This window comes from Pelmatolapia mariae, linkage group LG3_W (genome assembly GCF_036321145.2).
Source record: "Pelmatolapia mariae isolate MD_Pm_ZW linkage group LG3_W, Pm_UMD_F_2, whole genome shotgun sequence".
NCBI lineage: Eukaryota > Metazoa > Chordata > Actinopteri > Cichliformes > Cichlidae > Pelmatolapia > Pelmatolapia mariae.
In genome coordinates this window covers 57,844,794-57,988,972 of record NC_086229.1, presented here as the reverse complement: position 1 = coordinate 57,988,972, position 144,179 = coordinate 57,844,794, and the positions used below count along the sequence as shown (strand labels likewise).

Sequence of the window (144,179 nt, the reverse complement as noted above, 5' to 3'; positions counted from 1 at the left end):
TCTCCCAGAGGAGTCCAAATCGTCATCAAACAGCCCTACAGACACAAAAACGTGAAAATATAAACAACCAGACTATCAGCAGTGATTTAACTACTTTAAGACCTCTGTGAAAATCATTTACAGTATATATCACAGAATTTAAGGCCTTTATAATCACAGAGCATACAGAGAAAAGTACTAAACTGAATCAATTTCAGCTTTCATTTTTCATGATGTATATTGTATTAATAATTAAATTTCATTATCTGTATCTTTACCACACATTTACCACACAGGTGTAGATACTATAGGTTCAGTGAATGCTTACATTGCACTGATTAGAATATACTGGACATTCAAAGCTAAGATTCAGCACACTGTGTTAGAGGCTGGGATTTGATGAATTCATCATATATACAACCTTTGATCATCATTTATGTCCAGTTGAGAATGAATCTGTGCACTCACATATTAAATGAACTGAAATCAGTAGTGCGATCTCCAGTCTTGATATAAGGAATGAGAGAACTGACAGCTGTTATTTTAATCAGCCTGTCTCAGTTGTTTTAACTCTTAAGTATCACAAAGTAATGTGGTAACATCTGGACTGACGCGTTTACTGTCAGCATTTTAATCGCTAGTTTAAAGGCTGCAGGTTACAGCCATTGCTCTAACACTGTATAAATGTAACAGGGCTCAGTGCTGGTTCTAACAGTCTGAGCTGCTTCCAGCTTTATTTGTGAAGAGCACAGCAGCTTACAAAACACGTAGCTAGCTCGTACAGCTGCGACGTAAAACTTTCATAAACTAAGATGTCCTTAAAATAACGGGGCTACGTGCGGTGATGCTAGCGTTAGCCATGTTAGCACCTTACCTTCAACAGGTGGTCAGACTGTGTAGACAGGCACTCAGTCAGAGGTTGGCTCTCCGTTTCGCTGCACAGTCCCTTCATTCTTCACATATCCGTGTCGAGCCGAGTGTAAATCCCGAGGCTGAACGGCCTTTGTACAAGCACACACGCTTCTTAGCAGGGCGAAGCTATGAGCTAGAAAAATCCAGGCTGGCAGACAGCCTGTGTCTGACCAACCAATCAGAGAGCTCCTTACATCCCATGGTGTGGCTAATTTGAATAGCCTCCAGCAAGTTGTTAATCGAAGAGCTAATCCAGCAGCTAATCCAGCAGCTAATCCAGCACCTAATCCCGGAGCGAACAGGAAAGGGAAATGGATTTTGAACTGCAGTTTATTAAATTGCAAGTGGAAAAAGGATTTTGAACTGCAGTTTATTAAAGTGCAAGTGGAAAAAGGATTTTGAACTGCAGTTTATTAAATTGCAAGTGGAAAAAGGATTTTGAAATGCAGTTTATTAAAGTGCAAATGGAAAAAGGATTTTTAACTGCAGTTTATTAAATTGCAATTGGAAAAAGGATTTTGAAATGCAGTTTATTAAATTGGAATTCAAAAATGAATTTACAATTGCAGAATTTATTCTACAATTCATTATTTAAGCACAGAAATTTTTATTTCGATGCGCGTGGCTCTTGTGGTCCTCCATAGGATGCCACGCCTTGTAGCAGGTTGAACATTGGGGCGAAAACGAAACCTGAGTGTGTCTGAGCCAATGTGCCAGTGAATGCCTAGAGCTCTTTCAAGTTTAGAGTCATTAAACGCCAGGTCACATGCTTGCTGTGGGGAGGCACATTCAGATGCTGGAATGCTTTCTAACACAGTTTTGTTATTACTTACAAACTTGTGTAGTCTGAGGCCACCTGACGCACAGAGTGCCCGAGCTTCCTGAGCGAGCTGTATTGCTTCTTTGATGCTTGCAGTGCTCGTCACCCCATCGTCCACGTAGAAATCCTTCATTATGAATTGAGATGCAAGAGGAAACTGTGTCTCGTTTTCTTTAGCAAGATGCTTTAATCCATAATTTGCACACCCTGGCGAGGACGTAGCACCGAAAAGGTGCACCTTCATCCGAAACTCTTGGGGCTCAGTGTTCATTGCGCCATTTTTCCACCATAAAAATCTTAAATAGTCTCTGTCTGCTTCAAATACGTGAAATTGGTGGAACATTTTTTCAATGTCACATAATAATGCAACTTGATGCCTTCTAAACCTGATGAGAACACCATTAAGGCTATTCAGCAAATCTGGGCCTGACAGCAAATGATCATTAAGACTGGTACCTCTGTATTTTGCAGAGGCATCAAACACTACTCTGAGTTTGTCTGGTTTTTGGGGGTGATATATCCCGTGGTGAGGGATATACCATCTTTCACCTTCTTTAGCTTCATTCTGCACTTCCTCTGCATCACCTTTTTCCAATATTTCACTCATAAACTTTATATACTGTTCCTTGTACCTTTGGTCTTTTGACAGTTTGGTTTTGAGGCTTTGAAGCCGCACAGTGGCCATTTGCTTATTGTCTGGTAGAAGGGGTCTCTCCTTAAATGGAAGTGGCATTTCATAATGTCCTTCAGTGTTTTTGTAAATGCCTTCCTTTAACATGTTCAGAAAGAGAATGTCATCTTGAGACACTGACTTGTTATCCTTGTCATTATCCTTAAAGTCAGACTCAAGGACCTTGATTACATCAGCTGGAGTCACTAGGGGAAGCTCTTTAACTGCAACTCTGTGACACACAGTAGACATGCTAGAAGAGTCACCATAAGATGATGTCGGGCCTACAATACTCCAGCCCAATGTTGTGCGAACTGCATAGGGTTCGTTCTCGCCTCCTAAGATTACCTGCTTTGGAGCTAATGCCTTAGAGCAACTGTAGCCAATTAAAAGGCCGACTTCACATTCTAGCTGTGGAGGAATCTCGTTTCTTATTTCCTTGAGATGATAGGAATGTGAGAGCGGTTAACTGGTATACATTCTTTAGTGTAAGCAGGAGGGAGTTCAATCATTTCTGAGGAGTTATAGCCTCTTACCTTGAGACCTGAGATGCGTTCGCTTGGCACAACAACATCCTTACCAAGCAGTGTAGTGAGCTTCAACCTTATTGGGGTGGCCTTAGCTTGGAGATTATTAGACACATCTTGGTCAATGAACACGGTGTCACTTTGAGTGTCTAGGAGTGCATAAACAAGCTTTTCTGTACCTGGATGTTGCTCTGAAGAAACCCATACTGGTACAATCATGGAGGTGCTCACGCACTGTTCACTGGCTTCTGCATTCAGAGACAGGGTGGTTGCAGCCTGTTCTGTGCTGATCTGAGTTAGTGGCTGGTTTGAGGCTGATTTATCATTGTTATAGTTGAAGTCGTGCAGACAGGTAGGATGTTTTTTCTTACACACTTCACATACAAGTCTGTAATTACAGTTCTTTGCGCTGTGTCCGGGTTTGAGACAACCATAACAGAGTTTTTTCTCCCTTATATATTTCCTTCGTTCCTCAAGCAATTTTCCATTGAACTGAGGGCAACTGTGAAGTTTATGTCCGTAGTTTTGACAGAACATGCATGGGGCTTTAACATTTGGACCTTTATTTTCAGTCTCAGTTATCGCCTGGGTGTGGAGAACACTAGAGGTGGGCCTTTTGTCCTTTTGGCAGCCCTTACCAGTGTCTGTGGTGAAGTTTGCAGAGTGGAGAGCCTGAAATGATGTAATCGGGTTGCACATGATCTCTGCTTCAGAAGACATGAACTTGGCAAAGTCTTTTAAACTTGGAAACTTCCCACTTTCTTTCATGAACTTAGTAGCCTGACGATTCCACCTTGCAGCTGCCCAGTTTGGTAACTTTTGAACAAGTTTTTGGTTCTCCTCACAATCGTTGAGAATGCTTAAGCCTTCAATGTGGGGCGTGGCCTCGTAACATGTTTGAATGAAATCAGCAAATGCCCTGAATCCTGTGGAGTCATTTGTTTGGATCTTTGGCCATTTTGCCAGCCTTTCTCTGAAAGCCCTTTGTACCACAAATGGATGTCCATACCTGTGGTTGAGACGTTCCCATGCATCTCTGTATGCTTCACTGTCGTTTCTATAGAAGATGCCATCAAGCGTTTGTCGAGCTGAACCTCCTATGTATTTCTTTAAGTAGTGCAGTTTGTCAGCAGGTGAGATGTTCCTTTTATCAATGAGAGCGGTAAAGGAAGCTTTCCACTCAATGAATTGTATTGGGTCACCTGTGAATGTGGAGGGCTCTGGCACTGGCAGTCTGTTCAATGTAACACTATCCTGTACTGCTTGTGCTAAGTAGAGGACATCTGTTTGTGGAAGTGAGGTAGACACTACATTGTTGTCAGGGACTTTACTGAGATCAGAAACTGTGGGGGCTTTCTGAGCAGTGATTCTATAGTCGACATCGGAGGCACTGATTTCACTCTTTATCTCATGCTCATAGGTCCTAAGTCTAGCTCGTGCAGCCTTTAAGTTCTTTTCAGCCTTCAGTTTCTCTAGCTCACGCCTTTGAGATTCAAGCTCCTTTCTTTGCCTTTCTTCTAAAAGCTGAATCTTTTCCTTTTGTTTTTCCTCCTCTAATAACACCTCATACTCTGCTTCTTTGGCTGCTAACTCTGCTGCAGCTTCTGCTTTCCTAACAGCTACTGCTGACATTGCAGAGTATGACTTACTGGCAGAAGAGTTTTTACTTGAATGCGAGGAACTGTAAATGGACTGAGCATAATCTGGCTCAAGAAGCTCACGGAGACGTATCTTTACCTTGTCCTTATCATAGTCATCTATGCCTGAGAGTCTTTCATGAGCAATCTTGATAATGTCTCTGGTGACTGCTTCACATGCATCTATGAGTCGCCTTGTGCCACTCGAGGGAGTAATGTTTTCTCTAATTTCCATATACAACTTTATGACACTCTCTTTTTCATTCTCTAAGATGTCCATGAGTGAAGCAATTTGATTGTCTGTTAAGTCTCCTTTTAATTGCTCTCGTGTTTTACGTACTTGTTTTTTCCATTCATCATAAACTTTGAGAAGCCGTTTTTCTTTCTTGTGGGCCTCCTCCTCCTGATATGCTTGCATTTTTTCAGTAGGCCTCCTTTGACGAACAGAGTGTGGAGGCTCCGCTTCCTCATTGGCCTTGGGATCCTCCGCAAACTCTGTCTCTTCTTCAGATGCTTCCATGCTGAGGATGGGGCAATTTAGTTGACCATCAGATCCCAGAAGACCTTGTGTGGAGCTGTGGAACTGGGACCTCGATGCTGAGCGTGAGATGGAGCTCTTCTCAGCTGGGGTCAAGCTCTTACTGTAGCATCCCCGGTTGAAAAGATGGTCTCTCAAACTGATGGTTCACAATCCTTTTATTAAATAGCCGTGCATGTGAACACACCGTAAGAGCTACAACATACAGAATAAAAGACTATTAGTAAATCCAACAGTGTGTTACCTTTAACCTTTTGACTTATTTATTAATCACAAATGAATTCTCTTTACTTTACATAACAAATAACACTAAAACTTGTAAATTATTGCATATAACAGTGAAATCGCTGCATTGCTGCCTAAACATGAGGTACGTTAGCACCCTCTAGTGGGTGAAAACTTAGGCTTTATCCTTAGTAGCGGTCAGCAGCTATATGCTCCGTAAACAACAAAGTACAAATCCACAAGACAAACTTTGTTACAAACCTTGTTCCCTCATCAACCAGGTGCTAAGGAACTGTTTACAATTCAGGATTGCACCTTGATAGCCGTTCTTTTTCCCATTTCCGTCCATTAACCATAGAGAACACCTTTTCTCTGTGCATTAAAACCCGCGCTTCTGCTATATGGTTTACGCCACTTGATTTACGGCACCTTGTCGCTCTGCGACTTTCAAAATAAAAGCATCCGCTCCAACAATATAATAGTCATAACTTTACAAAACACTTTACAAAAGATTAATACGGTCATTTACAGACTCCTTGTGTGCAGCGTTGTTGATGTTTGTAGCTGCTCTAACAGCTGATTTCATAGATGTCTCAATCCAAGCATGAGGGAAAGCTTGTGTGCTCCCCAGCAAAGTGGACCCTGCCTTCACTTCTGAAGAGCTCCTTTGATGACTCTATGTGTTGGTATGGCGAGAAGAGAGCAAAGGCACCCAAGCTGTATGGATCAGTGCCCCACCTTTTCACCACCACCCCAATGCAGAGGTCGCACACCTGCTCACCATGAATCTTCGCTAAATCTTTTAATGCTAGCTCTTTAAGGTCTTCATCAGTCGCACCTTGTAAAAACTGGGCGTCATCAGCCCAGGTGTAGGAAGCCAAGAGGACACCAATTGTTTGATTTCTTGGGAAACTGTGGCTGGGGTAGTAGATGTAACGAGAAATCCCGTCTGTGATACTCTTTCCTCCTCGGATGCCATCGTCCACCCAGAACTTCCTCTTGAAGGTGAGGATGATTTTAGTGGAGCTTTCATAGTGGACAGCCCTTAGTGCCTCCATTTTCTGGATGGAGAGAGGTGGTTTGAAATCCAGGAAGAGGGCAGCTTTGGCTGTGGTTGTTACTAAGACGGCATCAGCAGAAATGTCTGTCAAAGCTGACTCGCCCTTTCTTCTATATGACACGGTTACACCCTTATGTGAATGGCTGATGCGTTTGACTTTGGAGTTGAAGAGGATGGGGGCATCAAGGACGGAGAGAAAAGCTTTGGGGAGGAGATCTGTCCCACCAGTTATTTCATCATACCTTAAAAAACAAACAAACAACAACAACAACAACAACAACAACAAAAAAAACACTTTTGTGAATGTCATACAGCCTGAGCCTTTGTACAGAATCACATCTGTTGGCCTTCTACACCATGTAGTGGTGGTTGCAAACTATTGCACTTAAGTGAGCCAGTATTAAACATTCAGGAATGGAGCAAATGAGTCTTTGCTGACAAGATGCTTGTCAAAAAGCTTAAGTGTTCCTCTACATCACATTTCTCTTCTTCATTACTTAATTTAAGTTAACCTATTTATATTTGATTTTATAGGAATAGTATTTCTAACCTCATTTATGTTTTCCACTTTATTCCTGTTTAGTTTCAAAAGTTACACATACAGCAAACAGCTTGGTTCTGTTGTTATAATGTTAAACTAGCCAAGGAGCTGTTGTAAGTGTTCAGCAGCAATTAAGATAGATTCTAAGCTTTTACATAACAGACCTATGTAATAAAGGCATTATTATAAAACCGTATGTAACCTAATAGTGAAATTAACTTTCCATTCCCAGTTGTTTACCAACTTTACAACAGAAAATCCAATTAGAACATCATGGTGGCTCAGGATAGTTGAAACAAGAACAAAAATAATATCTGGCAATTCTTTCTTATCAATGTTCACAACTTTCATCACTTCCTTGTTATTTCTAACAGTCTTACATGGTGCTGTCGCTGATGTCATTCTCAAAGTAGAGCATCTCAGTCAGAGCCAGATGCATGAGGCTCTGCTCATTCAGTAACTCTGCAATCATGATCACTGCCTCTGGACTTAAACCACTTTCTTCTTTTAGATACTCCTGGAAAACAATAGTTGTACATGGTTCTTTATTAAACCAAGCAACTGATATGATTAATACTGTTTATAAAGAAGGTAATTGACAAAAATAAATATCACAACAGGCACTATTCTACAAGATGATGCTGTGCTTTACCTTCACTGAATAATGGTCAAATTTCTTAAATGCAGATTTGCAGCCATGGGTCACAACTTCATCTCTCACCTTGAAAAAGAACATACAAGTTATTTCCAGTGGTTCTCTATACAAAGTCAGCAGTAATTGGTAATACTCGAAATAATTTTTTTTTTTTAAATTACAAACAAATGATGTTTTTGAGAGAAAATTACTTAGAATCATCCAAAATGCTATTTGCATTAGATGTTTGCATATTTTAAGTGTTTGCGTTTCCATCCGTCTTTACAAAATCTCATCTAATTGACGGTCCCAGCCAACACTTGAGAGGTGAGGTTGGGGACACTCTTATGTACCTCTCAATATTTCTATATTTAGATCTTAATTTTATATCTTATAAAACATGTAATCCCTAAGAACATTTAGTCAAAGCAATGATATGTGTGTGTATATATATATATATGTATATGTATATACTCATTACTCATTATTATATTCAACTTCTTGCATGTTGTACATAGCATTTTATTTAATACATTTTTCCTATGTTTTGTGTGCAACGTAACCTTTAAGTAACCTACTGCAGAACTGTCACAGTGTCCACAGCTGGGGGTTTTTTTTGTTTGTTTTTTTTAAAACCCTATTCACCAATAGATAAATACAAATTCTGGACATTTGTTCTACCCATTTCTACACAATTAAATAATGCGATACACATGAGGGTGAACTCCCATATAATTAGATATACTCCTTTTTTTTTAACGAAAAAGTCAGTTCTCTTCTGTCACCCACAGAGATTACAAATACAAGAGTCACATGGGGCTATGTGAGCTCTGTTGTTTTTTTCCAATATCTTTCATTATCCGTCCATCCTGTCTCTTCCGCTTATCCTTCCCAGGGATGCGGGGGATACTGGAGCCTATTCCAGCTGTCTTAGGGTGAGAGGCAGGGTACACACTGGACAGGTCGCCAGTCTTTTGCGAGGCTAATACACAGAGACAGACAAGAATTCACACTCACATTCACACCTATGGGCAATTTAGATTTTTCAATTAACCCATTCCCACAAAGTGCATGTCTTTGGACTGTGGGAGGAAACCGGAGTACCCAGGGGGGAAACCCACGCAAGCACGGGGAGACTCCACATAGAAAGACCGTGGCCTGATGGTGGAATTGAACTCTTCTTGCTGTGAGGCAACAGTGCTAACCACTGTACCACCGTGCTGCTCTTTTTTATATTGTATACAAACGATTGTGGAAATCAGTAACAAAAATTATATGATTACATTTTCTGATGATACTGATGTCACTTACAGTGGGTTTGTCATGTGGAGTATACGTGTGCACAAATTAGTCAGCGCTTCCATTTTTCAAAGAAAACTTGGGGTCCATGGAGTCGATAAATACATGAAGTTACAATTTTATAGGGCAACTCTTGAATCTACTGTACATGGTTTAACTGCATGGTTTGGCAACTTTTCTGTTAAACTCAAATTCCAAATTAAAAATCTGATTAAAAGGCTAGAAAGATAGTTGAGATGCTGTTGCATTTTCTCTGCAGCAGATATCTGAAGTGTTAGTGACAAAACAGGGTCTCAAAAATTACATAAATTCCTTCTTGCTCACATACCTTCTGCAAAGCCTGCAGCAGCAGCTGGTCAGCTGACTTTCCCCTCTCACTTTCTGGCAGTTTATAATTCAGTATGTCTGGGTTTGCTGTCACTGCGTACGTCCTCTTCCGAAGTCCATGAACCAAGTAAAAAGTGTTGGGGTCATACATGATGAATGGATTCAGCTTGAGCCCCATTTCTTTGATAAACCAACGGATGATCCTGTTAAAGATCGAAATATGTAAATTAAACGAAGTGAAAAACATAGAATCCTTAAAAATGTCTTCTCTTTTTCAAGAGATATTCCCAAGTTATGGAGTGTTAACAGGTTAACAATGTTTTAAATTCAGGACACCAAGGTGGTATGCATGTAACAAAATAATAATAATTAAAAAAAAAATATCCACCTTGATATTTAAATACTGATAATGATCTGTACTGGCTCATTTCATCAATATGTGAATCGAGCAGTATATGAATCTGACACAATGACGTGTGTAATTTAAAAATAGTCAGTTGACAAAAGGATTTTCAGTTCTTCAAACCAGATACTGTAAAGGGGCGCTTGGCTTTACGTTCTTGTTAGTGTGTGACTTACAGTGGATGCCTTTACGTTTTTATAAAGATTGCTGTCGTACATTGTGGTTAACAAAAATCAAGAGGCATTACTATCTTGTTGTTCAAAAAAATATGTTTATTACATATTACTTTTTAAAACTGGCTTGTATGTTTGTACATTTTATATATATTTTTTCTCTGTTAATACTGTCCATATGTATATAGTGCTGCAAAGCTGTATTGTACAACTCTATAGTGACAATAAAGGCATTCTATTCTAAAAACTGAATCACGGTCTAACGTCAATTTGTTTATATGGAATCAACTGCTCCAAAGCTCAGATTAATTATACAAAATTTAAAACAAACATTTAAAAATCGAATTCCCAAACTTTAGAGGCTTTGAATTTTTACATTTTTCAAACTTTGTATGTAGTATAACAAAAACGAAAAGAAAAAACTAAAATCCATTGCACCAAAATTACTCACAGAATTTCCACTTGGCTAATTGCGGATCCATCTCTCTTTGCATATTAGTCTTCTTTTTGTCTTTGGAAACAAAGAAAAGAAGAAGAAGACGGAGAATGATACTGAAAAACACAAGCTGGGAACTTCATACAGTACCTTTATCTTTTCATCAGCTTCATATTGGTAGATTTGAAAAACATGAAATGACCTTTGTAAATGCAACCCCAAGTATATGCATACAATGACACATATTATATCAGTATAACCCACATAAATTATCTATGCATTAATCCACAATAGTATTTTGATATCAAAATCACTTGCTAAGCTTGCAAATATCTACAAATTACATAAACATGTGAGAATACTTCTCTCAGTCCTTCTTTTTTATTTATCAACACAGTTCAGGACTTTATTCACAACCAATTGTATTATTACAACCAATTAATAAGTGAACAATATTCTGTAAGGCAGCGGTCCCCAACCTTTTTATGTCCGTGGCGTAGATTCCAAATTAACCATAGTGGTCTGTCAGTTTATGTACAAAAACTAATGATAAAAAACGATAAAAACTCTGGAAAACGATAAATTTCACACCTGAGCCTCAACTCTCGCAGCCTGGTACTAAACAACTCATGGACTGGTACTCGTCTGGGCCCGGCGGTTGGGGGACCACTGTTGTAAGGCACGTATAGTGTACTATAACAATAAATTTTGGCTTTTATAGCTGGATTCTAGTTGATAAAAATCAACTGGTATTTAAACTAACTGAAAGTAACTTTTTCAAAAGAAACTGAAAAATATGCAAATAACCTTTTCTTTGATGCACCAAACTAAAGTTATAAATACATCAATAACTTTACTGACAGCAACTGGGGATTTACAATAAAGGTAATCCTAACTAACAGTAGCTATCCACACAGATTATTTTAATCCTCAGACATTTATCATATTTTAAATACATATTAAATTTATTTGTATTGTATAATTATACAAAATATAAATGCAAACGTAAAGTAAAAAATGCATCACTGTTCTTTGCTATAAACTATATGGTTTGCTATGCTAGAAAAAGTCCCAAGCACAAATAAAACAATCCTACCAATCAAGAAGCTCACCTCATCTGATTTGATTTGCCAACTCCTCACTCTTTGACTTGATGTGAAGTCTTTTTATATACATGAGTTCACTGCTGAAATTTATTATCTCACACGATAGCTTCATCCAATAGGAAAGGACTACTCCCCTCATTTTTTTATTTCACAAGGCAATACTTGTGAAATCAGGTGCCATACATTAGGTCCTATGCATTCAAAGATCTGTCATCATTCTGTCATTTGCTTAACAAACATTTGTGTTTTTCAATGACAAAAAAGATATTTTAAATATAATTTTAAACATAAAACTGAAATCCATCTATCCATCTTTCCATTTGCTTCCTCTTATCCTTTTCCAGGTCGTGAGGACCGCTGGAGCCCATCCCAGCTGTCACAGGGGGATAGGCGGGGTACACCCTGGACAGGTCGCCAGTCTGTCTATAAAACTGAAATGTGAGCACAAATATATATAACTGTATCACTAGCAAAGAAACTGTTTCCTGATTTTTCTGAAATTTTCTTGACTTCTAGTGGATTCTACTTTTCTTGTGGATTGTGTAGTTTTGAACTGTTCTGGAAATGAAAAAAATATAGGAGATGTCCAGCTTTACTTGGTGCTGTTGCTGATGTCACTTTGGTCATAGCTCATCTCGCTAAGTGTGGTGTACATAAGACTGGGCAGTTTTCCAATCACTCTCAATGCTTCTGGGCTCACTTTAAGGCACTCCTACTTGCAACACAAACATACAGTGGCTTGCAAAAGTATTCGGCCCCCTTGAGCTTTTCCACATTTTGTCACATTACAGCCACAAACATGAATCAATTTTATTGGAATTCCACGTGAAAGACCAATACAAAGTGGTGTACACGTGAGAAGTGGAACGAAAATCATACATGATTCCAAACATTTTTTACAAATAAATAACTGAAAAGTGGGGTGTGCGTAATTATTCAGCCCCCTGAGTCAATACTTTGTAGAACCACCTTTTGCTGCAATTACAGCTGCCAGTCTTTTAGGATATGTCTCTACCAGCTTTGCACATCTAGAGACTGAAATCCTTGCCCATTCTTCTTTGCAAAACAGCTCCACAACTGCCCTGTGACGGCCTCTGAGGTTGTCTAAGAGAATATTGGGAGCAACAACACCATGAAGTCCAAAGAACACACCAGACAGGTCAGGGATAAAGTTATTGAGAAATTTAAAGCGGGCTTAGGCTACAAAAAGATTTCCCAAGCCTTGAACATCCCACGGAGCACTGTTCAAGCGATCATTCAGAAATGGAAGGAGTATGGCACAACTGTAAACCTACCAAGACAAGGCCGTCCACCTAAACTCACAGGCCGAACAAGGAGAGCACTGATCAGAAATGCAGCCAAGAGGCCCATGGTGACTCTGGACGAGCTGCAGAGATCTACAGCTCAGGTGGGGGAATCTGTCCATAGGACAACTATTAGTCGTGCACTGCACAAAGTTGGCCTTCATGGAAGAGTGGCAAGAAGAAAGCCATTGTTAACAGAAAACCATAAGAAGTCCCGTTTGCAGTTTGCCACAAGCCATGTGGGGGACACAGCAAACATGTGGAAGAAGGTGCTCTGGTCAGATGAGACCAAAATGGAACTTTTTGGCCAAAATGCAAAATGCTATGTGTGGCGGAAAACTAACACTGCACATCACTCTGAACACACCATCCCCACTGTCAAATATGGTGGTGGCAGATTCATGCTCTGGGGGTGCTTCTCTTCAGCAGGGACAGGGAAGCTGGTCAGAGTTGATGGGAAGATGGATGGAGCCAAATACAGGGCAATCTTGGAAGAAAACCTCTTGGAGTCTGTAAAAGACTTGAGACTGGGGTGGAGGTTCACCTTCCAGCAGGACAACGACCCTAAACATAAAGCCAGGACAACAATGGAATGGTTTAAAACAAAACATATCCATGTGTTAGAATGGCCCAGTCAAAGTCCAGATCTAAATCCAATCGAGAATCTGTGGCAAGATCTGAAAACTGCTGTTCACAAACGCTGTCCATCTAATCTGACTGAGCTGGAGCTGTTTTGCAAAGAAGAATGGGCAAGGATTTGAGTCTGTAGATGTGCAAAGCTGTTAGAGACATACCCTAAAAGACTGGCAGCTGTAATTGCAGCAAAAGGTGGTTCTACAAAGTATTGACCCAGGGGGCTGAATAATTATGCACACCCCACTTTGCAGTTATTTATTTGTAAAAAATGTTTGGAATCATGTATGATTTTCGTTCCACTTCTCACGTGTACACCACTTTGTATTGGTCTTTCACGTGGAATTCCAATAAAACTGATTCATGTTTGTGGCTGTAATGTGACAAAATGTGGAAAAGTTCAAGGGGGCCGAATACTTTTGCAAGCCACTGTATATGTGCAGTGCAGATTGTTATTGTTGTAATATCATTTGGTGAAATGTTTTTGCTAGTGAGACTTTTACACATGAAGGAAAATTTCAGCACTTTTAAAGGCTTGGTTTGTTGGAAAGATTAATAGCATATCTGCTAGTGTCAGGGTATAATACGTTACTGTAATAACATGCCAGATAGTGAAAAAAAAAAAAAATGTATTGTGTGTTTTTCTTAGTTTATGTTATTAATTTACCATGTCTTTAACTAGAATTAGTTTTCTAACTTTGTATTTTTTTTTTAATTTCATGTGTTATCATGTGCAGTCGGAAATGTTAATATTAGTCTACAATAAACCATAATAGTCTAACTCAGTGGTATGGTCAGATTCACAAACCAGATTTTTTTGTTGCACTTTTTTTGTTGTTTTTTTAATCAATTAATCTTCATTCAGTTTAACTTCATTGAGTCTTATTACTTGTAACTGTTTTAAACTAAAGGAAAATTTACAATCTCCATGTAGACATATGATCACTTGGAACATCCTTTTTTTGTGCTAGTGGTCAGTCACCAGGAATTTTGTCAACAATGATTTCTAAAGAAATGGAACCAAAGGGTAGTGGAAGTTGGAAACTTAAAAAGTGAAGAAACTATTATTACCATCCACTTTTTCCCCATCTGTTCGCACTTCCCTCGTTGTCGTTCTTTGTATTTATGTCAGCATCTCCCTCAGTCCTGTGTTGCGATCTCCCTCCTGGTTGTGCGTCTCTCCCTGTGTTTCCCCAGGTGTTTAGAGTTCCCAGTTTAGTTTTGTGTGGTTTCACAGCTGAGCAGATAAAGCTGGTTTTGAGTTTAAGTCACATCTCTGCAGTCTGCATTTAGGTCAAACTAAGACAACGTCCACACTAGCCCGGATAGACTTGAAAACAGTGTGTCTGCGTTCACACTAGCGTTTTCATTCATTTTCACAGAGTTGTGCGTCCACATTGAAATGGCAGAAAGCGCTTACGTTCCAGTCCTGCGCATGCGCAAAAGTGAGTCAGAATTAAAGAATTTGAAGAAAAGCTACTGACAACCTAAAAAAGATGAACTGATATTAATCTTTTTCAGGCTGTCAAAATTGAGAGTAATAAAAACAACTGCTATCTTTGTTTAATTGTCACATGACTGCATCACATGACTAAAATGCGTCATCGTTTTTTGAAAGTCTGCGTTTTCGAGTGTCCACACTGTGACGGAACAGCTCTGTTTTGAAATGTATGTGTTTTCAAAAGGCTGCATTTTTCCTTGAGGAAAACGGCGTCTCAGTGTGAACAGGAGGCCAAAGCGGAGAGAAAATGATGCGTCTTCAAATGAAAATGCATTAGTGTGGACGTAGCCTAAGTGCTCTATATTTAGCAGGAACACTGACTCACATGGATACTTTGGAGAACAACCTTAAGTAATATTTTGCCCAAGGATATTTGGCATGCAGATTGGAGCAGACTAGGATTGAAACATAAACCTTCCAGTAGGTGACCTGCTCTACCACCTGACCTACAGACACCCAGACAAGAAGATACAATTACCTTGAAGAATCTGCTGTGACAAGTTGCATAAACACATATGCAGAGCTACCTGCTGTGTTGAATACTTGTGATTAAAAGAGCAACTGACAGAAAATTAAAAAAAAAAAAATCTTGTAGTATTTAGGAAATATTAGCTTTGGTTGCTAAGGACTAATAACATCAAAATTGTTACTACTTCTGCAGTACTATTATTGTTTGTTTTTTTTTGTTTTTTTTTACTAAACTACTACTATTAATCTCACTTCAGTTACTGCTAGTAGAACAGTGTTGGTAATCATTAATCTAACTAACCTCGATAAACTACGATGCTAAATTTGTTTATTTATTACCACTACCAAATGCTTAGTTTTATACAAAACTTAAAAACAAAGGCTGATTTTGCTCAGTGAATTGGCCAAATGTGCCCAGATCAGACAATAGAGCTGTACAAATTACATTTGAATGGGTCGATACATGGACTATATACCTGAAAGGCAAGAGAAACAGAACACCAACAGTGCCGCTTATCATGGCATACAAAACATAACATAACATCTAACAAAATTGCAAAGTCATACAGAGTGTTATAAGGTCAAAGTCTCGTTGAGCAACTAGTTGTTTTTGTCACTTCCACAGACATGATCTCACTTGTGTGATTAGGCAAGATGAATCTCTTATTCCCCAAAACCATGGGTCAGAGTCAGGTTCTTCCTGAGACAGTTCCTTAACACAGCAATGTGTTTAAGGAACTGTTGAAAGGGAGTATGCACTTGGAGCAAATCGACTACTGTACTGTCAAACGTGATTTTACTTTTGTGAGACAGTCGTGAGACCACATTCACAACTGCCTGACAAAACTGGTTTCCTGCTCTTGGCGTCTGCATCTAGAGTCTCACTCCGCATAGTGGAGCCTTTGAAATGATCAGATGATTTGAGAAACAAAACAAAAACATTATGAGGTTACATTAATAATAACCTAATGTCTCAGTCAGTCTTGCTGTGCTCTTACACTGCTTGTAAAGACAGAAGAGAAAGAAAAATTGAATAAATCTATCTATATGTATGTTAGCCTTGCAAGAGACTGGTAATCTGTTCAGGAGGTCCTGTGCCAGTTGCCCTATGGTACCTCCAGCTGCCCTGCAACCCTGATAAGGAATGTGGAATACAATGAACGGATGGATTTGCTTTTAGGGTGGCATTTGAGAGCAAACTAATAAAAAATAAACACTAGAAACATCTCACACAAATTTTTAGGACGACAGAATTCTTCACAAAGAGTGATGCACTAAACAAGTTGCACTAAAAAGCAGGAGGTACATAAAACCGAGGGTCATTTTCATTTTGATACCATACAAAATAAATGCATAAATGGTAAATGCAAGATTTTTTTGCATGCCATCAAACAAGTAAAACACTTCACATGATGCTGTTGCTTACTTTAAATGTCCATTTCAAATATTCCATAGAGAGGTCAGCGACAATGGAAATAGAAAAAAAAAGAAAACAGAATTAGGAAAAAAAGATTTCCAAAAGCACAAGGGAAGTGTTTCTGGGAGACAATAACCCGAAGGACCAGTTGCAGGAACCAAAATATGCTATGAATTGTGCTGGGAGACACTTAAAAGAAGTGGAGGATCTATCGGTTTTGTGAGGAAAGAAAATATGTTAGGTAAGTGTGTTAGCCTAAAGATCCATCATCAGTATTATATGAATCATGATAAAACACACTTGGCATGTTTTTAGTTCCTGCAAATCGTCAGTGGGGTTATTCTCTCACCAGAAACACTTTCCTTATGCTTTGGAAATCTCTTTTTTCCTATTTCTGTTTTTGGTTTTTCTCCTCCCGTTGTGTTTTGTGTGCTTTTGCAACGTTTTTCTTATTGCTGGTGTTTTCTTAAGTTGCAGTCCATTTGTCCTCTCAGGGCCACCGTAAAAAAAACCCACTTAAAATACAAAATAACAATTTGCTTATTATTTTATTCTTAATTGCCAGTATAATTAACATACTGTATAAACATGTGTAAACATTTGGATTTCAATAGACTAGTACTTGCTTCCAGATTATTTGAATCCTGTTAAACAACACTACGTTCCACTACCAGTGAGACTGATTAGCAGCTGACCCTGTGCTCCAACCTACCCATTGACGCATAATGTGAAACTACAATTTGCATTCCACACTTAAGACCATAGGTTAATGCAAAGTCAATCATTTGTTTGACTGCAAACAACAAGGCACCTCTGTGCAGGAGTCCACTATTTCACCACACTTAGACATAAAAACATTTATGTCGATTTTTATGTCAATGAAGACAAGTCGGTGATTTTGGATTTCCAGGAGATTTAAATCAAACATCACAAAACACAAGGTGGGGGTCATTTAGCTTTGTAAAGTATTTCAGTTACTATTTGTACTTATGGTAACGGAACTATCTGCTAACTATCCACAGACTATCATCTCAAGCTGGTGATACTAAAATGTTTAGCCTTGGCCTACAGAGCATTTCAGACAATATCTTCTTTGAGCTGACTTCATTTCTTTTGTGAACTACGAAGGTGGACACAAAATGTTCTGTTCATTACTGTCACAACTGCAGGAGTAAACTGTAAAGTCTATATTTAAAAACTAAGAAAAACTTTATTGGCTGTTTTGTTGAAGTATTGTGGCCTCACTTCTTGTTTATTTCTCAGCCAAGAACTACAAGAAGCATGTCAGACAACACTTCTTCATCTAACTTTGACTGCTATAGCTCAAGAGCAGTGTCCATTGTCACCCCCTTCTTTTTCACCAAGATGATTATCATCCTTCCAATCTCCATCATCGTCGTGTACCTGGGGTACCAACGATGGCAGCGGCAGCAGCGTTCCTTTGCAGCAATGAGTCACTCTGACATATTTACCTATAATGTCACCATAGTTGAGCTAATATTTGTATTGGGGACCACACTTCGCATATTTGGCTGGTGCACTAATAACTTTGTGGCACTTTTCATGGGTATATCTGCAATGACTATCAGCTACCCTGGAGAGATGTTCTTTAACATTGTGACATGTGTGGAGCGTTACTTGGCTGTAGTTCACCCCATCACCTATCTGGGGCTGAAACAATCAGGTGGTGTCAGGATCAGAAACATCTGCATCGGGTGTATCTGGTTGTTGAGCTTTGGTTGGGCTGGTCTAGCAGTTTCCTATTACCCTGCTGTTCCATATATTCCATATTTGTGCATGATTCTGGTCTCCTTTGTTATAGTCTCTTTCTGTAGCTTCTCTGTTCTCTGTGTTCTCATTCGTCCAGGGCAAATGGGAGGAGACAGGCAGCAGAGGAATCGGTCAAAACAGAAAGCTTTCCGCACCATCACAGCCATAATGGTAGCTCTCCTAATGTCTTTCCTAGGAACACTTCTTACAGTTGCTCTGGGTACCACAAATCTGCTGAGTGATATAGACAGGTGTGCAATTCTAATGTCTGGATTCTGGTTTTCTTTGCCCATCTGCCTGATTTTACCTCTGCTGTTTTTACACAAAGAAATAAAGCTGTCATTTTGCTTTTTGAGCATTAAGTAAATGCAGCTTAATTGGATTTAGAATTAGAATTAGACTATTTGACTTCTATGTTTAATTAAGGGACTATTTGAAACTAAACAAACCAGAGGAAAGTTAAATATCTCAGACACAGTTTCATGCTCAGTTTAATGGACACTGAATACATATCTGGGAGTGTTGGTTCATCTAGCTCTGTGAAATGTCCTCTTTATGATATACATATTTAATTTTCTGATAAATAAATAAGCTTCGGTATATTTAAGTTAAAGTACTGTGTGATTTCATTTGCTCTTTCTCTCATCAGTGGTTCCCTGACAAATTCAAACTCCAATCCTAACTTACATTTCAGCATTCTGCAAACATTAAATGGATTATTCTCATTTTCTGTCTGTTTTTTTCTCTGTTTTAAACTTAGCTGAGACTTTTTTGAGTGTGGATGTCCTGCTGATCTGTTAGTTTCATTTGTAAATGCTTTATAAGGTTCTCTCACAAACAACCAAATCATTTTATAACTTGTTTATCTATTAGAGTCCATTTAAATGCTTTGTTACTTAGACTTTCTAAATGATACAATCAACCATTAAAAGCTTTCTAAATAACCTTTTGTGCAACCTCATTGAGAAATTATTAATTCATTATTCATAATGTGTAACTGACACTGATATAAACTAATACCTTAGTAGTAATTAATACTGTGTAGCTATAATTAGGTGTTACCAGTGGCAGCATCACCTCTCACAGACTCTTCCACCTGGTGCCTTCTGTCATTATGGATCACAGTGACGTCTGCAAACATCATAGTCCATAGAATCTCCTGCCTGATCTCACCTCTCAACCTGTCCATCACCATTGGAAACAATAATTAGTCATCCCTTATATAATCCCATCCCCAACTTGAACCCATCTGTAACTCCTACTGCACACCTCACCACTGTCACTGCCATTTTCATATGTCCAGCCCCAGGCTCAGCTAGTTCCCTTTCACTCCTGACTTGCTCATGCAATCACAGAGATCTTGTCTTGGGACACTATGATATGATTTCTTTAGACACACAAAGGAAGATTGCAACACCTTCTGGCCTGATGATAAATCTAATTCAAGTGAAGGTATATAATATGAGTGAACCATGAAATGGTTCGTATTAGTTTTATTATTTATTACCACTACCAAGTAAACTCCTCAATTTCATGTAAAACCTAAAATGAAGTCTGCTTTTGCTCAGCGAAACACTACGAATGAACCATTACTTTATCTAAAGATTATAGAAAACTCTCACCACTTGGGGTCACAAATGTTCTAAAAATGTGTTGACACTTACCTGGTGAGGAGTTATGAATAGGTGAATAGGACATTGATTTTCATAAAAAACTGAAAAACCTTGCTGTGAATCTCACGGTAATACTACAGACAAGGAAAAAAGAAGGGCCAGGAATATTTTTTTCAGGGAGGTCAAAAGCCCCAGAAACAGGCGACTGTGTCTTCATTTCATGTATGTGACATAAAATGAATGATCCCTGGCGAGTAATTGGCCTAATGTGCTCAGATCAGACAATAAATCTGATCCAATTACATTTGAATGGACCAATAGGTGGACGTTATACTTGAAAGACAAGAGAAACAGAAGAGCAACATTGCCTCTTATCGTGACATACAACACATGCGATATTTAATCTGTTACATGTATAAGGTGTCCTTCATAGCTATCAGCCCAGCCAAAAGAGCAGTTTTTGCTATCTCCAGCAGCTAATTATAGTCTATGTTCTCCAGACAATCAGTCACATTAGCATCTGTTATGTGACTGTGAAATAGTAAGCAGCAACATAGCTGCAGCACCTGGACACACAGTGGAAGGTAAAATATGCATTTCTGCCTTTGTTTCGTTGGAAAGAATAGTTTAGGCAGCAAATCTAACAAAATTGCAAAGTCATACAGAGTGTTATAAGGTCAAAGTCTAGTTAAGCAACTAGTTGTTTTTGTCACTTCCACAGACATGATCTCACTTGTGTGATTAGGCAAGATGAATCACTTATTCCCCAAAACCATGGGTCAGAGTCAGGTTCTTCCTGAGACAGTTCCTTAACACAGCAATGTGTTTAAGGAACTGTTGAAAGGGAGTATGCACTTGGAGCAAATCGACTACTGTACTGTCAAACATGATTTTACTTTTGTGAGACAGTCGTGAGACCACATTCACAACTGCCTGACAAAACTGGTTTCCTGCTCTTGGCGTCTGCATCTAGAGTCTCACTCCGCATAGTGGAGCCTTTGAAATGATCAGATGATTTGAGAAACAAAACAAAAACATTATGAGGTTACATTAATAATAACCTAATATCTCAGTCAGTCTTGCTGTGCTCTTACACTGTTTGTAAAGACAGAAGAGGAAGAAAAATTGAATAAATCTAACTATATGTATGTATAACAATTATAAGAGCATAAATGTCAGATCACTTGAAATGAACAAGCCTCTTAATGTGCTTTTATTCATGTAGAAACATTTACTCATTAGACTGCCATACAAAACAGCAAAGCATGAATCACTTGACAGTGACAAATTGGCTTGGTGTCATTTTCACCATTAAAGTGAAACTTGGCATCAAGTCAACAGTCCCTGAATCCCCACCTGTTCATCGTCAGTAAGAAACACACACTGTTGAAACACATGCAAATTTTTCAAATGCTTACCTTGATTTGAATTGACCACATACCAGTCTTTGTTTCCAGGGAATTTCAATCCTGTCAAACAACAACATGAGTCACTCTCTATAATGAGCATCAGTAGCTGATCTACCTAACCACTGTATCATGATATGATTGATCATAATAGGAATACATTTTTAATGGCACAATGGAAACCTGGGGCATGCAAAGTCCCTGTCCTGCAAGCAGTAGGATGTGTCTTTGTTTGCCTACAAAAAGATTAGACATTGCATAATGAAGTTTAATAAATCCTATATTGTCTGCTGTTTGGATGGTTGTTCCCTGGTTGTTTTCGCCTGCATCTTGACGTGTCCTTAAACAAAATACTAAAAAAACTGTTGCTCTGATGCATCCAATTGAGTGTTTGAATAATTCATTAAAAGTTGTTTAACAAAAAAATAAAAAGTAACTTCACTGACTAGGTGAATGGACTGATTCTTTATATTGATTTTTCCTCTCCTGGAACACACAAATCAATTTATACAACATCTCTGATTCACACGCGCAGATAAGTGCTTTCCATCTAACATTCACAGTTGGGGTTAGTATCTTGCGCAAACATATCAGGCGTGCAGACAGAACAACTGGGAGTTGAACAACCAACCTCACTACCAGCTGATGCACTGCTGTTCCTCCTGAGCTACAGCCACCCCAACATGTGAAAGATGGTGAATGAGGCTTTTAGTAAAGAAGTGCTTTGAGTTCTTAATTTGAGAAGAAAAGCACTTTATAAACAATAGTCAGTTTACCCTTTTACATAATTTCATGTTTGGAAGTGCAGTCAAACCTATTGTGATTCACTTGACAAATAGCACAGTAGACATTGTTACACTTGGCTGAAAACACATAAATGCAAAATAACAATTTGCTTATTATTTTATTCTTAGTTGCCAGTATAATAAACACACTGTGTAAACATTTCAATAGACTAGTACTTGCTTCCAGGTTATTTGAATCCTGTTAAACAACACTACGTTCCACTACCAGTGAGACTGATTAGCAGCTGACCCTGTGCTCCAACCTACCAATTGACTCATAATGTGAAACTACAATTTGCATTCCACACTTAAGACCATAGGTTAATGCAAACACAATCATTAGTTTGACTGCAAACAACAAGGCACCTCTGTGCAGGAGTCCACCATTTCACCACACTTAGACATAAAAACATTTATGTCGATTTTTATGTTAATGAAGACAAGTCGGTGATTTTGGATTTCCAGGAGATTTAAATCAAACACCACAAAACACAAGGTGGGGGTCATTTAGCGTTGTAAAGTATTTCATTTAATATTTGTACTTTTGCATTATGGTAACTGAACTATGTGCTAACTATCCACAGATTATCATCTCAAGCTGGTGATACTAAAATGTTTAGCATTTTTTCTTTGAACTGACTTTAAATGGGAACGTCAATGTACCAAAGTCAAACAAACAAAAGACGTGCTAAAAAAGGTTCATTACTGTCACAGCACCAGGCGTTAACTGTAACATCCATATTTAAACACAAAGAAAGACATAAATGGGATTTTTGTTGAAGTATTGTGGCCTCACTTCTTGTTTATTTCTCAGGTCAGAAGAAGCTGAGCTCAGAGCTACAAGAAGCATGTCAGACAACACTTCTTTGTCTACCCTTGACTGTTATAGCTCAAGTGTAGTGTACATTGTCACCACCTTCTTAGTCACCAAGACGTTTATCATCCTTCCAATCTCCATCATCGTCTTGTACCTGGGGTATCAACGATGGCAGCGGCAGCAGCGTTCCTTTGCAGCAATGAGTCACTCTGACATATTTACCTATAATGTCACCATAGTTGAGCTAATGTTTGTATTGGGGACCACACTTCGCATATTTGGCTGGTGCACCAATAACTTTGTGGCAGTTTTCATGAGTACGTCTGCAATCACTATCAGCTACCCTGGAGAGATGTTCTTTAACATTGTGACATGTGTGGAGCGTTACTTGGCTGTAGTTCACCCCATCACCTATCTGGGGCTGAAACAATCAGGTGGTGTCAGGATCAGAAACATCTGCATCGGGTGTATCTGGTTGCTGTGCTTTGGGTGCGTTGGTCTAGCAGTTTCCTATTACCCTGCTGTTCCATATATTCCATATTTCTGTATGATTCTGGTCTCCTTACTTATAGCGTCTTTCTGTAGCTTCTCTGTTCTCTGTGTTCTCATTCGTCCAGGGCCAGGGGAAATAGGAGGAGACAGGCAGCAGATGAATCGGTCAAAACAGAAAGCTTTCCGCACCATCACAGCCATAATGGTAGCGCTCCTAATGTCTTGTCTAGGAACACTTCTTACAGTTGCTCTGGGTACCACAAATCTGCTAAGTAATATACACAGGTGTGCAATTCTAATGTCTGGATCCTGGGTTTCTCTGCCCGCCAGCCTGATTTTGCCTCTGCTGTTTTTACACAGAGCAGGAAAACTCTCATTTTGCCTTTTCAGCAATAAGTAAATGCGACCATCCATGTAAATATTATTTTCTACTTGTACATTTATTTTTGGTGCAATTTTCATCACCTGTTATGTTACCAAATCTTTATTGTATTTGTATTGTCATTTTTGTATTGCTGTGAATGCACACAATTAGACTGTTTGACTTCTTTGTTTATTTAAGAGGCAATTTGAAACTAAACAAACCAGAGGAAAGTTGAACTGTTAAATATCTCAGACCCAGTTTCATGCTCAGTTTAATGGACACTGAATACGTTTTTGGGGTGATTAGTTCTGTGAAATGTCCTCTATTTCTTTTTTATTTTTTTCTTTACATTTTTTCAGAAATATATTTAATTTTCTGATAAATAAATAAGGTTCAGTATGTTTAAGTTAAAGTACCCTTGTTCTTTCCCTCATCAGTGGTTCCCTGACAAATTCAGACTCCAATAACAACTTACATTTCAGCATTCTGCAAACATTAAGTGGATTATTTTCAGTTTCTGTCTGTTGTTTTCTGTTTTAAACTTAGCTCAGACTTTTTTGAGTGTGGATGTCCTGCTGATCTCTTAGTTTCATTTGTAAATGTTTTATAAGGTTCTCTCACAAACAACCAAATCATTTTATAACTTGTTTATCTATTAGAGTCCATTTAAATGCTTTGTTACTTAGACTTTCTAAATGATACAATCAACCATTAAAAGCTTTCTAAATAACTTTCTGTGCAACCTCATTGAGAAATTATTAATTCATTATTCATAATGTGTAACTGACACTGATATAAACTAATACCTTAGTAGTAATTAATACTGTGTAGCTATAATTAGGTGTTACCAGTGGCAGCATCACCTCTCACAGACTCTTCCACCTGGTGCCTTCTGTCATTATGGATCACAGTGACGTCTGCAAACATCATAGTCCATAGAATCTCCTGCCTGATCTCACCTCTCAACCTGTCCATCACCATTGGAAACAATAATTAGTCATCCCTTATATAATCCCATCCCCAACTTCAACCCATCTGTAACTCCTACTGCACACCTCACTACTGTCACTGCCATTTTCATATGTCCAGCCCCAGGCTCAGCTAGTTCCCTTTCACTCCTGACTTGCTCATGCAATCACAGAGTGATTGTCTTGGGACACTATGATATGATTTCTTTAGACACACAAAGGAAGATTGCAACAACTTCTGGCCTTCTCTATACTTCTCCATCAACACTCTCAAGGAAAACATTGTATTGACAGTGTTTTTCTTTGCATGGAGAGATGCTGATCGTCACCTCTTGTCATGGTCTGGGTCTGATGACCCAGAGCTCATGTATTTCTTGTATATGTTTTTCCATATGTTATGTTTTGGTGGTTTTCTCTCCCTTTTTTGTCCTGTCTCCCTGTGTGCTCCCGGATGTTTTGGGGTCGCTGAGGGGACTGCGACCCGGAAGTGTTCCCGCACTGGGGACTGCCGCACCTGATGCTCATTAGCCCTCACCAGCTGCAGCTAATGGCTTCATGAGGAGCGTCTTATTTAAGAAGGTGGCGGAGCTCCAGTCGGCGCGGGATTATACTAAGTCGAACCTGTTAGTTAGTGTGTTGTGAATGGCTTCGCTACTAAAGGCTGCCTGCTGAGCTGTGTGTGTTTTTGTGTCACCAGGAGTCGAGAGTCAGGAACATCGTCACGAGGGGAAATCACGGAGTGTAATCGGGTTTTTGGAGTTGTCACCTTTTCACTGCTATGGACACGTGCACTGTGTGGGATTCATAGAGGAATCGCCACAGGAGTCACAGTGCTTGAATTGTATATAGTTGTCGTTTCTCTCCACTCACCATAAATAAATCCACTGTCCTTCACTAGAGTCTCGCGTTTGGGCCCTACTTTCTCTACAACTCCACGGTCCGCAGACCGTGACACCTCTGTTCTCAACCTCTAAAGTTGTATTTAGATTATGATGATTGTATATTTGTCAGATTACAACCATATTTAAATCAAATAGAGATTGATATTGAAGAACGTGGATTGTCATGTGAGAATGACCTGATGAGAAATCTAATTCAAGTGAAAGTAAAGTGAAACATGAAGTGAGTATGGAATAAAAAACGTGTCATTTTAAAGTACAACATAGAAAAGAAGAACGTGTATCAATGTGGTTTTAAAGTTTAGAGTTAAAATTTTGTTTTCAATCATATATGCAAAAAACATCAGAGGATGATAACATGTGGCTGGACATCGAGTAATTGTAAGTTCACAATATAAATTGGATGTCCAGACAGGGGGAGGCAAAGGGAAAATGAGTATAAAAGAGGGTGCCAAGGAACATTCAGGGTTACTTGCTCTAGTTCTTGCAAGTAGCAGAAAAAAAATATGAACATGACACCCAGGGCGTCCATAGTTAGACATTATAGCCAGTAATACCAGAGGAGCAGCCTTTGCACCAAACCTTTCCATCGGCTCATTTTTTGCCATGTTAGAAAATTAATTCAGAAGAATTTGGATATTCATGTTTTCCTGCTGCATCGGTGGGAAGTCATGCACATTTCTGTTCTGCAAACTCTCTCCCCCCAGATATTCGAACAAAATCAGCATTAAGTCTGAGTCGGGTAATTAGATTAGAATAATTAGAGTGATCTGATCATATTTGGACACAAAAAGTAACCAGAACTGAACAATGCTATGATTTCTCTCTGTTTCTTGTGTAATGCTTCATACCTTTAGGGAAAACTGCTGTCTAGATGGTAAACACAGTGGAACATTAAAATGAGAACAGGTGGATGCTTCATTCAACAAACTGCAGAGAATTATTAAAAAAAAAGACAAGGGAGACTTACTGGAAATTTTTTAAAATGCTAATTAATGTTAATACTTCTGTGTGCTTGTTAAATTGTTAATTGATAAGCTTGAAATAATAACATTAAACTGTTGTTTATAAAAACATTTATAAAAATATTTCAAGGTTTTGTTTTTGTTTTTCCTTGTTGTACTACAAACCACTGTTATTAGTATCACATCCACAATGGTGATCCCAGAAACAGATAACCTCACATGTGCACGTTACAAGTCAGAATTGCTGCTGTTGGTTTCAAACAAACATTTTCGGTGCTATAAATCACACACTTTTACAGCTTGGTTTCAATGATTAAACACACACACACACACGCACACACACACACACACACACACACATCCTACACCCTATCATAAAATGGTTAAATATTACTTCAGTAAAACTGTTTGGCCTAGAGTACATATTGGACATTTCAGAGCTCATTTCGATGTTGATTTCTAGCCGGCTCCTTGTGTGCAGCGTTGTTGATGTTTGTAGCTGCTCTAACAGCTGATTTCATAGATGTCTCAATCCAAGCATGAGGGAAAGCTGTGTGCTCCCCAGCAAAGTGGACCCTGCCTTCACTTCTGAAGAGCTCCTTTGCGTACTCTATGTGTTGGTATGGCGCGAAGAAAGCAAAGCCACCCAAGCTGTATGGATCAATGCCCCACCTTTTCACCACCACCCCAATGCAGAGGTCCCACACCTGCTCACCATGAATCTTTGCTAAATCTTTTAATGCTAGCTCTTTAAGATCTTCATCGGTTGCACCTTGTAAAAACTGGGCATCATCAGCCCAGGTGTAGGAAGCCAAGAGGACCCCAATTGTTTGATTTCTTGGGAAACTGTGGCTGGGGTAGTAGATGTAACGAGAGGGCCGGTCTGTGATACTCTTTCCTCCTTGGATGCCATCTTCCACCCAGAACTTCCTCTTGAAGGTGAGAATGATTTTTGTGGAGCATTCATAGTGGACAGCCCTCAATGCCTCCATTTTCTGGATGGAGAGAGGTGGGTTGAAATCCAGGAAGAGGGCAGCTTTGGCTGTGGTTGTTACTAAGACGGCATCACCAGTAATGTATGTCAAAGCTGACTCGCCCTTTCTTCTATATGACACGGTTACACCCTCATTTGACTGGCTGATGAATTTGACTTTGGAGTTGAAGAGGATGGGGGCATCAATGAAAGAGAGAAAAGCTTTGGGGAGGAGATCTGTCCCACCAGTTATTTCATCATACCTTAAAAAACAAACAAACAAAAGAAAACATGTTTGTGAATGTCATACAGCCTGAGCCTTTGTACAGAATCAGTGCAAAGACCTTAGGACCATGCAGTGGTGATATAAACAGTCGAATTTAAGAGGAAATTAGTTAGTAGTCAGCATTTAGGAATAGAGGAACATTTCTTTACTGTAAAGTAAACCATCACATTGTAGTATTTTGTGGTGGGTGTATCACAGAGACATGGTTATAACCTCATATTTGTTTCCAGCTTGTTTGTTTTTAGTTTCAAATGTTACATATACAGCAAACGAGTTGCTTCCTTTGTGACTGAATGTTATAACATTCTAAGTGAGTAGCTGATGTGAGTATAATTTTCAACAGGAATTGAGAGAGATTCCCTAAGAATTTGCTTATAAGTAAATCCAATCAAGGAAATCCAACTAGAACATTGTACTGGGTCAGGATTGTGAACAAAACAAGAACAAAAATAAGATTTGATTATTCTTTCTTTGCATTGTTCATGACTACCATCACTTCCTTGTTAAGTCTAATAGTCTTACGTTGTGCTATCGCTGACATCATTCTCCACGTAGAGCATCTCAGTCAGAGCCAGATGCATCATGCTCTGTTCATTCAGTAACTCTGCAATCATAACCACTGCCTCTGGACTTAAACCACCTTCCTCTTTCAGGTACTCCTATAAAAAAAGAAGGTTGTACATGGTCTTTTAGTAATTTTATATTGTCCAATAAAGACCTAATATCATAACAGGCACTATTTCAGAAGATGATTCTGCACATTACCTTCACTGAATAATGGTCATATTTTTTAAATGCAGCTTGGCATCCATGGGCTTTAATTTCATCTCTCACCTTGAAAGAAAAGATACATATACAGGTTATTTCCAGTGGTCCTTTATGAAAGGTCATAGCACAGCTCATTTAGTATTGCAATTTTGTTGACAACAGATGTCTGCATTGCATTGAGTCCATATTAATAACACGTCATCCAATAGAGTCGTTACAGGAATGGAGTCTGTTCCAGTTGAGACTTAAAACACCGGGTACGCCATTAGGAACCTACAACACCTATAATTTTGTCAAATATTTAATACCTACAAACATGAAGACAAAGCAATGCCCATTTGAATCTTAAAAAACTCAACAGCTCACATGCTTGCATTTAATTGGTCCTTGAAAAGTGTCAATATGGTACATTTTCTTTGGCTTCTTGTGCATTTTAACCTTTAAGTAACTTAAAAAAAATCTTTTGAGCTTTTTTGCCTTTACTTGTTAGTGTGAAGTGACAAGAAATTGTTAACTTTAATTTTCAGTAACAGTGGGATAACCATGTGGAGTATGTGTCTGCATGAATAAATCAACACTTGCATTTAAGGCATAGGATCCACGAAGTGCATAAATGCATTAAATTAATATTTCATAGGACAACTGCTGAATCTGTTGTATTTTTAAAAGACAGCTCTGCTATGGTATCACTCTGTATAAAAAGTGCCATGAATTCCTCCTACATCTTTACATACCTTCTGCAAAGCCTGCCACAACAGATCGTCAGCTGATTTCCCCCTCTCCCTCTCTGGCAGTGTATAATTCAGGATGTCGGGGTTTGCTGTCACTGCGTATGTCCTCGTCCTGTTCCGTTCATTAACCAAGTAAAAAGTGTTGGGGTCATACATGATGAATGGATTCAGCTTGAGCCCCATTTCTTTGATGTACCAGCGGATGATCCTGTTAAAGAATTAGGTCATTCGCTTATTAATGTTTATAATGCAGTACAAAAACTGGTCCTTTGAGAGCAAAGCTTGACAATGTTTGACATTTTTTTACTCACTGGTGGTTACTCGGTATCCTCATTGCACCCAAATCAGCATACCAGCCATTTTCTTCATCCCTGTAGGTCTCCATCCTTCCTCCCACACGAGGACTAGCTTCTATGATGGTTACCTTAATCCAACGGTTCAAGAGAAAAAGCAATAAACAAAAATATTGTGGGAATTGTATATTTTTGCTGTTCTATCTTGGAACATCTAGAAACATACCATATTGTTATAAATCCAGAGAATTAGACACATGTAATGATCCAGGAGTGTTGTACATAAGCCATTTGGACTTTATTTATAATGAGTTTAAATGAAAGCTAAAAAAAATATGAGAACGGTTGACAGGTAATTGTGTTTGTTCTTGTCTGTAATCACTCGTGAACAGTGTTGGGTAAGTTACTTTAAATTAGTAACTTAGTTACATTACTAGTTACTTCTCTAAAAAAGTAACTCAGTTACTTCAAGTTACTCGTTACTTTCAAAGTAACTAGTTACTAGGGAAAGTAACTTTGGTTTTACTCAGAATTCTCTTGTTAATGTGTTGCTTCCGTAACTGGATACCCAGCAAGATTGCCAGTCTTCTAGCTTGCTTACTTGCCACAAGTGCACTGTGCCACCTACCAATAGAAAGGAAAAAATAATGTGCACATTTCCACGAGAGAAATCCCACGCCTGGACCGTCGTTGACCGCCGCATGATTCTAGCCTGCTTTTTACATCCAACACAAAAACTGCAGTCGTGATGCTTTTGATTGCACTCAGAACTCAGAAATTATGCCTTCTGAATAGGAAGATGTAGGTAACACCAGACTGCAGATGAGCTGCATACAGAGCTGGACTGGGACAAAAAAATCATCCTGGGCATTTTGACTAGAGACCGGCCCACCATTATAGGAAAAATCATAAAGCCTTTGAATGAAAATAAACACTGTTGTGACAGTGATGTACACTGTTCTGATGGTATATATGTATCAATCTATCAATCGTTTGTTGTAAGACTCAGATAATTCTTTTTTTAAAAGCGAGACATTTTAAATGAGAATAATAAAGAAAAGTATTTCCTTGTCCCCCCCTTTCCCTGTTAATGCCCTACTTGGCCCCCTGGCAACACTTTGCTAGACCCGTCCCTGCACAGTTACCAGCTGTCAGCTACGTAGAAAAGGATCCTGGTGTTATTTGTCTCTCAGAAACAGTTCATAACTTCCCTTCAACTCATTCATGCCACCTAAAAGGTAAACCTGTTTCTCCATCACCTGTTCAGCTCTGATGATTCAGTAAGGACATCTCCTGGTTTCATCTTCATGTTTCCCTCTCACCAGATAACCAAACTGATATCATGACCAGCAGCTTTACAGCTGTGGCTCCAGCAAACATCAGCTGATACTAGAAATTAATATTAAATAAATTCTAACAACAGCTGATCAAGCTTAAACGTGCTGCTGTTGTTTAACGCGACATCCGCTGGTTTCCTCTGTCTGGCGCAAAGTGGGCGATAAATAAACAAGAGAGAAAAGCCGATCAGCTGATCATTGATCAGTTTTATGATTGAAGTAGAAACGGGAGAGGAGAGAATGAGAGAAGAAGAGGCAGCTGTGCAGGTTCAGCTTTGTTTCTTTTTCATTGTAGCTAAAGTCCGGGACAAACTGCATTCCTTTTCACCTCAATACGAAACGCGTAATATTTTCTCTGAATACGAGACGATTCTGTCTTTTAGGGGACGGTTGGCAACTCTAATAATTAACCGTATGAACAAAATAAAGTTCAACATCAGTAACATAGCACCCACCCAGCTGTATAGAAACTCCGTCATGCTAGCTAGCACGCAGTACGAAAATGTCAGCATACCGAAAATAAACTGCACATAAACTTGGTTTATATCTGACTCCGATAGACTGCAGGTCATAACTTCTTACCTGAAGTTCAGTTCACCTGACACGCGGCGGCCGCTTCGGCTTTCTCCTCTTGCCTCCCTTTTCCTTCATCCACCTGCTGGCTTCCACCACTTGCTAATGTTATTGAATCTGTGGAAGCTCCGCGATATCCACCACACGAAGTAACGAATAACGAGCCTATCTAAATCCCAGTAACGAGTAACGCGTTCCTGGTTTTGGCATAATAACTAGTTACCGTGCTCGTTACCACAATAATAACGTAGTTACTGTAACGCGTTACTTAATAACGCGTTAGTCCCAACACTGCTCGTGAATCACATTCTGATCTCAGAAGAATCTTAAAAATGCCTCATCCATGCCATTTCACTACTGTGCATTTTTTTGGTTTTTACAGAAACATGAAGTCCAAAGACGTTTGTATCAAATTCAGACATGAAATTACTTCTACTAGGGCCCAAAACACAACTTATGTGATTGATAAAGTTTGTGTGATTGTTAGCAGGCTCTTAAAAATATATTTAAAGAGAATATTTACAAGAACTTTTTACCAGAGCCTTTCGGACCACTGCAAGACCGGACAAAATTTAAAATATTTGAAATAGGAGATATCAGAATTCAATGTCTCAAGAAAATATCACAAACTAACTCCTTATCCTTCTGGATCCAGAATCTCATAGTGTGAAGTGGACTATTCTTGTATTTTTAGAAATCATCTATGTTTTGGGGTTGGAGATGACTTTCACATAAAAGAAAATTGCATTGACTGGATACAATCATTAGGCATGAATAAAAAAATGTGTTAAATGTTTTTCTCCTTTTAAAAGTAAGGGAAGATTTTATATTTTAAACACTTTTAAATATAAAAATGATATCATTGGAACAGATGTATTCTACTTTTAATTAAAACATTTTCTTGCAACATTTTTTTTAACCTGCAGATGGCAGTGCTTGCATTCACTGGATGGAAAACAAACAACATAACTAGCATACACATATTAAAATGTTGCATGTACCTTGTGTCCTGCACCTTCCAATAGCTTGGCAGCCGTCAGCCCAGCTATCCCAGCCCCAACAATAATAACATGATGAGACTTCTTGATCTGGGGAAGGCCAGTCTTCACTGTGTCCATGAGCTGATAATTATCGTCATCTTCCAGACATTTAGCCAGCTCTTCATTCATGCTGGCAACAGTAGCAGTGGGACACAAAGCCAACAGTAGCACACTGATGGCAACTGAATGGACTGAAGATAAAAAGAGATTTTAAAACTTTTATGTTCTGAATAACATATAAAATACATATTATACGTATTATATTACATTACATATTACATAATCCATATAAGTTAATTTAAGTTTGTGGAGTTACAATTTCAGTTACTAATAACTTTGAGCCATAATGTATGATGAATGTGCAAAAAACTCATTAAAACTAAAAACTTAAAGTATTTCTATTTCCCAATTCCCAAATTGCATAGAACGATATTCTTGTATGAATTGGTGTGAATAGGTGAATGAGGTAAATCCAGTAAAAAGCTTTAAGTACTCGGGTAGAGTAGAAAAGCACTATATAAGGCTATATATGACTTCCTGGGATTATAGAATGTCAACACCATGTTTTGTTTCAGGACACCAAGTGTTATGCACATTTTAATGATGATCACAAACTCAACAAAGAACAGCAACCTATGCAAGAAGAGCTCTGGAGCTCGGAATCATTACACATTAAAAAAAAGCAAAAAAACAAACATTACAGGAGTTTTTACATTTTCAAGACCAAAATTAAAGATTGCATCAGAATTACTCACAAAATTTCCACTTGGCGAATTGTGGCTTCATCTCACTTTGCTCAATGGATTTCCTTATGTCTTTGGCAGCAAGTACAGAAGAAGACGAAAAACAGAATTAGAATGAGAAATAGAAACTGGGATCTTGATACAGTACCTTTATCTTTCATCTTCATATTTGTGAATTTCAAAAAGAGGAAGCATTTATATCCAAAAATTTTACCACAGCAGCTGTAGTTTTACTTTCACTTATGCCAGTGCTTTGTAATACCGCTGATTTTTTTTATTCTGTTATCAGAGAAAATTCATTAACACTAATTACAAAGAAACTTTGTGTTCTCTTTTCTTTCTAAGGACAGGAGAACACAACTATTCATATCCTATATGATCATCCATCAACATAAACCCACATGCATGCTCAAATCCTGAAAGAACAGACGGGAGTGCAGCAGATAACCCTAACCATTGGAAAAATTCCTCAAATACTTTCACTTTTCAAACTGCTTTATTGTTTTGTATCTATCTATACAAACGGATGCATTTGGTGCTGCATTTATCTAATCCCTATAAAAATTTTGTTTTACTTTGTAATAAAAAAAGTCTAGAAAGTCATTTGTAATCATCTTTTAAAAAGATAAAAAATATGAAAAACCTACACACATATAATACAAGTATTATTTTTACCAAGCAGAAATAAAACTATATTACCGTTTAAAAGAACTTGCTAATCCGATGTAACTCGTGTCTCCTCCTTGTCGTTCACTTCAGTTCACTCCTATTTATACTACTCACCTGACTGCCCCATCCTAAAGGACAGGCTTGCCCCGCCTCTTTTGAAAATGAGGCTTCAGTTTTGGTTTCAGTTTTTCCCTGTCTCATGCGGTCAGATGCTATACAAACACTGTTTGGGTCCTATGATGAGAAAAATGTAACTTCCTTTAAATCTTTTATCATTCTGTCATTTGCTAAAAATCACATGTTTTCAGTGGCACCACATGCAGGACGTATATCTTTGAGCAGGTTTGATTATTACAAAGAAAAGAATGAGACTATAGACATTAACTTTGTGTAACATTGCCACTTTATTGTGTGAAAATGCTACATCACAAAAAGTCTTTGATACATATACAATTTTTTATAATATATCTCTATCACCACTAATTTACCAAGGCCTTTTATATTAAAAGTGAGTAGTACAGCACAAAAAAAGAGATCAATTAACAAAAGGATAAAAAGCTGTAAACTCTGAAACAATAATATTTAGTATTGTCACTTAGCTAATTCATGGAAACGATTGGCTTGTAATAAGTAGATAAGTGGTTTAAGGATCCTTCTTTTGAAGATTGTCAAAGACTAAATATGTCAGACCCTAGAGTTCATCTCTTTTTCGACATTTAGTTGACTCTGAATTCAGCAGCACAGCTCTGTTAATGTTTTTTGCTGCCCTTATTGCAGATTTCATTGACGTCTCAATCCAAGCATGAGGGAAGGCTGTGTGTTCACCAGCAAAGTGGACCCTGCCTTCACTTTTAAAGAGCTCCTTAGCATACTCTAAGTGTTGGTAGGGTGTGAACAGAGCAAAGGCACCAAGGCTGTAAGGATCCATGCTCCACTTTTTCACCACCACCCCAGTGCAGAAATCCCAGACCTGATCACCGTGAATCTTTGCCAAATCGCTCAGAGCCAGCTCTTTGAGGGCTTCATCACTTGCACCTAGGAAGAGTAGTGAATCATCACCCCAGGTGTAGGATGCCAGGAGGACACCGATGGTCTTATTTTTTTGGAAACTGTGGCCGGGATAGTAGATAAAACGAGTAGGCCCGTCTGTGATGCTCTTTCCTCCTTGGATACCGTCGTTCTCCCAGAACTTGTTGTTAAAGGTGAGGAGGATTTTAGTGGAGCTGTCATAATGGACAGCCCTCAGTGCCTCCATCTTTTTGGGGGACAGAGGTGGGATGAAATCCATAAAAAGAGCTGCTTTTGTTGTGGTTGTTACTAGGACAACATTAGCCTGAAGATCAGTAAGAGAGGACTGTTGTCCGGTTTGGTATGATACAATGACTCCTTTGTGTGAGTGACTGATACGCTTGACTCTAGAGTTTAGGAGAATAGGGATATCAAGGACAGTAAGAAAAGCTTTGGGGAGAAGATCAGACCCACCAACAACTTCAAAGTACCTATAAAAAAGAGACATAAAAATAACATTTTATTATTATTGCAGTTAATATCGGTAGAAAATTATTTACATGTACAGTTTCTAGAATTCCATTTTTAGGTTCTGATGAACTGTTCAGAGCAGGCAGAAGCAAACACTTCATTGTGTGTGTGTGGCTGTTGGATCACGTTAAATGTTTGCATCTCTTTTGCAGCATGCTGCATGTTCTAACAAGTTCAGTCATCACAATGCTATGGTGTCGTGCTTTGTGATGATAAGTGCTCCATACCTTGCGGCAAAGGTAAGGCCCTCATGATTAACATAGTGAAGCGCTTACGTAAAAAGAGCAGGATATATCAAAACAAGTCGTGCCAAATGACTGTTAAACTGCTCTGTGTTTTCTGGATGTTACCATTGTTTATTGAAATGCTTGCTTGCACTGAAAACTCATAGATACTTTTTTATATTCTACATAAAGACATGAACAATTGCAGTTGCTGTTTGCAGACACATAACATATATTTTATATCTGAAGCCTTTGCTGCTATGGCTCAAATTATAAAAAACACATTTAAGCTATTATATATTATTACATTAGTTTTTGCTTGGATTAATTATGTGTGCGACTGTCTCTTTTTGTGACCAAATGGTAGAGAAGCACTCTTAATTTTTGTTGTAAGCTCTACTTGGGTGATAATAAAGACATTTTAATTATATTTTTACACATAAATGTAAACATGAAGAAGGCTTGATGAGTTGTCAGGCCTTACTTGGTGCTGTCACTGATGTCAGTTTGGTCATAGATCATCTCACTAAGTGCAGTGTACATAAGACTCTGTTCGTTGAGCAGTTCTCCAATCATTCTCAATGCTTCAGGGCTCAGATCTCCTTCTTCTTTCAGGTACTCCTATTTGCAACAAACAATTACATTTTGTGAACTCAGGATGTACATTAACACCATCTGATTAAATGTTTTTGATGGCTATACTTGCAAAGATTAGTGTCCAAACACTGACACACATTTGTGCTGTAACAATTACAACCACCTCTTTCAGTTTTGTGATTCATGGTTAAAAAGTAAAATGATGTAAGTAATTTTTTATTAAAATAAATATTTACTAATGTGTTTTTAATAGTTTATATTATCATTACATCCTTATTTGTAATAAAATGTGGCAATCATTTAAATGATTAACATTTAGAAATGCCAATGCAAGTACTCTGATTCTTCAGAATGTATCCTCATGATTCACTTATACAACCAGGACTGTTCTCATTTTACAGTTCATTATCTCATTATGATTTATACCTTCACGGAATAATGGTCATATTTTTTCAGTGCAGCCCAGCAGCCATGAGCCTCCACCTCATCCTTCACCTACCAAAAAAAGGAGAAAGAACAGTTGCTTATATGGAAAAAGTCCAGAACCTTACTTATTGCATTGATTCCTTTTACAATGAAATCAATTTTAATTTCTTGCTTTGACATTTCAGAATATCTTCTGACAAAACAGACATATGTCATGTTACATAGTGTTAAGTAGAAAATGTTTACATGCATTTGAGTGTGCGTAATTTAGTTTAACCGCTTTAATGATTTGAACAGTTTAAAATTCAAGGAAACATACACGTTTATGTATCACTAACCACTCTAAGATTCCCTTTTTTTGTGCTAGTGGTCAGTGACGAGTTATGTGGTCAATAATGATCTTTGTAAAAATGGAACCAAAGGTTTCCATTTTTGCAAAGGTTGCAAATTAAATAACTGGAGGAATTAGCTACTGCACGTTTCTCTATCCAACTCTTTTATGCTAGAGAGGTTTGAGTCTCTTCCTTTTTTCTCACCTTCTGTAAAGCTTGCTGAAGGAGTTCATCTGCTGACTTCCCTTTTTCACTTGGCCACACATTGTACCCAAGTACATCGGGATTTGCTTGTGCTGTAAATGTTCTTTTCCGCTTTCCATTAACATGGTAAAAGGTGTTAGGGTTATCCATGATGAATTCATTCAATTTGACCCCTAGGTCATCAGCAAACCATTGCACAATTCTGTAGGAAGATAAGGTCAGTGGTAGTAGAGTTAGATATATACGATCCCTGATATTAAAGATAAGGAAAACACATGTTTGCCAGGTTTTCCTTTTGATTTAATGCAAGCCTTCAGTGGACTTAATCTGTATAGTTAAAACTTACCGATGAAAACTTGGGATCCTCATGGCCCCCAGTTCAGCATACCACCCATCTTTTTCATTTCTGTAGGTTTCAACCCGTCCACCAACGCGGCCACTTGCTTCTACAATAGTTACCTTGACAACCACATGAATTAGAATTAGAAACACCATAGTGCCACTAGAATAATGACTGTTATGCGAATGTTTATCCATAATAACAGATGGATTTTAAGATGGACTCTTATGATTTTTATGCATATGTTTTATCGGTTATGTAAATGTTTACACATTTGCGTAACAGATGAAAGTTCCTGGTTAGTTTTCAGAAGGAGTTACAAACCCTTTGGAAAATAACAAGCAGCCCAAGTGAATGATAAAAACAGCCAAACACTTGTGGGCAAAAAAGGGTGGTGTTGTAGTGTTTAGCAAATATCAGTATTAATGGTAGTTAGGATACATTAACAACAATATTGTTACTGCGTCTGCTGGTAGAGATGCTCACACATGTATGTAAATCCCAAAAGGTTGATTCTGTTTATAAGATTGGGCAAACCTGCAGTCAGCTGAGACTGAAGAAGTCACTTGGATGAGTGACGAAATGTTTCTCCCACTAAACGCTACGTCCAGATGAACAGAATCAACCTTTAGGGAACTATTGTTAATGTTTTTGCTACTTGTTATGTGCCATTGCTTGTATTATATTAATCATACTGATAATACAGTCGTCTTTGTAGCCACTATTCTAACTACACTTGCTAATGTTTGTTTTATTACTTACCATTTATTCTTTATTGATCTACTTTCTTTTTTTAAGTTTTACTTCAAGTACCAAGTTTTATGCAACACTTAAAAACAAAGGCTGCTTTTGCTCCTCCTGAGTAGAACACTAGCAACTAATGAACTATTACTAAATTAAAAAACGATGGAGAATTGAAGTGCCCAATGTTATATGAAGGCTTTGACACTGACAGTTGTGGTGAGCCATGGATGGGTATTGTGGGCGTTGTTTTTGATGAGAAACTTTGCTGTGAATCTCATGGAAATAGTACAGAAAAAAGAAAATGGGGAAGTAAAGAATCATGATACCAAAATTCCCATAAAGGTGACTGTGTTTTAAAGTGTAAACTTATGGCATTTTAAATTTTTTTAAAATGTCATAATTTTACACTGTTAGAAAAACACAACTTGCACTTTTTTTGTTTTCTTACAGGTTGTAAATCTTCAGAAATATCTTTGATTTGACAGCTAACGCTGCATTTAGATTGCCATTACATTAAATTATTCTTATTATTAGGACATATGTGTGATACATGTACCTTGTGTCCTGCATCTTGCAGTAACTTGGCAGCTGTCAACCCAGCCATTCCAGCTCCAACAATAACAACATGATGAGATGTGTTTATGTGTGGAAGACCAGTCTTTGCTGTCTGCAGCAGTTCATTATAGTCTTTGTCCTCCAGACAATCAGCCAGATGTCCCTTCAGCCGGGCAGCTGCTGTGTGACAATGGTACACAGTGAGCAGCAACACAGTGACAGCACCTGGAAACACAGTGAAAGGCAAAATATTTCTTTCCTTCTTTTAAAACAAGAGGAAAGCAATTTTTTAAGCAACAGACAAAATTGCTAAATCCTATCGACTCAAAGTCTAGTTGAGTAACTATTTGATTGCATCACAGACATTGTCTCATTATGTCAGTAGGCTAGAGTAACCATTTTTTACCCCAAAAGAATGGGTAAGGTTCCTCCTGTCACAGTGTCACATGTGTTTTATGGAAAGTCCAGAAAATGACTTCTGCTGAGGTAATAATGGAGTGATTATCGTGAATGAAACCCATAAAAAAGCAGAAGTAGAATATTTTTCAATCATTACCGCAGACAGGAATGTGTTTGAGGAACTGAAGAAAGGGAGTGTGCACTTTCAGCTGATTGAGTATTGTACTTTCAAACATATTTACTTTTACAAGACAGATACCGGGATTCACAACTGCCTAATAAAACAGGTTTCCTGCTGTTCAGCAGCCACAGCCTCAGTCAGGTAAGCAATCGCAATGAATTCAAATGAAATGAAACAATAAAGGAAAAAAAATCGTGGGGTTAATTTAGTACTCACATAATTTCCGCTGAACATTATCCATCTTAGTTATTGTTGCTATGTTCTTATGCTATTTGAAAAGACAGAAGAGGAAGAGAAAAACACAATGAAAGCTTGTAGCATTACTTTCAGTCTTGGAAAGTACTGAGTTCTCTTTCAAATGAAATAAAGCATTCCCCCACCTAATCCCCTGCTGTCCCCTGAAACAATGCATAATACCTTCAATATCTGAATTTGATTTAAGCAAATGTCATCTACCTATCTATGTATTTATCTGTCACAGTCCTCAAGTGCGTTGCAGCAATTTTCCTCCCTCCACTTTGTTTTCTCTCGCTCTTCCTTTTCATCAGTGTGCTTGCTGCTGTGTGTGGGTGTGTCTACCTACCTTACAGGGGCAGGATCCTGCTGGGATATCAGCCCTCTCCTGGATGCACCTGGTTCAGTTAAGCACTTGTGCTCTAACTGCGGAGTGTGCGTCACTTGGTGGAGATGAGAGATTCTGTTCAGGAGAAGCAGAGGACTCTGATTCATGGGACCTCCCTTCCGTTGAATTTCTAAATAATGGACTTTTTAACTGACAACCTCAGAAAGATTTTGTAAATAGCACATCTCGCAATTACACTGTAAATAAACTCACTAAACTAAACTTGCATCTTTGAGTCCTGAATTTGAGTCAGATGAATCATGACTCTATCTATCAAGTAAGTATAATAAATTCTTACCTGTTAGGAGCATAAACATCACATGTGCAGTTGGAGTCACTTAAGGTGAGCGAGCATCTTATGTGCTTTGGAAACGTGGAAACGTTTACCTATTTGACTCCTGTGAAAAACATCCACACACGAATTAGTTGGGCTTGACAAACTGGTTAGATCAAGTCATCGAGTCAACAATCATCCATCAGGTCAACGGTCATTTAAAGTCAAAAGAACTGTGCCACAAATGAAGTGAAAGTAAAGCAAACCTATATTTCTTTGATTGTTTAATCCAGGATTTTATGTGCTAACCATATGCTTGTCATTCACTGAGTCACATGTGCTGTGGTTTCCAGATGAAGGTGTGACAAGTATATTTTTATTGCTGCACCATTTTGTAATTTCCAGTGGAATTTTCAAAGGGAATTTTCTTTTATGGTGAGATTTGAAGGCAAACTTACAAAATAAAGATTATTGAAAAGATATCACCTAAATAAACTAAAAAAAACTAGAAAATGCTCCACAAAAAAGGGCATCAGGTTGCAATAAAAAGTAGAGGATGCATAAAACAGAGGACCATCTAAACTTTATTACCATACGAAAAAGGAATTTGGTTAATGCAGGACACATTACCTACTTACTATACTTATAAACAAGACTAAATAGCGGGTGTGTTTTACCTGAACTTTGATATAAAGCTTATAAGAAACCAATCCAGTGGAACAACAAATCAACCCCCAAAATGAGTAATAAAGAAAACCTGGCCATCATCCAAAACTCCAGTTTTGGATGATGGCCAAAACTAGTTGCAATCCATAGTTGTTTCATTCAGACAGTGTGCTTATTGAAATTTATGTCCTGAACTCCACTCCATTCCTAAATCATGCACCAGCACCAAAATGTATTTTAGCTGATGGAGGACATGTTTTTTTTTTAATCTCAAACAAAAGTTACCCTCCACAGCGTGGTGGTGTAAGCACTTTTATGTTCTTACATTGTACATGTATCAAATACAAACCAGATGATCTTACTTTTCGAAACTACTAACTGTGACAACAGGGCTTTCTGAGCTGTGTCAGCTCTTGAACACACACAGTATGTATCTTGACCTTTGAGTCAGTCCTGGCCCTCTAAAAGCTCAATCAGGAGATATATTAGCAGTCACACTTTGCAGGTATTGCACAGGGAACAAAGATTAGAAGTGTCACATCTCATTATTAAATCATCATGTGAGTACATAATGCACATGAACTGTTATCAGTAGGAGAGTGATTTAATGGAAAAACAACTAGGCAAAAGTCACTAATGACTTATAATAACATATATTGTGGTAACTTGGGATGATGACGTGCCACTTATATGCAATTTCCTATACCAGGGTGCAATTTTGTTCTGCTTATCCAATTCAGGGTCAACTTATCTAGTTGTCATAGGGCAAAAAGCAGAGGGTAGTCCATACAGGCTGTCATCTGGCTGTAGAGCAAACACTCAATGAAGAATTGTTAATTAACATAACTTTATGCGTGGAGAAAGACTGCAGAGGGAGGTCATGCAGACATGGGAAAAACATGTAAAAGCCATACAAAAAGACCCAGACAGGATTTGAACCCAGGACCCAAGTGCTACACACCATGAGAATTCTTGAATGCTAAAAAATACTCCAAATAAGACTAATAATTTAAAGTAATTAAAACCTCAAACTTACGTTTAGGTCTTAAAAGCTGCTGAGAAACTAAAAGCTTCTTCTGTTGAGATTTTGAGGGTTTCAATATCTTACACATGTGAAAACGAAAAAATATGAAACTATCATTTTGGGTTATGTGTGTGGTTGGTGTGGATGGTTAAGGATCACAGGATCTTCCATGAAACCATTTTTTTTTCACTTCCATTTTCAATATCATTGAAATAGTTATGTATTGATGTACATTTTTCTTATGACAGGTTTCATTAGTGATCAAGCTAGGATTTTTATTTTTAACTCTGCCAAAAACAAAAAACAATCAAAACTACAGTATGCAAGTTTTTGATACAATAAATAAAGACACACCTTTATACACAGGTAACACAGGTAATCATGAAGCCACTGTTGTACACTACACAACTATATAAATTACGGATCAATCAAAATCACTTATTTGCAGTAAATTAATATATTAATTCATATAATGTATATTAATATATTTTCTTTAGCTATTGAGTAGTCCTTTATATTTAGGCATGTCATGTGCAGACACCTAAAGACAAGCTGCTTCTGTCTTTGCTGAAACCCACAGAACAAAACCCACTGTGAGACCAGCCATTTTCATGTCGTACGTCTGGGAAACAGGATATAAAACAATCACATGCTGACTTGACACCTTCATCTTTAAGGGCACATCTGAAAAAAAAATCATGATCTAAGCAGTTGGTGCAAGTAGGATTTTTTTTTTTTTGCCATCTACCCTTTTTGTACAGACCAAATGACGCAGACTGCTTTCTGTAAAATGTCAATCAGTTTGTTGAATCAATTTTTATTTTCTCTTTCCCAGATGCTAAACCTGAACTAAATCTTGTTCACACTATCTTTTGCTTCTTTTTTTCTTTGTAATGCTACTACACCCCGTTGATCTATGACATTGAAAGCACAGACAAGTTCAGTGAGTTACTTAGATACCTAGAATAACATCATAACGTCCTTCTAGGAAACTTTAGATTAAGAGATTCATGTGGATGGTACTTTGACACTTACCAATTATGTTAACACTGCAGATTATGCACAAGGCATTGCTAATCAGGAGAGAGCCAAGCATACAAGAGGTTTCTGCCATACTACAGTGCAAAAATGTTTGAGGAAACACAACAAAGAGCCCCAGGTGTTCACCCACCCTCCAAGCTCTGCAGAAAACCACTGTGGAAAATATTCAATCCACTGAAGCATCAACCTCCAATACACACAATCCAAAGGATCCTCTGCTAATATGTGGCAGACACCATAGAAGTTCCCTGTTCAGGCCCCAGTGGGTGTGACCTGATCAACACCCTCTGAAACCAGCCACCCCTTGACCCAGCAGTCTTAGCTAATTAAAGGCCAATCTCCAACCTTCCTTTCATATGAAAAATCCTTGAAAGAGTAGTTGTCAAACAGCTAACAGATCATCTGCAGAGGAATGGCTTATTTGAAGAGTTTCAGTCAGGTTTCAGAGCTCATCACAGCACAGAAACAGCTTTAGTGAAGGTTACAAATGATCTTCTTATGGCCTCTGACAGTGGACTCATCTCTGTGCTTGTCCTGCTAGACCTCAGTGCAGCGTTCGATACTGTTGACCATAATATCCGATTAGAGCAAATAGACTATGCTGTATGTATTACAGGTACTGCGCTGCAATATCATATCTATATAATAGACTCCAATGTGTTTGTTGTCTTCACCCACTAAGGTTAATTATGGTGTTCCACAGGGTTCAGTGCTGTTTACATTAATCATGCTTCCCTTAGGCAGTATTATTAGAAGACATAGCATAAATTTTCACTGCTATGCAGATGACACCCAGCTCTAACTGTCCATGAAGCCAGGTAACACACACCAATTAGTTAAACTGCAGGAATGTCTTAAAGACATAAGGACCTGGATGACCGAGTGCCGCTTTAGCTCAGTGTGTTGAGCGTGCAACTATATACCATCCCCATGAAAGCGGGTGGCCCAGGTTTCCTGTCCCTTCTTCACAGTGTTTGTCAAATAAAGCTAAAAAAGACCTGGATTCTGTTTCTAAATTTTGATAAAACTGAGGTTATTGTACTCTGCCCTGAAAAACATAGAATGATACAGTATCTTACTCTGGTTGGCATTACTTTGGTTCAATGGAAAGCTTCTCAGGGAGTTTTAAGGCCAAAGGTTGCAGCAAGAGTACTGACAGGGACTAGAAAGAGAGAGCATATTTCTCAAGTATTGGCTTCCCTTCATTGGCTTCCTGTTAAATCCAGAATTGAATTCAAAATCCTGCTCCTCACATACAAGGTCTTAAATAATCAGGCCCCATCTTAGTTATAGTTAGGGCTGGATCACGTGACCCTGAATCCTTCTTTAGTTATGTTGCAATAGGTGTAGGCTGCAGGGGAACTCCCATGATGCCTTGTGTTTCTTCATCAGTCACCTTTCTCACTCACTATGTGTTAATAGACCTCTCTGCATTGAATCATACTTGTTATTGATCTCTGTCTCTCTTCCACAGCATGTCTTTATCCTGTTTTCCTTCTCTCACCCCAACTGGTCGCAGCAGATGGCCGCCCCTCCCTGAGCCTGGTTCTGCCGGAGGTTTCTTCCTGTTAAAAGAGAGTTTTTCCTTCCCACTGTCGTCAAAGTGCTTGCTCATAGGGAGTCATGTGATTGTTGGGTTTTTTTCTCTATGTATTATTGTCGGGTCTACCTTCCAATATAAGGTGCCACATCTTAATACCTCTACTCATTATCAAGAACAGCACACTAGGAGACACTGTAACATCCTGGAGAAGCCACAAAAAAGGCAATTTTACTTTCATTTGGAACTCGAGGTTTGGCATCTGTTCTGTTTTCTTCCTGTGGGTTGAGGCATCACCTTTGTTTTATTTTACCATCCATATACGAAGAAAGGCAAGCTAGTAGAGTTGATTTATACCTTGCTTTATTGGCTCACTCGATATTTTGTTAAGCAACAGTTTTCTGCATAATTTAATTATGGAAATTCTGGTGAATAAGAGTGGATCTTAAGTTTGTTTAATGTGAGCAACGGCTCTTAAAGCAAAATTTCTTACAAGACAGATCTCTCAAGGCTTATGTTCACTGAATAAAGAGCACAAGAGTACAAGAGTAGAATAGTATAGAATAACCCTTTAATACATACAGAACAGGAAGCAGACATAGAACAGAAACATAATTTTTAAATTTTTACATCATGGACATTAGTTACCAAAGCAGAGTACTGTATAGTTATTAAAATTAACGTATGGATAAGTGGCAAACCCAGGTTGTAGTGTACAAACAGAGCAGGACACTGAAAGATGTTTAAATAGTTTAGGATATTCAGAATATTTAGAAAAGTACAGATTGTGTATTGTATCTGTATATTAAAAAGTAGACATGTAACTTCCAATAAATTAGTTATAAACTGAGAAAAATAATGTGCAAATTATAACAGTAGTAGCTGTTCGGTTGATTAGTGCAAGTTACAGCACTGATGTCAACATCTATGTTTGTTGAGAGCAGTTTTGATTGTACAGTCTGGCAGCTGCAGGGAGGAAGGACCTGAACAATTTCGTTAATTCTCCTCATCATCTGCAGCAATGTAAGCAGTGAACACTAGATGGCAGCATAGGAGAAGTTTCTTCACTATGTGATGATCTGTGGTCATCAACTGAACAGCATGATGTTGTTGTTTTATTTCTTCCTCAAACACATATTTTGAGTTAAAGCCACTTTGTTTATAAATGGATAATAAAATTCTTTTAGCACAAACTGGTTTTATTTCGTTATAGGTGCAAATCCAGAACAAAGCAGAGTTGCACTGCTGTTCATAAAACATTATAATCAAACATTAAATTTGAAGTAAGTACAACCTGTTTAGATACAACATGCTGTAAAATTTTACAATTTTCTGTTTCAGAACAGTAAACCGATTATTTTATGCTCACTGAAATCATTCACACATCCTGACTTCTTCACTCTTCTTGTTAAGCATGTGCACACAAATGTTTCTGTCCCATCATGCTTTGCAGGAAGGTCCTTTTTTCAGTATAAGCAGTCTACAAAAAGTCCCCTGTGTGTTTTACTTTAGTGGAACCAGGTACAGTCTCAGTACATCAAAGTAGTCCATGACTTCAGAGACAGCTCAAACTTCATATCAGGACACTCAGGTATGCCTCCATGCTGGTATGCAGGGCCTCATTAGGGGATGGTGAGGCTCCTTGTAGCTGGCACTTATATACTTTTTAACTGTCGTGGTCCTGAGTCCGGTGACTCAGTGTTTTGTGTTTCTTTATTATGATCTTGTTTATTCTGATTGTGTTTTCCATTGAGATTTGACATTTGTTATGTTTCTGTTCTGTGCCTGCCCTGGTCTCTCTCTTCTTTGTTCCCTCTGTCTGTCCATGATGTTACTATGTCTGCTCATGAGTCTGTGTCTGTTATGTTCTGTGCCTCATCTGGATCTCTGTGTCTGTCGTGTACTTCCTGTTTTACTTTGTAGGTCTGTGCCTTATGTTAGTGCATTCAGCTATGTGCTCTCCCTGTCTCATCAGTGTAATCAGCGTCAGCCGTGTCTCCCAGCTGTTTCCTCTTTGCTCTGTTCACCTCTTGTAATGTTTAGTGTCTGTATCTTCCCCTGCTCGCTGTTGCGTCATACCCTCACTTTCACTGTGTGTTCTGTTTGCCTGCCTGTTTAATTTGTTCTGTGTTCCCAGTTTAGTTAGTTTTTTTTGTTCAGTTTCTTTCCAGCAATAAAGCTGAGTATTTTGAGTTGCGTCTGCCTCCGTGAGTCCTGCATTTTGGGTCCTCTCTTTCTGCCTGCCTGCACACAGTCATGACATTAACCTTGGAAAACAACTTATGTCTTAATAATAATTATAAAATCCACATTTTTAGATTGAATTTTGTTTTTTGAAACAGTGATGCATTTTCTTTACTTATTTCCAGCACACTAAGTTACATATGCTCTGTATGCCTTTCACTTTCATATTGTTTTGTGATATTTGGCTTACAAAATGAAGTTTAAAAAAGTTTCTCTGACATAAAATGCACTTTTGGACATCCTGTATTTACACACCCACATTTCAATTATCTGCTACTTCTTTAAATGCACACATTATAAATGTAATTGAATTTACTTAATTACTTCCCTCTTTGCATATTGAGATTCATATCACTAAACATGATAGAAACATATATTATTTTTAGATTTAGAAAAGAAGCAGGAGGACAGAAGCTTATTATCACCTTTAAAAATCACCTTTAAACCTTCTTTTTAGGAAGTAGTTTGGTGGTATTTAGGCTTGTTTCCTGTTCATCTTTCACATCGACTGCAAAGGTTCAACTCAATATTTAGATTTTTGTTTTTTCTGTCGCATGGAAATCATGGGTTGGAGGCATCACCAGGACTCAGCTGGTGAAATGTTACAGCATGTGCCATTTACAGCAAGGTGCAGCACGGTACAAACAAACAAATGTGGAAAGTCAACTCCATTTATTTACACTTTATTTACAGCATGGTACACTCTTACACTTATTCTGTGTAGTAGACTGTGAGTACTAGATTTCAGTTAGAGACATGCTCATTATACCAGTTCACAATTTTATTTCTCTGCTGACCACAAACAAGGTGTGAAGGCTTAAAAGTGATGTGGCATTTCATATTAGCAGCTGAGTTCTCCTTACAAGCGTTCAGCAGCTATTTTTCATGAACAGCATTTATAAACATGTAAAAGAACAAGGCAAATGGAAAAAGTTGGTTTTACTTTCAAGCTCTAAATAACATTTGTTAACTTTTGTTAGCATAGAAAGTTATAAGCACTTTCAGCTGTGTGGGTCAGACTGCATCTAACTGAACCTATGCAAGATGTAACAATTTAAAGACATGCACACTATACCTATCTAAAGTAACCTGTCTTTCTTCATTGTTTTCACTCAGACATGAGCAAGAGAGAGAGCCCGTCATGAACTGCAGAAGTCCATCAGAGCAGCAAAGAGGGCCCACTCATAAAAACTTGACGGCTATTACCTCAACAACAACACGTGCAGCATGTGGCAGGGAATTCAAACAAAGGGGAACCACAACAACCACTGACCCCTGAGACATCACCCTTCCAGACAACACCTCCTATGCCAAGTTTGACAGATTAAACACAGACACACCTTCAAAGACCCCCGTGACTCCACAGACACTATCTTCCAGGTGACACACACACAGGTCCTGAAAGCTCTGAAAAAGGTGAACCCCCACAAGGCTGTGGGACCCGACTGAGTTCCTCCCAGAGTTTTGAAGTCCCGTGGGGAACAACTAGCTGGTGTGTACACTGATATCTTCAACCTGTCACTATCCCAGGCAGTAGTACCATGTATTTTTAAATTCTCTATCATCATACCAGTTCCCAAAAGACCCGACACTTCCACCCTGAATGACATCAGGCCAGCAGCACTCACACCAGTTGCTATGAAGTGTCAGACCTCAGCATCCCCATTCCCACCTTCAACTGGATTCTGGACGTTTTGACAGACATACCACAGGTGGTACGAATGGAAGGACACCTGTCTGCTGAGATCCAGTGCTAATGTTGAGCTCAGCAGACAGTTGAGCAAACCCTAACCCTGTACACCCATGACTGTGTCTCCACCAGGAAAACTCCATCATCAGCAAATACGCTGACGACACCCCATCCTAGGGGGTGGGAGGAGTCTGGGTACAGGGCTCTGGTAGACAACGTTCTTGTCTATGGCAAGGAAGACGACTTCATCCTCAACACAGACAAGACCAAGGAATTAATACTAGACTTCAGGAAGAACCCTCCCCCCGAACAGTCAAGTCCTGTCACGGTCCAGCAGATCTGCCAGAGAAAAATTCCGCTATTGTGTTTTCTCTCCTTCCCCTCTCCCCCTCTCACTCTCCTCTGTCGCCTGGGCAGAGTTCATTGTGGGCTCCCACCTATGGCCTAGATACCTGGGAGATGAGTAACACCTGCGTCTTATCAACTGGCCTCTACGTAAGGGAAGAAGCGAGACAGCTCTTCGCTGGATCGTTGCTTGACCTGTGTCAGTGAAATCCTGGCTAGGACACTACTAATCTAGTTCCCTTGGTTTTTCTTCTTGTGTTAACACGTCGTTTCCTTGTGTACAGACACCCTAGATCTGCCCTTGTTCCTTACAGAGATTCTGGTGCGAGAGAGGAGTGAAAGACTGATGAGACACCAGGAGAGACAGAAGAGGAGTAAGAGTGTTCCCCTGCTTTTCCCTGCGGATTCCCTGGAGCCCTGATCCCTGCACCCTTGTATATAGCACTTTGTCACTGTCGCACATTTCAGCTGGTGTTTGTGAATAAACCCTCTGTTCTTCCTTTGAGCAAATGAGTCCTGCGTTTTTTGTCCTTCCTGTTACCGTAACAAGTTCAGCAAAACGTAGGAAAAGCAAAAAAGCTCCCCTATGGTGTTCGCCGTGAGAACATGCAGATCAAAAACCAACACAAACAGACAAATTACAAAATCCATCTGGGGTGCATCTGACCCATCTTTTTTAGTGTCAGTGACCCCTGCTCCTGCTGGTGGGTATTTTTCCATTGTAATATGTAATATTAATTACATATTAATATGTAATATGTTTGTCAATACTTTTCCCCAATCAGCTGTCAATTTGCACTTTATTTTATGGCCAAAAGTGCACAAAACTACAAATATCAAACATATTGCAAATAGAAAACAATTAATCCTCCTGACAGCTTTGTCAGGTTAGCTGCCAGTGGTGAGTGGTGACGCTTCACATTTGATAAATATTGTCATGATATTTATCAGGCTCACCATCCATCCAGCTCACCGTCTGCTCAGACACAAAAGCTGTATGTACAGTCTGAGACACAACAGAGCGGACAGCATCATCACGCACAGAACAAGGTTTTTCCAACAGCTCTTACCTTCAACTGTCAGACTGATGGAAAACAAAACAAAAAACCACTGAAAACCTAAACTAACACAGCACTACCTCACCCCACTTTGAATGTACAACAGGATTAAATCACTGACTACTGTGCAATATACTCACTGAAACAGATTTGTAAAAATGTGCAATATCATGTGTGCCAATAGTAGGAAGTGTATTACCACTCTATCTATGCAGTGTTTTTGTATATATAGTAAATACTATGATTGCTGCATTCTTTGTTTTATTTCTATTTTCCTTTTATTGTTATTGCTTTGTCTTTATCCTGTAAAAAATGTAACTTGACCTGGAGAGCTCTGCACAAGAATTCCAGTGTGGATGGACTGTTGGTCCTGTGCGCAAATGGCAAATAAAAATCTTGAATCTTGAACTAAAACACTATTTTTTAAAGGACAGAATAGAAAAACTGCTATTGTTTGTATTACACACCAATACTAACGTCACAGGGCAGCTCCTAGGACTGGGATTTAATTATCAATTTTCTGATTAAAAGCGATTCTAGCTTGAATAACGCAATATTGATTCATGAAAATCCTGAATTGATTTTTAAATATAAATGTATTTTGCCAGAAATACCAGAATCTCAGGTTAAAGCTTTAATTTCAACAACCTACAAAACAGCAAAAACAGTAAATGAGAGCAGATAAATGAATTCCACACAAAGATGTAAACACAAAGCCACTGCTAAGATGTCAGAAGAAGCGATTATAGTTTGATGAATCAAAATTTGAAATCTTTGGTTCATCATACAGGATCTTTTGACGCCTGCGAGTAGGTGAAAAGATGGTTCCACATTGTGTGGCATCAACTGTCAAACATGGAAGCAACCTGAACCATTGTGTATATTTTTTTCTGTACTTACTCAGTGTCATCATGCAGAACATCAAACATCACATGGGAGGAATGTAATCCTCTTTTACACACAGTAGAGTTAATCAGTCACCACACTACACTATCCAAAAGCAGCCTCACTGTGATCTTCGTGAAACATACATGTCTGGTGAAGTGACTGATTTTTGTTACTGTAAATGGATGAAAATGAATGATCAAGTGTTAATAGAGCTAACATGAAGCAATACAGTTTTAACCTCAGCCCTGAGATTCATTTTAAATGAAGAAATTAAAATATTTTCTCTTTTGAATTATAGCAGGCAGCCGGCTTTGCAAAGTGACATGATGACCATCTTGTGGAGGAAATGATGATTCATTATTGTCTGGTTGTTTACTTCTAACTAAACTAAAGTACCTTTGTGGGTTAGTGGTTAACCCCTTAAAGCTTGAAATATGATTTAATTGCTAGAAAACATTAATTCTTTTTTCAAAATGTAGAATTTATACATCGACAAACATTTGACATACTTGCTGTTCGTAGCATTTTCAGTGGGAGAAAGCTCCAACCGATCCAGGAGAGAAGGACAACTGCTGACTAAGCGAAAACCTGTAGTGATCCCGCATGTGTCAGGAGTATCGGAACAGCTGAGACACATTTTTCTAAACACCATGTCTCTTTGGCTTTTAAACCCCAAAACACGCTGTGCCAAAATTTGGTCTAACCCAAGGATCGGGTCCCCCTGACACAAACAGTGCCAGGATTTATACATCGGGAAACCAAACAACCTCTGGTGAAGCGGATGGCACAACACAGAAGAGCTACCTCGTCAGGCCAGGACTCTGCAGTCTTTTTACACCTACAGGCCAGTGGACACTCATTCAAGGATAAGGATGTACACATCCTGGACGGGGAGGAACGCTGGTTTGAGCGCGGAGTCAAGGAGGCTATTCATGTGAAAAGGGAAAGACCATCTCTGAATCGAGGAGGGGGCCTAAGGGTACATCTTTCACCATCTTACAATGCTGTGATTGCAGCCATTCCCCAACTCTTTGTGAATGATATTCATGGTACTCATAAGTGGGCGATCAGTGGGCCTTGATCAGTGGTTGTTGTTCAATGGTCATGACAATTTGCATATTGATGATCAAGGAACTGACCTCCCAGCCCATTGCTCCTTCAGTGGGCTGGTTTCAGTCATCGTGCAAATGTACTGTTTATAAGATTGGGGAAACCCGCAGTCAGCTGAGACTGAAGAAGTCACTTGGATAAGTGACAAAATGTTTCTCCCACAGAACGCTACGTCCAGATGAACAGAATCAACTTTTGGAGATTTACTTACCTGGATGATTGAGAATGCATAAAGACATTTGGCATACCTACAAATTTGTTAAAATAAATAATTACATTTTATTTTACATATATGACTTTCTATCATATTTTCTACATCTGGCTTTTTTTTTCAAATTGGTTAAAAATGTATTGTGCAATTTATTTAGATTTTTCAAGGAGAAAAAATACAACAGATGACATGTCTTACAAACAGTTTTTTGTTTTGAGTTTTTATCAAAAATGACACACAGGGGTTAATGCATTAGCTTTGCAAGAACAAAAACTTTAATAATAAAATATATGTGGGGTGTTTTGTGGCAATATATTTATAAAATTTTTTCTCATACTGTACGTATATACGTATGAAAGCAACAAGTCATGTTAAATACATTTATTTTAGAATTATATTCCCCCAAATTCAATATTTCATATAAGACAAGTCTTGTGTTGACAACATTATTCAGAATCACCATTTTTACCATAAATGAACATTGTGTTGATGGCTTATGACATTATAGCATTCTGTTTAAGCTAGATTTGTCATATTGTGTTGCCACAGAGGCCACAGTGAATATATTTTTAAAAATTGCAACAGCATTCTCATACCTGTAATGCGGTTTATGGTTCAATTTTAACACACTGCTACATTTTAAATTAGAAGTGATGATGTGAGGTTGGTTGAGGTAATTTTTATTTCATGCAAACTGACAACGTTTCATCAATTATAAATCAACACAGTCACTCTTCATATAAAAGTAAGTAGCCTGCACAATCTAAAACATTAAAATTATTTTAATAACCTGATAAATATTCATTGCCTTCTGTCTAAATGTAACTCTTTTCACAGTTCTTTTCCATAGCTCTCATAGCTTCAGTAACATTAAAACTGGAGACTAATATATCCTTCATTTGTGACTTTGGATTGTAAAATAGAAGTGATCCACAAACTGTTTCCAGTCAGCTGGCTACTGCCGATTCAGTTTTAAATACAAATTACATTTCAAATACACATTTGTTATTTTAAATGAAAGCTGAATCATTCTGGGAATTACACTTGCAACAACAAATAATTTATAAATTGTTGCCCTTCCAAATCATTTACTGTAATAAGTTTTGTTCATTTATGAAATGCAATTGTGACAAAAGTAATGTATCAAATTTAAAACAGTTATGTGTCCTGTTTGCTACTCTTGGTTTATGTATTTTAAATATCCCACTCACGTGCAAACACACTGCTTGAACTGTCAAGTAGCTGACCATGTGACCACCAGTTAAAAATAAATCTGATGTCCACAATGCCACGTAGCATTTTCATTATGCAAAAAACCTTGAGCTCCTATATGTTGAACTGAGGGTGGTCAGCTGCATACATTTTTGTCTCTGGGTTTCAAGTGTGGTTATTGTCAGAGACGTTAAAAAAGAAGCTGGTTAAATGTGTCTTTCTGTCTGTGAGAACATCTTCAGCTGCTGAAACACAGCATAACAATGACTAAATAATGACAAGACTTTCAAAAATGCTCCAAAACCTCAGATATATTTAAGTCTTACTCACTAATTTCTGTCTGTAGCACTAAAGTGATGGACTCCTGAACACATTTTCTTTTTCTATGATTATTATTATTTTTATTCCAATAGCCCTTTAAGCAGCTAGGGATGTTATATTTTCAATATGTTCATGTTTTAGGCAAAATACCTTTCATCATTCTTGGTTTTGTGATCAGGGTAATCATCACCTGATGAAAACTGTTTTCTCAGCTTCACTAGCACACATCAAGAACAATCTCAAAGTGCAGAAAGTGTAAAATAAAATAAAAAATAAGCATTTGTGACATTATGTATTATGTAAGTATTTTGTAAGTTTTATGGGGTTACCGTGTTGCATACCAATCAATATGATCCAATTTGTAATGTTTCTGCTCCCAGAACGTCTTCAGTAATTTCATGACAGCAACATGTAGTATTTATTCACAACCCCAACTATAAAAATTATATTATGACATTATCATTTTAAGTAGTAACCACCTAAGAACAGACTAAAATTACAGGCTAAAAAAAATGTAGCATGGGCATGTATTAATTAATTTTCAGAATATGCTAGAAGAGATGTGCAAGTCTGCATTTCTCCTCTGGATTGACATTGGAAAGGACCAGGGCAACTAGTGCTTATTATTATTATTTGTTTTAAAAGCTAAACAAAAGTTCCGTAATGACAAACCACGTAGTCTTATATTGTTGATAAAATGTATCTCCAACAGTTAAACAGCTCTCTAGTGATTTTTTTGTCTTAGAGATGTTACATTTTTCAAGCCCTTCATCAGACTTGGAAACTATGGGGCTCAGTAGCTTTAGCTTTAGCTTCCTTTTGTGGCTCTATTTTAGTCCAAAAATAAGTGCAATAGTGGCCGAACCTTTCAAGTTATCAAGAGATAATATTTAACCTATTATATTTTTGTTAGAAATACATAAATATAAATTTTTAACTACTTGCTATGTGTTTGGGTCACTGAATTCAGCTACTGTAACCAACACCTATAGCACATTAATCACTGTAAGGATTAAGACATTTTTATATAATATTTTCCTCATCATAAGTGTTGAGTCCTGTATTTATCACTGAGCATTTACAAATTCCATAATGAATTCAAGAATGAAATGAAGCTGTGTTGCTTGTAAGAACTTACCGTGTTTCTGACTAACTCACCAACAGGTTTTGGTCTTCCTGAGAGAGAGAAGGGTGGTCTGTGTTTAAAACATCTATTTTGTAAAGTATATAATCTGGCAAAGGAGAATGCCAAAGTAAAATGTCAAGTGAATTGAAATTCATCAAACATAAGCAGTGTGCATAACAGAAAAAAACAAAAAAAACAGGATGTCAAAATATCACAGAATCTTTTTAACTCCTTCACATGCAATCAAATCAAAAACGCCCAAATTCAGCCTAAATGTGGTTGTATTATGTACCGTCCTTTGTCTTACACCATTAAAAATCAGTGCAACACAAAAATTAAAAAAAATAAATGTTTGAGTATATTGAACAAAATACTTTTGTTCAAAAACAACAGAAAATATTAAGTTTTTGTAACACGTAAAAGTTAGTTTAAACATGCTTCCTGTTTGAATTGCCCATACACTGGACCATAATGAAAAAATAATTACAACTGCCATAAAAAACAGAAAAAGAAACAGAAAAAATAAGAAGTTGGCAACACTGCCTGGTAAGTTTCTTTTTTTATAGTGTTTTATTAATACGTACTAGTTGTATAACAGTGACAGTGGTAGCTACATGATAGTGAAGGGATTTCCAGCTCTTTTTAGAGAACCGGCTCTTTCGGCTCCCAAACGGCTCTTCAGGTTGTTTTGTTCCTTTAATTAATTTAGTATTAACAACAATCTAAAATTATGCACAAAAGGAATTACTAATGTAAAAATAACGTGGTTTTATTTATATATGTTTGTTCTGTCCTCACTAAGTGTTGTCCTCGTGAACGTAGACTCAGCTATACAGACAGCTAAACACTCTCCTAATCAAAATCCAAGGAACAGGCCGATGTGTTGAGTTGGATGATTTAATAAGGAAATAGTGTGAAACTGTTGACAAAACCAGAAATAAACCAATAAAAATGTTGCATCAATATAAAATATAACACCACATATTAAAAAATATGAGCACAATATTTATCTGTTAAGTGAGTGCCCGAATAAAACATCAAATGAAATCACGCTCATGATCAAAATGTTAAAGAAACCACATGGCATATGAGCTAGCTTAACCTTACTAGCTTAGGTTATACATGCATTCAAATTAAATTCAAACTATAAACTATATCACGCCTTCACAACAAATAATAATGCACACAAGTCGTCCCAGTGATAACAAACAATATTACTTACAGATGATGCCGTTTATCAACTTGTGAAGGCATGGATGGCAACAGATTAACAGAGGTGAAACTGCCTCTGGCTAGATCTTGCAGAGTAAAAAATATACACAAAAACAACCACCAGAGGGCAAACTACAGAACAGAAAATACCTAATGCCAGCATAATGTTTATATATAAATATATACGGTGGCCCCTAGAGACACCGTCTCTGTCATATGGGCCTGCATGAATAAACTTTCTGAATCCTTTATCATCCGCAACTGAAAATAGTTGTGGATGATTACTATACCTTTCTAATGTGACGTTGTTGTCCCTGGCTCTCTTTCTCTCTCTCTCCCTCCCGCTCTGTTCCTGTGCTACTGAGAGTGTAACTACCGCCCCTCCCCCCTCTTCCCAGCGCAAAGCACAAGGCTCGCGTGCGGAGTGAAGCGGAAAAAAAGTGCGAGAGAGAGGGCGAGAGAAAGAAAAACAAAACAACAAGGAGCCGGCTCGCGGCGTTCAATTCAAAGAGTCAGCTCTAAGAGCCGTTTCGTTCGCGACCGACACATCACTACTACATGATGTGAATTGACACTTAGTCTGCAAAGCTAGTTGTTACTCTACAAAAGTAAAAAGCCAAATGTCTTTTTTTCTGTTATCATTTAAATCTGTCACTCTGGTGGTTACTTTGGTTAGCCATAGGTGTGTGTGAGACCATACATACAGCCGAGGCCAACCCCATAGCATATGTTCGTATCATGACGGGCGCAACATTTAACTGAATTCTTATCGAAGTAGAGGTGTGTTTCCCCTAGACTGTGTTCGGTGAGTTAACTAAGCACTGAATTCTAAATAGATGAATTACAATTTCCGGGTCCAAACTACTCTGCATTTATTAAGGCTGTTGTGTTTTAACATGTTTCAAAGCTTTGTATCTTGTTCTATTTAATCTGAACAAGCCCCTAAAAACAGTCAGTGATCACTGTCGGCCGGCTCAGTTTTTAAAATCTTATTATGTAACTACAGCCCAGCTCATGCAGCAGTATATTAATGACTAACCTTGTTTTGTGGATGGATTATCTCGGTTGTTCTCCTGACTGAAGTTTGGTGCGTTTGCAGCCATGCAATTGCATTTGTCTCTAACCATCAGGAACCCTCACATTAACGTTTATCGAGTGGAAAAACGTTAGCATTCATTCTCCAGATTCACTGTGTGTATGTTATGCTAACATAGCTGTGTAGCTAGCCACCACATAGCACATCATTATATACAAGCTAACCCAACTTCAGTAACCCTACAAACGTCACTGCTGTTTATTGTCTGTCTTCATTTATGTCGTGAAAGTGAAAAGAGAGCTGTACGTTTTAATTTTTGCTGTGGCGGTTAAGCTGTGGATTTTTGGCTTCACACGTGGTTCGTGCACGTCGAAGCTCAGTTTGCTCTTCGTGGCGTTTCAGCCGACGACACGAAATACCATCATGCGGTGGCCTCGCTGGATCCGCTGTCCACCCGCCGTGTGATGACCCTCCTCCGGGATCCCCCCACCCAAGGGAAATACACCGCTCTCATAAATAAATAAAATTGAATTGAATTGAAAAAGCCAGCCCACTCGTAATGTCTCTTAAGTACAAACCTCTGTCGTGAAACAAATGTTAATTAGACTGTAGTTTTCAGTTGTGCCTCTTCTTATGTTTTATTATGGAGTCCTACATGAGTGTAGTTTTGAGAGTTCATAATACATATAACCTTACCTTTGGACTGTTGCATGTTGAACATTAAAATGTGTTGTCATTTTCTTTGATTCTGCGACATTTACCAAGTTGATAAGTTAAAGTTTAACATAATAAGCAGATTTGCAAAAACCAATTGCATTTTAGAAGGGCATGGCTTAAAATTATTGTAATTTGGAAGACTTTATATATTTATTGACCACTATATTTAATATATCTTTACAAATCTTTATATCGGTTCTCAAATTCGGTAATTAGGCCCCACTGCTCTGCTTGTTTCCCAGCTATTAATACACTACACACCGTTGATTACCTGGTGTGTTCAGTCTTGCAGAATTAGTAGATTCCATTGTGGAGTAAGGAAAACTGAGTGAATTGGTATGTTTTAGTTTCTGATTCACTAAATGTTCCTTGTCCAGGTAATAAACATGTTACATTTTCTTTTGTTCCTGACGTTGTTTGTGGAGGGATTGTACTTAAGTACATTATTGTTTTGCCCACTCATTTATAATTCAATGGCTGCTGTAATGTTTGATTTATGTTGTATGACACAGAAGTGGATTACTTTTTTTTCTTATTTTTGCGGAAAAGTTACTCAATATTACCAGAAAATCTAAATTAACATTAGATTTAACTATTTAACTATGCTTTTAGAGGCCAAAGTAAATCATGCCAGTTGGTTAAACAAGCTGAGTTAGCCAAAGCTAAAAATTAATTTCTGGATTTACTTAATAATATACAACGTTTATTATTTAAAAGCTGATTATAAATTGTTGCAACAAATTTTTGAAGTTCAGCCAGCGAAACATTTTTTAGAGTGTGAGATGATATAATAATCATGTATACAATAATTAAAAAAAAATTAAACATGATTATGTAGCCTATGTTAACTTTTATCCTTTTGATCCATTGAGTTATGAAGAACAGATACATATATAAATGATTACTGCTTTACTAATGCACTTACCTAACAATATTTCCATTTATTCACTGTAAAATTTAATTAATTCCCAGAACTAAAGAAAAAAAACCAAAAAAAAAAAAACATGCAAACTCATTGCCTCAAAAAAATTGAGTAATGCTTACTTGAGATGACTGTTAGGACAACTTACTCTTTGCAAGTATGCAGTACTAAGAATAACTTGATGTTTCTGACTGTGCAATACTAATTGTTTACCCACTGACAAACACTCCAAGTTCTACTAAATTAAAGACAATTTGTGGTAACCTGATTATCATTCAAAAAGAATAATTAACGACACTTCTTGTAATGGTGTTAAAATCAGTCCAACTTTTATTTTCAAATGCAAAAAAGTATATCAGCCAACATACTGGACACTGTTCTGCTGAACAACAAACAATTATATTGTTACAATCTTACAGTGAAACAAAGTCTCATATTTAATTATTCCGAAACTAAGTTTAGGCTTTCCACAACTTTGTTTTGCAAGTTACATTACTAATATAATCAAAATAAAATATATTTATTGTTCTGTCACAAGTGCAGTCTCTAGTTTAAACAAGACATTTGTTTTGCATTCAAACACAGAAGCTGGTGTGTTGTAATATTTTAAGGATGGATTGTTTCCAGTCCTGGTATTACTGCTTGAACGACTGTCATGGATTTAGGCGATCCAAATGTAAGTGCAGAAGAAAGTCTGTAACTTCCCCTAAGTACAGTGGCAGTGAATGTGGGTTAGAGATCCAATGAACTTTAACCTGCAGGTGACCATTTTCACGTACCACACCATCTATGATGGAGGACTCATCTCTCCTGGTGCCCTGCAAGCAAACAATCATATTGTGGCGTGTTGGGGGAGCAGCTAGTTATCGCCCATCATGCCTTGGGACATGTTCTTGTTTTACTGTTTACGGTTACATGACTTTTAACTGTTCTGTTTATATTGCGGTACAAAGTCACTGGCAGTCATTGTTTGATGGAAAGAATGCAGTACCATGAGTGAGTTCGGCTATGCTGTTATTGATGCTCGGAAGGACAGCATAGCACAAGCAAGTGTTTAATAAAGAGCTCGCCCTACCACTTTAGGGTGGAACAGCAAGCTCAACCTCTGTGTGGTGCTTTGTTATTAAGATTCCTTTGCTTACCTCAATACAACTTATTTGCTTTCTTAGAAAATTTTTCCCTGCATTTGCTATAGAACCGACCCCAATATTTCAGGATAAATAATAGGATAAATAGAAATAGGATGAATACAGTCATTATAATGACAGCAGTTTAATTAATGGCAAGCGATAAGAAATTTACCTCCATGAATCACTGCCTTATCATAGTGAATACAAAGTTTTATTTGGCTATCTGTCGTTCAGTCAGTGTTTTCTTCTGCTTGTACGTGATCCCTGAAAAAGAACTTAATTAAATGAAATGAAATGGAGGGATTTGTATGTCCCAGGGATCCCAGGGTCTATGATGGCTTTCAGACTGCCTCGAACTGATTCTGGTAAGCCATCAGGAAGGGAAAGTGGTGCTAAACCCACATGTGTATAGTGCAGGTGGAGTGCTGCTGATGCTCAACTAACGGATCATTGAACCTCCTAAAGGTCAATGATCCGTCTTCCATAGAGCACAGTCTGGGGATAAGGTAGATGACTCATCCACTCTGGGGGTGAGGTCACACAGGCAGTACACAAATCCTTGATGGCAGAGCATTTGGTCTGGGTTAGACTCGCACAGTGTTCCTGAATGCTCTGTAGAGGCGTGTCAACCAAGACAGCTCTACAACATCCAATGTTCCATGGAAATTGGGCGGTACCTCTGGATTGGCAGAGCAGGCCAGGGTGCTGGAAAAGAGAATTAGTCCGTTAGTTGAATCTCAGATACAAGAGGAACAATGCAGTTTTCATCCCAGTCGCAGAACATTGGACCAGCTCTTTACCCTCTAGAGGATATGTGAGTGTGCATGAAGGTTAGCCCAACTAGTCTACATATGCTTTGTGAACTTGGAGAAGGCATTTGACTGTGTCGCTTGTACTGTTCTGTAGGAGGTGCTTCAGTCTGGGTTTTCTGGCCCGTTGCGGTACGAGACTTTCGGTCCTTATAAAACCATTACAAAAGCTTGGACCGCATTGTCAGCAATAAGTTGAACTCATTCCCAGTGCGTGGTGGATTCCTCCAGGACTAGACCTTGTCAGTGATTCTGTGTATAATTTTTGAGGACAGAATTTCAAGGACCTAGACAAATGGCAGAAGACTTCGACTTAGTTGGTCTCAGAATCTCCTATTTGATTTTTGCAGATACAGTGGTCCCTCGCTAAAACATGGGTCACCTTTCGCGGCTTCGCTGTTTCGTGGATTTTTTTTTGTGTGCAATTTTGCATGCCCTTTTTTTTTTACAGCGCATTGTGTTCTGTGTCCTGACTGGCTGTAGACCATGGTCAATCAATCTCCTCTGTGCCATGTCTCCTGTACAGAACAGAATGTGTGAAATTTACATAAATCTTCAGTCGCTAGCAGTGTCACTCTGAAGTGCTGTACTGTATGTTTGTAAGTTTTCTCCCCAACAAAAATAATGTCGACGAAATGTTTTGCACAGTAGCCCCAAAAGGCAGAGGAAGATGCTAACCATCGCACAGAAAGTTGGACTTCTGGCACACCAGATTATAAGGCGCATTAAGCGAAACAAAACAGTCAGATAAATCAACTCATTGAATTTATTGTTTGTTTTTGTGTGCTGATAATGTAATAACTAGCATTTTAGATTGCATTGGCTTTATCTAGCATTCATATGTTTGATTTGTTTTTTTAGATTTATACACAAATATATGAAATAATTCCGTCTAATTTATTAACTAATTTATTAACAATTTAGATAGACAAACTGTCTCACACTAGAGAGCATCCAAGCAACATGTGAAAACGTAAAGGTTCAAATGCAGTCTTCCATTTTATATATGCCATTATTTATAAAGTGACCATCTTACCTAATTAGTAAAGACTTTGCTAGCTTCGATGGTGTAACATTGTTGATCATACTTGTGAATCTATTTATTGATATGCAGTATTACAATTTTGATTTCATAAATAGAAAACAGACCTTAAAATATATCAAACCAACATCTGCTGCTGCACCGTATGTTGAGGGATTCATGTTGTCATTTTTATCTGTGCATTTGTATTCCTGATTCTAAAATGCTTATAAGCACTTGTATTCTCTCAGAAGACACTCTCCGACAATCTTAAAAGGAACAAACATTAAAACATGTTTTATACAACTCCCTATTTTCTGGTTTTCACATTAGAGCAGTCTGATCATAAGGATTAACGGAAACTATAACTGAGAGGAGATGTGATTTAATGTTTAGTTCTATGTACAGTGGTCCCTCGCTATAACGCGTTTCACCTTTCGTGGCCTTGCTGTTTCGCAAATATTTTTTGTGCATTTTCCAACAAAAACTATGTCGATGAAACCTTTTGCACCCAAAAGGCAGAGGAAGATCCTGACCATTGCACAAAAAAGTTGTGCAATAAGGTACATTAAGCGAAACAAAATAGTCAGATGAGTCAAACTTTGCTGAACTCATTCTTCTTGCTTCCTCTACTTCCGTACCATTGATTCATTAATGTTGAATTATCTCGCAGCTGCTCTATTCCCATGTTCTGGACCTGAAAACAGGGTTTGATCTTTGGTTTAACTCTATAACACTGGACTTATTTTTCTACAAAGGTTTGAACTTTGAGAGTGTTTAAACAAGAGGGAAAAGTGTGAAAATGTTCATGCCTGTCTGAGAAAAGTGTACAGCCTTAAAACATCTATAATAATTGTAAAAAATAAAGTTGGCTACTTTGCGGATTTCACCTATTGCGGGTTATTTTTAGAACGCAACTCCCGTGATAAATGAGGAACCGCTGTAGTTGATAATTTTTATTGCATTGTTCTTGTCAGTGTGTTAAAAACAGGTAAATTACCTTTGGTGAACTGAATATGTTGTCTGTGGAGACAATGAAAAAAGTGTTAATCATTGTTGTTGGTTGGTTATGAACATTGACAAATATGCTGGTAGATATCAATAAAGTTTTCCCTAAACTAATTAAGCAGTATAACAGGAATTTTGACAACAAAATTAGTTGTGGATGTACTAGCACTTGGTTAAGGTTATTAAAGATGGATGTCTGTTATAACTGAAAAGGTAAAATGTAAATGTAGAATTTATAAAACTTTATTTTTCTTTTTGAGTACTTCTAAAGACAGTTTACGCTTCCAATATCGTGGAAGTCCCACCGACAGAAGAAAAGTCACCAACAAAGAAATGAGACCAATGGAGCGCAGCACAATAAGTCCGGTGGGTTGAGAAGAACCGTGTGCTTGAAAATCAGTCGCTATAAAGATAATGAAAAGTGAGTCTTATTCACCAGTTTTAATTTTCATTATACTGGGACAATTCAGAATAATTATTATCTCAAGGAATTTTTAATTGCTAAATGATCAAATAATTCATTTACAACATTTTAAAAATGTTACATAAAACAAATTAACAATTAAAAGCAGCTAGGAAAAAACAACAGTCAATATCACATAATGAAAAAAAAACGTGTTTTTCTTTACAAAACCTTAAGTCTTAAAATGCTACAGTTGTAGGTATTATCAGTTGTCTGATAATTAGTTTTGGCTAAAACAAAATTTAACAAAAGTATTACCTGTTATTTAAAAAAGAAAACACAGGTATAGCTCACCTTTGATGTTAAGCCAGCTCTCTGGTGATTCTCCAGCATCAGCAATGCTACATTTGTAGAGTCCTTCATCAGATTTTGATATAGAGGGAGTCATTGTGTTTCCTGATGAGCTGCTCCCAATGAAAATGCCATTTTTATAGAATTTTGCAGTGTAGTTGGAGTTTGCATCCTTTTTTCTACAACGCAAGGCAACATTTTCTCCCGTCATTACAGGTTGGACAGGAAGCTCCAGGATCACATGACTCTCTAAATCTAAATGGCAGAAGATATTACAGTTATTTTGTCTCTAATAGTGATTTTTATTCAAATTATACATACATAGAACTCATTAAATACTACAGAAAATAGCTCATGTCATTTTTAAATAATCTGCTTATTACAATGCACATACAGTAAAAAAAAAAAAAAATATATATATATATATATATATATATATATATATATATATATATATATATGTGTGTGTGTGTGTGTGTATGTGTGTGTGTGTGTGTGTGTGTGTGTGTGTGTGTGTGTTTGTGTGCGCATTATGGTTATGATGCATTTTATGAAGAAAAATTATCCCTTACTGCCAATGAAAACCTACAGTAACCAACCAAAATGACACCGTGCTTTACTGTAAGTGATATAGTTGATGGACTAAATATGTCAATGCAAAGTTGTTTTTTCCATGGGCATACCAGTTACAGTTATGTTGATAGAGTTGCTTTTTTGTATTTCTCCATTTTCACACCAGTATTCTCCGCTGTCAGTTGATGGATATGCATTAATAATATTGCAAGGTCCAAATGATCTTTCCCAGGTTGAAGCACATGTTCTAACATCTCCATTCATCTTTTTCATCACTCTCCATCCAGTCTGCCTATTTAGCCCTTCACAGCTGATCATTATAGGTTCTGTTTGAAAGAACTGCTGTCTGTTTGGAACAACTTGAGGAAAACCTGAATCTGAGACAGAAAATCAAATACAGACCCCTTTTTTAATTTGAGCAAAATAGTCTCAAACTTAAGGTTATTGCACATGTGCTCCTTCGTAGTGTTTTTCAGACAAACACAAATGTATACACATTAAACATGTAAGCTTTCAAATGATAAAGATTTACCACATATAGTTACTGTAATGGTAAATATAGATATGCAAGCAGTTATTTCAGAACTGTTTTAGAGGTGTATGTTGTAGCTATTTTTTTAGCTGGAAAATAACAACTGCAGTAGTTTCAGATACTTTCAGATTGTTAAGACATATATATAAAATCAATTATGCACACTATTATACCAACATGCAGCCTCAAATAAAAAAATCCATAAAAAAAATCCAATATTTAAAAACTTACTATATGTTTGAGAATCACTGAATTCAGCTACTGTAACCAACAGCATCAGAACATTCATCACTGAAAAGATTGAGAATGACAGTTTTAATATTTAACATGTTTTTTAATGTTTTTTTTTTCCATCAGTAGTAAAAAGTCCTATGCATTTATTAGTGAGCGGTTACAAATGTCCAAAATGAATACATACAAGTATATGGGTGCATTTTGTACATATTAATTTCCCCTGCGTGCATTTTCTCTACAGACTTAATATTTTTATAAGCAGACAATGTCAGTACTCACAGAGTCTGATGGTGCCAAATCTGACCTCCATGTTGTCTTGCTGCTGACTGTATGAGTGTCAGACTGAACTGAGGATATATTCTTTTGTCAGAACTTCCTCTTCCTGTGTTTCCGTGGTGACTGAGGCCGAACAGGGTTCCATTTCAGTCAAATGCGATCGCATCTCCCTGCAGCCTACTAGTTGTTTTATGCCCTTTTATTTATTTGAATTTTATGTTTTATCAATTCTAGATTTTGATCATACATATACACACACACACACACACATATACAGTGGGGCAAAAAAGTATTTAGTCAGCCACCGATTGTGCAAGTGCCCCCACCTAAAATGATGACAGAGGCCAGTAATTTGCACCAGAGGTACACGTCAACTGTGAGAGACAGAATGTGAAAAAAAAATCCATGAATACACATGGTAGGATTTGTAAAGAATTTATCCGTAAATCAGGGTGGCAAATAAGTATTTGGTCAATAACAAAAATACAACTCAATACTTTGTAACATAACCTTTGTTGGCAATAACAGAGGTCAAACGTTTACTATAGGTCTTTACCAGGTTTGCACACACAGTAGCTGGTATTTTGGCCCATTCCTCCATGCAGATCTTCTCCAGAGCAGTGATGTTTTGGGGCTGTCGCCGAGCAACACGGACTTCCAACTCCCGCCACAGATTTTCTATGGGGTTGAGGTCTGGAGACTGGCTAGGCCACTCCAGGACTTTCAAATGCTTCTTACGGAGCCATTCCTTTGTTGCCCGGGCGGTGTGTTTTGGATCATTGTCATGTTGGAAGACCCAGCCGCGTTTCATCTTCAAAGTTCTCACTGATGGAAGGAGGTTTTGGCTCAAAATCTCACGATACATGGCCCCATTCATTCTGTCCTTAACACGGATCAGTCGTCCTGTCCCCTTGGCAGAAAAACAGCCCCATAGCATGATGTTTCCACCCCCATGCTTCACAGTAGGTATGGTGTTCTTGGGATGCAACTCAGTATTCTTCGTCCTCCAAACACGACGAGTTGAGTTTAAACCAAAAAGTTCTACTTTGGTTTCATCTGACCACATGACATTCTCCCAATCCTCTGCTGTATCATCCATGTGCTCTCTGGCAAACTTCAGACGGGCCTGGACATGCACTGGCTTCAGCAGCGGAACACGTCTGGCACTGCGGGATCTGATTCCCTGCCGTTTTAATGTGTTACTGATGGTGACCTTTGTTACTTTGGTCCCAGCTCTCTGCAGGTCATTCACCAGGTCCCCCCGTGTGGTTCTGGGATCTTTGCTCACCGTTCTCATGATCATTTTGACCGCACGGGATGAGATCTTGCGTGGAGCCCCAGATCATGGGAGATTATCAGTGGTCTTGTATGTCTTCCATTTTCTGATGATTGCTCCCACAGTTGATTTTTTCACACCAAGCTGCTTGCCTATTGTAGATTCACTCTTCCCAGCCTGGTGCAGGTCTACAATACTTTTCCTGGTGTCCTTCGAGAGCTCTTTGGTCTTGGCCATGGCGGAGTTTGGAGTCTGACTGTTTGAGGCTGTGGACAGGTGTCTTTTATACAGATGATGAGTTCGAACAGGTGCCATTCATACAGGTAACGAGTGGGGGACAGAAAAGCGTCTTACAGAAGACGTTACAGGTCTGTGGGAGCCAGGGATTGTCCATGTTTGAGGTGACCAAATACTTATTTGCCACCCTGATTTACGGATAAATTCTTTACAAATCCTACCATGTGTATTCATGGATTTTTTTTTCACATTCTGTCTCTCACAGTTGACGTGTACCTCTGGTGCAAATTACTGGCCTCTGTCATCATTTTAGGTGGGGGCACTTGCACAATCGGTGGCTGACTAAATACTTTTTTGCCCCACTGTACATACATACATACATACATATATATATACATACATACATACATACATATATACATACATACATACACATACATACACACACACACATAGTGTCTGGAATCCAAGATAAAGGTAGCATCGGAGCTACCACACACACACACCTATATGTGTGTCTGTGTGTGTGTGTGTGTGTGTGTGTGTAATGGTCGGATGGTTCCCCCGACCGGTCGACCTGCCTGTGTTTGTGTGTGCGTGTTTTCCTCTCTTTCCTCTCTCTCCAGCTCCGTGGCGATTGTTTATGGAGTTCGCACGGCAACGAGTGACCTCCAAACCAGAAGCGCTGCCGCTCTGGAGCTGCCTCACCTACGACTGATTCAGCCACCAGCTGAATCACTTTTTTGCACATTGACCTGTTGTCAACCTTTTTCACTGTAAATAAACGCACTACCTTGCATTCAGAGCTCCACGCCTGGACGCTCTCTTTCCCCAACCGTGACAATTGGAGCTGCAGAAAGGTGCACAAGCAAAGAGTCACAGCTTTGGCCACTAGCTTGAAGAGATACACCAGAGAGATAAAGCGCAGGAGAATAAACTAGCTGTTCTCCACAGAATCATCCAAGGTGTGCTTTTAGTGGCACAGGGGCAACATGAGGATAGCACCATCAAGGCTGGAGACGGCACAATACTGGAAGTTCATATGGGAGAAGGACGCAACCCATAACAGCAATGCAGATGAAGATGAATAATAGATGAATACAACACTGAAAGCACAGACAAGTTCAGTAAGTTACTTAGATTTTTTTCTTTTCTTTACTTTCACACTTTGGTGGTCTTACTACCTAATTTCGCTGTGTAAGCAACTGTTCAATTGCAATAAAAATGTTAGAAGTTCAATTGTTATTATGATAATTTAGGTGAATAAGAGTAGAGCTTGAGTTTTTTTTAACGTTATCAACGGCTCTTAAAGCAAAATTTCCTAAAAGAAAATTCCCAGAGTAACTTTACCAACGCTTGATGTGGCATTTTCCTGTTGCACTGAACAATATGTTAATTCTCCTCATCATCTGCAGCAATGTCAGCAGTAAACACTAGATGGCAGTATAGGAGAAGCCTCGTGACTATGTGATGCTCTGTGGTCATCAACTGAACAACAATTTTTTTTTAATTTCCTCCTCAAATACATATTTTGAGTTAAAGCCACTTTGTTTATGAATGGATAAAAAAAAATCTAGCAAAAACTGGCTTTATTTCGTTATAGGTGCAAATCCAGAACAAAGCAGAGGTGCACTCCTGCTAATACAACATTTATAATCAAAATTATATTGCTTCAAGACCAATTAGAATATAGAAATAGCTGTGGATTGATTTGCATAACTTTATCCTTTACAGGTGCAGCAGAGGCCTTTGAAAAAGCCAAGAAACTACTACAGCCTCTAATAAAGAAAAGACAGTTTCCACTGAATGACAAATGTTTGGATCCTGACAAATCATTATTGAAGGTTAATTAAAAAGTGAAGCTAATTGTATGACTATCAGTAATATTAAAAAAAAAACATTTATGAAAAACATCTTTTTTCATGAATTTTCCTTTTTTCCTTGATGCTAGATCAGACTGGCTCCCATGGAGTGGAAGCTGAGAACCCTTAAAAGTCTGGACGGTACCAGAAGTTAGGAATGGACGAAGCTCCACCTTGAGTCACTGTGCAAGGCCATGGACGGACCTGACCATACTTCAAAACTTTTCAGCATCTTTATGACAGTTGCTTGTTCAGACGACTCCTGGCTGCAGCTTTCCAGCTCACAGACATTCGTACACAACAACAACAACTACAACAGGACACAGTTGACTCATATGCAGTGGAGTCGTGACGAGCTGATGCAGCTCAGGTGTGTCAGCCTCGCCACGAACCACACCCGCCACATACACATCCATGGAAAAGAACAAGACGACAACTGTGTAATTAGCAAAAAAGTGGTCAATATTGCTGTCTAGCACTTACTTTCATATTGTCTGAAATAATTTTCCTTTTTCTACAGAGGTGGTGTGTTTCGATGATCAAAGTTCCATCTCAGGTGTGTGCCTGCCCAAACCAAACAGGATATTTTTATTTTTTGGGTGATGAAATTGCTTGGTCATTTTCACAGTTACAGTATGTAATATGCGTCTTATTTTGCAGATTAACTTCCTGAAACTCACATCGGACAAAGTGTTGCAGACCAGGTAAAACCATGGCTTCATCTTGAACTGACCAGTTCACATCTCATCAATGTCACGAATGAGGATTATTTCACAGTGCACCCTGCGAAAAGCACATCTTGGCTGAATGTGTTCATAGGATTTCAATCCAGAAACATCCAGCACAGCTGAATTTGAAACAGGGAGAGTCAGAAAGAAAAGCCAGTGCAAGCCACAGACAATTAGTTATTTTAAACTTTTCTAGCAGTCCTTCACAAACAGGGAACCGTCTGTCTATTCTCTCCATCTGTCAGCTGCTGCTGGCTCTTCCTCCTCCTCTTCCTCACACACTGCTGAGTTTGTCCTGGTGGATCATCAGTGGTGCAAAGCCTCACAGATGATGTGCAGCAGTGGGTCCCTCAGTCTGTCCTCACTCTGGACACTTGCAGTTCTCACACATGGAAATCAAATGTGTGATAAGCTGCAGGATTCAAACACAAGTGTAACTTGTCCACTGCTGCACATCCCTAAATACATGTTCATACTTTTATTCCACAATCAGAGAGAAAGAAAAAGAGAGAGAGTGCAAACACACGTTAAAGTCCGTTTGGCTCGACACCACCAAACAGAGGCAGCAATATAACATAGCTAACATTAACAGTGCAGTGAATCCTGCTTGTGCCGTCATATTCAGGACTGCAAACCGGGCAGCATTCACTGACTTTCAGCTTGTTGTGTTTGTGGATATATGACTGACTTTAATTATCCATAAAATCATCACATTCTCTGTAAGATTAAGGTCGACTATTGAACGGCGTATATTTTAAAGTAGAGGCTTTAAAACCAAATTAGTACAAACATCGCTAATGTCACATAACTTTGCCGACATGTGGCCAACAGTAATGTTTTAATGTTCTTCTTTATTAAACATTTGCACATAAATAGGTGACATAATATTCAGTACTTACTTTTGAAAGTTTACTCTTTGGCCGACCCACTTCCACCGTTTTTTTCAGCAAAATTATCCACACCCACCGCCACACTATGAATTGTGGGATATGTTGGGCCATGAAGTCTACACAGACCCATCCTTAAAATTCAGGGAAATGAAGGACGCATTTGAGGCTGCATTTCGAGCAGCCTTTGAATTGGGACAGCCTTTGTTGCATCGCTGTGACGTAATCGGCCTTTAAGGCTGCAGAGCCTGAATTGGGATACAGCCACAGTAACACCTTGGGACTTTCCCATGACCTTTTGACCTTTCTCGGAAGCGTGCCAGCTGTGAGAAGTGTCACGAATTGCCATAGGGACATATTAGGACATGTTATGGCCATCACAGATGTGCGAAGGAATGTTGATGTTTGTCCTGAAAGGGAGGGGTCGGTGGAGCACAGTTCATGATTGAAACGCAAAACTTTTATGTTCAATGCTTCTTTCTTTTGACTGTGCAGCAAAAAGGTTGTTCTGTCAATATAGCTGTTCCCTCAATGCAGCTTTCTAACACGCCTGATACTCTTGTAGTCATACAAGAGTCCACTAGACAGTTTGTCCACTTAAAACATCGCTCTTTCAGATATTTTTAGATGAACTGCCAAAGAGCCAATTTTACCCCCCAGTACAGAAGACTGCATGTGGATCTGATCCAGCACACCTCAGGAGAGCGCACAAATGATTGTGAAGAAGCGGTGCATTTGATGGCAAGTCTTAGATAATTGTGAGTAATTGTGTCTGATGGTGAAAAGCACAAAGTTTTTGGAAGAGGCATACAGGCACTATGGAAACAGTAAAGGTGTGTAAGTTCTCTAAAACTATTTTTGTGAGATCTTTTTTAAGTATATTGGGTTTTTTTTCAAATGTGACACATTGAATTTGATCTTCAAAGAACATTATTTAAATAAAACTTTTATTCTTATGCTTTGAAAGTATCTCAGATTTTGTTGTATGTCAAATCGATTTTATCTTGAATAAAGTGATATGGATTCATTAACTCCTAGATCCATTTTTAAAATAAATGTATTTTGCCAGAAATACCAGAATCTCAGGTTAAACCTCACAAACTTATTTCAGCAACCACCAAACAGTTAAAACACAAAGCACGGACCTGATGCATCAGAATCTGTTGGGTTTCTCGCTCGATGGCACATACAGGAACACGCCGTCGGGGCTGAAAGCTGACTGCTCAGATTCTGAAGCTGCAGGTTTTTGTTTCTCTCTAACAAAAATTAGTTTTTAAGAAAGAACTTACTTCCCGATGTTTCTTTAGGTTTGAGGTGGGGTCTTTTGATGCTGAGAGCAGCTTGGTTGCTGGCAAACAGAGTGTGCATTTAACAGTCAAATTTCGCCCATCCCTTTCTTCTTTAAATGTGAGTTTCCAAGTAAGAAATGCATTCCTGCACGTGCACTGCTGGCTCTTTTGTGCTGGCTCCAGGTCCATCATGTAACTGACCAACATTAACAGAATGCTAGAGCCCCTTATTGTGTGTTTTGTTTGGGTAATGCAATATGTTTGATTACAAATTTAGAGAGGGGATAGCCTAACATATGAAACAGGAAAAGGCCGCCGTGTAATCCATTTATTTCAAAAAAGTCACTTAAAGTCAAGCATAAAAGAGCTGAGCATCACCTCTCAGCATCTTAATCATATCCTCTTCACACTTCTCAAGACACACAGTCTGAGCTAAAAAACAAATTGGCTTGTTTTCTTTGACTTTAGTGAACAGTTTCTGCTGACAAGCCACAACTTATTCAGTCTCTGCACTAGACCACACTTCACACAGAGTCATGCCCAGTAAACTTGTAGGTGTAGGTGTATTTCACTGCTCTGTTTTAGAAGACAAAGCAATGCGACACATTTACATCAGCGGTTGACCACAGTGAGAACCTGCTGTTTAGAAGAAATGAGCTGCAGCAGCTCTTCTTTTGAACAACATTCATGCACAAGCAAAAAGAGCAGAAGCAACAACTGGCTTAATTTTAACTTGTGCATGTGAGCATGTGAACTTTGTGAGTACTTATGATCAGCCACATCTGGCAGCCAGCTATTTCTGAATATACACAAGACATGACATTTTACACACTGACATTAACACCAAGCCTAGCAGATTATGTACAACTTGTTCAATTGCGATAAATGTCTTCACTTTCACTCAGATGTGATTTTGTCTTCATTCCGCTCTTTGTATGAGACCTTTCAAATATACAAGAAGTACAGAACAAAAAATGGACTTGTTTTTTAAAGCATAGAAACAAATGCGAGTTCATATTACAGTTCTTCTCGATTGCTTAAACACCCAAAACAGTAAACACATGTAATTTTAATATTTACCACCAATCACATATTTCATATTATCTGAATGCAGCACATAAGGAATCATAGTAAACGGCTCTATAACATAACACGTCATCATCTAGTGATGAGATACAGCCATAATGAGAGAGCAGACAACGACAGTAACATCAGTGATGATGAACACTATTTGCTATTCACTATATTCATTAGGTCGAATTTGAAATCTTAGGAAAATCTGACAATCAGAAGATCATAACATCATGATATTATTTTTCTGCAGTTTCATCTTAATGACATAAATATTAGCTGCTCCAAACAGCTTCATGATTTTTATCCTACATTTCATTAACATATCTAGGGCAGTTTTAGGGTTGCTTTCCTAGCAAAAAAGATATGAAGAATAAAAAATTATACTTCACAAATATATGTTGTTTTTTTTCCCTCAAACTTTAAAACGTTTTTGGCTATTTTTCTTTTGAGCCTCTGCACTTTGCAAAGTAACAAGTTACTTTGCAAATTGTAATTGATCACAAAACATGACAAAGCTTTGTAACTTTATAAAATGACTTGTAAAGTGACAAAGTTTTTGTGGATTAAAAACAGAAAAAGTGAAGTCACCCTTTTTTAGCCATCTTTTAAGAAGCAGCTCGATAAGGTTTAGTCTGAAATTTCTGACATTCGGGAACTGATATATAGCCGATCAAGAATATTGTCTAAAAATAGTTAGAAATGAGCTGAGCACCACCTCTTAGCATCTAAATCCAATTTAGATGCTGAGATTATAGCGTTACACTTTTTCAGCTTCTGACTTCTGCTTTCACACAGTCTGACCAAAAACATGTCAAATAAAACAAAATCAGCTTATTTTGGGTGACTCAACTGAACAGCTACTGCGTCAGTATGAAATGAGCCACAACTTATTCATCTGTGCACTATGTAACTTTCTACGTGTAGACATGCTGAGGATAAAACTGTGCAGTTATATTTCACTGCTTGCCACAAATTTGGTTCATCTGGCAAACAAAGCGACAGATTTATATTAGTGGTTGACCACAGTGAGTACCTGCTGTTCAAAAGAAATGAGCTGCAGCAGCTCTTTTCTTTTGAGAAGCATTCATGCATAAGCAAAAAGAGCAGAAGCAACAAGTAGTTTAAATTCAACTTCTACATAACAGACAGAAGTGTTTGTCAGCATGTGAACTTTGTGAGTACTTATGATCAGCCACATCTGGCAGCCAGCTATTTCTGAATATACACAAGACATGACATTTTACACACTGACATTAACACCAAGCCCAGCAGATGATGTACAACTTGTACAATTGCAACAAAAATATGTGATAAATGTGGATTACTTCATCGACTTTCACTCAGATGTGATTTTGTCCTCAGTCAGCTTTCTTTCTGCGACCTGTCAGATATACAAGTAGTAAAGAACTAAAAATCTATTTTCTTAAAGGTGGAGAAGAAAAAATGCTATTGTTCATATTACACACCAATATTAACTTCACAGGACAGCTACTAAACAACCATGAACATTTTGCCATAAACCGTTGGTTTTCTTAATATTATATTTTTTATTTAATTTTTACCACCCATCACATATTACATATTAGCTGAATACAACACATAAATAATCATTAATCACAGTTAATCTTACCTTTGAGTTCAGTCTCACCTGGGCGTAAGGTGGTGTAAATGGCTCTAGAAGATAACATGTCATCATCTAGTGGACAGATACAGCCGGAGTGAGAGGACAGGCGACCACAGTAACATCAGTGATGATGTACAATATTTGCTATTTACTGTATTCATTAGATCTAATTTGAAATCTTAGGAAAAACTGACAATCAGAAGAAAATAATGTCACTCTTCCATCAGAAAAATATTTTTCTGCAGTTTCATCTTAATGACATAAACATCAGCTGCTCAAAACAGCTTTTTGATTTTTACCTCATAGTTTGTAAGCATAACTAGTGAAGCTTTAGCGTGGTTTTCCTTTTCATGATATTACTTTTAATTAATATTTAGAACCCATCATATTTAAATACATATGGAATCCTTAATCTCACCTTTAAGTTCGGTCTCACTCAGGCTTAGGGTGTAGTAAATGGCGACAGAATACAATATGTCATCATCTAATGGAGAGATACAGCAGGAGTGAGAGGACAGATATCCACAATAACATCAGTGACAATGAATACTATTTGCTGTTCACTGCATCCCTGCAGTTTTATTTTCATGACAAAAGTGTCAGCTGTTCTGATGAGCTTCTTGATTTTTAACATACAGTGATCCCTCGTTTATCGCGGGAGATGCTTTAAGGCTGTAAAACCCCTCACAACACACTTTATACACTTTTCTCAGACAGGCATGGACATTTTCAGACTTTTCTCTCTTGTTTAAACACTCTCAAAGTTCAAACCTTCATAGAAAAATAAGTCTAGTATTATAGAATGAAACCAAAGGCAGGTTGCTGTTGACAGTGCAAAACGTTTAGTCGACAATGTTGTGTTTGTCAGGAAGAAAACTTACAAACATACAGCACAGCATTTCAGAATCACACTGCTAGAATCGAAGATTTGAAAAGCTGAACGCATTCTGTACTTTACAGGAGACACGGCATGTGATTGATTGACGTTGGTCTACAGCCAATCAGAACGCAGAACACAATGCGCTGTCAAAAGACAAAACAAAACAAAAAAAACGTGGAAAATTGCACAAAAAACCCCAGTAAGGTCGCGAAAGGTAAGCCGCGTAATAGCAAGGGACGACTGTATAACAGAACAGCTTTATTGTCATTGTAAATCAGGGGTCTCAAACTCCAGTCCTCGAAGCCCGATGTCCTGAAATTTTTCCATGTGTCCCTGTTGCAACACACCTGAATAAAATTAGTAGGTAATTAACAAGAGTATAGAACTTGACTGCATGCTAAAGTGGTAACCCCTAACCCTACTCAAGTAACTTTAAGTACATGTAAGTGTTTGGAAAAATTTACGTACTTTTTTACGTACTTTTAAATTTAAGTACTTTAATTGCACCATGTTCATTTACTCATGAGCTGCTATAACATGAATCAAATGGCTGAATTCCCACTTCAGCATACAGTCAAGTTCTATAGAACTTGGGACACATGGAAAAGTTTCAGGACACCAGCCCTGAAGGACTGGAGTTCAAGACCCCTGCTGTAACGAGTACAACAGAATTAAAATTGTCAATCCTGTCAGTGCACACTAGGTAAAAAAAAAATGTATAAAAATGGCAATAATGATAGCAAAATAAGATGCACACACGATAGACACGCCCATCACTATTTGCACAAACATACTCATGTTATTGAGTATCTAGCACTTTCTCTACATGATAACAATCTCAAAGTGCAGATAGTAAAATGAAAGAGAAAACGCAAAACCAAAATGATAATTAAAATTTTTTGTTGTTTTTTGGTCAGTAAGTTTTTGAAAACTGGATGTTTTAAATTGAATCTTACTAAAATAAACAAAATTAACACATGTCACTTGCATCCTACAACCCTGAATGTTCTTATCTATATCAGTTATTACAATGTCATCATGTTGTGGGCTAAAATGACTAATTTGTAGCATTTATGCTTCTGCCAAATGAAAGCACAACATAATTTGTTTCACATTAGTTACATGCAATTTATGTTCCAAAAAATGTATTATCCATGATATATTTTGACATCTGCATGTTGCCTAATAACAACTAGTGTTAATTTAATTGACCAATCTTGCTTACGCAGTAAGGTTAGACTAGGAAACGATACAGTAGAGTGGGATGTAAAACTAGCTCTCATGCTCCCTGTTTCTCATGAAAATGTCACAAAATATTGAGAGCAGATATATATTTTACATTGTATCTCAAGGAAGATTGAGAGAAACTCCCTGAATAACACTGAAAAAACCTGCCGAGGGACTAAAATCACAGACCAAACGATACCATAACAAGGCGTGTCCTAGTGTATATAATTTACTAAACGGCTGTGTTTCTACTTTGGATTTCTGTGATCCTTTAGATTTAAAGTTAATGTTTTTTTCTTAAACAAATGTTGGCCTTCCTGACCTGTTTGTGCAGAAGAGTGAGACTGGAAGGAGGCAGGAGAATTTTGAGCACCTGTTTATAAAAAAAGACAAAAGAAAAAAGAAAAAAAAGTTAATTGGTGAATGCTACCAGGAATCACCAAGCATGCTTATTGTTATAAAATAAAAGTTCATCTTCTGATGAGCCAACTGTCAGAATACTTGGTGTTAAAGATGTGTCTTCTGTGTGACTTCTGATGGTTTGTTGATGTTTATGATGTTGAAACAGTCCTGCCAGTATGAGCAGAATGACCACCAATAAAACACTGAAACCAATGCAGAGCACCAGGTAGAGTTTGAAGTAAGGCACTGTAGGATGACCTGCCAGAAAGATGATTGCGCTGTATATTAGAAATTATTAAAATTATGTTGTAATTTACTCTAAATGTTTTTACATTTATTTCATGTAAAAACTCAAATAAATCCTATTTAATACAATTATGTAGACCCAACATGATTTAGTCCCATTTGGGAAGGTGCATACTGTTCCAGATCATTTTTCAATGACTTAAAAGAAAAAGTTGTTTAAAAAACATCCACAATGACTACATTTGGACTACAGATAGCCTGTGCACAGAAGTCCGATGGACGTCAACACCAGACTTTCAGTAGAGGTCGAAAAAAAGTCCTTGTGTTACAAAACAACCTCTTCAGTGGACTAAAAATAAATGTCCAAAATGAAAAATAAAAGCATCACTCTGATGTCACTTTGCACAATGGGTATGTTCATCATAGACCATATATTTTTTCTTACTTACACACTTTGTAATGAAATGTTAAAATTTATTTTGTTAGAAAATATTGATGCATCTTACTTCCAACAGTTAGCCAGCTCTCTGGTGATTCTCCAGCATCAGCAATGCTACATTTGTAGAGTCCTTCATCAGATTTGGATACAGTGGGAGCCATTATGTTTCCTGATGAGCTGCTCCCAATGGAGATGCCATTTTTATAGAATTTTGCTGTGTAGTTGGAGTTTGCATCCTTTTTTCTGCAATGCAAGGTCACGTTTTCTCCCTGCATCACAGGTTGGGCAGGAATCTCCAGGATCACATGACTCTCTAAATCTAGATAGCAGAAGTTATGGCAGTTAATTTGTGTAAAAAGTGATTTTTGTTAAAATTATACATACATAGAAATCATTCATTATTACAGATGATACAGATTACAGATGATAGCTCACACGATTTTAAATAGAAATAGAAATAAAAAACATCATATTTCTGTTACAATGTTGTTACAATGCACATGCAGTAAATATATATATATATATATATATATATATATATATACTTTTATGTGTGTGTGTGTGTGTGTGTGTGTGTGTGTGTGTACGTGTTATTTTACTGTGATTGTGATGCATTTTATCACCTTAATGTCAATGAAAACTACAGTACCAAATATTACACTGTGCATTGCTGTAAGTGATATACTAAACAGAAAAAAACGGTTAATGTACTAAATATGTCAATGCATAATTATTGTTTTTTTCTATGTACATACCAATTACAGTGATGTTGACAGGGTTGCTTTTTTGTATTTCTTCGTTTTCACACCAGTATTCTCCGCTGTCAGTTGATGGATATGCATTAATAATTTTGCAAGGTCCAATCGATGTTTCCCAGGTTGAAGCACATGTTCTAACATCTCCATTTATCTTTTTCATCACTCTCCATCCAGTCAGCCCATTTAGCCCTTCACAGCTGATAGTGATAGGCTCTGCTTGAAAGAACTGCTGTCTGTTTGGAACAACTTGAGGAAAACCTGAATCTGAGACACAGAATCAAATACGTTTTCAAAGCATGTAAGCTTTCAAATGATAAGGATTCATGCATACATATTTACTGTAATAGTAAATATACATATGCATGTGGTTATTTCAGAAGTGTTTAAGAGGTTTATGTTGTAGCTCTATTTTTAGCTGAAACATAACAACTGCAGTAGTTTCAGATACTTTCAGTTGTTAAGAGATATATTAAATCTGTTACACACTTAAAAATACAAAACAAAACAATATTTAAAAACTTACTATGTGTTTGAGAATCACTGAATGCAGCTACTGTAACCAACAGCAACAGAACATTCATCACTGAAAAGATTGAGAATGACAGTTTTAATATTTAACATCTTCTAAATGTTTTTTCTCCATCATTAGCAATAAGTCCTATGCATTTATTAGTGAGCAGTTACACATGTCCAAAATGAGTACATCCAAACATATGGGTGCATTTTGGATATATTAATTTCCTTTGCAAACATTTTCTCTGTTACAGACTCAATAACTTTTTTATAAACAGACAATGTCAGTACTCACAAAGTCTGATGGTGGCAAATCTGACCTCCATGTTGTCTTGCTGCTGACTGTGTGAGTGTCAGACTGATATCAGGATATATTTTTTTTGTAAGAACTTCCTCTTCCTGTGTTTCTGTGGTGACTGAGGCCCAACAGGGTTCCACTTCAGTCACTACTATTTGTTTTATGACATTTTATTTATTGAATTTTGTGTTTTATCAGTTCTAAACTTTGATTATATATACCAGCCGTCATTGGCATGTAGGCATTTTTTTGCCATCTACTCTTTTTTGTACAGAGCAAATGACCCCATTCTTTACAATGTCAATAAGTTCCTTGAATCAAGTTTTTGTTGGAACTTTTTATTTAGTAATTTTTTAGTAATTAAGATATGTGGATAGTCTCCTATTCCCCCACATTTTCTCCAAAATAGTTCTGCATCAGGTTACTTACAATATGAGGAGATAACAGGAGGTGTATTAAAAAATGTAATTTTAAATTTCCAGTCAAACTCTCTCCATAATTGACTACTTATTCCCTTGTGACAGGTTTTACACATCTCTTCGCATACATTATCAGTGATAATAATATTTAGTTATAGTTCCCATTTCTCTTTAATATGGCCTGTATTTTGGCATGTCTCATTTATAAGACTTTTTTTAAATATGAGAAACATGTTTCTTAGTTGGGAGATGTTTTTCTATAATATTAATAAAGTATTCTTCTATGCTGTTAGGAAATTTATTGATCAGCTCTCTTTCATTATGGTTTATGACATAATGTCTTATCTGAAGGTATCTATATAAATCTTTAGGAGGAAGTTGGAATTGTTCTTGGAGCTGGCTAAATGATTTGAGCTCTGCTCCGTTAAATACTTGATTTATTGTGTAAAGGCCTGCCTTGGTCCATCTACTAAAGCCAATGTCCCACATGGAAGGCAAGAATTCTATATTGCCTGTTACTGACATGGCTCTCGAGATGGGCAAAGGGCCCCCCAATTGTTTCCTTATTGTTGTCCACACCTTCAGGGTTTTTGTTTTGTCCAATCATTCTCTATTTTTAAGGTATTTAATCAATTTTGCATTAATGAAAGGTAATGTTAATAAGGATACATTCTTAGCTGTGGTTTGTTCTGTCTGAACCCATCCAATTTCCTGGTGATTTCTAATCCATGCCACCACTGCGTTTAGCTGTGCAGCCCAGTAATAGTATTTAAAGTTTGGCAGTCCCACTCCCCCCTTCTCTTTTGAGGTCAGCAAAGTTTTAAGTCGTATTCTGGGTCTCTTTTTTTGCCAAATGAATGTGGAAATTTGTTTATTCAACATACTGAAGGTAGACGCCGGAACTCTTACCGGCAATGATTCAAATCAAAACAAAAGTCGGGGTAAGAGATTCATCCTCACCACTTCAACCCTTCCAAATAAGAAGAGAGGTAGAATATCCCATCGTGATATATCTTTCTTTATTTGTCCAAGGAGTTTGTTATAATTAGTTTCATATAATTGCTTAGGTTTTGCTGTAAGTGTAATTCCCAGGTATCTGAATCCCTGTCTAGGCCAGCAAAAGGAAACTCTTTCATTTAATTGCAAAGGCCATTCTCCAGATATCATCATTGCCTCTGATTTATTTTCATTTATCTTATATCCTGAGATTGACCCATACCTGTGTAGGCACTCCTTTGTGACCTCCAGGTTGGATTATTTTAACTCCTTGTACTACGGTCTTCCCTCTTCTCTTCTTCTTAGACTGCAAACAGTCCAAAATGCAGCAGCCCGCCTTTTGACTGGTACCAGGAAATTTTGCCCTATTACTCCTGTTCTAGCTAGCTTGCATTGGCTGCCCATAAAGTACTGTATTCAATTTGAAATATTACTCCTCACATTCAAAACTATTAATAAATTAGCGCCAAGTTATCTTAGTGAACTTCTCAAACCACATACTCCTGCTAGAACACTTAGATCTGCCACTCAACAACTTCTGATGCAACCTAGATCTTGGCTGAAGTCCCGGGGTGACCATGCGTTTGCTCTGGCTGCCCCGGTAGTGTGGAATACCCTTCCTCTCAACATCCGCGCATCTGGTTCCATTGCACTGTTCAAATCACGACTAAAAACCCACTTATTCAATCTTCCCTTTCCCTCTAGTTAATATTTCTTTTATGATTTTATATCATGCACTTTTAGGCTCATTTAATTTCTTGTTTGCTCTGTACCTGTTGCCTTCCTATGTATCAGTGACAGCTACCTGCTTGCATAACAGTACTTGCTTTGGTCCTATTTCTATTATCTTCCTTCTATTCTCTATGTTACTTGTTAAGCACCTTGGCATACCCTTGGTTTTTAAGTGTGCTTTATAAATAAAGTTTATTGTTATTATTATTGTTATTATTATTATTATCATTATTATTATTATTATTATAAGTGCTGGAATGGAAAGAAGTGGGTTTTTAATAAAAAGTAAAATATCAGCAAAAAGAGCTGTCTTATGAGTTATTCCTCCTTCATCCTCCATTCCTTGGATTTGCGTATTACAACGTATGGCCTCAGCCAATGGCTCTATACTAATCGCAAAGAGTATGGGTGACAGTGAATCCCCCTGTCTCACGCCCCTTTCTATCTTGAATAGATCAGAACAGCATCCGTTAACCCTGATCGTTGACCTAGGCTCTTTATATAGAGAGTTGATCCATCAGTAACTAATTACTGATTACTTCCCCCAAAAAGTATTCCTGTTATTTTACTAATTACTTATTTTCAAAAGTAATTAGTTACTTAGTTACTTTTTCAAAACATGATTTACTACCTGAATAGTAATAAAGCGATATATCTTTCAGCCCAATTCTACTTTTTCTGCATAATCCTTCATATAAAATGCAATCAAATGAAAAAGTCTCTTTTTAAAACTAGTTATATTAGTTTTAATCTTTTAACTTTATGCAAAAATTAAATTATATGCAACATTCTCTGACTGGAAGAAATTTGTTTAACATTTAAACCTATTTTCTGCACATTCCAGCATATAAAATAAAATATTTTTTTGTGTTTACACTCAGTCTTTCAAATAGATGGCAGTAAACAGCAGAAAATAAATAAAATTAAAGACTCAGGGGTCCTGTTGCTCTATTTTCACCTGTAAAGCAGGAGTGGGGTAGGCGGAGGTTTGCCCTGGTGCAGGTGAGCCGCAGCGGTCAGTGGAAGAATGCACGAGTTTGTCTGTGAATTTCCCATTCCCTGGAAAAGTACACGGTGCTTGCTCGAAAGTGTAGGGGTTTTTCGCTGTAAAGAGAAGTTTTCTTCCCACGCACAACGGACGCTAATGTTTTTGTCACTCTTTACGGAATCAAACTCAAAGTAAGGTCAGTACTTCCACGCTTTAAACGCTGCAGGCTCATACTCTCTCCCGCACTCGATATATTATCCATTGTTGATCTGCACACAGCTGTTGTCACGAACGTCGCACTCGCTTACGTCACTGTCATGAGACACTCTCGCAAGAGAAATCACGGTTTAGTAACGCAGCGTGCTTACGGAAAAGAAACAGTAATCTAATTAGACTTCAGGAAGCACACAGCCCCACTCCCCCCCATCATCCTGACTGACACCCTCATCACCTCTGTGGACTCATTCCGCTTCCTGTGGACCTGAAGTGGGAGCCCATCATCACCTCCGTCATTAAGAAAGCCCAGCTTTCTTCAGCTTCCTGAGGCAGCTGAAGAAATTCAACCTGCCAACACGGACGATGATGCAATTCTACACCGCAATCATCGAGTCCATCCTCACCTCCTCCATCACCGTGTGGTACGCTGGAGCCACTATCAGGGACAAACAGAGACTGCAGCGTGTTGTGCGCTCTGCTGAGAAGGTGATTGGCTGCAGTCTCCCATCTCTGCAGGACCTGTACACCTCCAGGACACTGGAGCGTGCAGCTCGGATCACAGCTGACCCTTCTCACCCTGGACACAGTCTGTTTGACCTGCTCCCCTCAGGCAGGAGGCTCCGGTCCATTCGCACCAGAACCTCTCGCCATAAGAACAGTTTCTTCCCCTCTGCTGTTGGACTCATGAACAATAACCATATGACTGTTCCCGCCACTAACACATGACCCTACACTGCATCATCCCATGTTTGGCACTGATCACCACCTGCACTCATGTATATATCTATCTACTTAGCACTTTTAATTCTTATTTTTATGTCTATTTAAGCGTTATATGACAGTATGTATGCACTAAGCACCGCAGCAATTTCCTAATGTTGTAAACCTGCTCAGCATTTGGCAATAAAACCCTTTCTGATTCTGATTACCTTTTTTGCAATAGTAATCCATTACTTTGCTCATTATTTGAAAAAAGTAATCGGATTACAGTAACGTGTTACTTGTAACGTGTTACTGCCCACCTCTTGTGTTCACCCACCCTTCAATCTCTGCAGAATAGCACCGTGGAAAATATTTAATCCACTGAAGCATCACCCTGTATTGCACACAACCTAAATGATCCTCTGATAACTCCAGGTGGCACACACCACTAAACTCCCATGTTCAGGCCCCAGTGGGTATGACCTGCTCAACACCCTCTAAAACACCTTACCACCTTTTCATTTAAAGCACACTAGTAGACATTAACACGCTGGAGAAGCCACAAAAAAAGACACAATTTTGCTTTGGTTGGGAAATCGAGGTTTGGCATCTGTTCTGTTTTCTTCCTGTGGGCTGAGGCATCACCTTTGTTTACTTTAACATGGCTTTAAGAAGGAATGGAAGCTAGTAGAGTGGGTATATACCACTCTTTCTTGGCCAACTTGACTTGTTAAGCAACAGATTCAGCGTAATGTAATTATGGTCATTCTGGTGAATAAGAGTAGATCTTAAGTATGTTTAAGGTGAGCAACGGCTCTTAAAGTAACATTTCTTAAAAGACAGATCCCTCAAGAATTATCTTCACTGTAATGACTACAGAGTACAAACTTTACCAACAGCTGCGTAAGTATGTACAAACTTGCTCAGCCAGACACCCTTAGATGCTGGAGTTTTAAAGAGAAGTCTGCAAATGATGTGACATTTTTCTATTGAATTGAACAATTAGTTAGCTCTGCTCATCATCTGCAGCAATGTCAGCAGTAAACACTAGATAGCAGCGTAAAAGAAGCCTCGTCACTATGTGATGATGTGTCTTCATCAATTGAACAGCACATGTTTTTATTCCTTCCTCAAATACATATTTTGAGTTAAAGCCACTTTGTTTATGAATGGATAATAAAATTCTTGTAGCACAAACTGGATTTATTTTATTACAGGTGCAAATTCAGAAGAAAACATAGTTGCACTCCTCTATTACAACATCTATAATCAAACGCTAAGTTTGAAGTAAGTGCGGCTTATTTAAATATAACATGATCTAAAATCTTACCATTTCCTGATTAAGAACAGTTAACTTATTATTATTATTTTATGCTCACTGAAATCATTCACTCATCCTGACTTCTTCACTTTTCTTGTTAAGCATGTGCACACAAATGTTTCTGTCCCATCATGCTTTGCAGGAATGTCTTCTTTTTTCATTAGAAGCAGACCAAAAAAAAGTCCCTTGTGGGTTGTACTTTAGTGGAACCAGGTACAATGTCAGTATTTGCAAGTAGTCCATGACTTCAGAGACAGCTCAAACGTTAAATCAGGACACTCAGGTATGCCTCCATGCTGGATGTATGGTGAGGCTCTTGATAGCTCTCTCTATCTCTCCTTGTAGCTGGCACTTATATACTTTTTAACTGTCGTGGTCCTGAGTCTGGTGACTCAGTGTTTTGTGTTTCTTTATTATGATCTTGTTTATTCTGATTGTGTTTTCCATTGAGATTTGCCATTTGTTATGTTTCTGTTCTGTGCCTGCCCTGGTCTCTCTCTTCTTTGTTCCCTCTGTCTGTCTATGATGTTATTATGTCTGCTCATGAGTCTGTGTCTGTTATGTTCTGTGCCTCATCTGGATCTCTGTGTCTGTCGTGTACTTCCTGTTTTACTTTGTAGGTCTGTGCCTTATGTTAGTGCATTCAGCTATGTGCTCTCCCTGTCTCGTCAGTGTAATCAGCATCAGCTGTGTCTTCCAGCTGTTTCCTCTTTGCTCTGTTCACCTCTTGTATTGTTTAGTGTCTGCATCTTCCCCTGCTCGCTGTTGCGTCATACCCTCACTTTCACTGTGTTCTGTTTGCCAGCCTGCCTGTTTAGTTTGTTCTGTGTTCCCAGTTTAGTTCGTTTTTTTTTTTTTTTTTTGGTTTTTTTTGTTTTGTTCAGTTTCTTTCCAGCAATAAAGCTGAGTATTTTGAGCTACTTTACATTTTGAGTCCTCTCTTCCTGTCTGCCTGCACACAGTAACCTGCTAGCTTTATTTCCCATTTCATAATATTTCCTAGTGATGGCCAAATGAAGCTTTCTGAAACATTGAAGCTTGTATTGAAAAACGGTTCATTACTCGAAGCTTTTCAACACAGTCCTCTCTGGTGACATCTTGTGGCCAAAAATATGAATAGCAGCTTGAATCCACAAAACAAAACCAACTGCTTCATTATGATTGCCCACTCTACAGAGTGGAATTCTGTCTGATATTGAGCCGCCGTTGTGTTACTTTGAACATGTATTTTTTGGGGTTTAAAAAATGTGGTTTATTTGTTTAATAAATAATTTTGACCAATAAACGTTCCTTTTTTAAACATGCACCATTGTGTGGTCTTTCTTTTCTTGTGACTTCTTGATGTTGGTAAATACAATAATTGAAAAATACTGCGTTACATATAATGTACATATACTAATGTACAACACATTATGGAGTATGCTTCTGCTGTGAGATCCTGCCTCCATGCACTTATGCAATTAATCGCTAGACGGGTATACTTGTAAATAATATTATACCGTGGAACCCCGACTTACGAACAATGTTCCCTCTAATTTTTCATGTGTCTGAGCGAACACACAAACTCCCTGAGCGATCCCTTGGACCACTGTGAGCGACATCAGACGTGTGCACTGTGGTCACGCCAGCATCTAATCCATCCAAGTTACATTTATGTTAGAATAGCCCACTTACAATGAAAATAATAAAAAAAAAATGTTCATGACCTGTGTAGCATGTTAACACTATTGGAAGTAAAAATAACTTGTACTCCAATTTTTTTTTTTTTTGTTAGTAAATCTCTGACTTGTATTATGAGTATGAGTCTGTGGTCTGGGAGAGAGTCCTGTAACTCTCTGTCTGCAAAATACAGTATATAATGACCAATGTTGGGCAATTAATTATATAGTTACTTCTTCAAAAAAGTTACTGAGTTATGCAAACAACAAAGTTTTTTGCAGCTGTTTACCTACAAATGCAACCAAGGCGGGTTTTTTTAAACAAACATTCAAACTATTTACAGAACAATCAGCTGTTATGCATCAAATCTGATGCCACACAAATTATTTGTGCCACTCCAAAAAATAATTTCTGTCCACTATGAGATAAAGGAGAACAACAGACTGATAGCTGCCGGCCTGACAACAGGAGATGAATCACTGCTGTAACACCTGTAACATTCAGCAGTCGCCTCATTGTTGTGACACACACTGTGAAAGAGCGTAACATGAGCAGCATGGAAAATGATAAGAAGACAGCATCTGCAGACTGTTCAAGTTTCTTTTAAGTGTTCTTTATTTTCTGGCATCACCTTTCAACAATTGTTTCACAAAAACATAAGAACCTGTAAGTCAAAATCTCACCTGCTTTATATAGAATTCCACTCACACCTGGATCTCATTAACCTCTACCATTGGGAAAACAGGGTAGACTAAATAACACAGTCTAGACAAAGAAACAAGAGTAAAATCATTTTTCCACTTAACAAACTCATTCACCCAACTAAACAGTTTGAAAAGTCAATCTCTTCACTTAATCTGACTCATGGGCTTATTTTAAATGAAATAAACAATTTTACACAAAAGAAACACCCCTTCATTTGGTTACACCCAATGGACATGATCAGTGACATCATATCCTTTAAAATCAGTGAGTACTGGGGCGGCCCTTCCCACACATAGGACCTGCTCAAAGGAAAACACAATGGTAAGTATAACCAAACTATATAAACAAATGAAAGATTCAAATCAATTAATGATGAAGTGACATTTAGCTTTAAGTACATTTGCACAGATGAAATGAATATAACCAATGCTACCACAAACAGACCTGGGATAGTATGTAGAGCCAAGGTTACATGTGCTGTGTTTACATTAAAGCATTATGATAGACTATAGGATAACAGAACACAAAATAACAATATATGCGAGTTGCAAATGGCAACGGAATTCTGTTCTAGCCACTTTGTCACATTCCTCCCCCCTTTAAGTCCGTTACTCTTCATAGGAATGGGAAAGAAAGTCTGCCACAACATTCTTTTCCCCTGCTCTACAACCGAATCTTAAAACAATATGGCTGCAGTGAAAAATACCACCTCGTGATTCTTGCGTTGGTCCCTCTCATTCTGCTCATCCACTGCAAAGCTCGATGATCAGTTTCAAGCACAAATTCATCTCCCAGTAGATAATAATTCAAAGTGTCCAAAGCCCATTTTATTGCCAAAGCTTCTTTTTCAATTGTGGAATACTTCATTTCTCTGGGGAAGAGCTTACGGCTTATGTGCTGCACAGGTCTTTGGTCCTCTCCACCACCTTGCAGCAACACAGCTCCCAGCCCAACTCCTGAAGAATCAGTCTGTACAATAAAGGGGCATGTAAAGTCTGGACACTGCAACACAGGCTCATTACACAAACAGTTTTTCAAATCCATGAATGCAGCCTCACACTCTGGAGTCCATTTAATTTTGTTGGGGCATGATTTACGAGTTAAATCACTAAGAATAGCTGATCTGGTAGAGAAATTGGGGATGAAACAATGATACCAGCCAGCTAAACCCAGGAAAGATCTTAACTTTTTCTTTGTCGTTGGAGGAGGACAAGAAGCAAGGTTCTCAACCTTACTCACCTGAGGGCGGATGACCCCACCCCCAATGACGTATCCCAGGTACTCCACCTCGGTCTGTGGCACTTGCCAGGGTTGATGACTAGTCCGGCTGTTCTGATCTGAGCCTACAATGCCCACAATACTTTCCGGATCATATGACAACCCCTTGAACGACGTATTGTTGTTCTAGTTAGCAATTAGCCTATAGCCTATCGTTCAGCATCGCCTCCCCCGAAAGGCACAATGGGTGCACACAACAGAACCTCCTCTATTCCTCGCTGGCTCCATATCTCTCAGTAGAAATATCAGTGGTTCTCTATCTGTCACCATCAAAACACTCCACAAATCCCGTGAATGTTTCACTTCCTTATAAACCACTGAATCAGATACCGAAGCAGTTAGGTTCTAAATGAAGCTTCAGACGTCACTGATCACGTGACTCTGGCCAAACGAATCAAGCTTCGACACAGCGCTTATGAAGCAGTGTGTTGATTTTTTTTGACACACGCACCGGAGCGTCAGCTTCAAGCGAGCCATCACTAATATTTCCTATTTATGTATCTAAGATTCCAAGATAAACCTTGGAAAGCAGGTCCTCTCCTGTCGTTTGCTGGGGATGTTACGCCGCCGCCGCCTGGGACCCGAGCCCCATGGCTCGAAAACAGTTTGCTCACTCTGTGTCCGTCATCCATTTTCCGTTTTGCTGGTGACAGCTATGTCTGCTCATCGATCAAGGTTTTTCCCAACTCTGGAGTCGCCGCCCTGCCCGGCAGGACCACAGGTGTGCACAGGTGTCTAATTCAAGCGCCGCTGCAGTCAGCTGTAGATTTCGCAGATAAACCGTCAACAATTCGGTTCGCCCTGCTTAACGTTCGCTCTATAACGAACAAATCATTTATTCTAAATGATCTTTTTATTAAAGAGTCTCTAGATTTTATGTGTCTGACTGAGACGTGGCAGCAAAATAAGGATTATGTCCACTTGAATGAAATCTGCCCGTCTGGCTGTTCTGTCATTGGAACTCCGCGTCTGTCAGGACGTGGTGGAGGACTCGCTGTTGTTTACCAGGACAGACTCACATGCAAACTGATGTCCTCGGACTTCTTTTCTTCATTTGAGTCACAGATGATGAAGGTCGGTTCTCTGAAAACCTTTTACTGTATTTTAATCTATCGACCTCCTGGACCTGCTGGGGTCTTTCTAACTGAATTTAACGATCTTCTGACATCGATCATTAAATTGGAGAAGGTTGTAATATTGGGAGACTTCAACCTTCATATTGATGACGCTTCCTGTAACACTGCTGCTGAGCTCATCACTATCACTGAGTCTTTTAACTTTAAGCAGCATGTTTCTGGCCCCACACATACAAAGGGCCACACACTGGACCTTGTTTTCTCCCTGGGTTTAAATATATATGATGTATGTGTGGAGGATGTCCAAGTGACTGACCATAGCTGCATATTCTTTAATTTGTCATTTTACGTGGATCCTTCACCTCCTAAATTGATGATCCAAAGGCGGATTATAAACCAGGATGCTGCTGGAAGGTTCACTGCCATGTTTGACCCTCGCATGGCTCAAAATGACGTTGATTCACTTATTTTGTCTTTTAACAATCAATGTAAATCTATTTTAGATGCGGTGGCACCTCTGAAACAAAATGTTGTCCATTCTTCACATTTCTGTCCTTGGATAAATGAAAATATTCGAAATTTTAGGAGATATTGTCGCAAATTAGAACGTTTATGGAAGGCTTCCAAGCTTGAGGTCCATAGGATACATCTCAAGGAATCAATTTTCTTACTTAATGACATGATAAAAAAATGCCAGAACTGAATATTTTGCTAATCTAATAGCTTCAAAAAAGAAAAATCCCAGAGTATTGTTTGATACAATTAAGAACATTGTCTCTCCTGATGTTCCTCATGTACCAGTCTATACTAAATCTGATTGTAATGACTTTTTAAACTATTTTGTTAATAAGGTCGCTGCCATCAGGTCTAATATTTCTCCATCATCCTCTCAGTATCACACTGACACGTTGCTTACCTCTGACACCTGGTCCTCTTTTACTCCTGTCACCTTGCAGGACATCAGTGCTCTACTCGGTCGAATGAAACTGACTTCAAGCCACCTTGATGTACTTCCTCCATCATTTTTCATTAGTGTGTTTGACTCTATTGGCCCCTGTATTCTGGAAATAATTAATATTTCTCTTGATACTGGCTCAGTTCCCAGCTATTTTAAACAAGCTATTGTTGAACCAATATTAAAGAAACCAAATTTGGACCCATCTCTTCCAAGCAGTTACAGGCCAATATCAAAATTACCATTGGTGTCAAAGATCTTGGAAAAAATCGTTGCAGAACAACTTAACAACTTTTTGGAGAAGAACAATGTTCTGGACATTTTCCAGTCTGGTTTCCGCAAATTGCACTCCACTGAAACCGCTTTGCTTAAAGTATCTAGTGACATTTTGATGGCAGCAGACTCTGGAGAGTACACCGTTCTGGTTCTGTTGGATCTCAGCTCTGCTTTTGATACTGTTGATCACAGCATCATGATAAATAGGCTGAAGGACTTGTTTGGGATCACTGGTGTTGTTTTAAAGTGGTTTATGTCGTATCTGTCTGAGAGATCCTTTACTGTCTGTATCAATCATGTGTTGTCTGAAACGTCAGTTCTGCCTTCTGGGGTACCTCAAGGATCTGTTTTAGGTCCGATTCTCTTTTTGCTGTATATACTCCCTCTAGGCCAAATTATCAAACGTTACAGTAATATTTCTTATCATCTCTATGCTGATGACATTCAGTTATACTGTTCTTTCAAAGCTTCTGAGTTTTACAAATTGTCTTGTTTAAATAATTGTCTGTCAGAAATCAAACAATGGTTAAATGACAATTTCCTTCAGTTAAATGCAGATAAAACAGAAACCTTGATTATTGCACCTGATCACATGCTCTCAGAAATTCAGCAGCATATCAGTTTTTTAGACCCTTCATTTCAGTCGAGTCTCAGAAACTTAGGTGTTATATTTGACAGTTCAATGTCTCTTGAGAAACACTCAAAACAACTTGTTCGGAACTGTTTTTATCATCTAAGAAACATTTCTAAACTCAGACTACTAGTGTCAAAGACAGAACTTGAGATGATTATTCATGCTTTTATTTCTTCTCGTTTGGATTATTGTAACGGTCTTTTTACGTGTCTCAACAAATCTGCTCTGGATCGCCTTCAGTCTGTACAGAATGCAGCGGCAAGACTTTTAACTGGTACAAACAAGAGGTCTCACATTACTCCAGTTTTGGCTTATCTTCATTGGTTGCCAGTAAATTTTAGGGTTCATTTTAAAATTTTAGTTGTAACTTTTAGAGCTCTGCACGGTGAAGCTCCCCAGTATATCTCTGACCTGTTGAAACCTCATGCTTCATCCCGAGCACTTAGGTCTTCAGGTCAGAGGCTACTGGTGGTCCCACGTACTAGGTTTAAAACACGTGGGGATCGGGCTTTTCAGGCACTGGCACCTAGGCTGTGGAACTCCCTGCCGTTGTCTTTACGCTGTCTAGACTCTACTGACTCCTTTAAAAAGCAGCTGAAGACATTTTTATACAAACGGGCTTTTAATTAATTTTAACTTGTGTGTCTGATCTTATTGTGAAGCACTTTGTGATTTTTATCTGTGAAATGTGCTATATAAATAAATTTTACTTACTTACTTACTTACTAAAGCAGAACTTGTGTTTTAACAATAATTTTAATATCCACATTTTAAGCTTTAATTAATTTTCTATTCAAACATTAATAGATTTTCATCAAACATACTAAGGTACACATTAAATAGTATCTTTCAGGTTCATATAGATTTGTGATATTTGGCTGGGAAATTGAAGTTTTGAAAAACTATTTCTGACACAAAATGCACTTTTGTGCAAAAAAAGCAAAACAATAGCACTTTTAAATTATCTAAATTTTGAGTTGAGACGACGTGCTTGCTAAAATGGGTATTTTGCTAACAATAATTCACAAGTGGTTATTTTCTGTTTGAAAGCAATGAAAATGCCGTTTCTGGTTAGAATATGGTTTTAACAAACTTGGATTTTAGTTCACAGTGATGTAACACTTTTGTTCTTTATGCACTATTTGTGGTTAAATATAAATTTTGTTTGATGTAAAATGTACATTTTGATGGTGTACTGTGTGAAAGTTTGCAGTACATTCATACACCCAATAGCTCAATTACTCATACAGTGATAAGTTGTATTTCAGAATCAGAGGAATTATGTTAACAAGTATTTCCCATTATGATAGATGACAGACACAGTTTGTACCTCCTCCTCACTTTGAGCCTCCTCTGTCTCACTGTCTCCTTCATCTCCTCTTCTGTCCTCGACCTCTGCATCCCCGATGTGTTTTCCTTCAGATTTCAGGTGATACGTCTGCGGGTCTGACCGATGAGCCAACCGGCATCATGGCAATCAGCTGAGCTTGAGAGTAAACAGCCCGTGTAGTATAGGAGTTGTGCTGTGGTCAGGTTTCTCAATAAATGTAACAGTTCCGCGGCCACTACCAGAACAAAAACTCTCTCAATCCACATGATTGAGGAATTATAATAAAACACATGAAAGTACAAGTCAGAAAAAGAATAAGCAAGAAAAAAAGCTAAACTAAAGACAAAAAGCAGGAACAACTGTAACAGGCAGCATGCTGGTTGGCGCATGTGTACTCGCTTTCATCTCATGATCTACAAAATCTTAAAGGATGTTTCAAAAATCTAAAATTTAATTGGTTATAAATATTAATCATAATTTCATGGTTAAGAGAGTTTAAAAGAAGAAAGAGAAATTCACTTATTTGTTTTAAATGGTTAAAAAATAATTTCATGTACAATTAATGTCCTGACTACAAAATTCTCAAACATGCTGTAATACATTTAGGAGAGAGAATAGGTATACATCTTGTGTCACTCAGGAATGTTTGATTTATGGATGCGATCTTTGACCTTTGGGGACTTTCCCTTTGAGCTTTCTGGAAGTGTGCCAGGTGTGAGAAGCGCCACGAATTGCCACAGAGACATATCACCTTCATCAGTTTCAATGCTTCTTTCTTTTGACTGTGTAGCAAAAAGGTTGTTCTTTCAAAATAGTTGTTCCCTCAATGCAGCTTTCTAACATGCCTGATACTCTTGTAGTCATACAAGAGTCCACTAGACAGGTTTGTCCACTTAAAACATCGCTCTTTCAGATAGTTTTTGATGAACTACCAAAGAGCCAATTGTACCCCCCAGTACAGAAGACTGCATGTGGATCTGATCCAGCACACCTCAGGAGAGCGCACAAATGATTGTTTTTAAAATGTGACACATTGAATTTGATCTTCAAAGAACATTATTTAAATAAAACTTTTATTCTTATGCTTTGAAAGTATCTCAGATTTTGTTGTATGTCAAATCGATTTTATCTTGAATAAAGTGATATCGATTCATTAACTCCGAGATCCATTTTTAAAATAAATGTATTTTGCCAGAAATACCAGAATCTCAGGTTAAACCTCACAAACTTATTTCAGCAACCACCAAACAGCTAAAACACAAAGCACGGACCTGATGCATCAGAATCTGTTGGGTTTCTCACCCGATGGCACATACAGGAACACGCCGTCGGGGCTGAAAGGTGACAGCTCACTGATCCCGAAGCTGCAGGTTTTTATTTCTCTCTAACCAAAATTAGTTTTTAAGAAAGAACTTACTTCCAGATGTTTCTTTAGGTTTGAGGTGGAGTCTTTTGATGCTGAGAGCAGCTTGGTTGCTGGCAAACAGAGTGTGCATTTAACAGTCAAATTCCGCGCGTCCCTTTCTTCTTTAAATGTGAGTTTCCAAGTAAGAAATGCATTCCTGCACGTGCACTGCTGACTCTGTTGTGCTGGCTCCAGGTCCATCATGTAACTGACCAACATTAACAGAATGCTAGAGCCCCTTATTGTGTGTTTTGTTTGGGTATTGCAATATGTTTGATTACAAATTTAGAGAGGGGACAGAGAGGGGATAGCCTAACATATGAAACAGGAAAAGGCCGCCGTGTAATCCATTTATTTCAACAAAGTAACTATATTCGATCACTGTAACTAAATACAGATACTCATATTTTGTATTTTAAATATGTTTATTTGAAGCATACTGGCATTAACATGGTGGAAGTAGAAGGGATGTTTTTTAACATGAAAAACCCAAATTTCCGTAATGTCTAAATTTCAAGAGTTAATGTTTTTAAAATGTGTAATGTTAATCCTTTGCATATTTATGTTTTCTGCTGTGACTTAAATATGCTTGATAAATTAGTACCTTGTTACAATCCATATTTCAGTTCATCATGAAATGTAATGAAGCTTTTTAGATTTAAAAGAAAACTTGAGGCCACAAAGTTGTTTACTTCCCTGGTTTGTGGGGAAAAAAGTGATTAAATGATGGCTCAATTTTATCCTTATATTTATTCTTGGCTTATCAAGTATAAGCTTAATATAAATAAAGTCAAGCATAAAAGAGCTGAGCATCACCTGTCAGCATCTTAATCATATCCTCTTCACACTTCTCAAGACACAGTCTGAACTAAAAAAATTGGTTAGTTTTCTTTGACTTTAGTGAACAACTTATTCAGTCTGTGCACTAGACCACACTTCACACAGAGTCATGCCCAGTAAACTTGTAGGTGTAGGTGTATTTCACTGCTCTGTTTTAGAAAACAAAGAAATGCGACACATTTACATCAGCGGTTGGCCACAGTGAGAACCTGCTGTTTAGAAGAAATGAGCTGCAGCAGCTCTTCTTTTGAACAACATTCATGCACAAGCAAAAAGAGCAGAAGCAACAACTGGCTTAATTTTAACTTGTGCATGTGAGCATGTGAACTTTGTGAGTACTTATGATCAGCCACATCTGGCAGCCAGCTATTTCTGAATATACACAAGACATGACATTTTACACACTGACATTAACACCAAGCCTAGCAGATGATGTACAACTTGTTCAATTGCGATAAATGTCTTCACTTTCACTCAGATGTGATTTTGTCTTCATTCCGCTCTTTGTATGAGACCTTTCAAATATACAAGAAGTACAGAACAAAAAATGGACTTGTTTTTTTAAAGCATAGAAAAAAGTTCATATTACAGTTCTTCTTGATTGCTTAAACACCCAAAACAGTAAACACATATAATTTTAATATTTACCACCAATCACATATTACATATTATCTGAATGCAGCACATAAGGAATCATAGTAAACGGCTCTATAACATAACACGTCATCATCTAGTGATGAGATACAGCCATAATGAGAGAGCAGACAACGACAGTAACATCAGTGATGATGAACACTATTTGCTATTCACTGTATTCATTAGGTCGAATTTGAAATCTTAGGAAAATCTGACAATCAGAAGATAATAATGTCACTCTTACATCATAATATTATTTTTCTGCAGTTTCATCTTAATGACATAAATATTAGCTGCTCCAAACAGCTTCTTGATTTTTATCCTACATTTCATTAACATATCTAGGGAAGTTTTAGGGTTGCTTTCCTAGCATAAAAGATATGAAGAATAAAAAATACTTCACAAATATATGTATTTTTCTCAATACTGAGATATTTAAAAAGTTTTTGGCTATTTTTCTTTTGAGCCTCTGCACTTTGCAAAGTAACAAGTTACTTTGCAAATTGTAATTGATCACAAAACATGACAAAGCTTTGTAACTTTATAAAATGACTTGTAAAGTGACAAAGTTTTTGTGGATTAAAAACAGAAAAAGTGAAGTCACTCTTTTTTAGCCATCTTTTAAGAAGCAGCTCGATAAGGTTTAGTCTGAAATTTCTGACATTCGGGAACTGATATATAGCCGATCAAGAATATTGTCTAAAAATAGTTAGAAATGAGCTGAGCACCACCTCTTAGCATCTAAATCCAATTTAGATGCTGAGATTATAGCGTTACACTTTTTCAGCTTCTGACTTCTGCTTTCACACAGTCTGACCAAAAACATGTCAAATAAAACAAAATCTGCTTATTTTGGGTGACTCAACTGAACAGCTACTGCGTCAGCATGAAATGAGCCACAACTTATTCATCTGTGCACTATGTAACTTTCTACGTGTAGACATGCTGAGGATAAAACTGTGCAGTTATATTTCACTGCTTGCCACAAATTTAGTTCATCTGGAACACAAAGCGACACATTTACATTAGTGGTTGACCACAGTGAGTACCTGCTGTTCAAAAGAAATTAGCTGCAGCAGCTTTTTTCTTTTGAGAAGCATTCACGCATAAGCAAAAAGAGCAGAAGCAACAAGTGGTTTAAATTCAACTTCTACATAAAAGACAGAAGTGTTTGTTAGCATGTGAACTTTATGACATTCACACCAAGCCCAGCAGATGATGTACAGCTTGTACAATTGCAATAAAAATATGTGATGAATGTGGATTACTTCATTGACTTCACTTTCACTCAGATGTGATTTTGTCTTCAGTCAGCTCTCTTTCTGCAACCTGTCAGATACACAAGAAGTAAAGAACTAAAACAATATTTTTTAAAGGTGGATTCGTATTACACACCAATAATATTACATATTATTTCAATGCAATACATAAAGAATCATTAATCAAAGTTACTCTCACCTTTGAGTTTAGTCTCACCCGGGCGTAAGGTGGTGTAAATGGCTCTAGAATATAACATGTCATCATCTAGTGGACAGATACAGCCAGAGTGAGAGGACTGACAGCCACAGTAACATCAGTGATGAGAAACACTATTTTCTATTCACTGAAGTCATTAGATCTAATTTAAAATCTTAGGAAAAATCTGAAAATTAGAAGAAAAACATGTCACTCTTACATCAGCCCATTATTTTTCTGCAGTTTCATCTTAATGACATAAAGAAAGTAGATCTAAACAGCTTTTTGATTTGTACCTAATAGTTAATTAGCATTGCTAGTGAAGCTTTAGCGTGGTTTTCCTTTTCCTAATATAGCTTTTATTTAATATTTAGAACCCATCATATTTAAATACAGCACAGTCTCATTCAGCCTTACGGTGTAGTAAATGATGACAGAAGACAATATGTTGTCATCTAATGGAGAGATGCAGCAGGAGTGAGTGGACAGATATCAATAATATTATCAGTGACAATGAATACTATTTGCTATTCATTGTCTTCTGGCAGTTTTTCTTTGATGACAAAGTGTCAGCTGTTCTCATGAGCTTTTTGATTTTTAAAATACAGTGGTACCTCCTTTATCATGGGAGTTAAATTCCAAAAATAACCCAAGACTGGTATAATCCTCGTTATAGCAAGGGACGACTGTATAACAGAACAGCTTTATTGTCATTGTAAATCAGGGGTCTCGAACGCCAGTCCTCGAGGGTCGGTGTCCTGAAACTTTTCCATGTGTCCCTGTTGTCACACACCTGAATAAAATTAGTAGGTTATTAGCAAGAGTATAGAACTTGACTGCATGCTGAAGTGGCAACCCCTAACCCTATTCTATTAAATTTAAGTAAATGTTATAGCACCCATGAGCTGCTATAACATGAATCAAATGGCTGAACTGCCACTTCAGCATACAGACTAGTTCTATAGAACTTGACATGGACACCTGGAAAAGTTTCAGGACACCAGCCCTGAAGGACTGGAGTTCAAGACCCCTGCTGTAACGAGTACAACAGAATTAAAAGTGTCAATCCTGTCAGTGCACACTAGGTAAAAAAAAAAATGTATAAAAATGGCAATAATGATAGCAAAATAAGATGCACACACTCACACACGATGGACACACCCATCCCTAATTGCACAGACATACTCATGTTATTGAGTATCTAGCACTTTCTCTACATGATAACAATCTCAAAGTGCAGATAGTAAAATGAAAGAGAAAACGCAAAACCAAAATGATAATTAAAATTTTTTGTTGTTTTTTGGTCAGTAAGTTCTTGAAAACTGGATGTTTTAAATTGAATCTTACTAAAATAAACAAAATTAACACATGTCACTTGCATCCTACAACCCTGAATGTTCTTATCTATATCACTTATTACAATGTCATCATGCTGCGGGCTAAAATGACTAATTTGCAGCATTTATGCTTGTGAAAGCACAACATAATTTGTTTCACATTAGTTACATGCAATTTATATTCCAAAAAAGATTATTATGCATGATATATTTTCACATTTGCATGTTGCCTAATAACATCTAGTGTTAATTTAATTGACCAATCTTGCTTACGCAATAAGGTTAGACTGGGAAACGATACAGTAGAGTGGGATGTAAAACTAGCTCTCATGCTCCCTGTTTCTCATGAAAATGTGACAAAATACTAAGAGCAGATATACATTTTACATTTTATCTCAAGGAAAATACGTTGTCTGGAGAAACTCCCTGAATAACACTGAAAAAAACCTGCCGAGGGACTAAAATCACAGACCAAACACTGCATTAACAAGGCGTGTCCTAGTGTGTATAATTTACTAAATGACTGTGTTTCTACTTTGGATTTCTGTGATCCCGTAGACTTAAAGTTCATGTTTTTTTCTTATACAGATGTTGGCCTTCCTCACCTGTTTGTGCAGAAGAGTGAGACTGGAAGGAGGAAGTAGAATTTGGAACACCTGCTTATGAAAAAGACAAAATAAACAAGAAAAAAAATTTAATTAGTGACGGCCACCAGGAATCACTAAGCATGCTTATTGTTATAAAATAAAAGTTCATGTTTTGATGAGCCAACTGTCAGCATACCTGGTGTCAAAGAAGTTTCTTCTGTGTGACTTCTGGCGGTTTGTTGATGTTTATTACATTGAAACACTCCTGCCAGTATGAGCAGAATGACCAGCAATAAAATACCCAAACCAATGCAGAGCCCCAGGTAGATCTCTAAGTAAGGCACTGTAGGATGACCTGCTGGAAAGATGAATGCACTGTGTATTAGAAATGATTACAATGATGTTGTAATTTACTCTAAATATTTTTATGTTTATGTCATGTAAACACTCAAATAAATCTCATTCAATACAATTATGTAGAGACCCAATGTTTTAAAAAAGGTGTTGTTGAAAAAACGGCCACGTTTGGACTACACATAGCTTGTGCACAGAAGTCTGATGGACGTCAACACCAGATGTTCAGTAGAGATTGAAGAAAAAGTCCTTGCCTTATGTTACAAAACAACCTCTTCAGTGGACCCAAACTGAACGTCCAAAAATGAAAAAGAGATCATCACTCTGACATCGCTTTGCACAGTGGCTATATTCATCATAAACCAAATACTGTTTCTCACTTACATACTTTTTGTTGAAATATTAAAAATTTATTTAGTTAGAAAATATTGATGTATCTTACTTCCAACAGTTAGCCAGCTCTCTGGTGATTCTCCAGCATCAGCAATGATACATTTGTAAAGTCCTTCATCAGATTTAGATACAGTGGGAGTCATTATGTTTCCTGATGAGCTGCTCCCAATGGAGATGCCATTTTTATAGAATTTTGCAGTGTAGTTGGAGTTTGCATCCTTTTTTCTACAATGCAAGGTCACGTTTTCTCCCTGCATCACAGGTTGGGCAGGAATCTCCAGGATCACATGAATCTCTAAATCTAGATGGAAGAAGATATGGCAGTTACCCACATGGAACAGATTTATATAAATCTTATAAAGTTTGTATCTGTCTTGTGTGAAAGGTGTATGAAAAACATACAAGAGTGAAAACAGATATAAGATCCCTTGAAAAATTATATGAATGAAACTTGTATGTTTTGGATACTTACTAAAACAATATATGACAGTAATGAGAAAGTGGCAACTTTCATGAGTAAATCATGTAAGCTTTATATGATTCACTATATGAAGCAAGCCAAATCTGATGCAAGTTTTTTATAACTTTTTTCTATTTCTTTTCCATATGGGTAATTTGTGTAAAACGAGATTTTTGTTAAAACTACACATACATAGAAATCATCAATTATGACAGATGATAGCTCACGAGGTTTGCTCAGAATGCAGTAAATATATACGTGTTATTTTACTATGATTGTGAGGCATTTTATCAAGAAAAAACACACCTTACTGCTATTTCTATGTACATACCAGTTACAGTGATGTTGACAGAGTTGCTTTTTTGTATTCCTCCCATTTCACACCAGTATTCTCCATTGTCAGTTGATAGATATGCATTAATAATTTTGCAAGGTCCAATCGATGTTTCCCAGGTTGGAGCACATGTTCTAACATCTCCATTTATCTTTTTCATCACTCTCCATCCAGTCAGTCCATTTAGCCCTTCACAGCTGATAGTGATAGGCTCTGTTTGAAAGAACTGCTGTCTGTTTGGAACAACTTGAGGAAAACCTGAATCTGAGACAGAAAATCAAATACGTTTTCAAAGCATGTAAGCTTTCAAATGATAAAGATTTATATATATATATATATATATATATATATATATATATATATATATATTTACTGTAATAGTATATATACATATGTATGTGGTTATTTCAGAAGTGTTTTAGAGGTTTATGTTGTAGCTCTATCTTTAGCTGAAACATAACAACTGCAGTAGTTTCAGAAACTTCGTATTGTTAAGAGATATATTAAAACTATTACACACACACACACACACACTTAAAAATACAAAAAAAACCAAACAAACCAATATTTAAAAACTTACTATGTGTTTGAGAATCACTGAATTCAGCTACTGTAACCAACAGCAACAGAACATTCATCACTGAAAAGAGTGAGAGAAACAGTTTTAATATTTAACATGTTTTTAATGTTTTTTGCAGTAAGTCCTATGCATTTGTTAGTGAATTACAAATGTCCAAAATGAATACATGCAAATATATGGGTGCATTTTGTACATATTAGATTCCCTTGTGTACATTTCCTCTGTTGCAGACTCAATATCTTTTCCTATACACAGACAATGTCAGTACTCACAGAGTCTGATGGTGGCAAATCTGACCTCCATGTTGTCTTGCTGCTGACTGTGTGAGAGTCAGACTGAACTGAGGATATATTCTTATATCAGAACTTCCTCTTCCTCTGTTTCTGTGGTGACTGAGGCCGAACAGGGTTCCACTTCAGTCACAAGTGGTAGCATCTCTCTGCAGCCTACTATTTGTTTTAGCCGTTTCATATACATGCAAAAGGCGGATCTACCAAATATTGATTTCATTTCTTTTTTTGTGGTGCCCAAATTTATGCACCTGCCTGATTTAGTTTAAACAATTATTGCACACTTTCTGTAAATCCAATAAACTTCATTTCACTTCTCAAATATCACTGTGTGTGTCTCCTATATGATATATTTAACTGACATTTTTTATTGTAACAGCCAACGATTTATACAGGAATTATTATTATTATTAGGATTATTAAGAAGGTTGCCCACAATTTTGCATCCCACTGTATATATATGTATATATAAGATAAGATAACCGTTATTAGTCCCACACGTGGGAAATTTGTTTTGTCACAGCAGGAAGTGGACAGTGCAAAAGTTATAAAGCCATCTCCACTGGGTCCAGAGGGCATCCTAGAACAGAGCTGGCCCTTCTGATCAGCCTGTTCAGTCTCTTCCTGTCCCCAGCAGAGATGCTGCCACCCCAGCAGACCACACCATAAAAGATGGCTGAGGCCACCACAGAGTCATAGAAGGTCTTCAGGAGTGGGCCCTCCACTCCAAACGACCTGAGTCTCCGCAGCAGGTACAGCCTGCTCTGCCCTTTCCTGTAGAGGGCGTCTGAGTTATGAGTCCAGTCCAGTTTGTTGTTCAGATGAACACCAAGGTACCTGTAGCTGTCCACAGTCTCAATGTCCATACCTTGGATGTTCAGTGGTTGCAGTGGAGGATGTTTGTGCCTGCGGAAGTCTACCACCAGCTCCTTGGTTTTACTGGCATTGATCTGGAGGTAGTTCAGCTGGCACCAGTCCACAAAGTCCTGAGTCAGTCCTCTGTACTCCTTGTCGTCCCCATCAGTGATGAGGGCGACTATTGCAGAGTCATCAGAGAACTTCTGCAGGAAGCACTGGGTGGAGTTGTGGGAGAAGTCTGCAGTGTAGATGGTGAAGAGGAACGGAGCCAGAACCGTTCCCTGTGGGGCCCCCGTACTGCAGATGACCCTGTCCGACACACAGCCCTGAGTCCTCACATACTGTGGTCGGTCGGTGAGGTAGTCCAAAATCCAGGTAGTGAGGTGATGGTCCACTCCAGAGTTCTCCAGTTTGTCCTTCAGGACCGAGGGAAGAATAGTGTTGAAGGCACTGGAGAAATCAAAGAACATGATTCTCACAGTGCTCCCAGCGGTCTCCAGGTGAGCGAGGGAACGATGTAGGAGGTGAATGACGGCATCATCCGCTCCAATGCCAGGCTAGTAGGCAAACTGAAGTGGGTCCAGTGATGAGCTCACCAGGCGCCGAAGCTGAGCCAGGACCAACCGCTCCAGGGTCTTCATCAGGTGGGATGTCAGTGGTAAACACTAGATGGCAGCATAGGAGAAGCTTCTTCACTATGTGATGATCTGTGGTCATCAACTGAACAGCATGATGTTGTTGTTTTATTTCTTCCTCAAACACATATTTTGAGTTAAAACCACTTTGTTTATGAATAGATAATAAAATTCTTCTAGCACAAACTGGTTTTATTTCGTTATAGGTGCAAATCCAGAACAAAGCAGAGTTGCACTGCTGTTCATAAAACATTATTATCAAACATTAAGTTTGAAGTAAGTACAACCGCTTTAGATACAACATGCTCTAAAATTTTACAATTTTCTGTTTCAGAACAGTAAACCAATTATTTTATGCTCACTGAAATCATTCACACATCCTGACTTCTTCATTTTTCTTGTTAAGCATGTGCACACAAATGTTTCTGTCCCATCATGCTTTGCAGGAATGTCTTTTTTTCAGTATAAGCAGTCTAAAAAAGTCCCCTGTGGGTTGTATTTTAGTGGAACGCTCGCTGTCGCCGTCGTACCCTCACTTTCACTGTGTTCTGTTTGCCTGCCTGCCTGTTTAGTTTGTTCTGTCCCCTGTTTAGTTAGTTTTCTTTCCAGCAACAAAGCTGAGTATTTTGAGTTACGTCTGCCTCCGTGAGTCCTGCATTTTGGGTCCTCTCTTCCTGGCTGCCTGCACACAGTCATGACATTAACCTTGGAAAACAGAACTTATGTCTTAATAATAATTATAATATCCACATGTTTAGATTGAATTTTGTTTTTTGTTTTTTTTGAAAAAGTGATGCATTTTCTTTACTTACTTCCAACACACTAAGTTACATATGGTCTGTATGTCTCTCACTTTCATATTGTTTTGTGATATTGGGCTTACAAAATGAAATTTAAAAAAAGTTTCTCTGACATAAAATGCACTTTTGGACATCCTGTATTTTACACTCACATTTCAATTATCTGGTACTTCTTTAAATGCACACATTATAAATGTAATTGAATTTACTTAATTACTTCCCTCTTTGCATATTTAGAGTCATATCACTAAACATGATAGAAACATATATTATTTTTAGATGTAAATAAGAAGCAGGAGGACAGAAGCTTTTTATCACCTTTGAAAATCACGTTTAAACCTTATTTTTAGGAAGTATTTTGGTGGTATTTAGGCTTGTTTCCTGTTCATCTTTCACATCGACTGCAAAGGTTCCACTCAATATTACCCCACTCTACCCTTTAGATTTTTTTTTTTTCTGTCGCATGGAAATCATTGCATGGAGGTATGCCAGACCAGGACTCAGCTGGTGAAATGTAAGAGCATGTACCATTTACAGCAAGGTGCAGCACGGTACAAACAAACAAATGTGGAAAGTCAACTTCATTTCCTTACACTTTACTTACAGCATGGTACACTCTTACACTTATTCTGTGTAGTAGACCGTGAGTACTATTGCCTCTGTCAGTGCACCCCAGGGCAGCTGTGGCTACAATGTAGTTTGCCATTGCCAGTGTGTGGATGTGTGTGTGAATGGGTGAATGACTGAATGTAGTGTGAAGCGCTTTGGGGTCCTTAGGGACTGAGTAAAGCAGGCCATTTACCATTTACTAGATTTCAGTTAGAGACATGCTCATTATACCAGTTCACAATTTATTTCTCTGCTGACCACAAAAAAGGTGTGTAGGCTTAAAAGTGATGTGGCATTTCATATTAGCAGCTGAGTTCTCCTTACAAGCTTTCAGCAGCTATTTGTCATAATCAGCATTTATAAACATGTAAAAGAACAAGGCAAATGGAAAAAGTTGGTTTTACTTTCAAGCCCTAAATAACATTTGTTAACTTTTGTTAGCATAGAAAGTTATAAGCACTTTCAGCTGTGTGGGTCAGACTGCATCTAACTGAACGTCTGCAAGATGTCATAATTTAAAGACATGCACACTATACCTATCTAAAGTAACCTGTTATTCTTCATTGTTTTCACTCAGACATGAGCAGACATGAGCGTGACATTTATGGATTTAACGACCCCCCTTCTGTCAGCTCTTTCTCTCTGCAACCTGCAAAGCACACAGGAAGTAGAGAACATATAGAAGACCTTATGGCTATTTTAAAAAAGCGCCCCCCGTGTGCGGCAGCCTGTTACAGCAGCTCTGCTCATTCTGAGTTTCTTTCTTTCTTATCTTTTCTTCTCGTAATTTTTCTATAACTAACGTATTAGTAATTAGACTCTGTAACCATGTTCTACCGTTTTGTGCTAGTTCTGGTCGTTTTTCTTAGTTTTTTTCTACTTTTTTCACCCGTGTCTGGGGACCCAGAGCAGGGATCCTTTGTTTACAGTAAGGATCAGCTGTTAGCGCTGCGTCCCGCAGCGGTACTGCCGGCGGACAGACCTGACATTCCCAGTGAGCTGAGGAGGAAAAGACGGGGGTGTCGTGCTGGGAAGGAGCGCCGTCGGCCGAGAAGGAGACGTTATCGACCATCTCTTCCTTCTGTAATTATTGGAAATGTACGTTCTTTGCACAATAAATTGGATGAGCTCACGTCGCTAACCTGGTCACAGAGGGAGTACCGGCAATGTAGCATCATGATGCTAACGGAGTCGTGGCTAACACCGCTAACTCCGGACACGAGCGTGACACTACCGGGATTCCAGCTGCTGCGAGCGGACAGGACGAGAGAGAGCGGTAAGAGGAAAGGAGGGGGACTGGCAGTGTTTGTGAATGACAGATGGTGTAACCCTGGGCACATCACTGTGAAAGAACAACTCTGCAGCAGAGACATTGAGCTGTTAGCCGTTAGCATGCGTCCGTACTACCTGCCCCGGGAATTCTCGCATGTTATCGCGATAACAGCGTATGTCCCCCCCTCGGCCAACGCGGATGCAGCCTGTGACACTCTCCACTCAGTGGTCAGCAGACTGCAAACACAATCTCCGAGAGCCCTCCTCATAATATCAGGGGACTTCAATCATGCCTCACTGGACTCCACACTGCCCACCTTCACCCAGTATGTGACCTGCCCAACCAGAGACAATAAAACACTGGACTTACTGTATGCCAATGCAGAAGAGGCATACAGTTCATCATCTCTCCCTCCCCTGGGCAGATCTGATCATAACCTGGTGCACCTTGTCCCTGTGTATGAGCCCTTAGTGCGCAGGGAGCCACCAGCCACCCGCACAGTACAGAGATGGTCGGAGGAGAGCGAGGAGGCTCTTAAGGACTGTTTTGAGTCGACTGTGTGGGAGGTGATCTGTGACGACCACGGAGAGGACATCGACAGCCTTACTACATGTATTACTGACTATATTAATTTCTGTGTGGATAACACCGTACCTACCAGGACTGTACGGTGTTTCTCCAACAACAAACCTTGGATTACCCCAGAAATTAAAGCCGTCCTCAAGCAGAAGAGGAGGGCCTTCAAATCCAAAGACAAAGAGGAGTTGAAAAGGGTGCAGAGAGAGCTGAGGGGACTGATAAGGAATGGGAAGGACAGCTACAGGCAGAAGATGGAGAACCAGCTTCAGCAAAATAACGTTGGTGAAGTCTGGAGAGGCCTCAGAACCATCTCAGGCCACAAACATCAGAACTCTCTGCCTGGGAGGGATGTGAGGTGGGCAAATGAACTGAATCATTTCTTCAACAGATTTGATTCAGCCATGAGGCAGTCTTCAACATCGGCTGCAGACTCACCCACCCCCACTGCTGCTGTTCCACCTCTGACACCTCAGACACTTCACACCTCCTCTATTCACCCTGCTCACTCCTCCCCACCCCCAACAACAGCATCCAATACACAATCAACACAAGGCTCCAGCCTGTCTCTCTCAACCACCCAGGTTAGGAGGGAACTGAGGAGGATTAAAGCCAAGAAGGCAGCGGGTCCAGATGGCATCAGCTCGAGGGTCGTCAGGTCCTGCGCAGACCAACTGTGTGGTGTGATGGAGCACCTCTTCAACCTGAGCCTGAGGCTGGGAAGAGTCCCACAGCTCTGGAAAACCTCCTGTGTTGTACCAGTGCCAAAGACTTCACGCCCCAAGGACCTCAACAGCTACAGGCCGGTGGCTCTGACATCCCACCTGATGAAGACCCTGGAGCGGCTGGTCCTGGCTCAGCTTCGGCGCCTTGTGAGCTCATCACTGGATCCACTTCAGTTTGCCTACCAGCCTGGCATTGGAGCGGATGATGCCGTCATTCACCTCCTACATCGCTCCCTCGCTCACCTGGAGACCGCTGGAAGCACTGTGAGAATCATGTTCTTTGATTTCTCCAGTGCCTTCAACACTATTCTTCCCTCGGTTCTGAAGGACAAGCTGGAGAACTCTGGAGTGGACCATCACCTCACTACCTGGATTCTGGACTACCTCACCGACCGACCACAGTATGTGAGGACTCAGGGCTGTGTGTCGGACAGGGTCGTCTGCAGTACGGGGGCCCCACAGGGAACGGTTCTGGCTCCGTTCCTCTTCACCATCTACACTGCAGACTTCTCCCACAACTCCACCCAGTGCTTCCTGCAGAAGTTCTCTGATGACTCTGCTATAGTCGGCCTCATCACTGATGGGGACGACAAGGAGTACAGAGGACTGACTCAGGACTTTGTGGACTGGTGCCAGCTGAACTACCTCCAGATCAATGCCAGTAAAACAAAGGAGCTGGTGGTAGACTTCCGCAGGCACAAACATCCTCCACTGCAACCACTGAACATCCAAGGTATGGACATTGAGGCTGTGGACAGCTACAGGTACCTTGGTGTTCATCTGAACAGCAAACTGGACTGGACTCATAACTCAGACGCCCTCTACAGGAAAGGGCAGAGCAGACTGTACCTGCTGCGGAGACTCAGGTCTTTTGGAGTGGAGGGCCGACTCCTGAAGACCTTCTATGATTCTGTGGTGGCCTCAGCCATCTTTTATGGTGTGGTCTGCTGGGGCGGCAGCATCTCTTCTGGGGACAGGAAGAGACTGAACAGGCTGATCTGCAGGGCCAGCTCTGTTCTAGGATGCCCTCTGGACCCAGTGGAGGTTGTGAGTGACAGGAGAATGGTGGCTAAGCTGTCATCCCTGTTGGACAACATCTCCCACCCCATGCATGAGACTGTGACAGCACTGAGCAGCTCCTTCAGTGGGAGACTGCGGCACCCACGGTGTGGGACGGAGAGATTTCGCAGGTCTTTCCTCCCCACTGCTGTCAGACTGCACAACAAAGACTCCAACTGATCAACACACACATTCACACATGTGCAATAATCTTTTCTGGTATCGTTGTATTTTTACTGAGTTGTATATAGCACTTGTATTCTATTTTTATCTTATTGCATATTTTATTCTATTTTATTCTACTGTATATAGTATTTTATTTTATTCTATTCTGTACAGTTGTGTACTGTATTTATTCTTATTTTATTTTATTCTAATTTTTGCTTCATAACTTTTGCACTGTCCACTTCCTGCTGTGACAAAACAAATTTCCCACATGTGGGACTAATAAAGGTTATCTTATCTTATCTTATCTTAAATTCATTGCAATGGTTCATGCTAAAGCTTCAAATACTGACATCGTCCAACAGTTTCCAAATGAGACTGAGGCGGAGTATAAGAGAGCCCGCTACGAACTGCAGAAGTCCATCAGAGCAGCAAAGAGGGCCCACTCACAAAAACCTGACGGCTATTGTTCAAAAACAACACGTGCAGCATGTGGCAGGGAATTCAAACAAAGGGGAACCACAACAACCACTGACCTCTAAAACATCACCCTTCCAGACAACCTCAACACCTCCTATGCCAAGTTTGAGAGATTAAACACAGACACACCTTCAAAGACCCCCTGTGACTCCACAGACACTATCTTCCAGGTGACACACACACATGTCCTGAAAGCTCTGAAAAAGGTGAACCTCCACAAGGCTGTGGGACCCGACGGAGTTCCTCCCAGAGTTTTGAAGTCCTGTGGGGAACAACTAGCTGGTGTGTTTACTGATATCTTCAACCTGTCACTATCCCTATGTTCCTTCAGTGGGCCGGTTTCAGTCATTATGCAAATGTACTGTTTATAAGATTGGGGAAACCTGCAGTCAGCTGAGACTGAAGAAGTCACTTGGATGAGTGACAAAATGTTTCTCCCACAAAATGCTACATCCAAATGAACAGAATCAACCTTTGGAGATTTACTTACCTGGATGATTGAGAATGCATAAAGACATTTGGCATACCTACAAATTTGTTAAAATAAATAATTACATTTTATTTTACATATATGACTTTCTATCATATTTTCTATCATATTTTCTACATCTGGCTTTTTTCAAATTGGTTAAAAATGTATTGTGCAATTTATTTAGATTTTTTCAAGGAGAAAAAATGCAACAGATGACATGTCTGAAAAACTCAAAACAAAAAAATGTTAGTATCAAAAATGACACACAGGGGTTAATGCATTAGCTTTGCAAGAACAAGAACTTTATTAATAAAATATATGTGGGGTATTTTGTGGCAATACATTTATACACCTTTTTCTCATATATTTTTCTCGTATATACGTATGAAAGCAACAAGTCATGTTACATACATTTATTTTAGAATTATATTCCCCCAACTTCAATAGTTCATATAAGACAAGTCTTGTGTTGACAACATTATTCAGAATGACCATTTTTACCATAAATGAACATTGTGTTGATGGCCTATGACATTTTAGCTTTATGTTTAAGCTAGATTTGTCATATTGTGTTGCCACAGAGGCCACAGTTTTTATATTTTTAAAAATTGCAACAGCATTCTCATACCTGTAATGCGGTTCATGGTTCAGTTTTAACACACTGCTACATTTTAAATTAGAAGTGATGATGTGAGGTGGGTTGAGGTAATTTTTATTTCATGCAAACTGACAACGTTTCATCAATTATAAATCAACACAGTCACTCTTTATACAAAAGTAAGTCTTTTGTATAAAGATCAAATCTAAAATCTAAAACATTACAATTATGTTAATAATCTAATAAATATTCATTGCCTTCTGTCTAAATGTAACTCTTTTCACAGTTCTTTTCCATAGCTCTCATTGCTTCAGTAACATTAAAACTGGAGACTAATATATCCTTCATTTGTGACTTTGGATTGTACAATAGAAGTGATCCAAATCCTCTTCTTCTTCTGGTACCTGCATGAACTGTTTCTAGTCAGCTGGCCACTGCCGATTCAGTTTTAAATACAAATTACATTTCAAAATACACATTTGTTATTTTAAATGAAAGCTGAATCATTCTGGGAATTACACTTGCAACAACAAATAATTTATAAATGGTAAATGGCTTTACTAGTCCCTAAGGACCCCAAAAAGCTCCAGTCACCCACACTGGTGATGGCAAGCTACATTGTAGTTACAGCCACTCTGGGGCGCACTGACAGAGGCGAGGCTGCCGGGCACTGGCGCCACCGGGCCCTCTGACCACCACCAGTAGGCAACGGGTGAAGTGTCTTGCCCAAGGACACAACGACCGAGACTGTCCAAGCCGGGGCTCAAACCGGCAACCTTCCGATTACAAGGCGCACTCCCATAATAAATGCAGCGTTATAAATTGTTGCCCTTCTAAATCATTTGCTGTAATAAGTTTTGTTCATTTATGAAATGCAAATGTGAAAAACATAATCTATCAAACTTAAAACAGTTATGTGTCCTGTTTGCTACTGTTGGTTTATATATTTTAAATATCCCACTCACGTGCAAACACACTGCTTGAGCTGTCAAGTAGCTGACCATGTGACCACCAGTTAAAAATAAATCTGATGTGCACAATTCCACATATCATTTTCATTATGCAAAACACCTTGAGCTCCTATATGTTGAACTAAGGGTGGTCAGCTGCATACATTTTTGTCTCTGGGTTTCTACTGTGGTTATTGTCAGAGGTGTTAAAAAAGAAGCTGGTTAAGTGTGTCTTTCTGTCTGTGAGAACATCTTCAGTTGCTGAAACACAGTGTAATAATGACTAAATAATGGCAAGACTTTCGAAAATGCTCCAAAACCTCAGATATATTTAAGTCTTACTCACTAGTTTCTGTCTGTAGCACTAAAGTGATGGACTCTGAACACATTTTCTATTTCTTGGTCGTTGTGTCCTTGGGCAAGACACTTCACCCGTTGCCTACTGGTGGTGGTCAGAGGGCCCGGTGGCTCCAGTGTACGGCAGCCTCGCCTCTGTGCGCCCCAGGGTGGCTGTGGCTACAATGTAGCTCACCATCACCAGTGTGTGAATGTGTGTGTGAATGGGTGGATGACTGGATGTGTAAAGCGCTTTGGGGTCCTTAGGGACTAGAAAAGCGCTATCAGTGTTGGGAAGGTTTCTTTTAAAATGTATTCCACTACAGAATACTGAATACATGCCCCAAAATGTATTCTGTAACGTATTCCGTTACGTTACTCAATGAGAGTAACGTATTCTGAATACTTTGGATTACTTAATATATTATCATGCTGTTTACAACTACGTGAATGTACTATTGCTGTGATTTATTACTATTACTGAAGGTCCGCGGCTCCGAAACGTAGTAAAGGGACCTCTGGCTAATACGTCGGGTTCGTGTCGGGCTCGTAGCCGAAAAATAGCTTTACTTTGTTGTCTGGGTCAACTTTGCTTGCGGGAGACAGAGAGAGGCGTTGAAAGGCTGCTCCAACGGAACTTATTTTTTCCGGAGGAAAACAGGAACACAGTGTACAGTTGAGTCTTAATAGCGTACTTACAAATGGGCTCGTGAGGCACTCTTCTTGGCTGCAGTGGTTATTATTATATTTACATGCTTCCAGCTCCCGTTTTTGCTCCGTGACAGCTCGGACTTTTCCTTTCTCTCCCTCCCTCGCTCACAGACACATAACGGGTATGGCAGTCCATTCTCTCTGCAGCATGGACTACACTGCCCATGAGGCTACATTCTTTAGAGCTATGCCTGTAGCATTCTGTCTATTAGCTTAGCACAACAACAACAACAAAAAGGCGCTCTCTCACCCAGGAAACACGCAGAGAGAGTGCGTCACCCTGTAACCATGGCAACCGTAACGCTGCCGCCTGGAACAACAGAACGTAGCTGTCAAACAAACCCAAACAATCCTGACCCGCGACAATATGAAACAGGGAAGTACCGCCATGTAATCCATTTATTTCAACAAAGTAACTGTATTCTAAATACCACCTTTTTAAACGGTAACTGTAATGGAATACAGTTACTCATATTTTGTATTCTAAATACGTAACGGCGGTACATGTATTCCGTTACTCCCCAACACTGAGCGCTATACAAATACAGGCCATTTAACATTTTTCTATGATTATTATTTTTTTATTCCAATAGCCTTTTAAGCAGCTAGGGATGTTATATTTTCAATATGTTCACATTTTAGGCAAAATACCTTTCATCATTCTTGGTTTTGTGATCAGGGTAATCATCACCTGATGAAAATTGTTTTCTCAGCTTCACTAGCACACATCAATGTCAAAAGTGCAGAGAGTATAAAAAAAAAAGCATTTGTGACATTATGTATTATGTAAGTATTATGAGGTTACCGAGTTGCATACCAGTCAATATGATCCAATTTGTAATGTTTCTGCTCCCAGAACTTCTTCAGTAATTTCATGACAGTAACATGTAATATTTATTCACAACCCCAACTATAAAAATTATATTATGACTAGTAAGTAGTAACCACCTACGAACAGACTAAAATTACAGACTAAAAAAATTGTAGCATGGGCATGTATTAATTAGTTTTCAGAGTATGCTAAAGAGATGCAAGTCAGATCAAAACCTGACCTCAGATCAAAACCTGACCTCTGGATTGACATTGGAAAGGACCAGGGCAACTAGTGCTTATTATTATTATTTGTTTTAAAAGTTAAAAAAAGTTCCGTAATGACAAATCACGTAGTCTTAAATTGTTGATAAAATGTATCTCCAACAGTTAAACAGCTCTCTAGTGATTTTTTTGTCTTAGAGATGTTACATTTTTCAAGCCCTTCATCAGACTTGGAAACTATGGGGCTCAGTAGCTTTAGCTTCCTTTTGTGGCTCTATTTTAGTCCAAAAATAAGTGCAATAGTGGCCGAACCTTTCAAGTTATCTTGAGATAATATTTAACCTATTATATTTTTGTTAGAAATACATAAATATACATTTTTAACAACTTGCTATATGTTTGAGTCACTGAATTCAGCTACTGTAACCAACACCTATAGCACATTAATCACTGTAAGGATTAAGGAAGACAGTTAAACATTTAAACATTTTAAATCATATTTTCCTCATCATAAGTGTTGAGTCCTGTATTTACCACCGAGCATTTACAAATTCCATAATGAATTCAAGAATGACATGAAGCTGTGTTGCTTGTAAGAACTTCCCGTGTTTCTGACTAACTCACCAACAGGTTTTGATCTTCCTGAGAGAGAGAAGGGTGGTCTGTGTTTAAAAGAACATCTATTTTGTAAAGTATATTATCTGGCAAGGGAGAATGCCAAAGTAAAGTGTCAAGTGAATTGAAATTCATCAAACATAAGCAGTGTGCATGACAGAATAAACCAGGATGTCAAAATATCACAGAATCTTTTTAACTCCCTCACATGCAATCAAATCAAAAATGGCACAATGCAGCCTAAATGTGGTTGTATTATTTACTGTCCTTTGTCTTACACCATTAAAAATCAGTGCAACACAAAAATTAAAAAATTTAAATGTTTGAGTATACTGAACAAAATACCTTTGTCATCAATCAACAACAGAAAATATTAAGTTTGTGTAACATGTAAAAGTTAGTTTAAACATGCTTCCTGTTTGAATTGCCCATACACTGGACCGTAACGAAAAAATCATTACAACTGCCATAAAAAACAGAAGAAGAAACAGAAAAAAAATCCGAAGTTGGCAACACTGCCTGGTAAGTTTCTTTTTTATGGTGTTTTATTAATAAACTATTAATAATACTAGTTGTATAAGTTTACTGTGTAAGTTTTGTCTGACAGTGTTAGCTACATGATGTGAATTGACACTTAGTCTGCTTAGCTAGTTGTTACTCTACAAAAGTAAAAGGCAAAATGTATTTTTTTTTTCTATTATCATTTAAATCTGTCACTCTGGTGGTTACTTTGGTGTGTGTGTGTGAGACCATGCATACAGCCGAGGCCAACCCCATAGCATATGTTCGTATCATGACAGGCGAAACATTTGACTGAATTCTTATCAGAGTAGAGGTGTGTTTCCCCTAGACTTTGTTCGGTGAGTTAACTAAGCACTGAGTTCTAAATAGGTGAATCACAAGTTCCTGGTCCAAACTACTCTGCCTTTATTAAGGCTGTTGTGTTTTTAAATTGTTTTAATGTTCTATATCTTTTTCTATTTAATCTGAACAAGCCCCTAAAAACAGTCAGTGATCACTGTCAGCCTCTCTCAGTTTTTATTACCACTGCTTATTTTAAAGTTTAGTTTTTAAAACCTTATAATGTAACTACAGCCCAGCTAATGCAGCAGCATATTAATGACTAACCTCGTATTGTGGATGGATTATCTCGGTTGTTCTCCTGACTGAAGTTTGGTCTGTTTGCAGCATCCTGCCATGCAATTGCATTTGTCTCTAACCATCAGGAACCCTCACATTAACTTTTATCGAGTGTAAAAAAGTTAGCATTCATCCTCCAGATTCACTGTGTTTATGTTATGCTAATATAGCTGTGTAGCTAGCCACCACATAGCACATCATTATATGCAAGCTAACCTAACTTCAGTAACCCTACAAACGTCAGTGCTGTTTAGTTGTCTGTCTTCATTTATGTCGAGAAAGTGAAAGCAGAACTGTACGTTTTAATTTTTTTCTGTGGCTGTTAACCTGTGGAGTTTTGGCTTCACGCGTGGTTCGTTTGCTCAGTTCGCGCTTCATGGCGTTTCAGCCGACGACATGAAATACCATCATGCGGTCGCCTCGCTGGATCCGCTGTCCACCCACCGTGTGATGACTCTCCTCCGGGATCCCCCCACCCAAGGGAAATTGACTGCTTTCATAAATAAAGAAAATTGAATTGAATTGAATTGAAAAAGCCAGTCCAAGGGTAATGTCTCTTAAGGACAAACCTCTGTCGTGAAACAAATGTGAATTAGACTGTAGTTTCAGTTGTGCCTCTTCTGTTTTATTATGGAGTCCTACATGAGTGTAGTTTTGAGAGTTCATAATACATATAACCTTACCTTTGGACTGTTGCGTTCTTGAAAATTAAAATTTTTTGTCATTTCCTTCATTCTGTAATATTTACCAAGTTGATAAGTTAAAGTTTAACATAATAAGCAGATTTGCAAAAAACAATTGCATTTTAGAAGGGCATGGCTTAAAATTATTGTAATTTGGAAGACTTTATATATTTATTGACCACTTTATTTAATATGCCTTTACAAATCTTTATAATCGTTCTCAAAGTCGGTAATCAGGCCCCACTGCTCTGCTTGTTTCCCAGCTATTAATACACTACACTCTGTTGATTGCCTGGTGTGTTCAGTCTTGCAGAATTAGAAGACTCCATTGTGGAGTAAGGAAAACTGAGTGAATTGGTATGTTTTAGCTTCTGATTCACTAAATTTGCCTTGTCCAGGTAATAAACACTCATTCATAATTCAACGGCTGCTGTAATGTTTGATTTATGTTGTATGACACAGAAGTGCATTAATTGGAAAATGTTTTGCATTGTTTTTTTTTCTTATTTTTGCAGAAAAGTTACTCAGTATTACCAGAAAATCTATATTAACATTAGGTTGCTTTAACGTAACTATGCTTTTAGATGTCAAAGTAAATCATGCTGGTTGGTTAAACCAGCTGGGTAAACCAAAGCTAAAATTAATTGTTGGATTTACTTAATAATATACAACGTTTATTACTTAAAAGCTGATTATAAATTGTTGCAACAAATTGAGCAAATTGAAATTGAGCCAACAAAACATTTTTTAGAGTGTGAGATGATATAATAATCATGCATACAATAATTAAAACAAAATTTAAACATGATTATGTAGCCTGTGTTAACTTTTATCCTTTTGATCCATTGAGTTATGAAAAACAGATACATATATAAATGATTACTTCTTTTCTAATGCACTTACCTAACAATATTTCCATTTATTCACTGTAAAATTTAATTTGTTCCCAGAACTAAAAAAAAAAAAAAAAAAAACTATGCAAACTCATTGCCTCTGAACACTGAAACAATGTCTCATATTTATTTATTCCAAAACTAAGTTTAGGCTTTCCACAACTTTGTCTTGCAAGTTACATTACTTATATTATCAAAATAAAATATATTTATTGTTCTGTCACAAGTGCAGTCTCTAGTTTAACCAAGACATTCGTTTTGCATTCAAACACAGAAGCTGGTATGTTGTAATATTTTAAGGATGGATTTAAGGATGCCGGAACGACTGTCATGGATTTAGGTGATCCAAATGTAAGCGCAGAAGAAAGTCTTTAACTTCCCCAAAGTACAGTGGCAGTGAATGTGGGTTGGAGATCCAATGAGCTGCAGGTGACCATTTTAACTTACCACACCATCTGTGATGGAGGACTCATCTCTCCTGGTGCCCTGCAAGCAAACAGTCATATTGTGGCATGTTGGGGGAGCAGCTAGTTATCTCCCATCATGCCTTGGGACATGTTCTTGTTTTACTGTTTACGGTTACATGACTTTTAACTGTTCTCTTAACTGTTCTGCTTATACTGCGTTACAAAGTCACTGACAGTTAATCATAATGAATAGAAAGTTTTATTTGGCTATCTGTCGTTCAGTCAGTGTTTTCTTCTGCTTGTACGTGATCCCCGAAAAAGAAATTAATAGAATGAAATGAAATGGAGGGATTTGTGTGTCCCAGGGATCCCAGGGTCTATGATGTCTTTCAGACTGCCCCGAACTGATTCTGGTAAGCCATCAGGAAGGGAAAGTGGTGCTAAACCCACATGTGTATAGTCAGGTGGAGTGCTGCTGATGTTTAACTAAGGATATTGTCAGGGGGTGGGAGGAATACTTTGAGGCCCTCTCAAAGTTCAATGATCCATCTGGGGTGAGGTCACACAGGCAGTACACAAATCCTTGATGGCAGAGCATTTGGTCTGAATTAGACTCGCACAGTGTTCCTGAATGCTCTGTAGAGGCGTGTCAACCAAGACAGCTCTACAACATCCAATGTTCCATGGAAATTGGGCGGTACCTCTGGATTGGCAGAGCAGCCCAGGGTGCTGGAAAAGAGAATTAGTCCGTTAGTTGAATCTCAGATACAAGAGGAACAATGCAGTTTTCATCCCAGTCGCAGAACATTGGACCAGCTCTTTACCCTCTAGAGGATATGTGAGTGTGCATGAAGGTTAGCCCAACTAGTCTACATATGCTTTGTGAACTTGGAGAAGGCATTCGACTGTGTCACTTGTAGTTTTCTGTAGGAGGTGCTTCAGTCTGGGTTTACTGGCCCGTTACAGTACGAGACATTTGGTCCTTATAAAACCATTGCAAAAGCTTGGACCACATTGTCAGCAACAAGTTGAACTCATTCCCAGTGTGTGGTGGATTCCTCCAGGACTAGACCTTGTCAGTGATTCTGTGTATAATTTTTAAGGACAGAATTTCGAGGCCTAGACAAATGGCAGAAGACTCTGACTTGGTTGGTCTCAGAATCTCGTATTTGATTTTTGCAGCTATTGTGTTCTGCATCCTGATTGGCTGTAGACCATGGTCAATCAATCTCCTCTGTGCCGTGTCTCCTGTACAGAACAGAATGCATGACATTTACATAATTCTTCAATCGCTAGAAGTGTCACTATGAAGTGCTTAACTGTATGTTTGTAAGTTTTCTTCCCAACAAAAATAATGTCGACGAAATGTTTTGCACAGTCAAAGGCACCTGTGGTAGCCCCAAAAGGCAGATGAAGATGCTAACCATCGCACAATATAGTTGGACTTCTGGCACACCGGATTATAATTTCGCATTAAGCGAAACAAAACAGTCAGATAAGTCAAATCTCACTTAACTCATTCTTCTTGCTTACTTTACTTCCATACCATTGTTCATTAATGTTGAATTATCTCGCAGCTGCTCTATTTCCATGTTCTGGACCTGAAAACAGTGTTTTGTCTTTGGTTTCATTCTGTAATACTGGACTTATTTTTCTATGAAGGTCTGAAATGTGAGTGTGTTTAAACAAGGGAGAAAAAGTTTAATTGTCTGTCTGAGAAAAGTGTATGAAGTGTGTAGTGAGGGGTTTTACAGCTTACAGCCTTAAAATAAAATAATAATTAAAATAATATCAATTAAAAAATAAAGCTGGCTACTTGGCTACGTGGATTTTACCTATCGCGGGTTATTTTTAAAACTCCCGCGATAAATGAGGGACCACTGTAATGTGGTTCTGTTGGCTTCATCATGTGGTTGTCTCCAGTTCGTGCTGGAGTGGTTAGCAGCCAAGTGTGAAGCGCCGGGAATTATAATCAGACATCCAATGAGTTTAAGTATCTTTTGGTTCATGAGTGAGGGAAGAGGAGAGCGGGAGACTGGTAGACTGAGACAAATTGGTGCTGTGACTGCAGCTTTGTAGTGCAAAGAGAGCTGAGTGTAAAAGTGAAGCTCTCGATTTGCTGCTCACTCTACACGCCACCTTTGGTGATGAGTTCTGGGTAGTGACCAAAAGAACACATTATAGATTCACAAGCTTTCATGGAAGGGTGGTCGGCCTTTTCCTTAGAGTTAGGATAAGGACTTAAAACATCCAGGAGTGGCTCAGAGTAGAGCCACTACTCCTTCATATTGAAAGGAGCCAGTTCAAGTGGATGAGGCATCTGACAAGGATGACTCTTTGTAGAGGTGTCCTGACATGCCCCACCCAGAGGAGGCCCTGGGGTAGAACCAGGAGAGACTGTATCTTTCACTGGTCTGAGAATGATTTGGTGTTGTCATGGTCAAGCTAGAAAAGGTGGCTTGGTAGAAGGAGGTCTGGGCTTCTCTGATTAGGCTGCTGCTCTTACAAAAAGTTTCCTAAATAAAGTGTAACAAAAGAAAATAATCAGAGATCTACAAAACCTCACATTAGTTTATATAACTTTTCTGTAGCATTTGTAGAAAAATGTTTTTCACACAGTTAAGGTCTGCATGCTGGTTCAAAATGTAAAAATAATTGTCTTTCTCTTCTTTAAGTTCTAAAGACAAGTCAGTGACATACTGGAAACCTCCACTAGGGAACTTCCCTAGTGAATTAAAGCTTTCACCCTCAAATTAAAAGTTGTGCCTTAATTTTTAATTTACTAGTTTATTGTTTCTACAAATTACACTTCATGATGTCTAGTCATAATGTATTATTTTTTTTAAATTATTGTTTGTTTGTTTTTTGTGTGCCGATAATGTAATAACTAGCATTTTAGATTGCATTGGCTTCATCTAGCATTCATATGTTTGATTTTTTTTTTTAGATTTATACACAAATATATGAAATAATTCAGTTTTCTGTCTAATGTATTAATAATATAGATAGACAAACTGTCTCACACTAGAGAGCATCCAAGCAACATGTGAAAAAGTAAAGGTTCAAATGCATCTTCCATTTTATATATGCCATTATGACTATCTTACCTAATTAGTAAAGACTTTGCTAGCTTAGATGGTGTAACATTGTTGATCATACTTGTGAATCTGTTTATTTATATACAGTATTACAATTTGGATTTCATAAATAGAAAACAGACCTTAAAATATATCAAACCAACATCTACTGCTCATGTTGTCATTTTTATCTGTGCATTTGTATTCCTGATTCTAAAATGCTTATAAGCACTTGTATTCTGTCAGAAGACACTCTCCGAAAATCTTAAAAGGAACAAACATTAAAGCATGTTCTATAAAACTCCCTACTTTCTGGTTTTCACATTAGAGCAGTCTGATCATCAGGATTAATGGAAACGATAGCTGAGAGGAGATGTGATTTAATGTTGAGTTGTATGTACAGTGGTCCCTCGCTATAACGCGTTTCACCTCTGGCGGCCTTGCTGTTTCACAAATATTTTTTTGTGCAATTTCCAACAAAAACTATGTCGATGAAACCTTTTGCACCCAAAAGGCAGAGGAAGATCCTGACCATTGCACAAAAAAGTTGGACTTCTGGAAAGGCTAAAGGAAGGTCGAAGCCACAGTATTTTTCGGACCATAAGGCACACCGGATTATAAAGTGCATTAAGTGAAACAAAACAGTCAGATAAGCAAAACTGTACTCAACTCATTCTTCTTGCTTCCTCTACTTCCGTACCATTGATTCATTAATGTTGAATTCTCTGGCAGCTGCTCTATTCCCATGTTCTGGACCTGAAAACAGGGTTTGATCTTTGGTTTAACTCTATAACACTGGACTTATTTTTCAAATCAAATCACTTTTATTGTCACATCACATGTGCAGGTACACTGGTACAGTACATGTGAGTGAAATTCTTGTGTGCGAGCTTCACAAGCAACAGAGTTGTGCAAAATACAATAATGTAAAACAAGCAAAATATAAAAATGGCTAATCTAAAAAGTAATAAATATATGTACAATATGTAAAGGTATATACATTACTGAATGTGTATACTAAATATGTTTTTCTACGTGTGTGTGTTTGAGTGTGTATATAGTGTGTATATACCTGTTTTACAAATGAAATAAAGTAAACAATAAAATAAGATATATAAAATATACAGAGGTTGGTATGTGCAAAACAGTGGTATTTATATACAGTATGGAGTGCATAATGTTGAAGTTCCAGTAGTGAGGGTGAGGTGTCTATGAAGTGTTCAGCAGTCTGATGGCCTGATGGAAAAAGCTGTCTCTCAGTCTGCTGGTACGGGACCGGATGCTGCAGAACCTCCTTCCTGATGGTAGTAGTCTGAACAGTTTATGGCTGGGGTGACTGGAGTCCTTGATGATCCTCCCCGCTTTCCTCAGGCACCGCTTCCTGTAGATGTCTTGGAGGGAGGGAAGCTCACCTCCAATTATCCGTTCAGCACACCGCACTACTCTCTGGAGAGCTTTGCGGTTGTGAGCGGTGCTGTTGCCGTACCAGGTGGTGATGCATCCAGTGAGGATGCTCTCAATGGCACAGCGATAGAAGGTCCTGAGGATGCGGGGGCTCATGCCGAATCTTTTCAGTCTCCTGAGAAAGAAGAGGCGCTGCTGCGCCTTCTTCACTGTTTTGTTTATGTGTACTGACCACGTAAGATCCTCAGCCAGATGTACACCAAGGAAGCGGAAGCTGCTCACTCTCTCCACAGCGGCGCCGTTGATGGTGATGGGGGTGTGTACTCCTCTGCACCTCCGGAAGTCCACTATCAACTCCTTTGTCTTTGCGACGTTGAGGGTGAGATGGTTGTCTTGACACCAGTGGGTCAGGGCGCTGGTTTGAACTTTGAGAGTGTTTAAACAAGAGGGAAAAGTGTGAAAATGTTCATGCCTGTCTGAGAAAAGTGTATAAAGTGTGTCGTGAGGGGTTTTACAGCCTTAAAACATCTATAATAATTGTAAAAAATAAAGTGGAATTGCATATGTTGTCTGTGGAGACAATGAAAAAAGTGTTAATTATTGTTGTCGATTGGTTATGAACATTGACAAATATGCTGGTAGATATCAATAAAGTTTTCCCTAAAGTAACTAATTAAGCAGTAAAACAGAAATTTTGACAAAAGGAGTTACTTGTGGATGTACTAGCACTTGTCAAGATTATTAAAGATTGATGTCTGTAATAACTGAACAGCTAAAATGTAAATGTAAAATTTATAAAATTTTATTTTTCTTTTTGAGTACCTCTATTGACAGTTTATGTTTCCAATATCGTGGCAGTCCCACCGACAGAAGAAAAGTCACCAACAAACAAATGAGACCAAGGGAGCGCAGCACAATAAGTCCGGTGGGTTGAGAAAGCCCATGTCCTTGAAATGAAATGAAAAGTGATTCTTATTCACCAGTTCAATCAAATATATTTTCATTTACAATATTCTAAATGTTACATAAACCAAATTAACAATTAAAAGCTGCTAGGAAAAAACAACAGTCAATGTCACAAAATCTGACTTTAGAAAGCCTTGAGTCTCAAAATGCTACAGTTGTAGGTATTATCAGGTGTCTGATAATTAGTTTCGGCTAAAACAAAATTTAACAAAAGTATCACAGGTATAGCTCACCTTTGATGTTAAGCCAGCTCTCTGGTGATTCTCCAGCATCAGCAATACTACATTTGTAGAGTCCTTCATGAGATTTGGATACAGTAGGAATCATTATGTTTCCTGATGAGCTACTCCCAATGGAGATGCCATTTTTATAGAATTTTGCAGTGTAGTTAGAGTTCGAATCCTTTTTTCTACAATGCAAGGCCATATTTTCTCCCTCGATCACAGGATAGACAGGACTCTCCAGAATTACATGACTCTCTAAATCTAAATGGCAGAAGATATGACAGTTATTTTGTCTGTAAAATTGATTTCTGTTTAAATTATAAATATATATATGTATATATATATATATATACACACACACATACATACATACATGCATATACATATGTATATATATATATATATATATATATATATATATATACAGTGGCTTGCAAAAGTATTCGGCCCCCTTGAACTTTTCCACATTTTGTGACATTACAGCCACAAACATGAATCAATTTTATTGGAATTCCACGTGAAAGACTAATACAAAGTGGTGTACACGTGAGAAGTGGAACGAAAATCATACATGATTCCAAACATTTTTTACAAATAAATAACTGAAAAGTAGGGTGTGCGTAATTATTCAGCCCCCTGAGTCAATACTTTGTAGAACCACCTTTTGCTGCAATTACAGCTGCCAGTCTTTTAGGGTATGTCTCTACCAGCTTTGCACATCTAGAGACTGAAATCCTTGCCCATTCTTCTTTGCAAAACAGCTCCACAACTGCCCTGTGATGGCCTCAGAGGTTGTCTAAGAGAATATTGGGAACAACGACACCATGAAGTCCAAAGAACACACCAGACAGGTCAGGGATAAAGTTATGGAGAAATTTAAAGCAGGCTTAGGCTACAAAAAGATTTACCAAGCCTTAGAACATCCCACGGAGCACTGTTCAAGCCATCATTCAGAAATGGAAGGAGTATGGCACAACTGCAAACCTACCAAGACAAGGCCGTCCACCTAAACTCACAGGCCGAACAAGGAGAGCGCTGATCAGAAATGCAGCCAAGAGGCCCATGGTGACTCTGGACGAGCTGCAGAGATCTACAGCTCAGGTGGGGGAATCTGTCCATAGGACAACTATTAGTCCTGCACTGCACAAAGTTGGCCTTTATGGAAGAGTGGCAAGAAGAAAGCCATTGTTAACAGAAAACCATAAGAAGTCCCGTTTGCAGTTTGCCACAAGCCATGTGGGGGACACAGCAAACATGTGGAAGAAGGTGCTCTGGTCAGATGAGACCAAAATGGAACTTTTTGGCCAAAATGCAAAACACTATGTGTGGCGGAAAACTAACACTGCACATCACTCTGAACACACCATCCCCACTGTCAAATATGGTGGTGGCAGCATCATGCTCTGGGGGTGCTTCTCTTCAGCAGGGACAGGGAAGCTGGTCAGAGTTGATGGGAAGATGGATGGAGCCAAATACAGGGCAATCTTGGAAGAAAACCTCTTGGAGTCTGCAAAAGACTTGAGACTGGGGCGGAGGTTCACCTTCCAGCAGGACAACGACCCTAAACATAAAGCCAGGGCAACAATGGAATGGTTTAAAACAAAACATATCCATGTGTTAGAATGGCCCAGTCAAAGTCCAGATCTAAATCCAATCGAAAATCTGTGGCAAGATCTGAAAACTGCTGTTCACAAACGCTGTCCATCTAATCTGACTGAGCTGGAGCTGTTTTGCAAAGAAGAATGGGCAAGGATTTCAGTCTCTAGATGTGCAAAGCTGGTAGAGACATACCCTAAAAGACTGGCAGCTGTAATTGCAGCAAAAGGTGGTTCTACAAAGTATTGACTCAGGGGGCTGAATAATTACGCACACCCTACTTTTCAGTTATTTATTTGTAAAAAATGTTTGGAATCATGTATGATTTTCGTTCCACTTCTCACATGTACACCACTTTGTATTGGTCTTTCACGTGGAATTCCAATAAAATTGATTCATGTTTGTGGCTGTAATGTCACAAAATGTGGAAAAGTTCAAGGGGGCCGAATACTTTTGCAAGCCACTGTATATATATATATATATATATATATATATGTGTGTGTTATTTTATTAAGGTCACAATGCATTTTCTGAAGAAAAATTATCCCTTACTGGCAATGAAAACCTAGAATAACAAATATGACATTTTGCACTTCTGTAAGTGATATAGGAAGCAGAAAAGTGATGTTGACAGAGTTGCTTTTTTTCTTTTTCTTCATATTCACACCAGTATTCTCCACTGTCTGTTGATGGATATGCATTAATAATATTGCAAGGTCCACCAGATATTTTCCAGAGTGGAGCACATGTTCTAACATCTCCTTTTGTCTTTTTCATCACTCTCCATCCAGTCTGCCCATTTAGCCCTTCACAGTTATTCATGATAGGCTCTGTTTGAAAGAACTGCTGTCTGTTTGGAACAACTTGAGGAAAACCTGAATCTGAGACACAAAATCCAATAAAGACTAATTTTTCAATTCGAATAAAATAGTCTCAATCTTAAGGTTATGGCACATGCCCTACCTCTTATTGGTTTTTATTGTTTTTTGTTTTGTTTTTTTACTTTTTCAGACAAAGTCAAAAGTATATACATTAAGCATGTAAGCTTTCAATGATAAAGATTTATGCATATATATTTACTGTTATGGTAAATATAGATATGCAACTGTTTCAGAGGCTTATGTCGTAGCTCTAATTTTATCTAGAAAATAATAACTGCAGTAGTTTCCAATAATTTCAGATTGTTAAGAGATATATTAAATCTATTACACGCACTATTATACAAACATGCAGCCACATACTTAAAAATCCACACAATAAATATTTAAATAAAACTTACAGTATGTTTGAGAATCACTGTATTCGACTGCTATAACCAACAGCATCAGAACATTTATCACTGAAAAGATTGAGAATGACAGTTTAATGTTTAACATGTTTTCAATGTTTTTTTTTCCATCCATAGTAATAAGTCCTATGCATTTATTAGTGAGCAGTTACACATGTCCAAAATGAATACATGCAAATATATGGGTGCATTTTGGATATATTAATTTCCTTTGTGTGCATTTTCTCTGTTGCTGACTCAATATCTTTTTTTTAATAAACAGACAATGTCAGTACTCACAGAGTCTGATGGTGGGAAATCTGACCTCCATGTTGTCTTGCTGCTGACTGTGTGAGTGTCAGACTGAACTGAGATATATTCTTATATCAGAACTTCCTCTTCCTCTGTTTCTGTGGTGACTGAGGCCCAACAGGGTTCCACTTCAGTCACAAGTGGTAGCATCTCTCTGCAGCCTACTATTTGTTTTAGCCCTTTCACACACACAAACACACACACACACACACACACACACACACACACACACACACACATATATATATATATATATATATGGAAATATTGATTTCATTTCTTTTTTTTAAACAATTATTGCACACTTTCTTTAAATCCAATAAACTTCATTTCACTTCTCAAACTTTTGCATCCCACTGTATATATATATATATATATCTATATACATGGTGCCTGGAGGCCAAGAGAAAGCTAGCATCAGAGCTGTTGGAGCTGCTGAGAGGTGCACAAGCAAAGACTTACTTGAAGAGACACACCAGAGAGATAAAGGGCAGGAGAATAATAAGGAGAAGAATAAACCAGCTTTTCTCCACAGAACCATCCAAGGTGTACTCTCAGTGGCAGGGGGGCAGCATCACCAAGGCTGGAGACGGCACAATAATGGAAGAGCATATGGGAGAAGGATGCAACCTATAACAGCAGTGTTCAGTAGCTAGAATGGCTTTTCTATGAAGATGACTAGTAGATGAATACAACACTGAAATCAATACAACACAGACAAGTTCACTCAATCAATCAATCAATCAATCAATCAGAGCTTTATTCGCCACATGCAGGTTGCCCTGCAGTAAAATTCAACTCATATTGAGAGCTCACAGATGCATGTGGATGCTTCCAGTACAGTTGATGAGTTGAATAACCAAAGTAAGGTCAAAATTCTGCGACTTTATCTGTGTACCAAAAAGAAAACACAACAGCAGCCCCAAGATGTAGAGGGCGATCATGCAATAACCCAGCCCTCTGTGGTAGATCTCACTGACAATGAACGTAATCAGGCCGCTGATGATCTGTTGGTGGAAAGCATAAATTCAGAACCATCAAACCACTTTGCAATTAATGATGGAGCTTCCATAAGTGGATATTTGGAACAAAATGAAACGTTACGATGGGATGGGCTACCAACTGTAGGTGAAAGCGAAGATTCTGATGCAGTTGTTATTATTAGTGGGGATAACAGGGTGGATATTAGTGTGGTTGAACTAAACCCTGAAACACTGTTTACAGAAAATGAGTCTGATCCACCTCATCACACATTGTCTCTTTCACCGGGGCTGACAGAGGAGGCCAATATTCCTGACCAAGCACCCCCTGAACCACGATCTTGTCCCATAATACTGACTGTTAGAAGAGGTCATTGTCTTACTGATTTGATCAGTGCCTTTAAGGACTCAAACATTATTTCATATGAGGTCAATATCAAAATGTTGTTACCAAATGGAGAGCTTGAACAGGGGGAAGGAAGTGGTGTTTTGCGGGACTGCCAGACAGAATTTTGGATGGATTTCTATGACAGCTGCACATTGGGAGTTGAAGTGAAAGTCCCATACATGACTTTTAGTGTGAAGAATGGCAGGCTATAGCTAGAGTGTAGGGTGGAAACAAGCTGGTTACTTCCCAGTGAAGCTTGCAATAACCTTTCTGGAGGAGATCTTGTACGGCTCGACAACCAGTAGTTTAAAAGATTCCTTTCTGTTGTACGTCTCACAAGAAGAGCGATCTGTTCTCCTGAAGGCTTTGGATTACTTCAGTTCAGTGGATACAGATGAATTGCTGGAAGTACTTGATGCACATAATTGCAAGCAGGTCCCTACCAAGGACACACTGCACCCTGTTTTGGCACAGATAGGACTAGTAATTATTCAGGCCCCAATGTTTGTAATCAAGTGCTGGCGTCCCGTTGTAGGTTCTGTAGCTGGTTTACTTCCACCAGAAGAACTGCATCATTTCATTGCAGAAAAAACAACAACTGTAAAAACAGTTAAGGAGCTTCTAATCTTTCCAGAGGAGATGACAGCTGCCCAGCCAACAGTTTCTCGTTACCTAAAAAAGGTACATTGGAGAAATTGATTTCAATTATCTTCAGCTTTTCCTGTGGTTCTGTACAGGATCCAGTCTGCTGGATAAAGCCATACTAATTGAGTTCATAGAAACTATAGATTTCCTCCGCAGACCACAATCCCACACATGTGGATGTGTACTAAAGCTGCCCCTTGGTTATCACAGCTATCCAGACTTTCGCAGTAAATTTAACAGCATTCTCGCAAGCTATATCTGGGTGATGGATGTGGTGTAGGTCAGTGTTTCCCAACCTTGGTCCTCAAGGCACTCTGCCCTACACGTTTTAGGTTTTCCCCTCCTTTAACAGTTCATAGAAACACGGGTGTAGTTAACAGTAACATGAAGGAATGAATGTGAATGTTCAATAGACTGAGTGGTTAAGTTCTCTTAACAGTGTAGCCCGTTGTGCCTTTTTCATGTGCAGCCTTTTTTTTTCACGTGGTTTGTAAGTGCTTTCTTAGTTTTTCCCTCCAATTAAAATAGTAAGCTAAAGGGAATGTTCAGGTTTTTTGAAGTGGAGTTACCTGTAGTAGACAGCACTTAGCACTCTGAGTTTGCAGAAGCAGCTGTGAGTGTTGGGGCCAAAATAAGGCAACAAATTGCTTGGGGAATGAGACAGCAAAACAACACCAGTTGAAAATACATATGCATATTTAAATAATATTTTCAGTGCTTCACCTGGTAGAAATTTGTACACTAAACATAGAAGTGCATTTGTTCCTGCTGCACACATTGTTACTGTGTTTCTAGTTAGTGCCAAAATAAATTACTAATTTTAACATTCTAATACTTTTTTACAACAGGAAGAGTAAAAAATTTTTTAAATATAGCATACAGTAACAGTTCTACAAACTGGAAGATTGCTGAGTGCTGTCTACTAACATAAGTACAACACCATTACAAATACCATATTCCAACTGATTAAGCATGTTCTATATTAAAGTATTTCAGATGTTTGCAGAAATCTTAATAGAGACAAGAATGTGAGCCTTTATGTTCCTAATGGGTTTAGAAGAAAAGTTGTCAATTACGTAGGTTGATTACACTGTAAAGAGGTTTGTATAACATTTTGTAAGCAACTGTTATTTTGTCCTGTTATTATATGCAAAATACAACCTGTTTTTGAGTATGGTGTATTTTGAATGTCCTCCGATCAGAAAAAAAAAACAAAAAACATTTAAGCCGTGCTGACTTCTGATCAGTTCAATTGGCGAAGTGTTCCCTGATTTCAAAATTTTGGCTGGGTTTATGCTTCAGCCTCCATTACGCACATGCAGAGCAAAGTTGACCTACTTCCACACCATTAGGTTTACATTGCATTTACCGTTCAGTAAAGGTAACGGCTTTTTAACGATGTAAATGGTAATTTTGTTACCCTTACTTCTAAAACAGCGTAATTTAATGTAATTAATTACCACTACTGGTTATCATATTATGGGTCATTTACCTGAATGATTGGCATGATGCAGAACTGTGACAGAGCTTTGTCAATGAAATCCCCAAAGAAGAATCCTTCGTCCTTCAGTTCTCCTAGAAGCGTGATCCATGGTTCGACCCCTTCTTTTCTCATCACTCCCCACCAGCTCTCAATTTTCTGGTTTGCGGTACTTGCTCCTGTGACGTAGCTTCTGTCTCCTGCTCTATCATCCCCGTCATTTCTCTGTAAATAACACTGGAGGTCTCTGACCAAAATGTTCTCAGTGCCCATGTCAGTTCTTATGAGCCTGGGGAAACCCCTATGATGCTCCACTGCTTCCACAAAGTAATCTCCGATAACCTTTGGGTCACTGTTAGTGTGCACAGTCAGAAATAGGGGTACGGAAGGGGTACATTACTGTGCCCCAAGGTACAAAAATGACATTAATACAGTCTAAGGACAAATATTGGACCTCGGGGTAACTATCTGTACCTTTTTTAGCATCTGAAAGGTACATACATGTTCCTTAATTGTGAAAAGTACTTATTTGTACCCATTCTTTCAAAAGATTTTGATTAGAGGTTTTTTTTTTAATTCTTTTTGACAGTAATTTATTTGCAACTGTATTGATTTAAGCATATATTTTAGTGTTTTTATTTTATTTTTTATTATTTTCATTGCTGTTGTTGTTTTTGTATTCCCTGAACCCCCCTTATTTTTAAGCTGCTTTAAGAACAATGAATTCATTTGAAAGAAAAAAAGTAAAAATGCATTTAAACATTTTTTTAAGAGAGTGTTTTTTAAAAGTATAACTCTTTGGATGAATTGCAAAAAAGCACCCTTATTGATCTCGGAGTGCGAGTTGAGCCCATCCTCACAACATCAAACAAAAAGTAGACGAAGAAACTCAACGAATAGCTGGTGGATTCTAGAACTTTCTGTAAATGCAGCAGGTGCCATTTTGTTTTATCAACGGACGGAGATGGATTACGAACTTACAAGTCCTGGTGTGCTCTGTTCACTTTCAACCGAGGAACTCTTAACAAAAATACGAGAGTGGGGCTTAGATGTCACCGAAGCTGAAGCTCAGAGTTTCTGAGGTAAGTTTTATTTAAAGAAAAATGTAGCATAATTACTAATTATTGGTTTAGCCTAGCTTAACGTATATTAGCAATTTAGCTAGTTTCGGCACTCTCTTAGCTCAAATTATGTCTTTTTACAAACGTTTTTACAAACGTTTCATGTGTAAAGTTGAGGTCACAGTTCTGAAAAATGAAAAATGTATACACATAGTATTTGTATAAGTTTGAACTTATATATGTGGTTCGGCCACAGTCTATGGGTTCGGTAACCCCTGCGCAGCGGAACGGCGCGAAATTTGATTCCCTGGTAGCTGAATGCAGTTTACCATTAGTGTATTAATGGTTGAATAAAATCACGTTTTTACATCCATTCCAAGGCCATCAACACACATGGGCGGCTGAATATAACGTTTAAAGGAAATATCTTGACGCCGCACTTGTTTAAAATATAACAAGGGTGTCGCAGCTGGGGTTTGATAGTCGCGTTTTAAGCAATGTGGGAACTTTTTCAGCATGTAATCTGAGCTTGTAATACGGTCCTGCGGGTGTTATCGCTATAAGTAATCGGTCTGAAAGAACAGACGGCAGAAACTGTCGGAAATCTGGAGTAAGGAGTCACCTTAGTAGTGAATATTAACAAATTACAGCATTCTAGTCTTTTTTTTCTTCCAAACTTGAGAGGGCACAAAAGCATGCTCAGACTCTGCTCTCCTGTGTCCAGTAGTCCCAAACAAACACCTAAATTTAAAAATGAAAACTTTGCATATCGAGAGGATTCACTCTAAAAATTTGGTTTATTTTATTTAATTTACTGATTTTTTTTTAATGAATATTTCTTTGAACTGAAAGAAGTTGTACAAAAGGTTTTAATGTGTGTGATATACGGTTTTTACCCATGTAAAAATGTGGTGATAAATATCCTTACATGGAATTTAGAGTTTGTACTACCATTTATCTTGCAGACAATGAGGTTGATGGTGACACAGTTGACTGCGGTCTTACTGAGACTATGGTTGCATACCTTTTCCAAGGATCCTTCAAAAAGCAGGTTAAATTCAACCAATTTGTGTCAAGGATGAAGGAATCTTCAGTGACGCTGACTCTACAGACTCTCTCTCCAGAAGACTGGCAACCATCTACTTCGTCAGCTTCAATAAGGTATTTTCTTATTTATAATGAAGTTAGTATGTCTGAAGCATACATGTTGGCCGTTATGCACTTTTAGGATTTAGTTAATATGATCATTGTTTCTACCATATGTATTGTTACTGTAGTGTTTTATACTTCAATTCATGCAATAAAAACAAACACTTAACTGTTTTCACAGCAATGAAAATACTTTGAGACTGCCAGCCTCTTTTGTAATTCCAAGATTTCCCAAAAATCTGCAACTAAAACTGGACAACAAAGAACCGTGCCATAAAAATCCAAGGGACAGACACACAATAATCAGAGTTCTATATGAAGCTGTGGCACAGTATACTATGTAAGTTAATCAGGGTAATATTAGCTTGTTGCTTTAGAAAAAGCTGAATCTGTCATATTGAAAATAAACGCTACATTACTAAGAAACAATAACTGACACTTGATAAAGTTTGTTTGTCAGCAGTTGCTCTAACACTTATGTTTCTTCTGATATTACAGGTATCCCACAAATTCTGAGTATGTGCAAGCTGTGAAGACTCTGGTAATGAAGTATCCTTTCCTCAAGGATCGTGAGGGAAATGGTTATGTAAGTTAAATTTAAAATTTGCATAAGGTTCCTTCAAGATTACAAAGTAAAAGTGAAGCTTTTTTCGATCTTGTTTTGTTAGTAAGACAATGTGTAGCCTCTCAGTAGGTTTGTATGAAGTATGTTTACTGATTCTTTGTTGGGTGTATTTTGTGTAGATTGTTTTTACAGTAACTTGTGTTTCTGTTCAACAAGCACACATGGCATATGTCTTTGAGACGTAAATTCAAATCAGAGCGGGCACCACTAGTCGACAGTGAGGCAGTGAGGTGTTGTAAGGAGAAGTTTGGTTCTACGAGGAGAGGGCAGCCTAATAAATGTCAACGAACAAGTCAGAGAAATGTTTGTTAGGTTGGTGTGAGGGACATCTTGAGCTATAAAGTGTTCTTGCATCTGTTATTACATCTAAAACTAAGGATTAGGGATGCAACTGTATCCCTTTTTTCAAACCGAAACAATACCAATACTTGGATTAGAGCACTTGCTAATACAAAGTACCAGTGCTAATACTTCTACCTCACAAAAAATTATTATTTGGAAGGTGCTAAAAGAGGGTGAACTAGATTTAAAAAAAAAAATAAAAAATTTTTAAATATGACTCCAAAACTAAAATTTCAAGTTAACAAATAAGATTTTATGTGAAATTATTTCAGAGTTTCCATATTTTAAATATTGGTTCATGGTATCGGTTAACTTTAACCGATACGAGTTCTTTGTGATGCACAGATCGTGTCAGCTCTAATTGTATATTTAGTCTTATGTTGGGTTTCTAATCTGTTTTGACTTTCTCTTCTCACTCTTGCTTTCTTTCAAGGGACCATGCATCCAAGGAGAGGATTTATTATCCATAGACGCCCACTTAAAGGTCTTACAGTGCCAATATCAGAAGATGCAACCAGATACCATGGTGGTTCATAACCGTATGCAGCAAACGTTTGCTTGGCGGCAAAAAGAAATTGCAGATGGTATGCCTGTGGAGGATGTGTTGAAGAAGTACCCCTTCTTAGGGATGCCTACTGGTGTAAGTCAGAAAGCTGAATCGAACTTGGAAATAGCTGTCACATTTAACATGTTTATAGTAGTAAATTTTATTTGCCCTTGACCTTGCTTTCTTCATCTGTCCCTCTTTCCTTTTTTTGTATGTTCATGTAACTTCTTACAGTATTGTTGTTAAATTCTATGAAAAAAATAATTATGCAGCACCATACATAATTAAAATCAACTTTAGATTATTTCATTTTCATACACTGTTATTTTGTACTGAAAATGAATTTTTTACTTGTAGCTGTGCAACGAACTCGGGTGGATCCAACCAACAACGGGTAATGTAAGCCAGCGATTTCGTGAAGGGCTCTCATGTGTTGCAGCAAAGGTGATTGACCTTACACGAGGGAAAACCCCACTCTACCAGCTCTACCTTGATGCAAGAGAGGAGGCTCTCACTGATGACCTACCAGGTATTTGCTTTGTTTTTTTAACTTCAAGGCTTCCATTTTATATATTTTTTATAGGTAACTGGAAATGCCAGATAAAATGAATGGGTGATCTTGTTTTTTTTGTTTTTTGGCAGATCTTGACACAAGGGCTGCACTTTTATTCCTGCCATACGTCTTCAAGGAGAAACTGGATCTCTTTGTCATACTTGGAGAGGTGTGTGTATTAAAATATTTAGTCTATATAAAAGGAAAACAAATGTATATTTTGTTAAGAGACTAAGATATTGCTTTCCTCTACCTTCTCTTTTGACTTCAAAGGTTCATCCTAAAAACCCCTATCCAACTGTTCAGCTACTTCATGAAGACTGGAAACCAGTGTTCTCCAGAAGCGCTCCAAACATTGTGAAGTTGGATGGCAGTGAAGTGTGCAGAACCTCGTGTATTTTTGAAGGAATCATCTCTTCTTTCTGCTTGTATTTTGTCTTCAACCTTGCTTACCCAAAACATCTGAAGAACACCCTGATTTTTCTCCAAAAGTACATTGTGAAAATAGATGAGGGTGAGGACCGGCCTCTGCCAATCACAGTCACCAGACAAATAAATCTTCTGTATTGACCACCATGCCTCAGCCATATCAGTGCTCCAAATGTGGCAGAAGAACCTTTAGTTTGACAAAGCTTATTCAGCACAGTGCTGGGAGTTTTCTAACAAAAGTTTACTTGGTGAATTTGAAAATGTTTTTGGAAAAAGTGTGACTACACCATTTTTGTCATTACCACTGGAACTGCAACAAGCACTGACAGTCTATTGTGGCTTTTCTGAAGTTGATAGTGCTAAGAAAGCTTTCCAGCGTGTGTCAGAAGTAATTGTGAACAGTGTCAAATACTGTGTAAGAGATGTGTTTGTCATTGATGTACTGCATTCAGAGAAGATTCCTTTGTTCTGGCAAATTAAGTACATATTAATATTGACACAATGTGGGTCTTTTGTGGAAAAATTCTCATTCCTCTGTTATATGACAACCATTTTCATTCATACAGTGTTAGAGTTGATAGTGAATGGATGTTGCTAAAACCTGGACAGGAAATTGATGTTGCAGCTTATGACACATACTCTGTTGATAACAGTTTGTATGTAACAGTTAAGCAATGTATTTAAGAAGGTAATAAATGTGACAAGTATTTTTGACTTTGTATCTTCAATTTTTCAAATCTTGAGAGGAAAAATATAGGAAAATCTGTGTGTAGATACTGAACCTTTAGAAAGACATTTTTGTACTCCTTTTAAGGGTTCTTTTTTGTACTTTATACTAAGGGTACAACTTTGCCCTTTAAAGTACAGGTTTGACGTGTAAAAGGTACAAATTACAAGGGTACAAATCAGTACCCACAGTTTAGGGTACAGAACGGTACCATAGAGGGTACCACCCCAGTGACAAGACATTGTACCCCTATAGGTACATTTCTGTACTTTAATTTCTGAGTGTGTGTGCGGCCCACATCCAAATTATGTCGTGTGAGAAACCGTCGATGCATCTATTAATACATATCCCATGTGGCTTCAGTTTGTCATAAGAGTCTATGTGCCACAAAAAGTTAGAGACGTCTGGTCTGGCGAACCTGGGAACCTACTGGGTCCAGTAAAGAGATGAGGATCCTGACGTCTTCCTTTCTGATCGCAATGCCGTGTTGTTTGCACTTTGTAAACATCCACCGATAACCGTGATCCTTCCCAGGCCCTTGCAGTTGGTTGACAATAAAATCTATCCCAGCGTCCAGGTCATACTTACATCTGTAAAGCAACTGGGCTCTCAATATCCGGTTTAAATGTCTGTCCGTAATAACGGTTCCTTGCATTACCAGGCATTTCAAAATGCATTTGTAGCTCCTTTTCAGCCTAAAATAAAACTCAATGATACTGTCTCTGTCTATGGTGTATAGGTTTAGCCTACTCTTATGCTTGTGTCTCTACGCAGCTGTCCATGAATTGTATCAATATGATGTGCGCACGTTATCTATTCCGTGGCCACAAATGCATAATTCATTACCACGTTATACCCAATTTGTGCCCTCAAATTAGCATTTCGTGAGCACGTTATACTTATTTCGTGCCCTCAAAATAGTATTTTGTGGCCACAAATAAGTATTTTGTGGGCACGTTATACTATTTCGAGGGCATGAAGTAGTATTTTGTGGCCACAATTTATTTATTTTTTGGACCATGTCATCATACAAAACTGCTTGATGAAACACAACAAAGAATCGAAGGTGTTCACCCACCCTTCAAGCACTGCAGAAATCCACTGTGGAAAATACTTAATGCACTGAAGCCCCACTGCATAATGCACAGAACCCAAATGATCCTGATAACTCCTGGTGGCACACACCATAGAAGTCCCCTGTTTAGGCCCGAGTGGGTTTGACCTGATGAACACCCTCTAGAAACATGTCTTCTCATTAACAAGACACAGCACTCTAGTAGACATTGATATCTTAGAGAAGCCACAAAAAAAGACGCAATTTCGCTTTAGCTGGCAACTCAAGGTTCTGCCTCTGTTCTCTGTTTTCTTCCTGTGGACTGATGCATCGCCTTTGTTTACTTTAACATCCATTTAAGCAGGAAGGTAGGCCAGTTGAGTGAGTATATACCAGTCTTTATTGGAAACTTGAGATTTTGTTATGCAACAGTTTCACTGTAATGCAAATTAAGAGTGTGAGCAGACCTATCCCATACAATCATTCTCTCACTGCTATTGATTATGTTGCTGCCATTTCCTGTGCAATATTTTGGCAGATTTGCAACTTCCCTCCCTATCCTCAATGACCATAGCCCTTCCAGCCTTATGTATTATTTATTATATGTACACATGCCCTTGTACACCCGCACAATGCTTCCTGTAACTCAAAAAATTGTGTATATGGTGTTCTTATATTGTTCTTCCTTTTTTGTGTATTGTTTTCTTTACTTTTGCACCTCTGTGGTGCTACCTAATTTTACTGTGTAAGCAACTGTTCAGTAACAATTAAAAAGTTCAAAGTTCTAATGTAATTATGATCATTTACAAAAGTTTTACAAAAGCTTAAGTTTTGTCAGATTTGTAGAGTAACTTTACCAACAGCTACATATGTATGTACAAACTTACTCAGTCAGGCACCCACAGACGGTGGAGTTTTAAGAAGAAGTCTGCAGTTGTTGTGGCATTTTCCTGTTGCACTAAACAATTTGTTCATTCTCCTCATTACCTGCAGCAATGTCAGCAGTAAACACTAGGTGGTAGCATAGCAGAAGCCTTGTCACTATGTGATGCCCTGTGGTCATCAACTGAACTGGAATTTTTATTTGTTAATTACCGACTCAAACACATATTTTGAGTTAAAGCCACTTTGTTTATGAATGGATAATACAATTGTTCTAGCACAAACTGGATTTATTTTATTATAGGTGCAAATCCAGAACGAAGCAGAGTTGCACTCCTGTTAATAAAATGTTTATAATCAAACATTAAGTTTGAAGTAACTACAACATTCTTAAATACAACTTTTTATTTTATGCTCACTGAAATAATTCACAGACCCTGACTTGTTCACCTTTCCTTTTAAGCATGTGCACACAAATGTTTCTATCCCATCATGCTTTGCAGGAATGTTTGTTTTTGGTATAAGCAGTCTTAAAAAAGTCCCCTGAGGGTTGTACTTTAGTGGAGCCAGGTACATTGTCAGTACATCAAAGTAGTACGTGTCTTCAGAGACAGCTCAAACTTTAAATCAGGATACTCAGGTATGCCTTCATGCTGGTATGCAGGGCCTCAATAGGGGATGTATGGTGAGGCTCTTGATATACCTCTCTATCTCTCCTTGTAGCTGGCACTTATATACTTTTTACCTTGGAAAACAGAACTCATGTCTAAATAATAATTATAATATCCACAGTTTAAGACTGAATTAATTATTTTCAAACAGTGATTATTTTCTTAACTTATTTTCAACAAACTAAGGCACATATTACATACATACTGTCTTTCAGGTTCACATAGTTGTGTGATATTTGGCTTAAAGTTTCATAAAACAGTTTATTCTGTCCCCTGCATGCGTGGTTCTGGTACACAAAGTGACAGATAGCTAAACATATGCAGTAGGCACTGAAAGTGTTGAATGATGAGTCAGACGTGAAATAAAGTTGAGGGCTGTTTACTTGTTTTTCTTCACCAATGTATATCTTACAGTGCTTTCCCAGAACTTGTGAAACTACAAAAAAGGAATATGCTCAACAAAAATAAAGAATTATGCATTTGCTATACATGGCAAACAGATGTAGGCATGTATATACAAATCTCTCCAAATATGCATCAAAACAATAAAATATGCATAATTTAGTACTCAAAAAGATGAAACAGAATTGTCTGTGAAGGCTCTCAGTCATCAAGAGTCATTTTAGTCTAAGGAGCTTGGAAGAAAAAATAAAAAATAAAGGAAAAAGACATTTGGACTTCTTTAAATCCTAGGACCTGGTGTCCACATATGGGGACATCACATTTTGGGTTATTTAGACTAAAATACAGAATTTTGCTCTGCAAGGGTCTGATATCCACTTCCAAGGACATTATACTGCCACTGTTCTATCAAAATTTTAAGTCAATATCCTCATACGTGGCTCTTTTTCTTAAAAACAAAAATAAGGTAAAAAAAAAAAAAATCAAAAAAAAAAATCTGGTAATTCTTCTTTTTTACAGTGATCGGGCCCAAATGTGACCAAATATCAAAGAGAAATTAAAAATGCATGCCATGGAAGAGTTCGGGTCTTAGGTGGTTAAAGAAGTCCAGATGCTTTTTTCCCTTTAATTTTTCATTAAAATTAAAGGACTTTATTACAATTCAAATGTTAGATTCTCATGTAGTATGTGGCTGCTACAGTCAATTCTATTACTCATTAACTTTTTTAATTTTAATTTGAAGGTGAGATTACTCCAAAAGGCTTTGATAATAACATTAAAAAAAAAAACTCTTGACAGTGGAAAAATCAGGTAGGTTTTGATAGGTGGAGCAGTGAGCCAAGGCATGTTACCACATGCAGTTGTATAGGCAAAAGAAGCTACAGAGGTAGCCACTTCTGACTAGATATTAGACAGAGGACACTAGAGCCCCTTATTGTGTCTTGTTTGGGTTTTGCAATGCGTTTAATTGCAAAAATTAGAGAGGTGATAGAGTGGGGATAGCCCATTCTGTTACTCCCCAACACTGTTTATTTGCAGCCGTCATGGTCCCTGTGCCTCCCCGGCCAGCCCAGTGTGGCTACAAGTGTTTGTTGTTTCGCTCTCTCTCTGCTCTCTTCGCCTTGTGCAGATTTCATTAAAATTGAATAAAATATTATCTTGTCTTTATTTTTAGTTACCACAGACCTTAAACACTTAAAGCTGTAAGCCAATGATAGTTATGTAAGAGCACATGCATGGTGGTGCAATAAGCTGTACGTTTTATGTCCAAAGGATGCATGATCTGATTAGTTAACCAATCGCAAAAATAATCGGTGACTAGTCAACTATCAAAATAATCGTTTGTGGCAGCCCTATCACGAAGTCATGTTTACTTGTCTGTTTTGTGGATTGAAGTGATAAAGTGAAGGCTCAGTTTTATCCATATATTGATTATTTGGTTATCAATTATAAGCTTACTATAAATAATTATGAAGTCAAGGATAAAGAGATGAGCATCACCTCTCAGCATCTTAATCATATCCTCTTCTTACTTCTGAAGACACAGTCTGACCTAAAAAAAACCTGACTCATCTCCTTTGACTTTACTGAACAGTTTAAACCCTTTAAAGCCAGTTTTGCGTAACTATTTTTAAATCCCTGTAGAACTGGAACCATGTAAGGTAGCGCAAAAATTTTCTTTGCATATAAAACCGGAGGAGTTGTACTTACATCTTATGCCAGGAGCTAGTCCTAGGTCATGGTTTCCTTTCACATATAGCTTTGCAAAAATTGCATAAAAAGCGCTTGCAGGAACAAAAACATAATATTCCAGAAACACGCTTTGCCGATCCGATCAGCTGTTCATAACCCTTCCTATATTTAAATAGACATCAGTGCGAACTATCACATGTCCACCATTACCTGCCGTCATTTTCGCGGAAAATGTAGTTTTTTACTTGTAGGCCTTATAAGCCTATGCAGTGGAACCCCTGACTTACGACATGTTTTGACGAGCATACTGTCAACATACCTGGTGTCAAAGAAGTTTCCTCTGTATGACTCCTGATGGCTTGTTGACATTTATGACATCAAAACACCCATGCCAGTATTAGGAGAATGACCACCAATAAATCCCTGAAACCAGTGCAGAGCCCCCTGGGAGAGCTTTAAGGAAGGCACTATAGGATGACCTGCCAGACATATATTGGTGTACTAGAAATAATGAAAATGAAAATAAATAAAATAAAAATTCTTTCGTTAGAAAATATTGATGCCTCTCTAACAGTTAGCCAGCTCTCTGGTAATTCTTCAGCATCAGCAATACTACATTTGTAGACCCTTCATCAGATTTGGATACAGTGGGATTCATTATGTTTAAAATATCTAGCTTTTAATAAATAACTATCTGAATCTTACAGCCAAAGTGGTCATCTGATGTAAAATGTATAGAAATAATACATATATATACCAACAAGATAGTATACATCACTGTCACAACAGCATTTTGTTTTCATTCAAAGGTTTTATGGCCTTTCTTATAATACCTGGTGATGCTGTTCTGTTCAAAATGCCCAGGCCGATTTTTTTCCCAGTTCAGCTCTGCCCTCAAGCTGGCATTGAGGGTTTCCCCTATACAGTATCTTTATTTGCAGTGCTGGGAAGGTTCATTTTAAAATGTATTCCACTACAAATTACAGAATCCATGTCCCAAAATGTAGTTTGTAAAATATTCTGTTACGTTACTCAATGAGACTAATGTATTCTTATGAGGGGCAGTACAAGCCAAAATTCATTCTTTCAGTCTCGCATACATACATTCTTCTGTCAGACACACGTATTGTCACTCTCACATACATATATTTTTCTTTCACACACATATACTTTCACTCTCATATAGTTTTATTTTAATTTTTATATTTAGATATTTTTATTCTCATGTTTACACATATTTAACACACATTGCAATATTGGGCTCTCTTATACATGTATTTTAATGTACATATTTACAAATTTTCACTCTAACATACATGCATTTTCATTTATGCATTCCTACATTTTGCTCTCATTTACATGCATTCAGTATGCATTTAATCTCACAAATAATATATGTATGTAAGAAGAGAATGCATACATGTCAGAAGAAAATATATGTATGCAAGAGAATAATGTATGTGAGTGAAAGAGTATAGTGGAAACAGAAGGAGTTTAATGGAAACAGAAGGCTGGGGGTCTGTACCGCTGTGATTGGCTGAGAAGCACGTGCGGGTCACTTTCAAGTGTCTGACAGCATGGAGGGGGGAGAAGAAACTCGAGTTCTTCAGCAAGCTAACGGGGTGTTAAGAAATATTTTATCATCTCCTGTTTAAACATGAGAATAAAAATATCTTAATATAAAAATTAAAATCAAACTATATGAGAGTGAAAGTATGTGTATGTGAAAGAAAAATATATGTATGTGAGAGTGACAATACGTGTGTCTGACAGAAGAATATATGTATGTGAGAATGAAAGTATATGTGTGTGAAAGCAGAATGCATGTGTGTGAGAGTGAAAGAATGAATTTTGGCTTGTACGGCCCCTCATATATTCTTAATACTTTGGATTGCTTGATATAGTGTCATGCTTTTTACAACTACATAAATGTACTATTGTTGTGTGATTTATTGCTAATACTGAGGGCCACTTGTCGCCAAGTTAACATTGTGATTATTTGCAGCTAGCAGGTTGTTAAAGCTGTCATCAAGTCTAACAGTCTGCAGTCTATAAACTAACCTCAGCAACGCCAGCTAATGATGTTAGCTCGGTGGCGAGTAACCTTCACTAATACTAATAAAATCACACAGCAGTAGTACATCAAAGATACTGAAGTGGCATATAACCCAGGTGAACTGAAACAAGGCAGCTGCCATAGGCTAATGCTAGTTTTTAAAAAAGAACTTTCTTCCAGATGTTTCTTTAGGTTTAAGGGGGAGTCTTTTGACGCTGATAGCAGCTTGGTTGCTGGCAGAGTGTGCACTGAACAGTCAGATTTTATCCATCCCTTTCTTCTTTTAATGTAAGAAATGCATTCCTGTTCCTGCATTGCTAAATAGACATTAAACACAGAACGCTAGAGCCCCATATTGTGTGTTTTGTTTGGGTTTAATTACAAAAAATAGAGAGGGGATAGCCTAACATATGAAACAGGAAAAGACTGCAGCATAATCCATTTATTTCAACAAAGTAACTGTAATATCACCTATTTAGACGGTAACCGTGATGGAATACAGTTACTCACATTTTGTATTTTAAATACGTAATGCCACATGTATTCCATGACTCCCCAACACTGTTTATTTGTAGCATACTGGCACACACATGGTGGAAGTACAAGGGATGTTTTTTAAGATGAAAAACACAAATTTCAGAAATGTCTATATCAAGAGTTAACATTTTTTAAAAAGCTTAATATTAATCCTTTGCATATTTACATTTTCTGCGGTGACGTAAATATGCTTGATAAATTAGTACCTTCTTATGACCCATATTGCAATTCATGAACGTGATGAAGCTTTGTAGCTTTAAAAGAAAACTGTTGTGCTTACTTCCCTGGTTTGTGGGGGGGGGGGGGGGGGGGGGGGTGATAAAAAGAAGGCTCAATTTTATCCTTCTATTAATATTTGGCCTATCAATTATAAGTTTACTATAAATAATTAAAATCAAGCAGAAAAGAGCTGAGTATCACCTCTCAGTATCTCAGTTATATCCTCTTCTCACTTCTTAAGACACACATTCTGACCTAAAAACAATGTCCTATTTTCTTTGATTTCAGTGAACAGTTTCTGCTGACAAGCCACTAGTTACTCAGACTGTGCTCTAGACCACACTTCACATAGAGACATGCCCAGTAAACTTTGCAGGTGTACTTCACAGCTCTGTTTTAGAAAACAAAGCAATGCAACACATTTACATCAGCGGTTGACCACAGTGAGTACCTGCTGTGTAGAAGAATTGAGATGCAGCAGCTCTTTTCTTTTGAACGGCATTCATGCACAAGCAAAAAGATCAAATAGTTTCATTTAGAATCCTACATAACAGACAGCATGTGAACTTTATTGGTACTTTAGTTTCATTATAAACCGTGACACAGATACCTATGACAAACAGATACAGGCTGCGAGACAAAGACAGAGATCAATTTCATGTTAGGAGTGATAAGAAATATATGCCCTCTGGACCCAGTGGAGGTTGTGAGTGACAGGAGAATGGTGGCTAAGCTGTCATCCCTGCTGGACAACATCTCCCACCCCATGCATGAGACTGTGACAGCACTGAGCAGCTCCTTCAGTGGGAGACTGCGGCACCCACGGTGTGGGACGGAGAGATTTCGCAGGTCTTTCCTCCCCACTGCTGTCAGACTCCACAACAAAGACTTTAACTGATCAACACACACATCCACAAATGTGCAATAACACAAATGTGCAATAATCTTTCTGGCACCGTTGTATTAATTTTATCAGCAGCTGTTTGGTTTTTCATAACGCCATTTATGCACAAGCAAAAAGTAGAAGCAACAAGTGTTTTAAATTAAACATGTAAATACCAGACAGAAGTTTTTGTTAGCATGTGAACTTTATAAGTACTTATGATCAGCCACATCTGACAGCTAGCTCTTTCTGAATATACATTAGACATTACATTGTACACACTGACATTCACACCAAACCCAGCAGATATACAACTTGTTAAACTGCAATAACAATATGTGATGAATTTGGATTACTTCATCAACTTCACTTTCACTCAGATGTGATTTTGTCTTCAGTCAGCTCTCTTTTTGTGACCTGTCAGATACATAATTTGTAAAGAACAAAAACAGAATTTTCTTAAAGGTGGAAAAGAAAAAATATGCTGCTGTTCATTAACCATTACTTTTCTTAATATTATGTTTTGTATTTAATATTTACCACATATCACATATTACAGACTATCTGAATGCAACATATAAAGATTTATTAATCAAAGTTAATCTCACCTTTGAGTTTAGTCTCACCCGGGCGTAAGGTGGTGTAGATGGCTCTAGAATATAACGTGTCATCATCTAATGGAGAGATCACAGTAACATCAGTGATGATGAACACTATTTGCTATTCACTGTAATTATTAGGTCTAATTTAAAATCTGATAATCAGAAGAAAATAATGTCACTCTTACATCAGAATATTATTTTTCTGCAGTTTCATCTTAATGGAATAATATCAACTGCTCTAAACAGCTTCTTGATTTTTACCCTATATTTTGTTAGCGTAGCTAGTGAATCTTTTGCATTGTTTTCCTTTTCCTAATATCACTTTTAATTAATATTTATAACCCATCATATCTAAATACAGCACTGTCTCACTCGGGGTTAGGGTGCAGTAAATGGTGATAGACGACAATATCTTGTCATATAAGCTTTTGTGGATTTTTTTTTGAGCAATTTCCATGTTTTTTTGTTTTTGTTTTTTTACAGCACATTGTGTTCTTCGTCTTGATTGGCTGTATTGCACCCATCCCTAATTGAACATACTCATGTTATTGAGTATATAGCACTTTCTCTATATGATAATAATCTCAAAGTGAAGATAGTTAAATGAAAGAGAAATAGCAAAACCGAAATGATAATGAAAACGTTTTGTTGTTGTTTTTTGGTCAATAAGTTGAAAAAGCTTTGAATTGAATCTTACTAAAATAAAACAAACTTAAAACATATATTACTTAGATCTTACAACTCAGAATCTCTATCAGTTACTACAAATATCATCATGTTGCGGGCTAAAATGACCCATTTTTGTGCATTTATGCTTCTACTATATGAAAGCACAACATAATTTAATTCAGAATAGTAACATGCAATATGTATTGAAAAAAATATCATATATGATATATTTTGACAACAGCATGTTGCCTTATAACAACTAGTGTTAATTTAATTGACCAATCTTGCTTGCGCTGCAAGGTTAGACTGATAAACAATATAGAGTGGGAGGTAAAACTAGCTTTCGTGCTCCTGTTTCCTGTGAAAATATGACAAAATCTTAAGAATAGAAACTAACTCCTGTAAAATTACTACAAACATTTATACTTTATATTCCAATCAACTGAATCCCTTTATTGTCCTGTTATGATATTTAGTCGACTAAAACTAAAGAATTTAGTTGACTAAATTAAACTAAATAAATATTATGTTTTATTCGAATATTTTTTATCAAAAGTCTGTTATAATAGGTCAACTAAAACAAGACTAAAATTCTGAGAATTTGGATGTCTAAATTATGACAACTGAATGTTGTTTTATCCACAAGACAGAATAAATTAAGCTTAATTAAAAGCTAAATAACAAATTTGCTTTCAGAAATAACACTGACAACAATCTACCAAGGCACTTAAATCACAAACCAAACAATACCATAGCAGGGTCATGTCCTAGGGAACATTATTC

General features: G+C 38.1%; 2 protein-coding genes and 1 long non-coding RNA gene across 3 annotated transcripts in view; all 3 read right to left on the bottom strand.

Annotated features, from left to right (window-relative positions):
- The window catches only part of LOC134617327 (uncharacterized), a 4,520-nt gene extending 3,498 nt beyond the window's left edge, over positions 1–1,022 (bottom strand). The window contains exons 1-2 of the long non-coding RNA XR_010091515.1: positions 854–1,022; positions 1–35 (exon numbers count right to left, since the gene is read on the bottom strand). The exon at positions 1–35 is cut by the window's left edge and continues 146 nt beyond it. This is a non-coding gene — a long non-coding RNA (uncharacterized LOC134617327). The remainder of the gene's footprint in view (positions 36–853) is intronic.
- Positions 1,023–27,123: 26,101 nt separating this feature from the next.
- Positions 27,124–34,229, bottom strand: LOC134623807 (L-amino-acid oxidase-like). Its single transcript, XM_063468824.1, has 7 exons — positions 34,217–34,229; positions 32,652–32,881; positions 29,759–29,871; positions 29,451–29,655; positions 28,714–28,782; positions 28,471–28,607; positions 27,124–27,925 (listed from the first exon to the last, which is right to left on the bottom strand). Exons 1-7 carry the CDS (start codon positions 34,227–34,229, stop codon positions 27,124–27,126), a joined length of 1,569 nt encoding a protein of 522 aa, XP_063324894.1.
- Positions 34,230–34,793: 564 nt separating this feature from the next.
- LOC134623806 (L-amino-acid oxidase-like) lies at positions 34,794–102,265 on the bottom strand. The gene is made up of 18 exons (XM_065470206.1): positions 102,138–102,265; positions 100,920–100,966; positions 99,323–99,574; positions 98,545–98,595; positions 96,606–96,671; positions 92,278–92,382; positions 87,957–88,060; positions 87,605–87,686; positions 77,478–77,729; positions 76,646–76,696; positions 74,635–74,700; positions 74,223–74,288; positions 39,065–39,288; positions 37,771–37,883; positions 37,425–37,626; positions 36,889–36,957; positions 36,350–36,486; positions 34,794–35,601 (listed from the first exon to the last, which is right to left on the bottom strand). Exons 1-18 carry the CDS (start codon positions 102,263–102,265, stop codon positions 34,794–34,796), a joined length of 2,823 nt encoding a protein of 940 aa, XP_065326278.1.
- Between the last annotated feature and the right edge of the window lie 41,914 nt (positions 102,266–144,179).

Coding starts and splice junctions, on each gene's coding strand:
- LOC134623807 (XM_063468824.1), bottom strand. Junction 28,783..29,450: donor TGTGGCAGGCTTTGCAGAAG/GTATGTAAAGAT, acceptor TTTTCTTTCAAG/GTGAGAGATGAAATTAAAGC. Junction 28,608..28,713: donor ATGACCATTATTCAGTGAAG/GTAATGTGCAGA, acceptor CTTTTTTTATAG/GAGTACCTGAAAGAGGAAGG.
- LOC134623806 (XM_065470206.1), bottom strand. CDS start 102,265: ATGTTCTTTGATTTCTCCAGTGCCTTCAACACTATTCTTCCCTCGGTC. Junction 96,672..98,544: donor TCACTCTTCTGCACAAACAG/GTGAGGAAGGCC, acceptor TCTGTCCACTAG/ATGATGACATGTTATATTCT. Junction 36,958..37,424: donor TTCAGCAAGCTTTACAGAAG/GTGAGAAAAAAG, acceptor TTTTTTTGGTAG/GTGAAGGATGAGGTGGAGGC.